Below are 144,179 nucleotides of genomic sequence, written 5' to 3'. Positions count from 1 at the left end.
CTATGTGACTTTTCCAGGGTCACATAGCTAGTAATTGTCTGAGGAAGGATTTGCACTCAGGGCTTCATGACACCAAGTTCAGCACAGCTCAAAGTACATCCACTGGAGCTCAGTAGCCACAATCGTAACAAAGAAGAAGTACATGCCCCAGATTTCCTACCACGATGGCTGCCTAAATAGGAGGCATTTTGCCTTGCTCTCATATACCTACTCTACAATATTTTAAAGTTTGCACTAGACCAAAAAATGATCAAGAAATCCAATGAGAAAATACAGTAAATGACTTCTTCCACCACACAACTAAAGAAAAGGTCAATTAAAAGCCTGATGACAACAGGAAAGCAGATTCCACCAGCAAATCCAGCACCAGACCAGCATAACCAGAGACAGCCAGGGACATGCATAGCCTGTCAGGCTCTGTGTCCTTAGGAAACAAAAGTAGAGAAAGCCTCTGAGTGGTGACCTGGGAAGTGTTAGAGAGCCATGGTGGGCAATGGGACTCCACCCACCAAGGCATTGCAATGCTCAGGCCAAGATAACCCAGGCTCTGGGGCTGAAGTTCCCTAATATTTTGTCCTCAGATGCCAGAGAGGATCTGAAAGATCCAGAATGCTGAAACTCAAAGATCCAAGAGAGCTTAATCCCAGGAGGAGGAGGTCAAGGACCCCTAGAGCCAACCATCCTACCAAAAAATTCAGCATAGAACAAAGACTGTTTCTAGCATGAAGTCAGTGCTGAATATTCCTTCAGCTATTTTAAGGTCTTTATTTCTTTAACTATAATTGAAATGATACAAGTATTTTGTATGATTTGATAGATTGATCCTCAAATATTTTTATGCATTTTATGCATTATTTTGAATGGGATTTCCTTTTCTATTATTGCTTCTTTAGTTTTTCTTATTATTATATAGTAATGCTGCTAAATTTTGTAGGTGTATTTTGTAGCCTGCAACTTTGCTGAAGCTATTAGTTGTCTTCATTGATATCTCTGCAGATTCCCTAGGATTTCTGAAGTAAATAATAATGTCATCATTAAATAGAAATAGTTTTATCTCCATTTTGCCATTATATGTCTAAAGCAGAGAGATTTCTCTACCTCCATTCCCCATTACTGAGAACTTTCCTTACTTTTTGGCCTAACTAAAATCAACTAATCAATCAGTCAACAAGCGTTTGTTAAGTAGATGAGGGGTAAAGAAAGGATTTCCATTATCACCATTACTCTTTAATATAGTGCTAGAAATGCTAGCTATAGCAATAAGATGAGAAAAATAAATTGGGGAAAACAAAGAAAAGACAAAAAAATAAAATTATTACTTTTTGCAGATTATATGATGGTTTTCAGAGAACCTTAAAGAGTCACATAAAAAACTGATTGAAACAATTAACAACTTCAGCAAACTTGCAGGATGTAAAATAAACCCATAAAAATCATTAGTAATTCTACATATTGACAACAAAAGCCAGTAGGAAGAAATAGAGGAATTCCAATTAAAAAAAAACTACAGAAAATTTGAAATACTTGTGAGTATACCTGCTAAAACATACACCAGAATTATATTAACATAATTATAAAACTCTTTGCACAAGTAAAGACATCTAAATAATTGGAGAAATATTCATTGTTCATAGGTAAGCCAAGCCAATGAATGAAATGAAAATGACAAGAGTACCTAAATTAATTTATTTATCCAGTGCATACCAATCAAACTATCAAAGGACTACTATAGAGAGTGAGAAAAACTAATAAAAAATTCATCTGACAGAACAAAAGGTAAATAATATCAAGGTAATTAATGGGGGAAAAGTGGGAAGGAATGGGACTTAGTAGTACCAAACTTCAAACTATGCTTAGAAGTCAGTGATCATTAAAAATTTTGGTACTGATAAAAAAAGAGATGTTGTTCAGTGAAACAGAATAAATACACAATATGCAAAAGTAAATGAGCACTGTAGATTAGTATTTGCTCAATTAAAATATACCAGCTACAGGGTAAGATGTCACTATTTTACAAAAATTGGAAAGCAATGTGAAGGAAGCTAGATATACATCATCTTATATCAAGATAAACTTCAAATGGGTACATGCAATTTTGATTAAATACAATTTAAAAGTTTGGAGGTTCTCTCTCACACCCATCACATTGCCAAAGTAGACAAAAAAGGAAAATGGCAAATTTGGAGGGGATGTGGGAAAACAGACACATTATATTAATGTAATATGTTGGTGGAACTGCGAATTATCCTAACCATTATTGAAAGCTATTTGGAACTATGCCCAAAAAGCCATTAAACTGTACATACCCTTTGATCCAGCAATACCACCACTAGGTCTGTACCACAAAGAGATCAACAAATGAGAAAAGGATCCATATGTACAAAAATATTTATGGCAGTTTAGTTTGTAAGGCAAAGAACTAGAAAACCAATGGGGTGTCCATCAAATGGGAAATGGCTGAATAAGTTATGATATATGAATTTAATGAAATACTATTGTGCTATCAGAAATTATGAAGGGAATAGTCTCTGAGAAACTTGAAAAGGCTTCTATGATTTGACACAGAAAAGGTAAATAGAACCAGAAGAACAATTTATGTGACAACAACAATATTATAAAGACAAACAATTTTTAAAGACTTGGGAATTCTGATAAACACAATGATCAGTCACATTTCCAGAGGCCTCAGGATGAAACATGCCCATTTCCTCATAAAGAAAGTGATGTCTCAGAGTGTAGATTAGAACATAACTTTTCTGGACATAGTCAATGCAGGAATTTGTTTTTCTTGACTGTTCATATTTGCAACAGGAATGCTTTTTCTTGCTTTTTGTAGGGGAAGGGGGGGGAGAAAAGGCAGATCATTTAAAAACAAAAATTTAATTAAAAAATACAAATAATTAAGGGAATGGTTTCAGAGAAAATTGGGAAGTCTTACATGCATTAATGCTGAGTGAATTGGGCAGAAGAAAGAGAACAATGTATACAATAATAACAATGTCATAAAGACAATTAACTTTGAAATCTTAGGAACTCTGATCAACACAATGAACTACCACGATTCCAGATGTCTCATGATGAAACAGGCTACCCACCTCTAGACAAAAAGGTGATGAATTCAGAGTATATATACATATATATATATGTATATATGTATGTATGTATGTATGTATGTATGTATGTATGTATGTATGTATATGGACATGGCCTGTGTTTATAACAGGGAATTTTATTTTTCTCAGTGGGGACAAGGGTAGGTGAAGTGGAGAGAATGCAGGTCTTCATTTGAAAAAAAATTAATTTTTAAAGGAGAAAATAAAATTAGTCAAGTGATGAAATGTCAGTTTCAGGGAATATTAATTAGCTAGGCCAGACTTCATGGGTCTCCCAGGCTCCAAGTGCCATACTACTTTCCACATTCTATTCAAACACACTTAGTCAATCCCAAAAGGAGCAAACTTTTTTTTAGCCAGGTTTCCATTTCCTCACAACCAAATGTCAGGTCAGAGGATGGCAGGAATCAGTATTTGTTTATAACCCTCATCACTTCCAGTAAAATGGAAGCATAAATTAACTCACCGCTGGTTTAGAGTGCTGTAAATACTCCAAGAGTACATGTTTTAAAATTTTTTTAAATCACTAATATTGAGGAAAAGATAAATTAAGGAATTCTGAGGTTCTACCTCATACCTATCATATTAACAAGGTGACAAAAGAAGAAAATAAGAAATATCGGAGAGATTATGAGAAAACAGGCATAGTACTGTTTTCTACTGATGTTTTCTACACTACTCCACTACTGATGGTGGAGCTGTGAATGGGCCCAGCCATTCTAGAAAGTAGTTTGAAACTATACCCCAAAAGTTACTAAATTTTGAATATTCTTTGACCCATTTGTACTACTACTACTAAGCCTATAACCTAAAGAAATCAAAGAAAGAGGACATGTACATATAATAATAGCTACAACTTATGTAGCACATTTATATAGCAATTTAGATAGGTTTGCAAAGTGCTTTAAAAATATTATTTTATCCTCACAACAACTCTGGGAAATAGATGTTATTGTTAGTCCTATTTTATAGATTAAGAAACTGAGGCAGCTAGAGGTTGAATGACTTGCTGAGGGTCACACATATAGTAAGTTTATGAGGTTAGATTTTAATTCAAGTCTTCCCAACTCAAAGTCTAGCACTCTAGAGGCCTACAGCAACCAATAAAAGAAAAGAAAAGAGAAGTATGCTACTCTTTCTGTAATAGCAAAAACTGGAAACTAAGGGTTAGGAGGTATCCTTCAACTGAGCACAAATTATGGCACATGAATGTGATACTATATTATTGTTCCATAAGAAATGACAAATTGGACAGTTTCAGAAAAATCTAGGAAGAACTGATATAGGGTGAAGTGAGCAGAATGAGGATAAAAATTTATACTATAACCTTAACATTGTAAAAAAAAAAAGAATTTTGAAAGACTTAAGAACCCTGTTCTATGCAATGATAAATCATGCATGCAGAAGACTGAAGGTACCACCCACCTCCTGCCAGAGAGGTGATGGATTTATAGTGAAAAAAAAAAAATCCAATGTGAGGATTAGTTTTGTGGGACTCTGAATATATGTTATGAGGATTTTATCTTTTGAGTTTTTTTGTTTTGTTTTGTTTTGTTTTGTTTTTTCAGAGGAGATTTTTTTTGTTATTGTTTAATTAGAGGTGACAGTGTGAGGGAGAGATAAATGCTGATAAAAAATAATTTTGGGGGGGGGGCAGCTAGGTGGTGCAGTAGATAGAGCACCGACCCTGGATTCAGGAGGACCTGAGTTCAAATCCGGCCTCAGACACATAACACTTACTAGCTGTGTGACCCTGGGCAAGTCACTTAACCCCATTGCCTAGTCAAAAAAAAAAATAATTTTTTCAAAAACTTGGGGTGCCTCTTCTGGTTTCAGCTACAATGACAAACAGGATACCACAGAATACCCTGGCAACTGTGGTATAAGTCTCAAATTCTATATCCCCATAACTGTTTTCTTCCATGCTTGAGATAGAGTGGGGGTGGTAGAAGGGAGCAATCTGCTGGAGAAGATGGGATGGCATGGGGTCACTTGAGCATGTAGAAGGACTTACTCTGGCAAGAAGGGCCACCTCCTCATGTGAAACAGGGGTAAAGAAGGAGATAGTGGGGAGACGGAGTCAAGATAGCAAAGTAAAGACAGGGACTCACCTGAGCTCTCCCCCAAATCACTCCAAATCCCTTTAAATAATGACTATAAACAAATTCTAGAGTGGCAGAACCCACAAAAAGACAGAGTGAAACAATTTTCTAGCCCAAGACAACTTAGAAGGTCAGAAGGAAAGGTCAATTGCACCAGGGTGAGAGAAAAGTCTAGACCAAGCCTCAGCAAATCAGAAGCAGGCCTTGTGGTGCCTTAATCAGTGGCAACAGTGGTGGTTTCCAGACCTCTCAGCCCACATATGGTAAGGGGATCAGACAATGGGTCAAAAGGAGATTTACAGGAGTTGCTTTGCTGGCATCAGGTGCAAGACTCTGTTGCATTGCCTACACTTGGATCTGGGACGCAGTCCTGAGTCTTAGTCTCAATGTGAGAAGGAGCACCAGCACAGCAGAGCTTGTGGTTGCAAGGGGAACAAAGACCCTGGTCACAGTTCCAGGGTTGAAAAGAGTGCTTTTGGTCACTCATAAACCAGTGTACACTACAGGAGACTAGTAAACACACCTGTCCCTAGAACATACCACCTTGGAAGAGCCAAAAACTTACAAGCCCCCAGAATTATCTCTGAAAATAGCTTCACAAAACCCCTGAAGCTTGGGACAATGCCCTCTCCACTTGAGAAGCAAAACTCCACTTTGGCATAGAGTTAAAAGTCAGGAAATGGGCTGGAAAATTACAAACAACAGAAAAAAATTCTGACCATAGAAAGTTATTATGGTGACAAGGAAGATCAAAACACACACTCAAAAGAAAACAAAATCAAAGCTTCTACATCCAAAGCCTCCAAGAAAAATATGAATTGGTCTCAGGCCACAGAAGAGCTCAAAAAGGATTTTAAAAATCAAGTAAGAGAGGTAAAGGAAAAATTGGGAAAAGAAATGAGAGTGACTCAAGAAAATCATGAAAAAGGAGGTATAGGTAAAGGAGGCATAAAAAAAAATACCAAAGAAAATAACACTTTTAAAAACAAAATAGGCCAAATGATAAAAGAGGCACAAAAATCCAATGAAGAGAAGAACTCCTTTAAAAGTAGAATTGGCCAAATGGAAAAGAAGGTACAAAAGCTCACTAAGGAAAATAATTACTTAAAAGTTAGAATTGGGCAGGTAGAAGCTAATGACTTTATGAGACATCAAGAAACAATCAAACAAAATTAAAAGAATAAAAAAATAGAAGAAAATGTGAAATATCTCATTGGAAAAAACAACTGACCTGGAAAATACATCCAGGAGAGATAATTTAAGAATTATTGGATACCTGAAAGACATGATCAAAAAAAGAGTCCAGACATCACCTTTCAAGAAATTATCAAGGAAAACTGCCCTGATATTCTAGAACCAGAGATAAAATAGCAATTGAAAGAATCCACTGATCACCTCCTTAGAGATCCCAAACTGAAAGCTCCCAGGAACATTGTAGCCAAATTCCAGAGTTCCCAGGTCAAGAAGAAAATACTGCAAGCAGCCAAAAAGAAACAATTCAAATATCGTGGAACCACAGTTAGGAAAACATAAAATTTAGTAGCTTCTACATTAAAGGTTCTGAGGTCAGAGAATATGATATTCCAGAGCGCAAAAGAGCTAGGATTACAATCATGAATCATCTACCCAGCAAAAGTGAGTATAATCCTTTAGGGGAAAAAAAATGGACATTCAACGAAATTGAGGACTTTCAAGCACTCCTGATGAAAAGGCCAGAGCTGAATAGAAAATTTTACTTTCAAATACGAGACTCAAGAAAAGCATAAAAAGGTAAATAGGAAAGAGAAATCATAAAGGACTTAATAAGGTTAAACTGTTTACATTCATCCTGGGAAGATGATACTTGTAGCTCATAAGAATTTTCTCATTATTAAGGCAGTTACAAGGAGTATATATAGACAGAGGGCATGGGCATTAGTTGAATATGATGGGAAGATATCTACAAAATAAAATTAAGGAGTGAGAAAGAGGGATGTACTGGGACAAAGGAAAAGGGAGAGGTAGAATGGAATAAGCTATCTAACATAAAAGAGGCACGAAAGCTTTTACAATGGAGAGATGAGGACAGTGGTAGGGAATGCTTGAACCCTACTCTCATTAGAATTGACCCAAAGAGAGAATAACAGTACATGCTCATGTGGGTATAGAAATCTATCTTACCCTACAGGAAAGGAGGAGAAGAAGGAGATAAGAGAAGGTAGGGGAAAGTTGCTCATAGAAAGGAGGGCAGAATGGGGGAGGCAGCAGTCAAAACCAAAACACTTTTTGAGGAGGGACAGGGTAAAAGGAGAGAGAGAGAGAATAAATTGAACAGGGGAGAAATAGGACAGAGGGAAATATAATTAGCAATCATAATTGTGAAAAAAAATCATCTGGGTATAGAAATCTATCTTCCCATACAGGAAAGTAGAAAGGGAAAGAAATAAGAAAAGGAGTTTGGGAGCTGATAGAAGGGAAGGCAGTTTGGGGAAGGTAAGTCAGAAGCAAAACACTTTTTTTGTAGTTATGCAAAACATATCCATAATAGTCATGTTGTGAAAAAAAACATAGACAAAAAAACCCTCAGGAAAAATAAAGTAAAAAAACAAAAAGTATTCAGACACCATCAGTTCTGTCTCTGGGACTGAGTAGAATTTTTCATCGTAAGTCTTTCAGAGTTGTCTTGGATTGTTGTATTGCTGAGAATAGCTATGTAATTCACAGCTGATCATCTCACAATATTGCTGTTACTTTGTTCACAGTACATTTCACTTTGCATCAGCTCATTCAAGTCTTTCCAGGTTTTCCTGAGAGCATCCTGCTCATCATTTCTTACAGTACAATATCATTCCATCATAATCACATATCACAACCTGTTCAGCCATTCCCCAACTGACAGGAATCCTCTCAATTTCCAATTCTTTACTCCCAGAAAAGGGCTACTATAAATATTTCTGTACATAAAGGTCCTTTTCTTTTGTGTTTTTTATCTCTTTTGAGATACAGACCTAGTAGTGATATTCCTAGTTCAAATGCTATGCATGGTTTAATAGCCCTTTGGGCATAGCTCCAAATTGCTCTACAGAATGGTTGAATCAGTTCACAACTCTGTAAACAATACTTTAATGTCTCATTTTTCCCACATCCCACACAACATTTGTCATTTGCCTTTTCTCTCCCATTAGCCAATCTAATAGGTATGAGGTAGTACCTCAGAATTATTTTAATTTGCATTTCTCCGATCAATAATGAATTCGAATTTTTTCATATGGCTATAGATAGCTTTGATTACTTCATGTGAAAACTCATCACATCTTTTGATCAAATTGGGGAATGGCTCTCATATTTATAAATTTGACTAGGTTCTCTATGTTTGAGAAATTAGGTCTTTATCAGAGAAACTTGCTTCAAAATATTTTTTCACAGTTACTATTACTAATTGTATTTCCCTCCATCCTACTCCCACCACCTCTATTTATTCTCTCTCTCCTTTCACCTTCTCCCTCCTCAAAAGTGTTGTGCTTCTGACCACCCACTCCCCCAATCTGCCCTACCTTCTATCACCTCTCCCCTTCTCTCATTCCGTTCCCCTCCTATTTTCCTGCAGGGTAAGATAGATTTCTACACCCATTTGCATGTTTATGTTATTCTCTCTTTGAGCCAATTCTGATGAGAGTAAGGTTCACTTACTCCCCTCACAACCCCACTCTTCCCCTCTACTGTAAAAGCTCTTTCTTGCCTCTTTTATGTGATATAATTTACCCTACTCTACCTCTCCCTTTCTTCTTCTCCCAGTGCATTCCTCTCTCTCACCTATTAATTTTATTTTTTAGATACCATCTCTTCATATTCAACTCACGCCTGTGCCTTCTATCTATCTATACTCCTAACTACCCTAATAATGAGAAAGGTCTTATGAGTTATAAACATCATCTTCCCATGTAGGAATGTAAACAGTTTAACCTTATTAAATCTCTTATGATTTCCCTTTCCTAATTGCTTTTTTATGCTTCTCTTGAGTCTTGTATTTGAAAGTTAAATTTTCTATCCAGCTCTGGGCTTTTCATCAAGAATGCTTGAAAGTCCTCTATCTCATTGAATGACCATTTTTTCCCCTGAAGGATTATACTCAGTTTTGCAAGGTAGGTGATTCTTGATTGTAATCCCAGCTCCTTTGCTCTCTGGAATATCACATTCCAAGCCCTCCAATCCTTTAATGTAAAAGCTGCTAAATCTTGTGTTTTCCTGACTGTGGCTCCATGATACACGAATTGTTTCTTTCTAGCTGCTTGCAATATTTCCTCCTTGACCTGGGAACTCTGGAATTTGGGTATAATGTTCCTAGCAGCTTTCATTTTGGGATCTCTTTCAGAAGGTGATCAGTGGATTCTTTCAATTTCTACTTTACCCTCTGGGTCAGGGCAGCTTTCCTTGATAATTTCTTGAAAGATGATGTCTAGGCTCTCTTTTTGATCATGACTTTCAGGTAGTCCAATAATTTTTTAAGTTCTCTCTCCTCGATCTATTTTCCAGGTCAGTTGTTTTTCCAGTGAAATATTTCACATTGTCTTCCATTTTTTTTCATTATTTTGGTTTTGTTTGTTTCTTGATTTCTCATAAAGCCATTAGTTCCCATTTGCTTCATTCTAATTTTTAAGAAATTATTTTCTTCAGTGAGCTTTTGGACCCCCTTTTCTATTTGGCCAATTATGCTTTTTAATGCATTCTTCTCCTCATTGGCTTTTTAGACCTCTTTTGCTATTTGGTCTAATCTGTTTTTTAAGGTGTTATTTTCTTCAGTATTTTTTTGTGTCTCCTTTACTAAGTTGTGACTCTTTTCTCATGATTCTCTTGCATCACTCTCATTTCTCTTCCCACTTTTCCCTCTTCCTCTCTTACTTGATTTTCAGAATCCTTTTTGAGCTCTTCCGTGACCTGAGACCAATTCATATTTTTCTTGGAGGCTTTGGATGTAGAAGCTTTAGTTTTCTTCTAAGTGTGTGTTTTTGATCTTCCTTGTCAGCATAATAACTTTCTATAGTCAGAGGGATTTTTTTTCCATTGTCTGCTCATTTTCCCAGACTATTACTTGACTTTTAACTTTCTTAAAGTAGGGCTTTGTTTTCAGAGTGGAGGGCGCACTGTCCCAAGTTTCAGGGGTTTTGTGCAGCTGTTTTCAGAGACACTTCTAGGGACCTATAAGTTTTCAGTTTTTCCAAGGTGGGCAACCATAAGCACTCTTTTCTGCCCTGAAATTGTGATGAGGGTCCCACTTCCACTGTGGCCATAGCTCTGCTGTGCCAGTGCTCCTTCTCAACCTGGGACTGCCACCCAGGACTTCAACCTGGATCCAAGTATGGGAAAAGCAATAGAGTCCTTCCTCAATGCTAGCAAAGAGACCCCTGTAATCTCCTTCTGATCAGTTGTTCGATCCTCTTCCCATCTGTGGGCTGAGAGTTCCAGAAGCAGCTGTTGCTGCTACTGCTGCTAATTCAGTCACTCTCAAGGCCTGCTCCTGGTTTGCTGGGGTCCAGCCTGTGCTGGCATGACTTGTATTGAACTGTGCTCCACTCTCACCCAGATGCAGGTTCCTGCCAACTTTCTTAATTGTCTTTGGCTAGAAATTTGTTTTACTCCATCTTGTGATGGGTTCTGTTGCTCTAGAATTTGTTTAGAGCCATTTTAAAGATATTTGGAGAGGTCTGGAGGAGAGCTCAGGAGAGTCCCTGCTTTTACTCTGCCATTCTGGCTCCAGCAAAACATTTTTGAGAAAGGACGGGGTAAACGGAGAAACAGAGTAGGACAAACAGGGGGGAAACAGGATGGAGAGAAATACATAGCTGGTAATCATTACTGTGAAAAAAAAATTTTACTGTGAGTTTCTCTGATAAAGACTTCATTTCTCAAACATATGGAAAACTGAGTCAAATTTATAGAAATAAAAGCCATTCCTCAATTGATAAATGGTCAAAGGATATGAACAGGCAGTTTTCAGACAAAGCAATCAGTTATCTATAGTCATATAAAAAATGTTCTAAATCACTATTAAGACAAATGCAAATTAAAATAACTCTGAGCTACTACCTCACAACTATCAGATTGACTAACATTACAGAAAAGGAAAATGACAAATGTTAGAGTGATGTGGAAAAATGAAAACACAAAAGTACTACAAAAAAAGGGAGATAGTAGCAGAAGTTCTAGAGTTCAAAATACAGAGGCTCCAGATCTCCATGCTACTGACTGCTTCCCTACTACCTTCAAACTCACCCATGTCTCTCCCATCTTAAAAAAAAACAAAAACAAAAACAAACAAGCAGACGAAAGTCCCACACTTGATCTGTCCATCCTCTCTAGCTTTTGTCCTATCTCTCCTCCCTTTTGCAGCTAAACTCCTTGAGAAAGCTATCAATACGAGGTACCTCTGATTCCTTTCCTCTCAATCACTTCTTAACTCTAGAATTGGCTTCCAACCTCATTTTTGAACTAAAACTATTCTTTCTGAAGTTGCTGATGATCGCTAAATGGCCAAATCTCAATGGCCTTTTCTCAATCTTCAGGTTTCTTGATCTCTCTGGACACAATGATCACTCTCTTCTTTATACTTTAATCTGTCTAGGTTTAATCCTATCTGTCTGACTGCTCCTTCTCAGTACCCTTTGCTGGATCCAGGTCACACCTGTAACCAGGGGTGTCCTCCAATGCTCTGTCTTGTGCCCTCTTCTCCTTCTATATTCCACTTAGTCATCTCATCAGCTCCTATAGTTTCAATGATCATCTCTATGAAGACTACTCTTAGATCTATTTATCCCACCCTAACTTGTCTCCTGACCTCCAATCTCATATCCCCAGCAGCTGACTATTAGACATCTTGAAATGGATATCCCATAGATATCTTTAACTAAGCATGTCCAAGACTGAATTCATTGTCTTTCTTCCAAAGCCCTTCCCTCTCCCTAACTTTCCTATGACTTTTGAGAATACTACTATCCTTCTAGTAACCAAGCCTGCAACCTACTCAAACCCTTGACTCTCAACTCTCACCCTCCATATCCATTCAGTTGTCAAGTCTTGTCATCTCTACTTTTGCAACATCTCTTGTATATGTCCTCTTCCCTCTTTTGATACTGCCAACACTCTGGTGTAAGTTCTTGTCACCTCACACCTAAATTATTGCAATAGCCTACTGATGAGTATTCTTGCCCCAAGTCTCTCCTCACTCCAATCCATCTTCCACTCAGCTGTCAAATTGATCTTCCTAAAATGAAGCTCTGATCATATTACCCTCCTCCATTTAATCATCCCTATTTCCTGCAGAATCAAATTATAAGATCCTGTTTGCTTTTAAAGCCCTTCATAGCCTGACTCCTTCTTATCTTTCCAGGCTTCTTACACTTTACTCCTCTCCATGTACCCTGCAATCTAGGGTTCCTAGACTGTTCCTCACACATGACACTCCATCTCCTGATTCCATGCACTTTCATTGATAATACACATGTCCAGAAACCCCTCCTTCATCATCCTTCTCTTGGCTTCCTTCAAGTCTCAGCTAAAGCTCTTGCAAGAAGCCTTTCTCAGTACTCCTTAATCTTAGTGCTTTCCCTTTGAGACTACCTTCTGTTTTATATAAACATCTTCTTTGTATGTGGTTATTTACATACTGTCCCCCCTATTAGTCTGTGAGTTCCTTGAGAGCAGGGACTGTTTTCTGCCTTCTTTATATTCCCAGCACTTAGTGCACCTATACACATAGTAAGTGCTTAATAAATGCTAGCTGACTGACTTCTGGGATCCTCCTCAGAGAGGTTACTTCTTGCTTCTTGCTTCTCTTCATTCATGTTGTCCTTCACTTCACTATTTTTATTCCCCATCTGTTGTTCTCTTTTTCATTTATTTGGAGAGACTTGTTACTGTAGATTCAGATTTTTCTATTCTGCCAATTATTTCTGCTGTGTAGGCCACAAATTATGTGATCATGATTCTTATTTCTCTTCGAACCATTCAGGATTATCTTGCTTTCTTTGGAATCTAAAGGGTTTTATGCCTCATCAGGTGTTGATTAATTTTCCTTTGTCTTGCAATATTTATTCAGAAATGTTTGGTTTTGTTTAGATGTTCCAAAGTCATCTTCCCTTCTGCTATTTAATTATCTGCTTGTGCTCAAGGGTTTTATCTATTTTCTTCCTCCTGGTATCTTTATTAATTCCTGTCTTTTTTTCCCCTATATGCTCCTATCACTCACTTTCTAACTCCTCCTTTGATGGCAGATGGCCCAAAGTTCGTACCTCAAACAAAACTATCTCAGGCTCCTCCTACATTGGGGAATTCAAGTTTTTAACCAAACTTAGTCCTTGCTCCAAATGACTTCTGCAGGGACAGAACTGATCTGCTTGGATGGCAGTCCCCTTTCTCTGAGGTCTGGTAGAGCCCCACACACATGCTGAGCCTCAGTTTCTTCTGTTCTTTTGTTCTCCAGCTGAGTATACTGCTTTCCTACACCTCTACCATGATTGTGCTGTCAGAGATTGCAGCAGCAGTAAAGTGGGTCCCTGAGCACCAAGCCCACGGTCCTGAGGTGTAGCTCTGCTAGAGTTTAGGAGCTGGTAAGGGAGGCTGATGCTAAATGAGCATATTAGGAATTAGAGATTAGCCTTCTCTGATGTCAGCTCATAAACCCTTGTTAGATTTCTTGGTGTCTTAGCCTGTCGAGTCAACTATAATTACTTTACCTCTTGCATATAATCATTATTTTAGAGAGTTTTGAGAGGTTGTACTCATTAGTGAAAATGCTTAGTCCTCCTTCTTCCTGGTCATGTAATATCCTGCCTCTTTGTTAAATGCTAATTACTTCACTATTCTCTGCCCATCCCAATTATCTCTCTTCTTCAATGCCCAGTTCATTCCCGTTTCCTCCAAGATATCTTCTCAGGCCATTGAATCATACAGGGATCACTCCCCTGAAACATGTAGCTACAATTGTCTGGACTACTATTCTGACACTATATATATGACATCTATATATTGTCTCACATTATTATTTGTAACCTTTACATAAACTGGGGCCCTTATCCCAACTCCCACTTGTACTGACAAACTGGGTTCCTGGAATAAGGCTATTGTCTTCCGCACTTCTGAGGGCTTGGAGTACCTTTCTCATGCTGTCACCTTAATCTCCCATGCCAGTGCATTCTCCCAATATCAATCACCAGTTATAGTTTTATATCCTATTTTTTATTATTATACCCTGCAGTAATTTGCAACCTTTAACCAAGTAACATTCATTAGCTTTTACAAAAAGATATTTATTGAAAAGATATATAAAAAAACCAACGTACAAGTCATTCCCCCAGGCCAAGGCACACTGTCCCTGCAGTCTAGAGCTGGGGAGGGAGGAGGTCAGTTCTCAAATCTAACAGAAGTTACAAAGCATTTCTCCCAAACCAAAGGCCCACCTCGAACTCTGAGAAGAGTGGTCTTTACCTTAAAGCAATTGCTACAAAGCATACCCCACAAAGCTCACTTCTGAATGATGATGGATGAGTCACAGTCACTGTCACTGTCACTCATGGGCTGCCTTAGTCATTTCTAGGCTGGGTCAAGCAGGTGGATCAGGACTTTGATCCTCACTGGGCTCAGTTGTCTGTAAAATCTGGCATGGACTCCAACTTGCAGACATCTGGCAGCTTGCTTTCCTGACTTTTTGAAGCTCACAAAGTCACAGCCTTTTCCTTCACAACATGTCTTCCTCACTTGAACCAGTCAGGCAACAAAGAGGGCTGAATTTCCCCCATCAGTCTTTGGAATCCAAAACTGGTTCTGGCTTTGCAGTCAATTATAAAAGGATGTGGCAAGCTGACTAGAAAGGTCATAGAACTACTACAGCTACTGTGAGGATAAATATTTCTAATGTGCTTTATAAACCTTAATGCATAATATAAATGCTTAGCAGTATTATTATGCCATCTCTGGTATACTAGAATGAAACTTCTTTGAGGTCAGGGGTTGTGTCTTATATTTCTTATCTTGCTTCAGATTCACAAGGTTCCAAATACAGGAGTTCAATGAATGAATGGAGATTGCTAGTGCCTTTTCCTTAATGGTATCTCATATCTCAATTCTTTATTTGAGAGTAGACTAAGTTATTCTTTTCCCCAAGCCTCTTCCCCACATCTACAATGGCACTTGGGGACTTCCTTTGCTAATTTTCAAGACTAGCTGGACAGAGCAAAAACACATGTTTTTCCATTCACCAAGCCAAGCTATGGGAACTGCAGAAATGACACACAAATACACACACACACACACACACACACACACACACACACGCAATGTCTAATTGTAAATAAGAAAAAGCTTTTGTTAGAAGAGCCCTTTGTCAGAGCTCTATTTTTCCAAAAGGGTTTTTGTGTTGTTGCTAGCCAACCATGTTGTTGAATAAAAAGAAAAGAGAAAAAGTGGTTAATAGTGGTCACTTTGCTGTCCCACCTATATAAATGTATAGATCCTGGGCTCCTACTCCTAATCTGACTCCTTGTGCTTATATGCCCATTCACTGCCTATGAACTGTTTGTTTGGAACAGGATGGATCCTACTATTTAAGGAATCATATGACTCTACCATAGGAGGTGATTTCTCTTTGTTTTAGGGTTTTGATTCAATTTAGCAAACACTTATTACTCATCTATTTTGTGTAAGGTATATTTCAGCAAAGTAGATAGAATGTAAGACTTAGAGTTAGGAAGACTTGAGTTTAAACCTTACTTCTGGTCTTTACTAGTTATGTGAGCCTAGGCAAGCCAATAAATGTCTATGAGTCTCAGGCAACTCTGTCAGATTAGAAGTTATATCAAAGCTGCTATGTGTTCTGGTTGGGGGAGGAGGGTGGGGAGAGGATTGTCACTCCAAGGAAAACCAGAGACAGGTGATGCACTGAAGTATCTGAACAGCAAAGCGTGAGTTGGTGGGGCGGGGAGGCAAAGCAGCCCATACATTTAAGGTGCTAATGTTGGGAACAGCCCATGTAATGAGATATACAAGGTATTCAAGGTAACGAGAGAGAAGAAAGCTAGATGCTCACCTATGAAGAAGTATCCTTACATACAGCTAACAAAAGGCTAAAGTAGATGGCCTCTAAGGATCTTTCCAATCTTGACCTTCTAATTGATCTGGCCATTAAGTTAGGCTAGCAGAGGCAGAAAAGCACAAAATTCAGAGATATCAGCAAGGTACATATTCAAGGCACATATGCTGCAAGAGGACTTGGAGGTGAGATAGAGACATCCAGAGAAGAGGGAAGAAACTGCAAAAAACAATTAAATGCTAGATAATCCGATTCAAAGGCAAACTTATTTGATTCTGAAATGTTTAAGATGGTTGCTTGAAAGCTCATAGAAGAGCCCGATTTGCCCAAACACATGCCAGCAAAGATATAAAAATGGGCACAAAATTGATGCACGCAAGATTGAAGAATGTAAAACTAGGGTGTTCAAGAAGATTTTACATACATGGAAGAAGTGGAAGGGGAACAGGAATCCTATGAACTTACTCTTATCTGAACCAAATTAAGGAGGGTAGGCTTGAATACATACACAAGCACAAAGAGACAGGGATAAGTGAAGAAGAGAGTGGAGGGGAGTTTAAGAAGGAGGATAGAGTAAGGTAGGGAATAGTCACAAGTAAAACAAACTTCTATTTTGGGTTTCCTTCAAGTACCACCTTCTTTAAATAGCCTTTCTCAGCTCTCCAACTGCCTTCTCTCTGTTGATGAGCTCTAATTTATATGTATATATCTTGTTTGTACAAAGATGTTTGCATGTTGTCTCCCTTATTAGACAATGAACTTCCTGCAAGCAGGGACTGTCTTTTGCCTTTCTTTGTATTCCCAGTGATTACTTAGTATGGTCCCTGATGTGCAGCAGAAGGTTAGTAAACGTTTGCTGAAGTAATGTATAAGAAAATGTGATCAGGGTTTGGGTAAGGGGAAGAAAGGAGAGCCACAGGTGAGGAAGAAGGTTGTCTGCATTACAAATCAGTAGTGTTGGTTGTGCTCTTCTTTAGCCACATTTTTCTTTGTTAAGAGATGAGTAAATAGTAAACAGAGAAAAAAAAGTAAGAGGATATGACAGAGGAAAATACATAATAATCATAACTGTGAACATCAATGGGATGAACTCACTGAATAAAACAGAAGAACAGAGCAAAATGGATTAGAAAACAGAATCTAACAATGTATTGTCTACTAGAAACAAACAAAATAGAAAGATTCATTCTCAGTTAAAGTGAGGGGATGAGCAGGATTTATTTTGCTTCAGGGGAAATACAAAAGAACACGGTAGAAACCATGATCTTAGACAAGGCAACAGTAAAAAATAGATATGGTTAAGATAAATAAGGAAATTATACTATAATTAAAGGCAAAGAAATAACATCAATGCTTAATGTATGTGTACTAAATGGTATAACATCTAAGTACTTAGAGGAAAAGGGGATCAAAGTATAGGGAAAAGCAGAAAGCAAAAACTATTATAGTTGAAAACCTCAATATATACCTTTCAGACCTAGATTAAGTCTAATTTAAAAGAAAAAAAACAAACAAGAAAGAAGCTGAGAATCTGAACAGAATTTTAGAAAAAAATAGAGATGATACATTTCTAGTGAGTACTGAAAATTTATAGAAGAGAACACACATAATTCAAGCTGTACATGGCTCTTTGCAAAAACCAGCCATTACTATAGCATAAAAACTTCATGAACAAATGTAGAAAAGCAGAAAATTTAAACATATCCTTTTCTGACGATAATGCAATAAAAATTATAATCAATAAAAGACCCTTGAAGAAAAGATTAAAGACTAAGCAATTTAATGCTAAAGAACTGGCTAGTCAAAGGACAAATCACAGAAATAACATATAATTTCATCAAGAAAAATTATAATATTGAGATACCTACTAAAAGTTTTGGAATACAGCCAAAGCATTCCTTAGTAGAAAATTTATATCTCTAAATTGGGAATTCAACTAAAAAAACTAGAAAAACACCAAATAAAAAATAAATACCAAAAAAGATATGAATCAAATCTGAACATTGATTTTAATTTATTGAAAAAAATTTTAAATAGAAAAATTGAAATCTACTTGCTAAGTCTCTCACAGAGGTTGAGAGGATACTGTACAAGGTTAAAATTATGTTACTTAATGAGGTAGTATCCATAGATAGATAGATGTTTCCCCTGAAGCAAAACAAAATGAGGTAGTATCCATTAGAGCTTAGAAGAAAAACCTATCTGTAGTTCTAGTTGATAACAGATTTTCTCACTGCATACCAGAGTCAAACAATAGACATAGGTTAGAACTTTTCTCAGGAAAGGACACAAGTTCTCCTGGGGAAGAAAAATGAGATACATGGGTTAGAAACATACCCAAAATAGGAAAAAAAAAAGAGGTGGATTTCTAGCTCATTTTAAAGAAATAGCTTTTGGAATCAACTAGCATCTGAAGAATGATAAATCTTAAGTTATCTTGCATGGATGAAAGACTAATAAGGTAATAGACCAGACTTCAGTGGACCACAAAACTTTTGCAAGGGACCACATCTAATAGGCCATAACTAGGCAACATATATTCACAAAACAGTACTATGAATTAAGGTTTCTGAGCTACAACCTCATCACGTGCATCAGCTGTATGCAAATTAGACACTAGGAAACAGGGCACTTTACCCATCTTTACTCTGAATAAAAAAAAAAATTCTCCTAGGGGCAGCTTTTTTCATAGCATAAGACAAGGGCACCTGATAGCCTCTATCCTCTTGTCTTGATCACTAAGTCACCACCTTCACTGACTGTAGGACGCTGTCTGTCCCTGGCACATCTTGTTGAGAACCCACATTCCTTCCCAGTGCCCTCCTACTTTGTCTGATCTCTTGTATGCTGACCTCAACCCATTGACTATGAATTCTCTCTTGTTCCTTTCCTTCCAATTTATCTGTTCTTTTGGATGTTAATTCCTCGCTTGTCTATTTGGAACCTGTTCCCTCCTGGCTGCAGGATACTCATATACACCTTTACGATAATAAATTATCCCAGGCATAACTTGTATCCTTCGTATATCTACCCACAATACCCACCAGCCTATTCTTGTCCTTTCTTAATCAGACTTGATTTGTCATCCTGGTGTGGGCAAGAAGATAAAAGTCTGTGATTATAGTTTTTAGGATGCTATATTTACCCTGTTCTTGAGGCACCAGTTTCTTCTTGCAGGTGAAAGCTCTAGGGCTCTCATTATATTTACCTCATTTCTTCTTACTTCAGTCCTGTATATTCTTTAACACAGAAGCACTTTTCTCCTGTGCCTCTCTCCCCTCCCTTCTATTTCCATTTCCTTCCTCTTGTCAGTTTCATTTGCTTTTCTCTGAGCCCTAAACAAATGTCAGCTTTAATAATAATGTGATTTTATTAGTAATTACACCTTAACTCATTAGGAAAAGGTTATGTGTGACCAATTTTGTTCTCAAACTGCATTAGCCTCAAAAGCATAGAAAATATTTTTCTGGGCTCCAGACAATTACCATCATGGGGGTGAGGGTAGGAATGGTCACTGGCATTACTTTACCATTGTTCTTTCTCCAATCAGAATGGACCCTCCTCTAGCTCAGATTGGGATCCTGAAACCTTTTGTTTTGTTTGCTGGGCCTTTTCCCTAAGACACTGGAGTATATAGAGAGCAGAGAGTGTCTGTGCTTCTCAAATGGTCAAGCCTTCTCCCACAGTGCCTGGTCTTATCTGGGGAAAGCTGCTGCTACAGAGAGACAGGCAGGAATTTAATGTAAAGTGCACTAGACTTTGAATCAGATAACCTGGGTTCAAATTCTTCCCTCTCCGAACTTTTGTTTCCTTATCTGTAAAATGAGAGAGTTAAAAGAGATGATTTCTAAGGTCTTGCAGCCTTAAATCCCCTCACATTTGAACCTTACCCTTTAAAACACTGGGAGGACAGAAGCTGGACAGCATGGCTTAATATTAATGAAGTAACTCATCTAACTCTCCACAACAATTCAATTATAGTCAAATAATGGAGAGAGCGACAGCTCTTCCAAAAGCCACAGGAAGCAATTCCTAGGGAGTGGTACCTTTCTTTCCTCAGATGAGACAAATCATTTTATCCAAAATCATCACACTTAATCCCTCCGGAATTACTGCAAGAGTGTATTTATCAGACCCCTATCTTCTGTTCTGTTATCCGTCCAAAGAGTCATATACACTATTAACCCTATCAGCCTAACTTCCTTAAAATGTTATCTTCATTACATTATTCTTTTTCTGCATGGCATTAAAGTTCTCCATTATGTGGCCATACCCTATATGTTAACCTTATCTCCCCACCATGAGCTCTCCTCTCATATAGCACAGCCTTCTCACTGTTCCCCAACATGCCAGGCTCACTACTGTTCCGACTCCCCCAATCCTCTCCTCCACTTTCCCCACTCAAACTTCTATTCCTCTCAAGATCTAAATCACTTGAGGCAGCCAGGTGGTAGAATGGATGGAGCACTGGCCCTGGAATCAGGAGGACCTGGGTTCAAATCTAACCTCAGACAGTTACTAGCTGCATGACCCTGGGCAGGTCACTTAACCCTGATTGCTTCAAAAAAAAATAATCCATTATCAGTTCCTACCTCTTTCATGGAGCCTTTCCTAGTTACTCTAAAGCACACTCATCTCTAAATGCATTTGCATGTTCCATGCAATTTACTGTATTATGATTTGTACTATTTTGTGATTATTTTATAAAGGCAGCTAGATGGCTCAATGGATAGAGTATTGGGCCTGGAGTTAGGAAGTCCTGAATTCAAATTTGACCTTGGACACTTACTAACTGTGTGTCTCTGGGCACATCACTTAACCACTGCACCTGAATTCACTGGAGAAGAAAATGGCAAACCACTCCAGTATCTTTGCCGAGAAAACTCCATGCCCAGTATTGGCATGCTATGGTTCATGGGGTCAAGAAGAGTTGGACACAACTGCACAACAACAAATAATTGTTTCACATAAATATATATGTCATGTCTCCCCAGGTAATCTGGAAACTTTTTAAGAACAGAAGCTACGTTTTATACTCACAAATGATTCATAACAGAGACTGGAAGACATAGCTGACAGTTCATTTTGATAAATATTTTTCCTCTGTTTAAAAAAATACATAAGGAATAGTTCTATGGGTAGGAGAAGAGAAAGAGATATACTTACAAATGAATGTGACATAAAAATAAAACATCAAGAACAGGCTGACTTGAGAAAAACCTGGAAAGACTTGTATGATCTGATGCTGAGTGAAGTGAGCAGAACCAAGAGAATGTTGTACACAATAACAGCCACGTTGCATGATGACTAATATTGATAAACTTAAACCTTCCTGGCAATACAAGGATCTAAGACATCTCCAGAGGCCGTGTGATGGAAAATGCTATCCACACCCAAAGAAAGAACTATGGAAGCCAAATTGCTAATTTTTTTCTCTTCTGTTGAGTTTTGTTTCCTCTTTCTGATGGTTCCTTCTATTGGTTTTAATTTCTACTTACAACATCAATAATGTGAAAATATGCTTAATATGAATGTAAATGTATAGCCTATATCAGATTATGTGCCGTCTTGGGGAGGGTGGTGGGGAGGAAGGGGGAGAAAAATTTTAAACTCAAAAGCATATGGAAGTGATCATTGATAAATCAAAATAAATTAAAAAAAATAAAACATCAATAAAAATAAGGTTATCAAATAAAAAACAGGGGCAGTTAGGTGGCGCAGTGGATAGAGCACTGGCCCTGGAGTCAGGAGGACCTGAGTTCAAATCTAGCATCAGACACTTGATACTTACTAGCTGTATGACCCTGGGCAAGTCACTTAACCCACTGCCTAGCCAAAAATAGATAAATAAAACATAAATAAATAATATATATAACAAGCTTGTCTGAATACATGATAGGTATTCATTTCACTCCATGGATGACTGCAAAGGTCTCCAGGACATCCCTACCTGAAAAAGAGTGGGGTCTTGTGCTTCTAAGCATGAATAGTCAGGAGAAGAGCTGAGCAGGATTCTACACTGCTAAGAGGGAATCTCTTATGCTTATGTAAAGCTTTTTGAAAGAAGTATATTTATGATAATGATATAGCAACAACGCAGTACAAACATTTCCACCTACATAGCTTGTAGGTACACTTTCTCCTATATCATCTCAGTCTCTGGGAGGGTAGGTTCATTGTTAGTACAATATCTATATGATATTGATGTCATCAAGGTTATATCCAGATGCAGCATGACTGCTTGATGAGCCCTGTCTCAGTTACCCTGGCATGGGTCCTGAAGGCCACTACCAAGGCTCTACAGATGCTGCTCTGGCTGCAAAACCCAGAGTAGCCTCCAACTTCTGGATTCTGTGGCTCCCTGTTCTAATCTCTACATTAATATTCTTCACCTTAAACATTAAAGAACAAATGCTGAGGCCAAAGTCAAAGGCACTTCCACGGGACCACGTGGCCTAAGAGAGAAAAAGTTTCCCGGGCCTCTCTCTACAGCACTGTCTCTCACCAGACCTGTGAGTGGAGACACACCATGAATAGAACATCCAAGAAGACTGATATATGAGAGTGCGTATATAGAGATTTCTCGTTTACCAAGTGTTTTCAGATCTTAGTTTACAATAACCCTATGGGACAGGTAGTGCAGATATTTTACAGGGGAAAATATTAAAAGAGCCAAAACAAAAAGTAGACAAAGGATATGGACGGGTAGATCTCAAAACAAATTATCAATGATCAACTAAAATTGTTTTAATTCTGTAATAATTGAAACACAAATTAAAACAAGCCTGAGATACCTTATTTTCCCCCAGACCTATAATTTCACCAGAATAGAGAGCTCTCCTTGAGGACACTTCCTTTACCAATGCAGATCTGAACTTTCTCTACAATTTAGAGTCTTGGAGACTTGCCTAGAGCACTGAGAGGCTGTAGCTTAGGCAGGTCACAATGCAATATGCGTCAGAGGCAGAATCTGAATCCAGGTTTTATGGACTCAAAGGCCCATTCTCTATCCATTATGCCATGCTGCCTCTCATTATAACCATTACATTGGCAAAGATAGTTATAAAAAATGAAATTCACTATAAGTCTGGCTATAGAGAACTAGGCACATTACACTACTGGTGGGACTGTAAATTGGCATGGCTTTTCTAGAAGGCAATAAAGTAATATAAATAAGAGTTACAGAAGTGTTTATAACCTTTGCCTTGGTGATCTCACTAGGATTATGGTCCACTTGGAAACACCAATTTTTTTCTGGTAGCATTATTTGCAATAGCAAAAAGCCAGAAACCACCTGTGTGTCCAGCAATTAAGAAATAAACAAATTGTGGTATATGAACATAATAGAATACTATTATGGCATAAGAAATTACAAATATGAAGAATACCAACAAATAGAGAATGATACACAAAGTAATGATAAGAAGACAGAATCAAAATGACACAACAACAGACTACATGACCATGTAAAGAACAAAACAGAAACAAAATTTGAATTAAAAAAGCAGAAAAAATATTTAGAAGAGTTGTTGCTCTTAAGTTGTTACCTTGTGTCTGACTCCTTGGGATGCCATGAATTTGTCCATGGAGTTTTCTTGGCAAGTTTTACGGTTAGGGTTAGGGTTAGGGTTTGCCATTTCCTTCTCTAGTGTGTTCCCATTTTATATTTGAGGAACTAAGGCAAATAGGGGTTAAGTGACCTGTCCAGGGTCACAGAACTAGTAAGTATACATAGAATAAAATAGGATATTTTGTTATTATCTTACTACATTTATATAAGGAAAACAGGGACCTCGGATGGGAATACAGGACAAAGGCCAACAATTCCTAATTGTCACCTTCAGTATTGCTAAGAGCGTTCTTGTGGCTTATACATTACAGTAGAGATATTTCTCAAAAGCAATTTGCATGCCCCTAGTGCTTGCTTTCAGTGGTATGATGGGAGCTGAAAGAAATTGATTCTCTATAATCTATCAGAGAATATTGAGGGTATTTCCTTCTCTGTCCACTGGTGAATTCATTTCTGGAATGTCCATTTGAGAAAGTATCCATGCCAGGATTGTTCACTTTAAGCTCAACTCAGTCAATGACTCCCTGAACTACTTCTCCACCTTGCCCCTATGTGGGTTGCTTCCTACCCCTTCCCACTTCAGTTTTTTTAGCTCCCTTTTATGTATTGTTTTCCCCCATTAGAATGTGAGCTCCTTAAGGGAATATTTCCAGCACCAAAATGCCTAGCACAAAGTGCTCTCTCACTGTGTGTGTGTGTGTGTGTGTGTGTGTGTGTGTGTCTGTCTGTCTGTCTGTCTGTCTCTCATTGAGGGGTGAGAATGGCTAAAAGGAAAACTAAATTTTTAACAGTTGCCTTGTGTTTATTTTGTGTGCCCAGTTGGCATGACTATGGGCCTAATGAAAGACTGGAGGATGTGTTGATTGGTTATAGTCGCTGAGGAAGAGGAAATGTTAGGTGTTCTCAGTGGATGCTGACACCTTAAAAGTAGAAAGCTATCTCCAGGTCCATGTAAATTTAAAAAGGCACTTAACAACACTGGAATGAAGTGGTATTCCTTGTCCTATATGCCTGTCTGATGGCCCAGGTCCAAGCCCTCCTTGTGGTTAACATGCATATTTTACAAATAAACTGTATGTAATGGAGTTTATCGTCTCATGATCATTCATGATCAAAAATATTTTTTGCTTGAGTAGCTTGAATAGCATAAGGTATGGCATGGCCCCCATTTTCTTTCTTTTTTTTTAAATTACATATCAGGATTTATTCTTGCATCATATATAACCTACTTTCTTCGCCCTGATTCAGACAGCTACATAGAATCTTGGAATACAGGGACCATCTCTGTGTGTCCCAAATGGAAGATGTGAGTTCACACTGGACCCAAGTGGACTGGCCCAGCATGGCCCCCATTTTCACTCACTGGGTTGGCTCACTCATCCAATCTGCTATCATACTGACAGGTCTGGGCTTCTCAGACAAGCCACATCAGAAAAGCTTCTTATCACCACACAACAACTCAACTTTCTCAGGATTCTAGAGGTAAACTGTTGCTAGGACATAGAGCAAGGTGTCACTATGCTCCAGAATCAAACAAAATCATCATGACACAATGGTACTTAAACTCTAAACATAAACCATTTACTTAATGAGAAGGCAAAACCAATAAACACACCATGGTCAATCTAAACAAAGCAAATAGAGGAATAATTAACATCACAGTCCAGCCATAAATACAGTTCAAATACTCCCACAAATGCACATAGATTCTGTAGGGGGAGAGTGGGCACATGCTTACAGAAACCTAGGAGGGAGGCTCATGAGTGGTGTGAGTTGCTAAGAACAACTCACAAATCTGGCTAGTAAACCTCAATATCCATGGTCTTTCAGGAACAATCTGCAATCATGAAGCCAAGTCTCTGCTAACTGTTGCCCTTTTGGTCCCACTGAAAAAATGTTACATTAGCATAATGACAATCCCCTAACACCTCAGGGAGAATTGCAAAACTCCTCAGTGGATCTCTTAGTAATGCAGACCAGTCCACCCAGCTCCTCACCAAACAAGATTCTCTTTTGTCCAATAATTTTTTAGCATGTTATAACAAATTAGAGTTCACAGCAAAACTCCTCAGGCTGGATGTCTGGATGATGCAGAGAAGCCTAGCCAACTCTTCATTCAATAGGATTTTGCTTTAATCATCTTACAACAAAGCAGCCGCAAAGCCTGTTTCCCCCCCATTTCTCCCTTTCCTTGGCACCTTCATAGTCAACTTTTGTTTCTCTCTCTCTCTTTTTTCTTTTCTTTCTTTTTCCTTCCTTTTTTTTCCTCTGCCCTCAATGCCTCAAATCAGAGCCTCTTGATGATCAATCACTCAGCTTTCCCTTATGAGATAAAACTCATGAAATCTACCCTTTTTTAAGTCCTTATTTAATTTTCCAATGGTCTGCAAATGGTTATTTGATTTAATACTTTGTCAGCTCCACAAATAGTCACATGCAAAAGATCTAAGATACCACAATACCCTGCATCCTTAGATTTCCCTCCTCTCAAACAGGTCCTTTCAAGTCTACTAATCTGAGGGGCAACTCACTATCCAATCTTCCTAAACAGTCTCTCTCCTCATACTTTATCAGAGGAATTGTGTTTCCTGGTATATAGATTTTATCAGTTTTGCATACAGAAAAGGTTTTTTTCTGCCTCCTTTGGCAACTAAACTGTTCACAAAGGACTATACTTTATAATTTTATATCTGCATGATTGTTTTTATTAATAGTTACTCAACACAGAAAGAAAGGCATCCTGACATAGTGAAGAAAGAATCAGCCTCTGCTTCAGTTGGAAAACCTACATTCAGGTCCCACTTCTGACACATACTAGCTACACATTGACACTTTACCTCTCAGGGTGTACAGGCAACTGTCTAACTAAAAGTTGCCAAATAGTTGCTAATCTGCATTGGTAGAGAGGAATTCTTACACAGGTTCAGACCAAAAAACAAACCAAGTTTATAATAAATGCAAAATATAAAAACTGAGATGGGGTAACAATGAGGTGAAGCGACTTATTTAAGTTACAAAGTTCAAAAGTGGCATTAGATCATGTGGTTCCAAATCAAGTGTTCTTTCCACTATACCACACTTTCTTTCATAAGGGCATCTGCCTCAATTGGCATTAATGTAGGAAATGAAAGATGAATCAGAGACTCAGCTGCTGTCTTTCCTTAACAGGACATTAAGGCTCTTTCCAAGCAATTAGAGTATTTGCTAATGCTTTCCTTCTGGAGTGCTCTGGAGCCCAGGGAGGAAGGAGTCATCTTACTTCCCATAATTAGCTCCCCACACACTAAGCCACATAAGTGAGCAAGAGAAAATATTCTTCAGTTAGAATAAAGAAGAGTCTGTGTCAAGAGTAGGTGATGACTGATGTTGGGGAACCTCTCGAGGGTATGTCTTCTCTAGCTTTCTTAGAACAAAAGTGATATGGTACAGTCTCTGTAGCCAGGGTGTACGGCCAAAAAAATTGCACTAAGTAAGCAAAGATATTAGAGAAAGAAGTGGATACCCCTAAAGATAAAGACAACAAATATCAGAATTCAACAGCTTCATGAGGAAGGGGGTGATTTTATAGGGTAAGATAGTTTGAGTTAAGAGGGGATGAGATCTTGGGGGCCTGTAAGGAATTTTGGGATCACTATGAGATGGGCAAACTAAAGAGAGGAGTAATTGCCCCAGAAAGACCAGATGTGCACTACTGGCAGACATCAACCATATAGGTGCAGAACCCTGAATGAAGCATGAGCTGTAGTATAGGATTTTTCCCCACTGGCTACGTAGAAGAGGCTAGGGTGGGACTTTTTTATCTAGTCCTCTCCCCTCCCTTCCTTTCTCTTTAGACTGGTGAGAAGTGAATTAGATTCTCTTTAGATTGGTGAGAAGTGAATTAACTAGTCTCCCTTTGGAGGTCCTCCTGACAGACAGCCATATCGACCACAACTGATGAAAATGAAAAACAGGTCTCAAGGGGCAAATGGGGGAAAAAAACCTTTAAGTTCCTTTCAACTTCTGCCCTTGGGACGACAGCTATGAAACACATAGGATTAAATGGTTCATAAAACATGCCTACAGATGGTTTCCTCAACCACTAAATCAAGGGTAAAATCCTAGCTTTCCCCTATTCTGTGAAGTATGAAACCTCTTCAAGCAGCTTTCACAGCCATACTCTGCAAATGGGGAGAAAAGCTCATTACCGCTAATTGTGCTGTTTCTTGGTGACCTCAAAATTGCGTGTGGCCCCAGTTTTCAACTCCTCTCCACTCAAATCTCCACATAGCCACAACAAAAACAACTCCCTCTCTCAAGGATCCATCAAATTCCTTCCTTGAAGCATGTTGGTAGGGCCCTAGGGCCAGAGATCTGTCTAACCAAATCAAATCAATTTTGTTTCTCTCTTGAGAGTGAGTATTTGCCAGTTGATCCCAGGTTTAAATCCTTTCAGGGACAGTTCCATCTAGTCTGGGAAGCCCTGCAGGGACCAACAATTCTATGTTTCCAATCTGCTTACTACATTGCCTTTTTGAATGGCTGCTGAGCCAGAATTGGGTTTGTATACAAAAAAGCTTTCACAAGGGCAACTCAATTTCTTTCCTACCTGGCTACATTTGAGAGAGAAGTCACTGATTTCTGTAAGCCTCTGGATAGAAAGGAGAACTAGTAGCCTACTCTCCCTCCTCACCTGGGTTGATATGAAGCCATTGCACACCTGGCCTGTCTTACTGCACAGCCCCTATGATATCTATTCTTTCCTGCTTAAGTAAAGGAGTATGTGACATGGGATGGATTAGGCTTGCATTAGGTTATGATCCTTTATGCTCCAAAAGGTCAGGGCAATGCCAAGGGTCCAAGAACAGAGTACATGCCAGACTTCGAAAACCATCAAATCTTGTGAGGAGTGAAGCCTACTTGACCCAGCCCAGGAGATAACTTCTTTATCAGCTATGCCACATTCGGAATTCAGTGTGTGATGAACGCTTCATAGCTATCACTTTAAATTTGAGCCCACCCTTCCCAGGGACCAAGTAGCACTGGGAAGAATAAGGGTATAGGGGTCCTTGCTTCAGGAGCCTAATATATTTATACTTCTGTTTCTGCTATACCTTCTTAGTAAATATCCCTACTGTAAAAGCTAATTGATGTTAATTGGTTAAATGAAAATGGAGCGCTAATCAGTACTTAGAGGATATTGAAGAGATAACTAGCAATTGATTTAGGGGGAGGGGCATAAGAATGGGTGCTCAAGCAAATAGTTTTAAAAAGTCAGCCCTCAGGGATTTCGTTAGAACCCTGAGGAGAAAATTGCTAGCCAACAGCCCTGTAGGATACCACTCATTGGTGCCAGTGGTAATTAAGATAAGAATCCCTGGAGTCTATATGAGGTAAACTAACCTTAATCAATAACCCTTAACCATTAACTATACAGATTTGATTTAGCTAGGTTTCCCTTCACCTTCTAGGCTTAGATACTGAACAGTTTTTTCAAACTTACCTAGAGAAGCAGCATGGCGTAGTAGACTAGGAAGCAAAAGAGTTGGGCTCTTGGACAGAGCTTTTAGACCTCCGCCCCCTCACCCCCCACCCCAGTCTGTGAAATGCAAGGATCCCTAAAGGATCCCTAAAGTCCCTGTCAGCTCTGAAAATGATTTCATCATTTACCTTTGAGTTAGAGTTAATGTACTTCAAAGAGCTAGAATTTTTTCCCAGATCAAAAGTCCCTTAAGCTATCTGTCCTCAATTTTTTGTCTGTTCATAGGCTCTCCTCAGGTAACAATAGACTATTTTAAAAATTTTGTTTTTGTATTTATAGTGTCCAAAATGAATAAGGCATTGAATATACAAGTAGCTACAGGATATATATGTTTCTGTAATCTGGATGGCCCCACTGGCAAGCTGTACCAGCTGGGAGACCTATATTTTGTATTTCTCAAGTAGTTCTAAGAAGCCTCTCTGATGATCTCTATAGAAGAAATAGACTAAAAAATCAAGATCAAACTACTTTCATAGTTCCCATCAGAGGGCACAGAGTGTGCACTCAATACATGTTAGTTGAATGAATAAATGAATAATTAATTTACAGACAGACAAGGAGAGGGTGGCAGGGCTTCTTTCCATCTTTTCCCACCCCTGACTCATTCCATTTCTTTGAAATGAATCAGATACAGCTCAAGTTCAGATTATAAGCACCACACTGTGGCAGCCAAAATAGAATTTGAGAGCTGGAAGGGACTTTAGAGATTGTTTAGTCCAAATTTTCATCTTACAGATGAGGAAATGGAGGTCTAAAGAGATTAAGTGACTGGTCCAAGGTTTCACAGAGAGCTAGTGGAAGAGCTGGGACAACAATCTAGGTGATCTGGCTCTCAATTAGTGTTCTCTGTCCTCTGCTCTCCTCATTATTGTAGGACCCATGGGCAAAGGTATCCAATTTCTCTTTGAGACTCAGAGGAGGAGATCCTGAGCATCTTGGGTTTGGGGTAAGGAAATATCATTCATTTGAGGTTGTGAGTTTTCTCCTGAGGATGCTGAGGTACACCTTGTGCTGGAAGCCCTTGGTCCCACAGGCAATATCTGTCCAAGGCAGGAATTGAACCCAGGTCTTCCTGGCTTTAAGTTCTCCATTACACAATACTGCTTCTCTCTGAGAAAAGCATAAGCAACATGTTAGCAGCAGTAGTTAAATGTCATAGAAACAGTTTCATAAATGTCTGATGGACTGAATATTATAGGGCTTTTAGGCTTTGAGAAGTGATATTGGGTAGGGTAATGCTATGCAGAGTATGTCTATAAATTTATAGTAAGATGGTATGGTAGAAAGAGAAACCTGAGTTCTAGTCTAGTTATTAACTAGTTGTGTGACCAGGTGAGACTTGCCCAGGTTACAAGAGTGACATCTAAAGAATATGCAATTATACCTCTGGTTAAGTTAATTCTTAAGGTCCTTTCCATCTCTAATATTCTATTTAAGGAAGTATAATATAGTGGATAGAGTGCTGGGTCTGAAGACAGGAAGACTCAGGTTTGAGTACTGTCTTAGACACTAACTATATCTCTGGGCAAGCCCTACGATCACAGACTCATTTAAATTCTTTCTCTAAGCCTCAGTTTTCACATCTGTAAAATAACCTTTCTCTCACAGGGTAGTGGTAAAAATCAAATGAGATAACATGTAAAGTGCATTGCAAACTTTAAAGTATTATACAAATGTCAGCTATTATTATGATTCTAACATTTTGTCTAACATTTTGTTACACTTAGAATATACATAGCATTGGAAAAGGAGGTTATTTATCACTATACCCTTTCAAAAGAACATAGCCAAAGACATAACTGAGGATGTAGGCACTCTGGTTGTTTAGTCCCTTCAGGGGATGGAGGAGGTCAGATGTAAGATGAGGGAACATTTGAACTTGCCACTGCCCAACTACTGAACTCATTCTGCTTAAATTTTTCTCAATTTTTCTCAATTTTTCCCTTGAGTCCCAGTAACCAATTTCACATTATAGCCTCCCCACTGGACAGCAAAATCTGGGGATATAAAAATTTATGAGCATTCCTCTTGTTCATCATTCTGATAACCTGGTGTATAAAGTCCAGAAGTTCCTTCTATTTGCACCATCTGCTTCCAGATAACACAGAAGGACAAATATTGGCATCATCTTATTTATACCACTATGTCTGGTGAGGTCATCCTCCCTCCCTCTCACAATGAAATTTTTAGACTCCCATGGCTATTTTTCTAGAGTTTCTGTGTGCATCAGCATCTCTAGTCACCCTGCACCACATGGTTGAGAGTGGAAAAAAGATCAGAATGGTCTGAGTATTTTACTACATATCTCCCCATCCACCTCCCTTAGCTTTTTTCCTTCCTCATTGACTAAAGTTTATGGAACAAATGCTCAGCAGAAAGTCATTTCTGGAGAGTTTCTGCCACCTTGTGGCCAAATGTAACATTTCTCTAAAAACAGGAAGGATTAGAGAATTACAAACAGTGTAGGTCTTGGTCATAGAACCACTGGATAAAAGGAGGGATCTTAGAAATTTGTGTTGTCCATTTTCAGCCTCCATACAGTTTATTGGTTAAGGGTGTGGTTTCTGTTGTTGTTGTTGTTGTTTGTTTGTTTTTGACTAGGCAATGGGGTTAAGTGACTTGCCCAGGGTTACACAGCTAGTGTCAAGTGTCTGACGTCATACTTGAACTCAGGTCCTCCTGCCTCCAGCGTCAGTGCTCTATCCACTGCACCACCTAGCTGCCCCAGATGTTGTGATGTTTTTGTGTTGATTTTCAGTTGCATCTGATTCTCTATAACCCCATTTGGGGTTTTCTTGGCAAAGATAATTGAGTGGTTTGCCATTTCCTTTTCTAACTCATTTTACAGATGAGGAAACTGAGGCAAACAGGGTGAAATGACTTGCCCAGGGTCACATAGCTAGTAAGTGTCTGAAGCTGGATTTGAACTCAGGTCCTCTTGATTCCAGGGCCTGTGCTCTATCCACTGTACTACCTAGCTGCCCTTAAGGGTGTAGTTTTTATCCTATCTTAAAAGACTCTAAGAACTATACCCCAAGGAGAATGCCTATGGACACACCTGATCCTTAAGCATCTTGTGCATTTTAGAAGCCAAGTAGGCATTCTCATATAGGAATTCTCTAATCTTTATGGAAAAGCTTCTGCTATTTCTATTCATTGATTGCTGTTCTGTCCTCTGGGGCCAAACTGGAAAAGTCTTCCATATGACATCTTTTCAAATACTTTTGAAAAGACTATCTTGTTCTTCCATCCCTTCCTCAAGCCTTTTCTTCTCCAGGCCAGCCATCCCTAGTTTCATGACCTTTAGATGACATGATCTCTATTTTCTTCCTGATCCCCCTGCACTGGAAGTACTCCAGCTTGTCAGTTTTCTTCCTAAACTGTGGTACCCAGAATTTAGTACAAATCAACAATCATTTATTAAATGCTTATTGTGTGCTGGGCTCTGTGCTAAGCCCTGGGGATACAAAAAAAAAAAAAAAAGGAAAAAAACAGCTCCTCAGGGAGTTCACAACATGCAAACAACTATGTACAAGCAAGAGACACAATAAATCTGAGATAATCTCAGGGAGGAGATATTTAAAGCACTAACAGGGAGCCAGAAAGGTTACTTCCAGAAGGTGGGATTTTAGCTATGCCTTGAAGGAAGCCAGAAAAGCCAGGGGGTAGAGATGAGAAGGAATATTCCAGACATGGAGAATAGACACTGAAAATGTATGCGGTCTGATCCAAGCAGTATAGACCATCCCTTCTCATTCTGGACATGGATTCAGTATATGTCTGCTTTACAATATAAGCTTCTCACTGTTATCAGGTTGGCCTCCTCTAGCATACCTCACATATACCAGGGTTAATTTCCTCAATAAATTCAACCCAATTCAAAAAATATTTATTGAGTGCCTGCTGCTACATGCTAACACATATTCCTTATACCTATATCTGGGCTTTGTAAAAGTTCTTCCATCTGACTGACATGTTCTTGCATATAATGACCCTTCTCTTTCACCCTTTCCCTTGCTCCAGATTATATACTTAAAAGAGTGAAGCTGGTGAATTCTCACAGCCCTGCCTCACTTAAATCCAATTCACTTGCAAGTCATCATTTTCCTGATGTCGTTGGTTCTCTTCTAGAAAGGACAAACAACAATCCATAAGTAGTATGCAGTAGCTGCCCCACTGAGACCCAGCTGGCCAGTTCCAGTTGGGCAATGCTTATCCTTCCTTCCTTCTTCCTTCCCTCCCTCTCTCTCTTTCCTTTTTCCTTCCTTCCTTCCCTCCTTTCTTCCTTCCTTTCTTCCTTCCTTTGTCCGCATGGGGAATCATGCACTTACATAATGATGCTCGGCCCAAAGGAAAGTGGATTTCATGAAATAGAGCACTTGAAAACTAGGCATTGATAAAGCCATTGGGATTCAAATGGAGCTATTTGACTATGCCTTAAACCCAAATCACTCTGGCTCTCACCAATGACAGGTGCCAACCAAAGCCTCAGTTAGTCATTGGTTGTATTTTGTTGGTTTGAGTGAGTGTAAATAGCAATTGTTTTTGATCTGGCCAGAAACCCTGTGGATCTTCCCTTCCCAGATTGATTTTTTTTGTTTTCTGAATAGGTAAAAGAAGCCTTCTTTTGCCTCATTTCTTACCTAGCCTTGATCACTGACTGGGTGTCACCTCAGACAAACTGAGACCTAGAAAAGGCCTTAGCTTGAAAAAGATATGGTCTCCCACTGCATGTGGGACCATCTTCAATCATCCTGATCTATGTCTTGCCACTGAAACCAGATGGCTCTGGAGGAAACAGTGAGGCTGGTGAATTTGCACAGCCCTGCATCACTTAAATCCAATTCACTTCCAAGTCAAAACACCACCTTCCTGATGTCATTGGTTCTCTTCAAGAACAAAAGACAAACAACAACAATCTAAAGTCTATCCATCCTTCAAAACTTCCTCCAAGACTTCTTTGATTACAACTGTAGTCCAGACCGATCTCTCTCTTTTCTAAATTCCTACTGCTTAATTTGTTATACATTGTTTTTTTCTTTATTTCTTTCTTGTGCTTATCATATCTCCCCCAAATGACTCCATGTCTTATTTTCTTTTGTATACAATGTGATGCACATAGTAGGTGTTCCATACTTTTGTGGACTGACTAAATCTTATTGTAATAGTTTGGGCCTTAAGTGAATAACACATTTACTATTAGAACACAAATATCTTAGGGAAATAATGAATGTCTAGAAGTACTGCTTTCTAATTTGATGTCAAAACAGGACAGACCTACAGTTCTGCAAAATGTCCAATCAGTCTAGGAAATTATTCTAGTGCTCCAGATTTGCCAATCAGCTTCCCTGGGCAAATTCATACCACTCCAATTTTACATAAGTAGCAAAGGAAGAGTAAGAATTGGGCCTAAAATTATAGGTAGTAGCAAAAATACTGTTTTTGTTACTATAATGCTTATACAGAAGAAACTATTTCTAGTTCTACTACTGCTGTACTCAAGTGTTAATAAGTTATTTGTATTACACCTATAAAACAGATCTAGTAATCTGGCTATACATAATAAGAATTACAAAACTGATTACGCCCTTTGAACTATACTTTTCTTACAGGGAGAAATGCCATATATGATTGCTAAATCAATGACAATGCAAGTTGAAATATCATGAAGAAGGGAAAAGGTACTTTGGAATCAGAGAAGAACAAATGCCATTTCAATTTTCAAAAAAGAAGAGAATGGAACCTTCAAATTATTGACCAGGAAACTTGATTTTGATTCCTGGAAAAACTATAGAGTATATATATATATTTATTGGCTAGGCAAGGAGGTAAGTGACTTACCCAGGGTCACACAGCTAGTAAGTGTCAAGAGTCTGAGGCTGGATTTGAACTCAGGTCCTCCTGACTCCAAGGCCAGTGTTCTATCCATTTTGCCACCAACTTCCCCTTAGAGTATATTATTAGTGAACATGTGGAAATGAAAGTGATCACAAAGAACTAGCATAATTTCATCAAGAACTGGTCATATGAGACTCATTTTTTTGAAAGGGTTACTAAACATGTAGATGAGAACATTGTGGATATAGTTTACCTAAATTTTAGGCATGTTTAATTATTTTATGCTATTCTTGTGGGAAAGATGAATAAATATGCACTAGATGATACTATAATTAGATGGATTCAGAACTGGTTAATGGTCAGTTCCAGTGAACTGCCATTGAAGGTTCAATTTCAACTTAGAAAGTCCCCAGGGAAGTTCTACTTGGACCTGTCCTTGGCTCTATGTTGTAAACTTTTACCAATCACTTCACTGAAGAATAGACAGCATCTTCTCAAATCTGTAGAAACAAATCTGGGAGGCACAGCTAACACAATGGATGACCAAGTCTGGATCCAAAAAGGACTTCACTGGGTAGAAAATGGGGTTGGACTTACTGATATAGATTTTGACAAAGATAAATGTAAACTATGATACTTGGATTGATGAAATTGATGTCAGGGGCAGCTAGATGGCACAGTGGATAGAACAATGGCCCTGAAGTCAAGAGAACTTGAGTTCAAATACAGCCTCAGACCAAACACTTGACACTTAATAGCTGTGTGACCCTGGGCAAGTCACTTAACCCCAATTGCCTCCAAAAAAAAAATTGATGTCAAAAGTACAAGATGACAGAAACATGGTTAGAAAAAAATTTCTGAGAAATATCTTAAGGTTTTAGGTTGGGCACACTCAATATGAATCAGTATCATATGGAAGCCCAAAAAGCTAATGAGATCTTGGTCTGAATTAGGAGAGATATAGTTTCCTTTAATAAGGTAGTGATGTTCTGCCTTGGTCAGGCTTCACTTGGAATAATATGTTTAGTTCTGTGAACCATATTTTAGGAAAAACAAATAAGCTTAGGAATGTCCAGAGAAGAGCAACAAGAATGGTGAAAAATGGGGCAGCTAAATGGCATGGTGGATGGAGCACTGGCAGTGGATTCAGGAGGACCTGAGTTCAAATTCGGCCTCAGACACATAACACTAGCTGTGAGACCCTGGCCAAGTCACTTAACCCCACTGCCTAGCTCCCCACCCAAAAAAAATAGTGAAAAACCTTAAAACTATACCATATGAAAATTGGTTGAAAGAACTAGCGATATTTAGCCTAGAGAAGAGAACTCTCAGGATAGTCATCTTCATATCTTCACCCCCTCCCAGGTGCAAAATAATATAACTTCCTGACTATTCCACAAGAATGTTGTAAAGTTCAATGAGAAAGATGTGGGGAGAAGACAAAATACCACCTGGCTTCTGATTGTGCCACAATAAAAGACTTTTGAAGCTAGTTCATAAAGATTACGGGAGATGAAAAAATGGGCAAATTATAATAGCTGCTGCTGTTACAACTATTATTACATCTTCTCCTCTTAATGATAACTGTCATCAATATTAGGATTTTAAAGTTTGGAAGGTGCTTTATATGTATTATATCATTTGAGCCTTGCAACAACTCTGCAAGGGTTGTGACTACCTGTATTCTTATTTTACAGATGAAGAAACTGAGGCTCAGAGACTTTAAGTGACTTGCCTACAGTTGTACTCTATTGACTTATAGCCTCTTGCCTCTCCACAAAGAATTTATTGAATCTTATTATAAGGAAAGGGAGAAGAATAAAAAAAGAAGATTCCATTTTGACGGGATAGAAGAAATGCTTGTTTATGAATGTGAAAAAACAGGGACTTATACCAAAATGTTGTAGCAATGTAGCATTAGTAACAGTTATAGGGGAACATAAAAAGGTAAGTGAGAGGAGAGAGTTTCTAGATAGAGAATAAGTATCCCCAAATGCAGTACAAATATGTATAAGAAAAGAAAAAAATTGGAAGTTTTTGTAAAAGACTTTTTAAAGGATGAGAATTCCAGCAAAATGGCAGAGGAAGCCCATATCCTACTACCCACATGAATCAATATAACACCTCCAAATAAAGTAAATAATTAGAAAAATGAAAGAAAAAGAAAGAAAGAAAAGAAGAGGAACAACCAAAGAACATCAAGACGAAATAACTGCTTAGATAATGGAAAAGAAGGGCAAAGAAATAAGAAAACAGCAGGGGGAAAAACACCTCCACAAGGAAGAACAATAAAAATCAAATTAATGTCAACAGCAGCTCAGGAAATGAAGATAGATTTAATATGAGGTGCATCAAACTAAATAATAAACACTTTAAAGAAAATTAAGTAGGATCTAATATTATTAAAGAAAGATATGTTGTCAATAAAGGTCTGACATCTGTAATGGGAGATCTATCATAAGTAAAAATAGAACAAGATAAATGGGTTAAAATGTCAACAAGTGGAGAAAGCAATAGAATACTTGAATAAGTGGAATCAATGAGAAAAGAAATTCTCAGGCTACAAGGTTGATTAGTAGAAGTGGGAGAAAATGCAACAAAGGGCAAAGGTCAGCTCAACCAAAAAAAAATGCTTGATAACAATACAAGCAAAGATGACAAACTAAAAGATAAAGCTCTAAGAGATAAAGTAAGAATCAATGCATTACCTGAAAACGTGACGAAACAAATCATGCACCTATCATTTTAAAAAGATTGTTCAAAAGCAATTAGAGACAAAATACAGATTTATAGATTTCATTTTTCATCCCCCACCTTACAGAGTGACATCAGATTCCACTCTCAAGTTTCACTGATAGAGACTCTTAAATGTCTAAGAAAAAGAAGCATTTATCAGAGTACCCCAATTCAAAGCGCATAGTATTTTCACTTATTCTTTACTTCAAAAATGCACTATATTTTCACCTATACCACAGTAGCTAGCTGTCCTTTAATATTTCCCCTACTAGTTACTCCCAGAATACCTTGACAGATAAAAGGTTAATCATCTATGTCAATCCATAACTAAGTCTCCATTTCCACTGACTCTCAGAACAAACCAAAATAAAATGCAAAACTTCATAGCAAAGTAAAGGTCATTTACTTTAACAAAGTGCAAAGTCAATATTAAGGAATTAAATCAAGCACCAGAGGCTGTAAGTTCATTCCCCACTCCCACTCTCACAACAGAAGAGGGACAGAAGTAAATTCTTTTTTGCTGTTGATCTGCATTTATATATATTCATATAAAATGTGAAACAGAAGAGGTCTGGCCGTGAAATTGTAAATTTCTATTACATAGAATTAACTTGTTTTCAGTATATAATAAATTTAACATACAATGTTAAAAACTTGTCTTCTTTGTCTGTGATTCCTTCTGACCTTCCTCCTCTTTTCTTCTCATCTTGGGATGAAGGGGACTGCTAACTTTAGTGCACCCCCCCCATTTTGCCTCCTCCCAAAAAATTGTAGAAAAAAAGGAAAAACAAAACCTGTGTAACAAATATTCACAGTTAAGCAAAACATATTCCTACACTGGCCATAACCAAAACTGCATGCATCATTCTACATCTTTATTACCTCAGGTCTCTGTCAAGCAGTGCTTAACAAGCATGCTTCATCATTGATCCTATGGTGTCACTACATTGATTGGAGATCCTAAGTCTTTCAAAGTTGTTTGTATTTAAAAGGTTATTGTATAAATTGTTCCTTGGGTTCTGTTCACTTTACTCTGTATCAGTTCATACAGCTCTTCCCAGGTTTCCTTAAACATATCCTTTTTTAAATAATTCCTTACATCACAATAATATTCCATTTCACTCATATTCTTTGTTTAGCCATTCCCCAGTTGACTGGCAACCCTCTTAATTTCCAGCTCTTTACCACTACAAAATGGACTGCTATAAATATTTTTAAATACATGGTTCCTTTTTCTCTTTCTCTGAGCTCTTTGGGGCATAGGCCTAGTAGAGATATTGCTAAGTCAAAATGTATCTACAATTTAATGACTTTTTGGCCATGGTTAAATTGCTTTGCAGAATGATTAATGTACCTGTTTTCTCAAAGCCCCATCAACATTTGCTATTTTCCTTTATTTTTGTCAATTTTTGCCTATCTGATGAGTGAGAGGTAGGACCTTAGAGTTGTTTAGATATGCATTTCTCTAATTACGATAATATAAAACAAACTTCGAAAGACTTGAAAACTCTGAGCAATGAAAGATCAACCATGATTGCAGAAGACTTAAGGTAAAACAAGCTACCCACTTCCTGACAGAGAATTAATGCACTGTGTGTTTACATGTACAACATTTTTCATTAAAAAGGTTTTTGCACAAACAAAACTAATGAAGCTAAAATTAGAAAGAAAGCAGGTAACTGAGAAAAATATCTGAGCAAGTTTTTCTGATAAGCATCTCATTTCTAAGGCCAAATATATATATAGATATATACAAATTTAAATAAGTAAACATAATACATATATAATTTATACATATATTTTATGTAAATATGTATTATACATGTGTGTATATATGTGTACATATATACCTATATCCTAGAAATGAGATCCTTATCAGAGAAACTTACTGCTAAGATTTTTTTCCCAGATATTTTCCTTCTAATTTTTATTGGCTTTGTTTGTAGAAACACATTTTAATTTTATGTAATCCAAATTGTCCACTTTGCCTTCTGTAATTCTCTCTATCCCTTGTTGAACTCTTCCCCTATCCATAGGCAATTTTTTTCTTTGTTATTCTAATTTGCTTGTGATGTCACCCTGTATTAGGTCTGTCATGTGCCCATTTTGAGCTTATCTTGATATATGGAATGAGATGTTGGTTTATAGATAATTTCTGCCACAATGCTTTCCAGTTTTCCCAGAAATTTTCATCAGATTGTGAGATCTTTACCCAGTATCTCAGATCTTTAGGTTTATCAAGTACTAGGCTACTGTGCTCATGTACTTCTGTAGATTATATAATTGCATATTGTATAACTGTATATTGTATAATATATCCAATCTATTCCAATGAGCGACCTATTTCTTAACCAGTACTAAATCATTTTGAGGATTACTGCTACTGCTTTTAATATAGATTGAAATCAGATACTGCTAGATTCCCTTCTTTACCATTTTCCCCCCATTATTTCCTGTGAAATCCTTGACCTTTGTTTCCCCTGGCTCCTTAACGTAATCCTTTGGCCTTCTAACTGAAATGACACAGAATAAGTAGATTAATTTTGGTAATATTACCATTTTTACTAATAGGGAAAGCCTACCCATGAGCAATTCATATTTCTCCAATTATTTAGATCCATATTTGTATAAAGAGTGTTTTATAGTTCTATTATTAAAGTTACTGTGTGTGTCTTGGCAGGTAGACTAAGTATTCAATATATTCTATACTTACTCTCAGTGGAAATTATTTTCCTGCTAGATTTTGTTGATAATATACAAACATGCTGATGATTTCTGTGGGTTTATTTTACATTCAAGAACTTTGCTGAATTGTTTCAATTAATTTTTAGTTATAAGTTCAATTTTGTATACATTGAGTTTAGGATGCCTATGGGACATCTATTTTCCTAAGTTCAATAGACAGTAAATACATATCTGTGTGTATATATACACATATACATACAGGCCCATAAATATGTGTATTATATATCTTATTTTAAAAAAAACTATTCTGTGCTCTGAGAAAGACCAGTGTCTTGAGTATGTCACAGAAAACCACCCTCTTTTCATCATTTTTCTGTGAGGTTTCTAGAGTTTCCAAACATACTCAAGAGAGTGCAAACATTTTTAAATATTAAATATCATTCAAATAAGGACTGTACTCAATACTTTTGGCCTGCGACTGTACAACAGTTTGTTCTAGGAAGCTGGGTGGTCTAGCGGAAAAAATTCCTGGGATTATGGAAAACATGGGTTAGAATCTTGTCTCAGACACAATCTCAGGCGTGTGCCCCTGGGCAAGTCTCTTAGCCCTGTTTCTCCATGTGAAAAAAATATCTTTACAGGGTTGTTGAGGGATCATAGAAAATTTTAATCTCTAAAGTGTTTTTTAATTGTGATTATCTAAAAACTTCACTAGGGCATGGGCCGTGCCTGATGTTGGGCTATGAGATTGCTACAGCCTGTTCCTCCTGCTGGCTTATGGAGAGCTGATTGTTAAATTTCAGTATGAGCATCTACAATAGTTTGGAAATCAAGGTTTGATTGTTTTGTTGGCTGTCTAGACTTAAGAAAGTAATGGAAAAAACTGTTAATAATGTAAACTAAACGTAAATTTGTTATATACCTTTTGTTGTTGTGGAGAGGCGGTTAAAAATCACTGTATTATAGTCCTGGCTGTGTCACTCATCACAAGGTCACTTAGGTCTCTCTGTCCCTCTATATTCTCGTACGTAAAATAAAGTGGTTGACCTGGCACCAAACCCCAAAGGCCTAATGAACTCCACGGGCCGCTGCTCAGGTGTGGGACTAGGCTCCTCGCTCCCACTTTTCCAGGGCAGAGAGGCCAGAGAGGGAAGGGGCGGGGCCAGGGAGGGCGTGGCGTGGGCATGATCAGGACCCAACTCCTCCCCCGGCTGAGCTCCTGGGGCCCACGAACTACGGACTACGGAGGTCCGCGCTCCTAGGAGCGCGAGATGGCATTCGTGAGGTCCCCGGCAGAGACCTTATGGAGGAGCTGCAACTTGCTCATGGCCGCGTTCTTCGCGCTGGCGGCCTACGTGCAGGTCAGCTCAGGTCCAGCCCCGCCAGGCTAAACGCGAGTCGCAGGCGTAGGTTCTGACGTCAGCTTGCAGCACATCTGTGATTGGTGGGAGAGAGCGGAAGTGGAAGGGGATAGGGACTCTCTGAAGGGGGGTCGCGAGGGGGAGGGACTAGACGAAAGATGGGGGGGGGTTGGGGATTCTAAAACGAGTTTTAGGCAAGGCTGGTGTTTCTTAATGCCCCGTAGTACCCTATGGTTCAGGAGCAAACGGAGCTAGGGCGGCTACGGTGGATAAAAGGGAGATCTTAGACCTAGAGACAGTGGCTTAGCAAGTCATTCAAACTCTGTACGCCTCAGTTTCCTCATCTGTAAAATGGAGATAATAGCACCTGCCTCTCGTGGTTGTTGGGAGGATTAAATGAGATGCTTGTAAAGCGTTTTGCAAACCTCAAAGCACCGTATACATGATGTTTATTATTATTAGGAAGAAATCTAATCTCTAAATTGCTAAAGAAGAGAATTTCTATTTTGGCTCCATTGTTTAACAGGTGGGAAAACTGAAGGCCAGAATAAGTGGCAGGATTGGGGCTCAGACCGAGGTTTGTATTCCAAATTCAGGGTTTTTCCCCTGAACCTCACTCCTCATGAGTACACCTGCCACTGTCACCTTGGGCAGGTGACTTAACCTCTCTGAGTCTTCTCATTTGTAAAATGAGGAAGTTGGCTAAATGACTTCGAAGGTTTTTTTGGTTTTTGATTTTTTTTCATCTCAGAATCTTTGATCCCTTGATCTGCAGGCGTTTTGGGATCAGTAATTGGTAATTTTGTTGAGTGGGAGGAATCCAGATACATTCAGCTGTCAGGATAATGAGCTGTCAATTGTTACAACTGTGCCACACTTCCTGTGAGCCCCAAACAGCCCTTGCTGTGAACACAGTAGACCCTAAATGCCTGCTGAATGTCTGTAAGAGCTCTGGTTTGGGAATTAGAAGACCTGGGTTAAAATTCTGGCCCTGCTATTTACTACCTGTGTGACCTCCAATTCAATCAACAAGCATGTATTTAATGGTTACCTTGTGCTAGGGGTGAGGAAGACAAATACAAGTGAGACAGCCCCTATTTAGTTTCCTCACCTGTAAAGTGAGAGGTTGTACTAGGGAGATGATCCCTAAAGTCTTTTTTAGCTTTAAATACCATCATTTCCCCTTACTACCTTTTTTTTTTTTGCTTTATAGCATCTTATTTTCTAAACACTTCTCTATGGTCACCTCCAAACACGTTTTCTTATCCTGTATTCTAGGCCTGTCCTATGCACTTTAGAGACCCAAGATAGTGCTTGTAAACAGTAAAGCCATCCTTTAGTTTTAACTGGAATGAGAACTTCCTTTAATAAAACAGTTTAACTATCATAGTAGACTAAATTTGGTATGGAGTGTGATTTGACAGTCTTCTCCTTATGTGCTTAGCTAAGTCCCTATTTTGCTGTTACAGATAAATGACCCAGATGCAGAACTGTGGATGGTGAGTATGAATTACATGTAATATAGCACGCTATAGCTTTGTCTGTCTGTTTCTTTAAACTCTCTGAATTTACTTGCATATCAGACTTTTTAAAAGCCTTTCTCAATGAAGGGGGAAAAAATAACTGATTGCAAGCCAGGCACACTTTCTTGTATATAAATTAAGCATTTTCTGGAGACTTCCACACACTGGGCAAGTGGTTGCTACTTAATTTATTGAGAAGGCAGCAATATACAACATTAGCTGAATACCCCATTGATGAAATCACACATCTAAATTATAACAATATGGAGACTTAGAGATCTCTATTACTTTCATTAATTGCCTTTCTTGAATTGGCAGAAGTAGCAGACCTCTTTTTTTGGGGGGGGGGGAATAGGGAGGATTAGGAATGCTAAAAGAGATTTCTAAGTCTCCAACCAGCAACTGTTCATATTGTATTTATTTTAGCCTCTAAACCTGCAGGAACCATCTAGCGAATTCTGTAAGACTTGTCCTATGAATTTTGACCTGGAAATCAGATGAACCAGGGTTGTGCTTCTACTAAGTCTATAAGGGATAATTACAAAATAAAATCAAAGTAGACTATAATTAAAATACTCATTTCATCTAAATACTGTGATTTAGAGTGCATTAGAAAGAAGGATTGTGAAGTCTTTATTTTGACTGCATGATATAGTGAATAAATGAACTTCAAGATCTAAGTTTGATTCTTATCTCTTACCATATATATGTGACCATTGGCAGTTCAGTCACCTCTTTTCTTTGAGCCTCAATTTTCTCACCATTTTTGGGGAAGAGTAGTGGTAATGATTTGTGTTTTCACTGATGTCCAATAAAAAAATTCCTCTACCAACGTAGAATAGCAATGATTCTGCAACTTTACAGAGTAGTCTGAGCACCAAGAAAGTTAAATGTCTTGGCCAAGAGTCACATAACCAGTGCTGAATCTGTAAAATGAGCATACTACTACATCATAAGGCTGTTAAGATGTTTAAATCTTAAAGCACTATACAGTATCAAGTAATTAGTATTTTACTATTATGGAATATCTGGAATTTATATATGTAGATCTTACTCAGTTCTGTTTGGTCTGACCAGGCATGGTTGTATTGCATTTCCAACGAAAGGATTCCCAGACTTTTGTTTTGTTTTGAATTGTGTAGCAATAGTAGCCAATGATCTAATTTTATTCTAATTAGTTCCCATGTACTTTAGATTATCAAATTTAATTCGATTTACTGATTAAGCAGAATCTTATTATAATACTACTTATTACATGACATAATAAATTATATTGTTGTCCCCTCCTTCCTGTGGTAGGCCAGTGGTCGCTGTCAGTGTCATCCTCTGAGAACCAGTGAGTTGGTTATACCAAAGGTGCCACTGCTTTCTCCAATCCCTGGTTCCTCTCTGCCCTCCCCCGCTTCCAGCCCTCCTTCGTGCCCCCTGGCCTATCCCCTTTCTACCAAAGTTGAGGCAATGGAGAGGTGACTGTAAACCTGTTTGATCTTAAGGTGGGGGGTGTTTGAGGAATATCCAAAAGTTGGCCTTCTTAGAGGAAATGTAACTCCATTGTCCCTGAAGCCCCTTCTTCTGATTGGTCAATTCCTCCCTAACCAGGCTTCCCTCAGGTACCTTCCCTGCCCCCCCCCACTTCAATGTTTAGCTTTCTTTTGTGTATCACCTTCAAGTTCCTTGAAGGTAAGCACTCTTTATTTTGGTTTGTATTAATATCCCCAGTGTTTAGCACAGAGCATGGCACATCAGTGCTTGTTGATTATTCAGATTCAATATAAAGGCAAATCAAATGTCTGAAACTTTGGTAAAACTGATGAAATAACTCCCAAAACTGACCTAGTATCAACATTACAAATAGATTTTGCTGTATTTGCTGAGTGTTCACAGTGGGCATCATTGTTTTCCAGGTACCATGGGACACGTTTACCGGACAATTAACTGAAAATTTAAAAATCTCTGCCCTGAAGTTTAGTATTCATTCAATGTGAATAAATACATAGTTTTTAAGATTTAAGTGCGGACCAACATGACAGTTGCTGTGAGGAAATCATTGCAAAAGTTTTTAAATTGTGCTGTCTTGGTAGGAATCAAAGTATTGGAGGAAGGGAAGGGACCTTAAAAACCCATCTAGCTCAGTCCCCTCATTTTACACATGAGGAAACTATAAACCAGAAATGTACCTTGCCCAAGATCAAAGGTAGTTGCAGAACTGAAACTAGAACCAAGGCTTCTTGGCTCCCAGCCCAGTGATGTTTCCACTTCAAAATGTCTTTTGTGCAGTTAATTTAGACTTGTTAGGAACTGGTTCTTTCTTAAAGAAGCCAAACACTTTTTCCTTCCTAAATGTTTTTAGAGGGTTTTGAAAATCAGTGGAAAGCTGTTTTAATAAAGAATACTTTTTCAGTGGTAATCAGGCACTGATCAAGGAGAAATCAGACCCGAAAGGAGTATAGTGACTTAGGAGTGCTGTTGCCAAAATAGCTTTTCTAATCAAAAGATCATTATGAAGGAAACTATACTACTTACATTTTCTAGCCTCATTCTTTTGCTATAGCCGACAGGGAAACAAGATATAAGACTGAGTCAGAAGATGTGACTTCGGTACTGAATCAGAAAGCATGTTCCAGGTTTCCCTGGAGATTAGATTGACAGTTCAAGGACTAACAAGACTTCATGTTTTGATTTTAATAAACATCCACATTGGTCATGAGCTGTGTAGGTAACACCTATGGATGGGCTTGAAGGTACCCTTACCTCTAAAATACTATGACTAGGGGCAGTTAGGTGGCATGGTGTTTAGAGCACTGGCCCTGAAGTCAGGAGGACCTGAGTTCAAATCCGGCCTCAGACACTAGCTGTGTGACCTTGGCCAAGTCACTTAACCGCAATTGCCTCAAAAAAATAAAATTAAATTAAATACTATGACTAAGAGAAAGGATTATCTTAAAAGGAGAGAGATAAGATTTCATAAATCAACAGTTGTTAACAGTTAAATTTTCTAGCAGTAACCTGTCTAGCCTAGATTTTCTATCGCTATGTCTTGCTGTTAGAAATTTCTTAAAATTAGCAACAGCAGAATGACTTTGTAAGCCTAAATCTATTGAGGGCAAATGTCATAACTACATTTGTGGTGATCCTTTTAATAGTACACTAATAGTTTCAAACTGGAAAGCTGGATCTTAATGGTTATTTCTTAGAGGCAGGATGATACAAGTGGAAAGAACAAGGGATTTGGAGTCATCAAAGAACCAGGTTTTGCCATACTACCTTGTGATCGTGGGCAAAAAGACTGAACCTATCCAGATCTTCAGATTTCTTGTATTATAAAATAAAGGGTTTGGACTAAATGACCTCTAAGATTTCTTTACACTCTATCCATGATCCCATGATCATATTCAGAAGAGTTACTCAAACTTTCATGTGATACTGGGGATATTCTGTTTTGCTAACAGGTTATATACATGATACCTGCTATCCTTACTCTGCTTGTTGGACTTAACCCTCTGATCACAGGTATGAAATTAGCTTTTGAATTGAGCTAAAGGAATTTTATTACCTTCACTGCAGAAATGAGAATCACCCCTGCTTACCTCCTGAGACCTTTCTTGTTCTTCTAGAATTCTCCTCTAGCTCTAGCCCTTCTTTTCATTCAGCTTCTCAAGTGCTGTCAAATTTCACCTACCCAAATTCATTTTCTGGTCTTCACGATTCCAGAACCTTCAAAATTTCTGATTCTCCATTACTGTTTTTTCTTTCAGTTTCTCCTATAAGTCTTCCTTTCAGAACTGGTATTTATGGGGGCAGCTACGTAGCACGGTAGAAAGAGCTCTGGCCTTGGAGTCAGGAGGACCTGATTTCAAATCTGGCCTGAGACACTTGATCACTTACTAGCTGTGTGACCCTGGGCAAGTCACTTAACCCCAAATGCCTCACCAAAAAGTAAAAAAATATATATATTTATACCTTTAGAAATGCTAAAAAATTACTGTCTATGCTAAATTCATAGAAGTCATTTTTGATGGGTTCGTATATTGTTATTAAGCTAGAAATTTCTTCCAGTAATCCATATCCTTGACAGTGATCATCAAATGCTTCTCTCAAGCAAATTATACATTTATTTAGTGGGGCTTAGCCTGCCAGGCATTTTATTGTTCATTGTTGAAAAGATCACAAACTAAGTGAGATTTGGGGGTATTCTAGTCTCTTTAACAAATGTGTCATGAGTAGTTGGTTGTTTGTCTATTGATCCTTGTAAGCTTACTATCACCGATAATTTAGATCATCCACTTCCTTAGCCTAGAAAGAGGATATTGAGAGAATATGATCCAAGTCAATGAAATCATAAAGGGCATGAATAGTAAATTGTTTATAAATACCAGATTGAATTAGAGGATACTCTGTGAAGCTTAATGAAATAAGTTGTTTCAGGACAATTAAGGAAGTATTTTATATTCTGGATAGCAAACCTGTTTATTGTAATTTTGAGAGATGGGTAATTTTAAATTGATTCCAAAAGGGTTTAGGTTAAATACACATAAAATTCTATCTTTTACTTTTTGAGATAGTTACTGTTACCTTCCCACATATCCACTGATGCCACTTTCAGAGTCAGAGTATATGGTTTCAGCCTAGCCCTGAATAACATTTTAAATTTTCTTGTGTCTTTAAAGTAAGACCAACAGGGCCATCCAGCCAAATGCTAGCTGTTTCTTAATTTTTTTTCCCAAAATTCTGAACTTGACAAACACCATAAATACATAGTTTCCATATGCAAAATAGAACAGAAAAAGAATATATTTATCTCAAACCACTAATCCCTATTAGGTACACTGATAAGCAGAACATCTTTTAAACCTAATAAATGTTCATGTAAATTTCAAAGTTGTCCTGTAAATCTAGTGCTTAGCATGCTGCCTGGCACATAGTTTAAGTATGTATAATTGTGGCTTATCTGTGTTTCCTTCTGGCTTTCATTATATTCTTTTCTGTGAATTTTTAAAAATTTTTCAGTGACCCTCTTGTTTTCCTTTTCTTCTTGGAAACCATATTAATAGCCCTCTTCTCAACTCTTCCCCCCCTTAAAAAAAAACACAAAAAACCTCTTATAACAAATATAGTCAAATAAAACAAATTTCCACATTGACCACATCCAAAAGTCCATTCTGTACCTTGAGTTCATCACTTCTCTGTCATGAGGGTGGGTAGGATGTTTCATCACTGATCCCCTGTAACCATTGTTGGTCATTGCAGTCAACACAGTTTTAAGTCTTTCAAAGTTATTTTTCTTTACAATGCTGATGATATTGTAGAAATTTTTCCCAGGGTTTGGCTAAGTTCAATCTGCATAAGTTTATACAAATCTTTTCAGGTTTCTCTGAAATCATCTCATTTCTTATAGTGCCATAATATTCTATTAATATACCACAGATTGTTTTGCACTTCCCCCCTAGCTCTCTATCCGTTGTACCACCTAGCTGCATAGAAATGATAGTTGAGACCATGGAAATGAGTTGAAACCATGAAACAGTATAGAGGAAGAGGAGAAGATAACATAGGATGCAACCTTGGGGGTTACCCATAGTGAACGGGTATGACCTGGATGAAGATCCAGCAAAGGGAGTTATTAAGGAGCAGTCAGACAGGAAGGAGAAGAATCAGGAGAGAGCAGTGTTATAAAAACCTAGAGAGAAGAGACTATTGAGAAGAGAGGGATCATATTAACAGAAAAACAGAGAAAGTCCTGCAAATCCTCATTTGGGTAGAATTTTATTTTGCCCAATTCAGTTCGTTGCTAATGAGTCTAACATTTGGAGTAGCTTAAATATTTCTCTAAACCTAGACAAGTTTCAGAGAAATGGGCCAGAATGTATACAAAGATGATATAACTTTATGTATTAGTGGTAGGACAGTAAGGTGTTACCACATATTCTGAAGATTGCACAGTGTAGTTCTTTTCCCATCAACCAATCTCTAAAATGGTAGCTGAATTAGTTAGAATGTGCTAATAAAGCCAAAGTCATAGGTTTCTCTCAGGCCAAGTAAGCTATCAATTGAATATACTAAGTACTTACTGTTTGCTTCTGACTCAAGAGCAGAAGAATATCAATCAGTAAACTATGTGCCAGGCATTATGTGCCAGGCATTCTGCTATGCCCTAGGAATACAACAGTACAAAGAATGAAAGGATTCTTTATAGAAAATGAGTTTACGTTCTAATGGGGAGGACAAGTATATATACAGCATAAAGTTAATAAACATATATAAGACATATGTATACACACACCAAGTAGTTAAATATAAGGTACTCTATGGAAAGGACAGTAGCAGTTGAGAGGATCAGGAAGGGCTTCATAAAGAAAATGGTACTTGAGCTCCATCTTAAAGGGAGAGAGATTCTGAAGTACAATTAAGAATATTAAGGGCATTCCAGGTATGGAGGATGGCCTTGAGTGAGGAACTGTGAGAAGACAAATCTGGCTGGATCAAAGAGTATGGGAGAGGGAATAATGTGGATGTGAGATAGAAGAGGTAGGTTGGAGCTAGACTATGAATGGTTTTAAAAGCTAAACAGATGCAATAGGAAGCCGTTGGAGTTGGTTGAGTAAAGAAGTCACATGGTCATATTAGCACTAAAGGAAATTACTTTGGCAGCAGTGTGTAGAATGGACAGGAGTGGCAAGAGATCTGAGGCAGGAAGGACACCTTTGGATTTAGATGTACAACTTTTTCTTGTTCTCTTCATCCTTCAAAAACTGGCTTCAGACCCCACCCTTCATAAATTCTTTCCGGGTTTATTTTAACTCCAATAATTATATCCTTATTGTGATACTCTCTGATGCTTAAAAGTTTTATCACACATTTGATTGTTTCTTTCAAATTATTTTCTAGCTGTTTTATATGTATGTATGTTTTATCTCAAGTAGATCGTAAGTAGCGATTATCTTCTATTTTATTTTTCATAATAAATGCTTATAGAAGTGATATATTCCATCCTGGTGGAGAAGTTTTGTCATCTAACATGTGCAGTGACTTCTTGCCATTTCTTCTCCATGCTGGCAGTCTCTTTTTGACTAATATGCTTCTTCCACAAAACATGGATTGTCTGAATGCAGCACCTAACCAAAAATTTGCCTTGAATACCTGGCATTAAACTATTATTGTTAATAAGTTCTTAAATATAAGGCAACTGACACAAAATCCATAACTTTAATTTTCTCCATATGGAAAGCCCTCCTCTAAAATATGTGGTCATGATTAATGCCTTAGCATTGTTTGTCCTAGGTAATTTTATCTGGAAGAACCTTACCAAGTTGCACTTATTCCTTTGTGCTCTGGGGACTGTTAAGTTGGGCTTCTACCTCTTCCTTCATACAGAAAGGAACATCTTACATGAGGAAGAAGGCAGGTGAGCAATGACTTTTGGGATGTTTGCTTTAAATAGGTAGAGAATTAAGAAATCTTTAATAGCTTAATGAAATGCCTTATTCTTGTTTTTAAATCAACTTTTTTCAATGAACAAAAATGCATTTTCTCTTCTCCCTCCACATACACTAAACACACAAACCCTTGTAACAAAATTACAGTCAGGCAAACAAATTCCCACATTTGTCATGACTCATTCTACACCCTGAGTATATCAACACTGTCAGGAGGTGGATAACATGCTTTATAATTGGTCCTCAGAAATCATGGCTGGTCATTGCATTGATAATAGTTCTGAAGAACTTTCAAGGCTGTCTTTACAACTTGTTGTTACTATATACATTGTTTTAGTTCTGCTCACTTCACACTGCATCAGTTCATACAAGTCTTTGGAAGTTTCTCTGAATCTGTTCTTTCATTATATCTTACAGCACAATAGTTTTCCATTCTATTCATATACCATAATTTGTTTAGCCATTCATTCCTCAGTTGTTGGACAACCCTTTGACAACAGTTCTTTGTCTACAAAAAAAAAAAGCTGCTATAAATATTTCTGTACATTTTGTACACTCTTTCTTTTATCTCTTTGGGATCTAGGCCTAGAAATTATATTGCTGGGTCAATGGATACACACAGTTTAATAACTTTTTGAGGACAGTTCAAAATTGCTTTCCAGAAGGATAACCAAGTCACAGCTCCACCAACAATACAATGATGTAATGTTTTACCTTTGTATAGATCTTTAATTTTCAAAACATTTTTACATTATCACATGTGATTCCCATAATATCCCTATGGACTAAGAATGACAGGTTGTATCCCTATAATAAAACTGAACAGATGGTGAAGCTGGTACTCAAATCCAGGTGTTCTGACTCCAGCTTGAGGTTTTTCAACTGTAGCACAGTGCCTTTCCAGAGTAAGTACTGCATATCATTTAACTGAATCAAATATCTACTATGACAAGCAGAAACTCACCACTCTACTAATATGCAATCCCATGAGCTCAGCAAATCCTTAAACAGATTCTGATGAAAAGAATCATAAATGATTCATAATATTTTGGATTGTCTATATACTATTTCAATGGTTACTTTTTCAGCATTCTATTTCAGCAATAGTTCAAGCTAAATTTTAATAATGTCTAAGTTTAATCAGTCAACTGAGTAGTAACACTTGAGGCCTAACAGTAGTGAAATTTCCTTGGTTTATGCCTGTTCTCTATGCCCTTAGTAATCTCTTCCCATGAACCATTCCAAATACCTATTTGTATTATGTCCCCACAACTCACTGAACTTACCTTTCATCAACCTCTATAGCTAATATTCTACTCTTATTCCATATCTATAGCCATCTGTTGAAATTCAGAGACTTTACATAGGTAAATTTTACCCACTAGTTTCTATTTCTGCCTCCAGATCCAGTCTAATACAGCCTAGGTTTACTCCCAAGCTGACACAAGCTAACAAGTTACTGCTTCATTAATGAATCTGAAAATAAATTCTCTCTATATATAGTATATAAAATCTCCGAGTGGTGCCAATGAGCAGAGTATATTGAATCTGGGGTCATGAAAGGAAACCTGACAGGATGGGATAACCTCTAGCTTTGGCAAGCCCGGTACCCATAGCTACTAACTTTGGCTATTTCCTACCTTTTGTAAAAGTTAAGAGACACATTTGATCATAACTTACACTATATAAGTCTATCTAAAAGAGCATATGCTTTTTAGAGATCACAAATTCCTCTTCTCCAGTGGTCACTCCTCCTTACTGACAGACAGCTAACTCAATCGCCATCTGACCTTATTACAGTACCTTTTTTTTTCTCTTGACCTATAAGTTCACTTTTGTAGGGAACTTCCTGTAAAAAATGTCCTTTATCAACAATAATCATAATGATAGCTAACAATAATAAACATTTGTATAGAATTGTAATGTCTGCAAAATACTTTACATACATTATCTCAATTCATCCTCACAGTAGACCCATGAAGTAGGTCTATTATCATCCCCACTTTCCAAGTGAGGAAACTGAGGGTGAGAAATTAGTTTAATGACTTGTCCTGGCTCATACAGGTACTAAATATTTGAGGTGTGGACTTGAACTTCCTGACTCCAGTTCTATATCAAGCTGACTCAAAGCAATGCAGTCGTAGAGAATTGTCGGGGGGTCAAGAAGTTAAGTGATTTGTCCAAGGTCATGTTGCCACTATGTAACGGGCAATTTTTAAAATGTATAATAATCTTGTATATTAGGAATACTATTTTTAAAATGTCTGTAGGAAACAAGAATCACATTTTCTTGGTTCTTGCTCAGTAGTATAGTGCCTGGCATATATGAGGTTCATAATAAATTCTTGTTGAATGACTGATTTAACCTTTTTGCTTATGTTTCTTATTTTTTTGCTTCTCACAAATAAAGGTGAGTCACTTGTCTCTTATCTTATATTGGGTTTTATAACTTCTAAATGAAATTATTGATGAATCATCATCATTAAGGTGGGAAACATCTTTAGGAGTTTATATAGATTGAGGGGAGGTATTCAATCAGAAATTAGTATTAAGAGGAATCTTAGCTACAGTAACTCATTTGATATGCTTTTCATTTTTTACCACTTTAAAGATATAAAAATACCATACTTTTTTCTCTTAGGGAGCTGTTTGGACTTGGGATTATTATAGTATGGCTGAGTCTTTGCCACATCTCAACAAAGTAAGTTTTCATCCCATTAGTTTAAAATTAAGGAGCTTCAGGACTAGCTAACCAAGTACTATTGATGAAAAGAGTACCTACTTTTCTAGAGAAAGCTAATGCTAGCTGGTTCTGTGATTTAAGACTACTAATAGAAATTGTCTTTCTGTACCAGTTAAGTTATAAGAAGTAGCACAGTTATTAGCACTTTTGATAGGATAATTTTTAATTAAAATAATAACACTGATTTTTTGTTTTTTTCTAGAAATCCAGTTGGTAGAAGGGTTCTACTGGTTGTTGCCATGGCTATTTCTCTTTGCCCATTTATCACATGGTTCTACATATATATTAACAAAGACATGCGAAACACTTGGCCAACACATTGCAAGACAGTCATTTAAATAAATTTTATCATCCTTTTCATAAAATGAGTATTTTCATGTCTATCACATTAAATTTGATTACAATCTAGTCAACTTAAGTACTTATTTCATATGATTTAAGATATACTAATAATACTAGTAAAGGGTTTTGACCCGAGCTCTTTAAGATTAGCTGACTATAATACATGTAAGACCAGATAAAAATCAGAAGCCATTGGAAGTCTTTTCTAAAAGGGAAAGTGCTGTGAGGTAGTGGAAAGAATACTGAACATGGGATTTGACTGCTACTCTGAACTATTATTATTTACTATGAGACAAGTCATTTATCTTCTCTGGGTCTATTTTTTCATTTCTAAAATGGCAAAAACATGCCTCAGACCAAACACTTCACACTTACTAGCTGTGTGACCCTAGGCAAGTCACTCAACCCCAGTTGCCTTAAAAAAAAAATAGAATAAAATGGCAAAAACATTACATGTGCTATTCACAAAGTCACAAAGTTCTGAAGAAAGCTCTTTGTAAACAGTAAAGCACCTTAAAACATGGGTTACTGTTTTACTTGGGCAGCTGGTCAACTTCTTGTTTATTTCATCTAAAAATGGAAGTTATCTCCCCTACCTATCTCAAAATTATTTTGATGATAAAATAAGCTAATATTTTATACTCAAAAGTATAAAAGCACTCTACAAACTCGGGATAGCATTATTATTACTCTGAGGTCTTGAAATTTAAAAAGAGTATGTTTCATGTATACATGTGAGGATACAAGGAAGGGAAAATGACTCAGATGTATTTCCAAGACAAGGAACAGAGTCAAATCCATGAATGGTACACCATACTGAACTAGTATAAGAGAGAGGGATCTCAGGTATTCATTATAATCTTAAGGTTGAAAAGAACATGAAGGAATGTCTATTCTAGAAAGGTAAGAGTAAAGAAAGTCTGCTATAATGGGGAAACTTGGGGGCAGATCAGGAAATGGGGAAAGGATTGTCCAGCACACTCTGAAAAAGAAACAGACCAAAGTCTGCCCATAAGTTTTTGTTTAGAAAAAAAAATTAAATGAAATAAAAGATGTAGCTTTTAAAGACTTGATAAATAGCACTACTAATCAATTAAATGAAATAATTAGAATGTAGAATAACCACTATTATGCATCTTCCCAAAAGCCTGAAGCATTTTATATCACTGCTGTAAAGGAAATCAGTGGATAAGATTTAATTGACCTATATGATAGAAAAACTTTAAGGCTCCTTGATAATATAGCACCTGCCACCTGTGTTGCATTTTTGGCAAATATCAAACTTCAGTTATGAATATAGGTTAGTTATGAATATAGGTTCAGTTATGAATATAGGTTAATAAGAAAACAACTGACTCCATTCAAGCAGCAGGATAGTTGATAACTATTAATGTCCTGGAGAATGGATTAGTGAGCATATTTCCATGACTGTTTACTTTTTTTTACTATCAACAAGAGAAAATATAGGGCTTTATACATAGATTCCTAGGAATCATTTGCTGAATGAACGTGAAAGGATGTCTTCTGTAATTTTAATAGATTTGCATGTAGAGAAAAGGAAAATGATTAAATTGACAGCTAGACAAATTTCATTAGCAGGTTGCCTTATGATGCAACAAACTATATTTTATAAGAGGCTCTGAATAATCACATATTCATTGATCCTTTAATAAAATTATGTGACATCGATGGCTGTGATATTCACGTGAACAGCATTTACTTCATACACATCTGATTTTGTTTGTCACAACTGACATGAAAAACAGCATTATGCAAATTGGCAAATAGAATTTGACCAAACAATGAAATCACCTTTTAAAGCCTACTTTATGTATAAAAAAGAGTAAGGCTTTTTCAGTTTCAGAATTTTCTGCTTCAACTTAATAAAATGTTCTTTTGTTTTCTTCTTCCTGGGCTGGGCAATGGGGTTAAGTGACTTGCCCAGGGTCACACAGCTAGTAAGTGTCAAGTGTCTGAGGTCGCATTTGAACTCGGGTCCTCCTGACTCCAGGGCTGGTGCTCTATTCACTGAGCCACCTAACTACCCCAAGTCTTCTTTTTAAAAAGCCTCAAATGAGTGGTTCTTTGCCCTGGGACAGGTCTCATTTGCCAAATTGCAAATAGGTTAATTTCAGCCTTCTTAATATATGCCAATTTGCCTCAAACACTCAACATTTTTCTAAGGAGAGTGTAATAGTGAATAAAAAAAATCATTTCTATAATAGGGACAGTATGTGCAAGGTATAGTGCTATTTCCTAGGATACTGAGGAGAAAAAAATATATATATATATATAGTCGTTGCCCTCAAGGTATTTATAACATGATAAAACAACATGCTGTAGAGGAAAAAGCACTGAAGTTGGAATCAGAAGTCCTGGGTTCAAGTCACTTAAGAAAACAGGGTAAGACAGGTTATCTGCAGGATAGAAATAATAGGATAACAGATTTAGAGCTGGAAAACATGTTGAGATCATCTAGTCTGATTTCATTTAGGAGACAGGTCCAGAGAAGTTGTGACTTGCTCAAACCCACAGAGGAAGTAGCAGAGCTAAATTCCAACCCAGATCCTCAACTGCCACTATCCTAAGCCTCGGGTTTTATGGAAAGTGCTTTGCAAAATTTAAAGCTGAGTTTTGGAGCAATTGTCAAAACTATCGTATATTTTGGATAGTGCTACCATGGCTGCAGTAGAGGTGCTAACAGCTGAACCACTTGGCCAAGGACTCTGACAGATCTTCAGTCACAGCTGAACCCACTGGTCAGGTGTTTCTGCCTCATTAATGTTCTGTGTGCATTGGTCTGGGATAAGACTGGCCAGGTTCTTTGTCTTTTGGAGCTACAGTGGGACCACTTCACCCTGGCAGAAGGGATACTGCATTCTTTTGGCCTACTGACTGCAACAAATTTTATGGATGGTGGAACACTAGGGGAAAGGGACCATAACTGTGGATAGACAGATCCTCTAGAGGACAAGATGAACCTTCAAATCTTATGCTTTGGCTAATAAAGTATTTTCTGCATATTACTATTATTTATAAAATGACATCTTATTTGTGTAAAGTCAATTTTCCTGCTATAGCTGTTATAAAGACAAAATGTCAAACTTGATTAATAGTTCCTTGCCCCCTCTCTTACTTATCCTTCCATCTTTCCCTGTCTACTGGCCACTTCCCGACTGCCTACAAACATGCCTATATCTCATCCTTACTTGTTTCATTCATCCCCACTAGCAATTTTCCCCTATCCCTCCTGCCTTTCATAGTTAAATTCCTTGAGAAAGTCATCTATAAGAGCTGCTGCTTTCCTTTCCTCTCATGCTCTTCTCAACTCTACAGTCTGGTTCCAACCTCATCATTCAACCAAAACTTATCTTAATTGCTAAATCTGAAGACCTTTATCAGTCCTCATCTTGGAATATAGTAGATGTTTAAAAAATGTTTGACTGACTAGCTGGCAGGCAAATTAATTACTTAGTAGTATCATCAATGACACGCCATGTTTTGAGAAACTTTGCACCAAAAAAACAAGCCTACTCTTCACAACAATGATACCTCAATAGAATGTGATCTTGACAGCAAGAGACTTTAATTTTGTCATTATTTTTCCATTGTCTAATACAATGCCTAACATAGGTGGTTACTACTTGCTGATTTATGATTATTTTAATAAATTATAAATGTGAACATTGTAAAGAACTGAAAGACTTATTAAAAGTCTGTTAACACTATTTAATTATAAGATGAATATTACCTATGTAACTTTGGGCATCGTAATCTCCTCAGGACTCAGTTTCCTTATTTGTAAAATGAAGGGGTTGGTTAGATTAATTGGTCACTAAGGTCTCTTATGAAAGTGTGTTATTTGTTTTTTTGGGTTTTGTTTTGTTTTTTTTTTGCTTTTTGGTGAGGTAATCGGGGTTAAGTGACTTGCCTAGGGTCACATAGCTAGTAAATGTCACGTGTCTGAGACTGGATTTGAACTCAGGTCCTTCTGACTCCAAGGCTGGACCTCTATCCACTGCGCCACCTAGCTGCCCTCCATGAAAGTGTATTATAAAAATTTTAAGAAATTCTTAATTTTATTTGAGTGATGTATGAGCTAAGAATTATTTTCAGAGCACTTTAATAAACAATGGGAAGCATGACAATGTTTTATAAAGGTAACCATTACTACATAAAGTTCAGAAACTACTGCCTTAAAGTAGGATATATAAATGATTAGCATTATTAATATAAAGGGGGAGCATAAATGCAAAAAAGGATGATAGAGGATTTTCTTGGACTGGACCTGTGAATTCGTCTATCTGGGCAACTTAAAGAGTATGGACAGTCCTCCCACCAATGGAGATCAGCAGCTCTTCTCCTTGCCTGAGGTACTGAAAAGACCAGTAACTTGCCCATGCCACACTGCATATATGGGTTAGAGGCAGGACTCAAACACAGTTCTTGACTTAAGGTTCAGCTCCTTCACACCAGGCTGGTTCTCACTGTCCAGGCCCCTGATTAAAAGTAGCATGTGACTTCTAACTGGTGACTTCAGTATATCAGGTTATTGCATCTGGTGCCTGAGTCACAGTTATGGTTTTGATAATAATTAACTTTGCGGAAAGGTCCCCACATGGTGATCCATAGCATCTACATATTCACCTATGAAATGATTCCCTACCTTATTCATTAGTAATCAGATTAAGTAGCTTTCAGAGCAAAGAATAATACAAGTACCTACCTCCTAGGGCTGTTGTAAGGATAAAATATGATACAACATTTATAAAGCGCTTCGTAAACCTTTAAATACTATGTAAATACTTTATTATTGTGGTTGCTATTGTTATTAGTTCCATGAGTGGTAATAGGAAGAAATGGTTATTGTTCTAACCACAAAACAAAAGAGAATTTCCAAAATATATAATGAACATGTTAATGTGAAAAATATATAGTTTATTATATGCATTAAACATGCTAAATGGGGACTGGGTTATTTATTAACAAAAACAGTAATTTCTATCATATTTCTTAAAATTAACGAAAAAAGAAAAGCCATTCAAGGAACAGAATTAACCTTTTCAGTCTTTCTTGTAATACATGATCCTATCTGGAACTCTGCCTCTCCCTTTCAATACCATTTTATCAGGATAAACATGCACTGTACCAAAAGCCTGGCTCTCTGGTGGTGTTTCAATAACCCCTTCCAGCGTAATATGGTGCACACCATGAGTATCTATGCAGTACCCACCATCATGAGAGTGACCAGCAAGGAAACACACCACACATTTATGAGACCAAATGATTGAGAGAGCATCTCTGTAATTCCAGGCAAGGCATGTATCATCAGAGGCATCTGGGTGAATAGGAACATGACCTGTAATTAAAAAGAAAACACAATATGAACTAGTTTAAGAATATTGTCACATCTTTCCATCAAAATTACTAGTTGCGGGGAACTATTACTTGGCAGTAATGTGAAACACCACCTTGATATTCAGACTGATTAATAAGGACCAAGCATGACTCAGATTAAATTCAAATAATCTAGCAAAATGTTTCAAGATTATTCCCCCTTTTTTAGCAAAATGGAGCAAGAAAGTTTATACAGTGTCAGAAACATTCTCCTTTATAATTTGATGCAATGAAATAAGCACATTGCCTTGGTCTGAGGGAGTAGAGAGGTGCCCCTTATGCAATCTAAGATGAGCAAATTAAAAAATAAAAGAGGTCTGTACATATGTGGTTAGGATAAAAAAGCTTGCATTTTCCCCTTAAATCTAAATAGTTTTTACACACGTCAAAAAGATGGAATCAAAAGGGTGTGGGGTTATACATGCAACGCCTATTACCTTAGAATCCTATTTTTATTTTTTAATTGTTTTTCCTCACACCTGTACCTGTGAGGTACTGTGTGTTTACTCTGCAGATAAGAAAACCATTGGAAAAGGAAAAATATTTCCTCTGTATCCCAGTATGAGTGTCTAACTAGAGCCAAGAAGACCATGAGCTCCTGAAATCCCTGACAGGACCACAACACTTCACTATTACCTAATTTACTGTTCAGCTAGAAGCTCTGCTGCATGCCCTTCCACTGTCATCACATTGCTACTTTCCTTTTACCTGATCTAATTATCATATTCCAGTTTTTGGAGCAAACTTTAGTTTTTCAATTTAAAAATCTTTTGGTAAACAATCAACTTGGTAACAACTTATAAAGCAGTACTAAAAAAGTCAGGTGTCTGTTGTATGTTAAAGGAATTTAAAGAGATAGAAAGATGAAATTAGAGAATAATTTATTTAGCAAAACTAGAAAAAGGCTTGAAGGTTTTACAGGACTAGCACATGAGTGTTTAGTGGTTCCTATAACCTGCAGAATACGCCCATCTCTGTGCAGTTATTTCACCTCTCTAGAACTCAATTTCCTCATCTGCCAAATGAAGGGGGAGGACAATTTCTTATAGTTCCTTTCAGCCATAAAATCCTATTAATTTATGGATTCCAGATATCCCTTTTGATTTCCCCAAGGTAGGTATCTTCCTGACAAGAAAGAAGGTAAAAGGAAGGGCCTGATAAAGAGATATATAATATATATATTATATATAAGATCTCTGAAACAACAACAAACACCAGCCAAGGACAGAGTTTTACATAAAGACTCTCAGCTGCCCAAAAACTACACTAGGTACATGGTAACTGTTATAGTAATAATCAGCAGTATGAACCTTCACTAAAGAAACACCTCATAATGCCCTGGGCGGGGGTGTGTGTGGGAGTGGGTGGAGGTGGGGGGTGGGGACGGGACTCCAGGCTTCTGAGGAGTATATACCAACAAAGCATAAGCTCTTAACAAGTCCTACTCTATAAAGCTACAGAGGTTTCCAGTTAGAGACACCTGATGTTTGATGTGCTTTCCTACTTCTTACTCCTTCCTCCTACTTTGTTTGTCATCTGAGCTGTGTGTGTTCTTATATTTTAATTTTATAATTCATTAACAAATTCTATTTTATATAAAATAGTTGCATTAGTGGTTTTACCTTGAGATTCTTTGCCAAAGTAGATTGAAACATATAGTGCAGGAAAGAAGGATACACATACAGTAAGAGTTCACCAATATAGCACTTGGCTAGAAGGTAACCTTGTATGTTGGGAACAAAGCTAAGAATCAGGGAAGTAATGAAAAATATGATTTTGATGGCAAAATAAATGTCACAAAATACATACACTTTGCTAGGAAAGAATCTGAAGCCTTCACCCATTTTATTTATACTTATTTTTCAGACAAAAAAAGTTGTAAGTTTGATTTTCTGGTTTCCAGGTAGTTCCAGTTCCCTGTACTCATGGCTATATCCCCAAATCCCCAAACACTAAAACAATGTCTTACCAAAACTGAGACTCTATTTGAAATTTGTATACAAGTAGGCAGAGTACTCAGTACTGATTGTGACTTGTCTACCTTCCACCTAGTCTGTATATTTTGTCATGTACCTTGTTATTTACATGTTGTATTACCTGTTAGAATATATTACTTGATGGCAGGGACTGGTTTTTGCTTTCCTTTGTATCCCCAGTGTTTAGCAAAATGACTGCCTGGCACAGTAAATCACTTCACTTTGCTCAATTTTCACTGGTGAGAAGTTTTCTAAGATTTGTTTGAGGTCTTGGAATTGTTCATTTCATTTTATATTTGACATATGTTAATCCTATTTGAGGGAGACTTAAAAATTTAAATGTGGACTTATTTGACACAATACATGGTTGCAGAAGTAATAGGAGGAGGAGGAGGAGGAGAAGGAGGAAGAGAAGAAGCAATATCTATTATTTATGTCTGCATGACCGTGGCAGTAGTCACAGGAGCACATTGTTTGTGGTAACTATAAGACTATAAATTTGTAGGACAACTACCAACCTGTATTAATTGAGTGAATTTCCTCACAAGTAGCTCCCTACCCTAATTAAATGACAAGTTCAAATGAAAATGTAAGGCTTTAAGGATTACAAAACATTGTTATTTTATAGATGATCATTTCTTGACTCACCTTGAAAAATTAGTAACATTCATGTATTTCCCAATAAAAAAATGAAACAAAACATCCATTTTATAAAATTGAGATATCAAAATGGAATAACTTTCTTTTCTTTTTTGAAAAGCAAAAATTCTCCCATTTCCTGAAGAATTCAAATAATAAGTAATCGAGAAAGGCACAAAGTTAAAACCTACCCACAACCACTACCTTTTCTTGGTTTGTGTCAGAGAAAGTAAGAACTGCATTGAACCAGTCCAATTGGTCCTGACTGAATCCTCCATTATACTGGACAAACCGAGGTTCGGAAAGTCCTGTAACAGATAAAGCAAATCAAACATATATGTCTTTGATCATCTGAATATTGCTTTATCTTAGGACTAGGAAAGGAATATTTATTTTGCTTAAATGGATGTAACATGGGAAACTCACTAGGTTTTTCGGAGTTAAGAAACATAAATCATAATCTATAGCAAATAAGCTACGTGACATTTATGTTTGTCAATGAGTCCCGACCCTGAGTAGTAATAGTTTTAACTTAATTGTTCATCTTCCTGCTGAATAAAAGCTATCTGAAGAATTTTAAGAAAATGTATTAGATTCTCAGTTCAAAGGAATAATTCACCTTGAGGGTTATTCAGTTCCTTATTTGGATTCTTCTCCTTCAGCATCTTCATACAATCTTGATATTTTGGAGAAGATTGATCCATTCCAAGAACACTTAGATCATAAGCATCAAGTAAAATGAACCGAAATTTAGGAAAAGGTACAAAGTGGTAAGTATAATAGTTTTCTGAAGGTGTGGTCTCAGGACAATGTGCAATCTGGTCTCCTAAAAATTTTGTGTTAAGCTTAGAGTTTCTTAAATAGTCCCTGCTGAAGTTGTAGAATTCATGGTTTCCCCATGTATGATGAACAGGGGCTTTGAGTTTTTCAAATTCCTTCAGAACATTTTGTAGTGACTCTTCTGACACTTTATACTGTGCATTAAACCCATCAATGATATCACCAAGTTGCAACACAAAAAAGAGGTGATTGCTTTCTTCATTCCATTCTTCAATAGCCCCTTGAAGATGATGAAGACTGTATCGGTAGTACCTCATTCTGGTTCCTACAAAATTATAGCCATCTTCTAAATCAGCATATTGAATATCTGATATAACTCCAAAACTGAAGCATGGTTCTGAGATCCCATCTATGGCTCCCGGACTGGAGTTTTGGTCCATTACTTTTAAACTGGTTTCCTGAAAACCAAATTATATGAAAAAGACAACTCAATTTTAAAACAATAATTCCCTAATTAAGGACTGACAATTTATTAAGACTAGAAAAAGTACTGAAATGAGTTTAACTTTGAAAAGAATTCTAAATGAAATTGAATGTAGTTTTGCATATATTAAAAATAACTAATAAATTTAAGACCAATAAATTAATTAATAATCTTCAAAAATACATGCAAAAATGATTAGTCTTGGCATCAGAAGCACCTAGAATAAGGTCCTGAATCTGGCACTTACAAGCTGTGTGATCATGATCAATTCACTTAATCTTTCAGTGTCTAACTCTCTGAGAATCTAAGTTACAGGTGAATTGTTGATCCTACTGTCAGAGGGAGTCTCCATAATGGCAGCTGCCAACAAATGAAATTATAGATTTAGACTGTGAGGTTTAATTTTATAAAATAAATGTTTTGCTTCAATTTCTCATTAAGAAATATAGGAATGTCATTATTATTAATATTTCAGCACATCAAGAAATGATTGTCTATAAAAATAACAAACATTTTTAAATGTTTTACAAACCCTAAAATTATATGTATACACATTTTTGTTTCTGAGCCCATGATTTCATCAATGTAGGATTTCCTTGTGAGAAAACTCCCTCTACAATGCAGGCTAGCAACTGTTCTACAACTTGAAAGTCTTATACGCCAAAGGCAATGTGCCCTAATGATTTCTCCAATTTCACAGACTTTGCTAGCTATAATTATTATTACAAGTTTATGTTGTGGCAAATAAACCTACATTTTAATTCCTGCTGTTCAGTTGTTTTTCAGTTGTGTCCAATTTTTATTTGGGGTTTTCTTGGCAAAGATACTGAAGTAGTTTGCCATTCCTTCTCTAGCTCATTTTAGAGATAAGCAAACTGAGGCAGAGTTAAGTGACTTGCCTAGAGTCAACCAACCTATTATCACTACATTATTTATAATTATAAACCTTCCCCAATTGTGTAATCTATCCCCCACTTTCCCTTTCTATAGGTAAATGCTATTTTATATTTACTCCAGTACTTGAAATGGTGCAAGATGATTGAGAGCTTATTGAGTAAGAAGAGTGACATGGTTTGGCAGCTCTGTGTAGAACGGACTAAAGCTGGGAAGGACCTGAGGTACAGAACAAATTAGGAGACTAATTCAATCATTCAGGCAAGAAGTGACATGGGAATAAATTAGGGTGGTGACCTTTTGGGTAGAGAGAGGAGAATTGATATAAGAGATATAGTGGAGGAAGAAACAAGTGGGTTTGTTTTTTTTTTTTTTTTGGTCTGTTTTTGTTTTTTGGCTAGGCAATGGGGTTAAGTGACCTGCCCAGGGCCAGACAGCTAGTCAAGTGTCTTAGGCCGGATTTGAACTCGGGTCCTCCTGACTCCAGGGCTGGTGCTCTATCCATTGTGCCACCTAGTTGCCCAAGAAATGTTTTGACGATGGATTAGCGGCTGCTATGGGAAGTGAGGGAGAATGATGTATAAAGGATGAAACTGTAGCTTAGTACATAGATTATTAGGACCATCAACAGAAATAGGGAAATATTGAAGGGAGGGGTTTATGGGGAAGGATAAATTCAATTTGGACATGTTGAGTTTGAGATGGAATATCCAGTTTGACATCTCCAACAGGTACTTGGAAATGTGCAATTAGATACCAGGAGGGAGATAATGATGTGGATACACCCTCTGCAATTTTTGTCTGTGTTTCCCACAGATCCTCTACAAAGATCTACCCAATGTGCTGTTATCCTCACTCTTCATACATAGATGGCTACCTAGTCCACCTTGTTTATCTAATCATGTTTGCTTTATGTTTTACTTCTTGGGAGTACTGCTGTAAACATGCTGCAAACTACTTATGCCCACCATGTTTATCTCCATTGCCGTTTGGATGAACCACATTTTTGATTGTTCAAACACTGTTATTCCAAGACTTACAATCACATGGCATCATAGAGATAACACTGCTATTTCAAAAATGAGCTTAAGTGTTCAGGAACACCTTGGGATTGTCAAAAATATGGTGCAGTCTATCTAATCAGAAATGGACTTACATTGGATAATAAAATAGTGTAAGGAAATTAGCAAGGTAGATGATAATGTATCTATATCAAGAACTAATGTCACAGAGGTAGGAACTGTAGGGAAGCATTTTAAAACTACTTTTTCAATTTCTGTAGAAATATTAAGAAATAATATTTCTTTAGTCAAAAAGCTCTTTATAGATTTGTATTCCCCTCTCCCTCTATCCTTCCTAAAAAGGTGGGTTAAGTCAAGAACAAAAGGCTTTTCTTAAGAAAGTGAACTAAGGGTAGGCATTAATCAATTTATCTGATTTAGATCACTGCCTTTCCTACTCCCTACAGTGACTGGCCTACTGACCCAACTAAAGATTGAAGTATGGTCAATGTTGAACACAAGGAGGCAGCCCTGGCAATTCTTGAGGGAAATGGTCAAGAAAGGAACTGAGAAATGACGACTGTTTTGGAATACTAACCCTAAATTGTATTTTAACACTTTATAATATTTTCCTTTTTCAAGATTCCTATAAATGTCACCTCAAAACATTTAGAGGTAAAGGGAAACGTCTTAGAGTATGAGTGGGTTATGCTCATTTGGACATTTCTCTAGGTGAGAAATGGCTTGAATATTAATGTTATAATTTAAAAAACTGCTTCTGGCAGTCTTGTACCGAAAATGAAGTATATTAATATTTTTTCCCTTTCATAGTCAGTACTTTAAGATCCAAGAGATTAAATGAACTGAGCCCCAATCTTCCTGATTCCAAGTCCAACTCACTCCTGGCACCATTAAACTGCTTCTCAATAATTATAACTGACCTATATGTAAAGACTGATCTTCACAACTACCCTATGATGTAAGTACTACAGGTATTACCCACTTTTATGGATGAAGAAACAGATTCACAGAATTTAAGTCACAGGTCACATAGCTAGAACATCAGCGATGGGCTTCAAATGTGAGTATCTCCTGTTGCCAAGCCCAGTGCCCCTTCCATTTCTCCATGCTGACTAGATCTATAGATAACCAGGGGGCAAGGAAGAATGGAAAGTGGATAAATTGAATGTAGGCAAAGTTTGGAAAAGAGAATTATTATAATAAGATGAACAGAAATGAGCCAGAAAGCCTGAATCCCAATTAATCAAAGCAGGAGATAGCTATAATGATTTAAGGAAGGAGATATTTCAATTCAACAAACATTTATAGAGCATTTACTATGTACAAAGTACTGGGTAAGATGATGCTGGCTAGATGCCTAAGGGAAGAGACTTCTGAGAAAAGAAACCAAGGAAGACAGAGGAGCAAGTAATTTGGCTGAAGCTAGGGGCTGTGCTTGGTATCAAAAGCACCTTAATCCTCAAAGGCTAGAACAGAATAAAATATAGTCTTCTAGGTTGCTTGCCATGTGAATCACAGATACTGAGAGAACCCAAATTTACTGATTAATCTAGACAAACTTCTATTTCACAACTATAGTTATATTTTTCTTGACTATATGAGGTTTTTACTCTGATTTGTCACACTGCAGTCATTTCCAGCATACTAAGCAAGTGGTTGAGTATATAATAATTTATGTAATTTCTTAGAGGAAGCCTGTTGAGGAAAACCAAGTGAAACAGCACTCCTAAGGGTATATAGCTTAAAGGGAACTTTTTGAATCATTCAGGTGACATCAGCAATGAATACAGAGCAGGTAGTCTTTTTATAAATCTACCTAAAATTTTATCTCATCGAGCAATATAGCAGGAATCTTGGATGGTGATCATTTTAGGACTACAGCTCCGGATCTGAAAGGGACAGATCATAAGACATTTACTCCAACTTCCTCATTTTACAGATAAGGAAATTGAGGCCCAAGGAGGTTAAGTGATATGTGCAAGTTTACATAGCACGTAAGTGTCAGAGATGGCATCTGAACCCAGCTCCTCTGATTTCAAAACCCTTTCTACCTATGAAGGCAAAAAAACCATAAGGAAGATGTAATTGTTCTTGAGACTAAAGTGAAGATAAAAAAACTTAACTGCTCTAATTTAGTATGTAAATTTTTCATAAAAATCTTAACTGAAAAGATTATGTTTTGATTTTTTGTCTTGCTTTATTTATATCCCTTTTGGTGAATATGATAAATGAGCAGTTCCAGCAAACATTGTCACAGAGGGATTTTTTTCAAAGCTCCTGGCAATAACTGGTTCCTGGTGCAAACTGTAGCATTCCTGAATCTTTTTTTTTACTTACCAGACTAATGATCAGTGAAGACTACTTTCCCTTGGAAAAGTAATAACATGAAATGGAGGGATGGGAGTAGACACAATATTTTCAGGACTCATCAATTATCTCATACATGTCTTCTTGTTCATTTGATTTGCAACCTTCTATAGGGAACAGAAACTAGGAAAAAAGTAAGGATTTAAGGGAAATGATGTGGTGAACGTTGAATTTGCATAATTTTTGTGTTTTGGGCGATCGTGATCTTATACCTGAAGTTGAAAATGCCTGGCATTTGTACTAAAGACATCATGGAAGCCTAATTAATCAGTTCCAGTGGTTACCTATTACTTCTAGGATCGATTATGAACTATTTGGCATTGAAAGCTATTCATAACCTGACCCTTTCCTTCCTTTTCAGCCTTCCCTCTATGTACTCTATGATCCAGCTACAATTACCCACTTGCTGTTTCTCCAATCCCACTCTCTCTCTCTCATCTCCATGACTTTGTGCTGGCTTTTTCCCTTGTCTGAAATGGTCTGTCCAATGACCTCCACCCTTCAGCTTCCCAGAACTCTTTCAAGACAGGTTAAATCTCAAATTCCCAGGATGCCATTACCTGTGGCTAGTACTTTCCCCTTGGAAATTATCTTCTAACTATTCTACCTATATCTTGAATGTACTTACTTGTCTGTTGTCTTTCCAAACTACAATGTAAGTTCCTTGAGGACAGAGCCTGTTTTTATTTCTATTTGTACTCCCAGTGCTTAACACAGTGCCTGGTATAAACTATGCATTAAATAATGTTTGCTGACTAACTGATAGATGAATCAGTTATTATGGCCATCCCCTCCCAGTGAGAGCAACAAATGGCTAAGAGTAAGGTAAAACTTCCTACTTATAACATCAGCTATCAACCTGAGTACAAACACACCGACACCCACACATAGCCTGATACCAAAAAGAAAAAGTTAGATCTTGGTACACCTAATTAAAAGGAGTTTGGACCTTTATCTAGTTCTTGCGTTCTTAGAAGGTACATATGTTATGGTAGTAATTGATGTGGTATCCACTCCAAAGAAGTCAGTAAAAAGAACCAGGAGGACCTGGGTTCAAATACTACCTCTGACACATTCTGGCTATGTGACTGTAGGCAAGTCACTTAACACCTCAAATGCTGTGTGCATTTCACTAAAACAATAACTTTCAGAGAAGCTGCCAATCTGCACTTGTAGGGGGAGTTCCTCATTGAGATGGTCTCCGCTATACCAATGAAATCACAGGTCCTGTCCCTATCCTTATCCCCATTAATCCCTATTTGCTACAATAGCAGAATAGTTTTATTCTTCCTTCTCTTCCAACAATCTGGTAAATTAGCTTACATTTCTGAGTCCTTACACAAATTGACCTCCACGTATGGAATGCTTTTCGTTACATCAGCCTCTAGTAATCCTTAGCTCCCTTCAAGGATCACCTCACGTACTACCTCAAATTTATAAGACCCTTCCTCAATGAATCACAGATTTAGAACTGGAAGGCCTTCCAGAAGCAACTTACTCCAATGCCTTTATTTTACATATGAGTAAACAGAAGCCCAGGGAGATAAATGATTTGCACAAGATTACAGAGGCAGAATTAAACATGTGTCCTCTGACTCTAGGCCAGATTATGAAGTCTTTCAATGCCAGTCTGTTTTTACTCTTTTCAGTATTATACTACTTGCTTCCCTTCCTGATCTGGCCCCCAAGAAAAACTGTCAGTGTTTTTGCCACTCCCAGAAAATTATTTTGTTTACTCACCCTTGTGTGTATATTGGTATCTTCTCTCTCCCTCCCACCCTAACCATAATAAGTTTAATAACATAACCATAATAAAAAGCAGGGATTGTTTTGTTTTTGTCTTTGTATCTTCACACTACATATCACACTATCTGGCACACAATAATAAACACTTAATAAATTTTTGCTAAATTGAACTGATAGGCACACTGATATATTGCCAGTAGAGTTGCAAAGTGTTCCAACCACACTGGAAACAATTTGGGTCTATACTAGAAAAGTTACTAAAGAATGTGCGTGCGCGCGCGCGTGTGTGTGTGTGTGCGCGCGCTATGTATGTATGTATACACACACACACACATATAATTAGATGCCGTGACCCAAAGATTCTATTACCAGAGATATACTACCAAACAAGTCAAATTGAAAGATTTGTCCATGTGTACAAAAATATTTACAGTAGGTTGCATAAGTTCAATCAAATTCATACTATTTGAAGTTGTAATTATGTAAAATGCATTAATTCTCTCCAGTCCAATGGAAATAGGTAATATGCTTTCAGATATTGTGATAATCTGATAGAATTAATTATTCCATTAATCAGTTTTAGCTGTGATTTTTTGTAGTAGCAAAAACTGGTAACAAAGTGTGTATCCACCCATAGGGGAATGGCTGAATAAACTTATGAAATATGAATATAATGGAATGGTATATCACTACAACAAAAACATATGAATGAATAGAAGAAATCAGAGAAACTTGTGAGAACCTATATGCATTGATATAGAACAAAGTCAGGGAAGCAATTTGCACAATGACCACAATAATGTAAAGGAAAACAACACCGAAAAACATCAGTATTCTGATAAATGCAATGACTAATGCTAACTTTAGAGGAATGACAGTGAAACATACCTCCCTCTCCTTTCAGCTGAGGCACAGTGGACTGTTGGTGAGGAATAAGTCAGGAATTGTCAGGAATGGCAAGTATGTTGATCTGTTTTGCTTAATTATATTTCTTTGTTACAAGGGAAAGTTCTTTGTGGGAAGAGATGGATTACTGTGATGTAACAGTGATGTAAATATCTTTTTTAAAGTTGTAACAAAACTATATTTTATTTGAAGTTTTTCCACAGTGGTTTTGCAGATTATGCTAACATTACGATAGGTGCCTGAATTCAATTCAGTGGTGAGGGAAGTTGGTCTGAGGTTAAGAATTTGGAGGGCTGCAATTACTATGTTCCTCATTTTATATTTGGTCATACATTTGACCCCCCCCCAAAAAAATGATCCAGTTACAAAGAGAGGAACAACCAATGGAGAGCCAGTGTATGACAATGGTATAGTGGGAACAACGTCCTGATTAGGATAATTTTTTCTTAAAAGGTACCAAAACTGTCCTCGAGATTTTATTCAAGATATTTAGGCTAGCATTGGTGGTTGATGAAGTTTCTTCACTGCCTGAGGACACAAAAGTCATGAAGATCTGCTCCAGCAGGGACCTGAGGCTTTAGACATAAGGATGACCAAAACCAGGAAACTGTACTCAACTGGATCATCTCTAATCTTGCTATCATTCTCCTGCCATTGTAATGTAAACCTTTTTCTATTAGATCAGAACAAAAGAAATCAACCTTAGCTGAGCCACCATCTTGACCTAGTCATATGTGGCCTACCATAACTAACATGGCCAGCATTTGGGAATGGAATGATCTCCTTGAACTGCAGGGACTGGCCCAGATGCAGAGGAAGGTGAGCTCACTGTGTCCTCCATGTTTCTGGTGACGCCTCTGGAGATGGCATTATTAGACAACATTTATTAGACAACACAGGGATAATTAGTTATTTTATTAATATAAGAAGCAGCTGTCTAAAGCCAAAAATAGGCAAAGAGAAAACAAAAAGGCCACTTTTTGCAAACTATACGATGATTTAGAGAAAACCAATTAATTGAAACTTTAACTTTGGCTAAGCTGTAGGACATAAAATAAACCCACATAAATCATCAGTATTTCTGTATGTTAGCAACATGATCCAGCAGGAAATGATATAAAGAGAAATTCTTTTTAACTACAAAAATTCTCAGGAGTCTGCTTACCCAAACATAGACAGTAACTATATAAATACAAAACACTCTTTATACAACTAAAGATAGATCTAAATATTGGAGAAATATTAATTTATTATAGGTAGAATGAGCTAATATGACAATACTACCCAAATTAATTCACTTACTCAGTGCCATACTAATCAAACTACCAAAAGATTACTAAAGGTGGGAAGGAATGGGCTCAAGAAGTACCACATTTCAAACTATACTACAAGGTAGTAATTATTATTTGGTACTAAGTAAGAAATAGGTTGATTAATGGAACAGGTTAGGTACACAATATAAAGATAGAAACACAGTTGCCTAGCATTTCATAACCTTATTTATTGAGATAAAAACTCACTATTCAAAAAACGAAAACAACTATTTTTGTTATTAACTGTTGGGAAAATTTAAAAGTATTCTGGCAGAAACAAGGTAAAGACCAATACCTAAAACTATCTACCAAGATTAGCTCCAAATTTATCATATCACTGATTACACTCAGCCAAGTCTCAGCCTTGGATCACTCTCATCATCTGTTGCCTTCACTTCTATACACATGCTGCTAAACAAAGATGAAGAAAATCATGCAACTGTTCTGACTGAATCCAATACAAATTTACATTACATAATCTCAATTGTTGTAGGCAACCTTACTGTTGCCAGACAATGATATTACACATCCCCTATCAACTCACTATCCCACTCTCCACAATGGGTCTTACAAGTCTTTTCATCCCTTTTCAAATCTCCCTTGGCACCCCCTTCCTTGACTCTTTCAGCTGAGAATCTTGCTTCATATTCTACAGAAAAAAAATTGAGGCCATTTGCCATGAACTTCCTCTGCCCCCCTCTTCCTCAATGCAGATCATTCATATGTCTTCTGCCACATCTCCTCCTTCACAAACTCTGTCTCACAGGAAGAGGTTGCCCTAGTCTTTACCCAGGCTAACTAGATTTTATTCCATCACATCTCCTTCAACAGACCCTCTGCCATTTTTGCTCTTTCACTTATTTTCTCTTTTTTTTTAAGAAGATAAAATTACATTTTAATAAATGGAGAAGGGGTAAAGACACGCAAACACCGATGAGAGATGTCTTCCAGGCTGGAGAGGGTGGATTGTATGGATTCCCCCACCCCACCATCACCCCTTCAAGAGGGGGCAGCAGAGATGGTAGGCACAATTTTCCTCCATTCACAGGCATATCCAAAAGGCTGTGGGGACAACAGTGTCTAAGGGGCCACTGTGGCTCTCTGGTGTTTCTCAGGGCCTGCCCACATTCATTCCACCACTGAATCCATGTTGGAGTTTAGGTGCAGAGGAGCTCAAGGAAGAAGGTGGGCATGATTTGAGGGAGCTGGGGGTGGGGGGGGGGTGGAGGGAGGCATGTGATCCAAGGGGTGGTCAAGGCTGGACCAGAGTCTTTCACTTATTTTCAATCTCTCCCTCTCTACTGGCTCATTTCCTACTGCTTACAAATATGTCCATGTTTTCCTTATCCTGAAAAACACCTTCTCACTTGATCCATCTTTGCTATCATCCTATATCCTTTCTGCTTTTAGTAGCTAAACTCATCAAAAAGGCCACCTATACACAATAGGTGCTTCCACTTCTCTCCTCAGTCTCTTCTTAACCCCTAAAAATGTAGCTTTTGACTTTATAATTCCACCAAAACTGCTCTCTCCAAAATTACTGATATAGATCATCTCTTTGCTGCCAAATCCAATGGTTTTTCAATCCTTATTGTCCTTGACCTCTTTGCAGCCTTTGACACTACTGATCACTCTCCCCTCCTTGCTACTACCTTCTCTCGAGGTTTTCACACTCTCTTAGTTTTCCTCCTACCTTTCTTTTTTTTTAAAGTAATCATTTTTAGTTTTGTTTTTTTTTTTTTAATTTTTTTTTAGGCAATTGGGGTTAAGTGACTTGCCCAGGGTCACACAGCTAGTAAGTGTCAAGTGTTTGGTCTGAGGGCAGATTTGAACTCAAGTCCTCCTGACTTCAGGGTCGGTGCTCCATCCACTGCACCACCTAGCTGCCCTCCTCCTACCTTTCCGACCACTCCTGTTTCCTTTGCTAGTTCTTCCTCCAGATCATACCCTCTAACTGTAAATGTCCTTAGATTCTGTCCTGGACCCTCTTCCCTTCTCCCCTCTATACTACTTCACTTGGTGATCTCATCAGCTCCCATGGATTTAATGATGATTCACAAATCTAGCTATCCTGTCCTAATCTCTCTGCTGATCTCCAGTCTTGCATCTGCTTTCAGACATCTCAAACTGGATGTCCAGCAGACATCTGAAACTCACTATGTCCAAAACAAAACTCATTACCTTTCCCCCTAACCTCTTACCTCCCAATCCCCATACCTTTCCTATTACTGTACTGTTACACAGTACCTAGTACTGTGGTACTGCAATACCATCCTCCCAACTCCACAGGCTCACAATTTAGGAGTCATCCCAAATTCCTCAGTATCTTTCACCTCCCCATATCCAAGATCTTGCCAAGGCTTGACAATTTCACTTTTTTTTTTTTAGGCAATTGGGTTAAGTGACTTGCCCAGGGTCACACAGCTAGTAAGTGTCAAGTGTTTGGTCTGAGGCCACATTTGAACTCAGGTCCTCCTGACTTCAGAATCAGTGCTGTCTCCACTGCGCCACCTCGCTGCCCCTTGACAATTTCACTTTTGCAGCATCTCCCCTTCTGTCCTCTGACACTGCTGCCACTCTAGTGCAGGCCCTTATCACCTCATGCCGGGATCATTACCATAGATACCTGGTGAGTCTACCTTCCTCAAGTATCTCCCTATTCCAATCCATTCTCCATTCAGCCACTAAAGGTCTGATCACGTCACCTTCCCATCCCCTCCTTACTCTAGTGGCTTCCTATTGCTTCCAAGAGCAAATACAAAATGCTCTGTATTCGGCATTCAAAGCCCTTCATAACCTAGCCCCCTCTTACCTTTCTAGTCTTCTTACATCCTTACACCATGCCTTGCTTCAATCCAGTGACACTGGCCTCCTGGCTGTTCCACGAACAAAACACTCCATCTTAGCTCTGAACATTTTCTCTGTGCCTTATGCTTGGAATGCTTTCTTTCCTTCACTCTACTTCTACTGACTTCCCTGGCTTCCTTTAAGTCCTAACTAAAATCCCACCTTCTCCAGGAAGACTTCTCCAAACCATCTTAATTCTAATGCCTTCCCTCTGTTAATTATTTCCTGTTTATCCGGTATATCACTTGCTTTGTATACATGTTTGCATATTGTGTCCCTCATTTGATGGTAAGCTCCTTGAGGCCCAAGAACTGTCTTTTACAGCTCTTTTTGTATCCCTAGTGTTTAGCATAGTGCCTGGCACACAGAAGAGGCTTAATAAATGTTTATTCATTGATTGCTTCTGAGTTTGTGTCTGGAGCATCCCTTTATCTCTCTATGGTGGGATTCTTTTGTTTGCTCATTCTACTAGTCTACTTCCTGACCTCAGACTTGATGTTAGGGTTGGTCTCCTCTGCACTTCTAGAGGGAAGGCTTAAGCTGGTCCTGTTGCTTCTTTTTGGGGGCTACTGAATGTTTTATTTCAGGATCTCAGAGATAGGCTGGGGACATACAAGCTTTTAGTTTACTGTTTCAAAAGTGATAGAACTGTAGCTATAAAGGCCACTCACATGGGGTCCAGGCCCTTCAGACTTGATGGATCTCCTAAGACCATGAAAGTCACCACATCCAATTCTGTTAACTAGACACACATTTCCATATGGAGATGTGTGTGTGTGTATGTTTCTATGTACTAGAGTATCTTTGTTGATTCTTTTTCTATGTTCTTATAAAAAAGTAAACCTTTTTTGTCAACTATTAAATTATCTAAAAGTGCCTCACTTAATCCTGACATCAAATCAGGATGCCAGCCTGAGTCAGGCCTTCCTCTTAACATCTGGCATACTCAGTAACTAGAATGATGATGGCTTTGTGGCCATGGATGAAGTGGGGAAAGGGGGATGCAAATAAAAATGGTAGGGTAATCAGATGGCTGTTTACAGCACCTGGGCACCCTGGCAAAGATGGTATAAGGAGAGTCCCCTCAAAGGAACAGGAAGAAGGAGATCCCTGAGCAGGCAAAACAATTAGCTTAGGGGAAAAGGGGAGGAAGGCAGGAGAGGAGATGTTAAAAGAAGGGTAAAGTAACACCAGGTCCAGCATTCTCTGGTTGTTACTGACCATCCTATGTAAGGCGGACTGTCAAAATAAGATGGAAATTAAAGTGGTCCAACATATTTAACAAGTAGAGAGAGAGCTATTGGCTTTTAAGGGCCATATAAAGGCAGAAGGGCAACAATGGATTAACAGAGCTGGTGATAGACCAAGTAAAGGAAGCTCTGTTGATGGGGGTGCAGATTCAAAGACTACAACCAGAACTCCTTTAGCCTGGGAAGCCACTACACATGAGAATGAGAGAAGTGAGGAGAGACTTGGGAACTCCCACTGGTGATAAGAAAGCCCCACTTGAATGATCATCTCTCATCGAGATGCAAGCTGGACTTTTCTACTATGCCCCAAAAACCTCTTTATCCTGGAAGTTCACTTCAGTCTTAGAATTCATTCCTTAAAAGTACCTCCAACTCTGTCATCTCTCTCTCTCTATCTGATTGAATGGCTCTTCCTAGAACCTCCACATATGGAAGGCACTTCAGTCAGCCATCTCTTCATTTCTCACCAGGCTTCAACCCAGATATCCATCATGCCCCTGCATACTGCATAATTTCCTGTCTACTCCCTCACCCCCCACCTTTTCAGCATCTTTTTATGTCTTGCCTTCCACCATTAGAATGCTCCTTGAAGGCAGAGACCATCATTCTCTTTGCTTGTATTTGTATTCCCAGCACTAAGCACATAGTTTGGCCCATGGTAAGCATTTAACAAGTGTATGTTAACTAACTAGTGTCAGTCTTTAGCAAGGGGTCTTTCTCCCTAGGTGTGTGAAGTTCAACAGATCAAGACAACAGTGGCTCTGAGGACAAACATTGCTGTTAAGTGCAAATACATGTTCTAAAAGGTCTTACCCAACCAAATGGGTAGAGGGCTATGACACCCTCTCCTTTGGGGAACCTTGGGTGTGACTCCTAAAACAAGAAGTTGATAAGAAAACAGTGGATGGCTAGCTCATATTTGGGGGTGGGAGTGGTATCCTAGTAAAACTATATATGGAAATTCAGTACCAGACCAGTAGAAGAGGTTCATTCAGAGGAGGTTACAAAGGACAGACCATACAGGGAAGGGATATCAAAAGCTTCTGGGAGTCAGGAGCCCTTTTCTCAACCCCTACATAGGGTACTGTGAACAGGGCAATATGTAAAACCTTGGAGTTGCCCAAACTATCCAGTGTAGTTAACACCATACAATACTGACTCTCCAAGTGTGTACAAGATATTTCTTCTCTACTAATGGAAATGAAGGAAGCTATAATACTTTGTTATACCATTTTTCCTTAAAACAAACCTGTATTGGCCCCTGGCAACTTACAACTAACTAGAAGTAGCTGAAGTAGCCATGCCCATCACTACAGCTGTTCTTGACCATGTCAATGTCACAGCCCAGGCCCAGGGGTGTGAGGTATAGTTGTTGACCTTACCAATGCTTTGGTCTATAGTCACGGCTGATATTAGACAGAAACAATTTGCTTTCATTTGGGAAGAAGCCCATTATACCTTCACTGTACCTATGAGAAGATTAAAATTGATCATGTATCATTTCCTTATTAACCCTATTTACAAGTAATTGATTTCTCCCTGTAATTGCTTAAGTCATGGTTCTTTGTCTCTGAACTTAGTTCAGGGTTCAGCTGGCTTGTAATAGGTTAAATTTAAAAATCTATCTATTCTTGCCTCAAGGAATTTTGCTAACATTGGAGAATGTGTGTGAACAGAAAGGGAGTCAGGCTTGATATCTTTACTGCACCAAACCATCCTTCAAGAATGTCTGGTTTGCTTTCCAAAAGTATAGACCACTATCTCACACCTGGACTCAAAGAAAGGGCACTTCTTAGTTTCATGACAGAAATCGAGGGGAAGGGGGGGGGTCGCCATTAATAGTCCCCATTATCAAACTTCCAACCAATCATGTTAGTCCCTGCATGTCAACTCTGTAATCAATCATGTTGCCCTTAAATCCATGACGTTATCTACTCTGCTCTTCTTTGTTTTGTACTCCTTAAAACTTTACATAAGGGCAAGTGTCCTCTTGCTCAGGTTCACTGGCATTAATGGAAGCAAGCCACAGACCCATTTGTTGACATGTAGCATGCCTATGCTAATATAATGGAGACCTGCCTCAGTTTACCCTTTTGTTAAAATATCAATTGCAATACCTCCCCAGGCTACCTCAACTGCCCCTCAATGACACATTATGGTGACATCTGAAAGAGGCTTTCCTTCCTAAGAGCATCGATACATATCACTAAAATGACAAAATAACGTTGGAGAGGTCAGATGAAGCCATAGTGGCAAAGGCCCTAGATTCCCATATGGTGGTGGCCCTTATGAGGGTGAGAAACTAACCCAGAAAGTCTAGGCTCTAGCCCATTCAGTAAAGTTTTGGAGAATACAGTGGATAGGGAAACCCCAGTGGACTCCAGACATATTCTGGACTAAGCTACTAACATTCATTTTTCTCGTGAGACTTACTAGACTCCTCAGATATTGGCAAATCCACATTAGTGAATGTGGATTTAATTGGAAAAAAGAGGATCAATCCCCAAGCTGACTTGGTGGAAATTCTGAGTCCTTGGATGAAAGAAAAGTGATGAAAACTCTCAGGGGGAAAAGATTCAGTATTATCCTCCTGATATGGCTTTGAGAAGTGGGTGAGCCAGGGAATACTGAGTTGGTAGAAGTGTTGGGATACCCTCCTTACCAATTTAGATCCTGTGATACCATGCAAAAGGCTTATGACCTTTCACGCCACCTTACTACAGATACCCTGATGACTATGCCACAGATGTTGTCAGCTAGGCTGTGGCTCTGATGTTCCTAGTGCTGCTTTTGCTCATCACTTTCTCTTATCAGCAGACCCACTATGAATTCCAAATATTTGGCATCACTCATCACATAGACCTGATAGTTAAGTTCTGAGACTTAATCCTTTTATTTTCTTTCAAAATATTATTTTTTATTTCTAATAATTCCTTCACAATGGGGAGTATAAGGAGATTGTTAAAAGTTTTCATTATATTGTTGTCAGGCTTTTGGTTTTGGGGGGATTTTTTTGCTTTTTAAAAAATTGGTTATATATTTTACAAATCAGGTAAACTTTACGGTTGTAAAAATTCTTTCCCAATTTTCTACTTTCCTTCTAATCTTGGTTGCATTGGCTTTGTTTGTGCAAAAATTTTTCAATTTAATGTAATCAAAATTATCCATTTTGCACTTCATAATGTTTTCTGTCTCGTTTGGTCATGAATTCTTCTGTTCTCCATAAATCTGATAGGTAAACTATTCCTTGCTCTCCCACTTTGCTTACAGTATCAGTCTTTATATCTACATTATGAACCCATTTTGACCTTAATTTGGTATATGGTGTGAGATTTTGGTCTATGCTTAGCTCCTGCCATACTCTTCCAGTTTTCCCAGCAGTTTTTGTCAAAGAGTGAGTTCTTATCCCAGAAGCTGGGGTCTTTGGGTTTATCAAATAAAAAATTACTATAGTTATTGACTACTGTGTCTTGCACACTTAACCTATTCCACTGATCCACCACTCTATTTCTTAGCCAGTACCAAGCAGTTTTAATAATTGCTACTTTATAATACAATTTAAGATCTGGTATGGCCAGGAGGCCACCTTCCCTTACATTTCTTTTCATTAGTTCCCTTGATATTCTGGACCTTTTGTTATTCCAAATGAATCTTGTCATTATTTTTTCTAACTCTATAAAATAATTTTTTGGTAGTTTGATTGGTATGGCACTGAATAAGTAAATTAGTTTAGGTAGAATTGTCACTTTTATTATATTAGATCCGCCCACCCATGAGCAACTGATGTTTTTCCAATTATTTGGATCTGACTTTATTTGTATGAAAAGTGTTTTGTAATTGTGTTCATATAGTTCCTGGGTTTCTTTCAGTAGGTAGACTCCTAAATATTTTATAATGTCTGCAATAGCTTTAAATGGAATTTCAGTGTCTCTGATAAGGGCCCCATTTCTAAAATATATAGAGAATTAAGTCAAATTTATAACACAAGTCATTCCCCAATTGATAAAAGGTCAAAGGATATGAACAGGCAGTTCTCAGAAGAAGAAATTAAACCATCTATAGTCACATGAAAAAAGCTCTAAATCACTACTGAGAGAAATGCAAATCAAAACAACTCTGAGGTACCACATCACACCTATCAGATTGGCCAACATGACAAAACAGGAAAATGATAAATGTTGGAGAAGATGTAAGAAAATTGAAACACTAATGCATTGTTGGTGGAGTTGTGAAATGATCCAACCATTATGTGGAGCAATTTGGAACTATGCCAAAGGGCTATAAAAATATACATACCCTTTAACCCAGCAATAGCACTTCTAGGGCTGTATCCCAGAGAGATCATACAAATGGGAAAAGGACCCACACATACAAAAGCAGGTAGAGCGACTCTTTTTGTAGTGGCAAAGAATTGGAAATTGAGAGGATGCCCATCAATTGGGGAATGGTTGAATAAGTTGTAGTATATGAATTTAATGGAATACTATTATGCTATAAGAAATGGTGAACAGGCTGACTTCACAAAAACCTGGAAAGACTTGTATGGTCTGATGCTGAGTGAAGTGAGCAGAACCAGGAGAACATTATACACAGTAACAACCATGTTGTTCAATGACTAATATTCATAGACTTAACCCTTCTCAGCAACACAAGGATCTAAGACATCTCCAAAGGCCTCATGACTGAAAATGCTATCCACATCCAAAGAAAGAACTATGGAGTATGGATACAAATTGAAACATACTATTTGCTATTTTTTTCTTCTGTTGTGTTTTGTTTCCTCTTTCTGGTGGTTCCTCCTATTGGTTCTAATTCTTACTTACAACATCACTAATGTGAAAATGTTTAATAAGAATGTATATGTATAGCCTATATCTGACTGCATGCCATCTTGGGGAAGGAGGTGAAGGAGGGGGAGAAAAATTTAAAACTCAAAGCTTATGGAAGTGATTGTATATAAATCAAAATAAATTAATTTTTAAAAAATTTGCTTTCCTCTCCCCCCACTCCACATCCCCATTTTCTTTCTCCCCCTCCACCTCTTCCCTTAGTACTACTGATGACTGTTGTCCCAGTAAAATTCTTAAAAGAATTTAAATGGTAGAAGGTCCTCTATCTTTGGGACCTGGCCACCATAGGATATCATGTGACAGGACAAAGATCTACCAGGGCTCTCTGCTCTCCCCAAAACATGGGTGAGGCCAGTTTTTCTCTAAAAAAACAACAAAGCTCTGCCCAAAACTTGATAAGCCCAGGGAGTATCAAGGTTCAAGCTGCTTCTCCTGATGCTGTAGCCTCTAGGTGTATTGGCATGGCTTCCTAGTCACTTAAGGGCCACCCATATTGGATCATGGTCCTTCAGAGTTCGAGGATGTCCCAAAACCATTTGATTTACCATACCCTATCTTGCTAACAGACACATTTACATAGGGAGATAGGGGTGTGGGAGTGGCTATCTGTCCAAGCCAAATGCTGGTATCCTTTCCATGATATAACATCTGTTTTAAATTGTTGAATGATATAAATGACCTACTTCCTTTCATCTCTGTATCAAACCTGAATAGGGTGTTGATCCGATTCATGTCTGCCCTTAACCCCCCTATAGTATGAGTCAACATATTCTTCTGACCCAATTCTTAGCAAATGCCAAGCAGAGTGGAGCAAACCCCAACTGAACTCACACTGACCTTTTCTGAATATATTTTCCATACTATGAAGTCAACTTCCTTTTGTGTTAAGTATACTAAGAGTGTCTCATTTAGTTCTAATCCTGAGGCTGAACCAGCTTAAATCATCTGTCCCAAAAACTCACAGTGACAAGGCATATGGCAAATCCTCCCTGCCCATAATGGTTTAACCCAAGTGTCCTGGTGGATGATATAAAATATGTTCTAGGGGTTTGGGAACAGATAGAAAAGAAAAAAAAAGGACTGAGACTGGAATTCTATTACCAAAGACTTCATTCTTTATCTTGGACCACCCTGTATTCAGTAAATGTCTATGGCTTTTTAGGAATCTACCACTAATAAAGCAAAAATAAACTCCTTGCCATGATGGTGGGTCAAAAGTACTATTTTTGTATGTGGTAGTCTAACAATCAATCAAGCATTTATTAAGCTCCTACTGTGCTAGGTACTGAGGATACAAAGAAAAAATGAATACTCCCTTTACTTGGGCTTACATTATATTGATGGAGACTAATGATGTACTCATGTAGAAATACACAAAAGATACAAGATAATTTTTGATATGGAGAGGCCTTAACAGTTGAGGGGGATCAACGAAGGCCTCACGTAGAAAGTGGAGCTTGAGCCAAATTTTGAAGCAAACTAGAGGTTCTGAGAGGAGAGGAGTAAGTATATTCCAGACAATGAGGGACAGACCAATTCAAGTGCCAAAATATAGACCAGGGTGCCAAAACATGGACCAGGGTGAATGGGATATTCTGTATGAGGAACAAGTGAGAAGGCTAGTTTGGCTGGACGATAAAGTTCATTGACAAAGATGAATAATATATAATAAGGCTAGAAAGTTGGAGTTGTGAAGAGTTTTGAACGCCAGAGTTCTTTTTAAATTCTTTAATTGTGTACGTGATTCTACGAGGGAAGTAAACATTTATTTAGTGCCTACAATGTGCCAGAGCACTGTGCTAAGTGCAGGGGATACAAAGAACAGTAAAAAACAGCTTGAAATCCAACAGAATGTGGGCTAAGACCTTCCCTCATCTAACTGATCTTCAAACAAAATAGGTTATTCTCTCCTTCTGATGCTCATGCCAGAAGAGAATGCTTCAGATTCTTATGCCTTCAAATCCATACCTCCACTCCTCTTCACCTCAGTGGAAATCTTGTTAATTTTCCAATATCTAAATTACAAACTATGAAGCCAATTTACTACCACCCCAATGATTTCTCTCAAACAGAAAGCTGTAGAAGGAATACAAAAGGTTACATTTATATAAACAGTTTATAAAGGGTGTTTTTTTGTTTTGTTTTGTTTTCTTGTAGTAACGGTAGGTCTAGAAGAAGTTTGGAAATAAAGCTTTGGGAAGGCAGGAGGCCTTCTTAATATTCCTTATCCTTCCCCTCGCCCATACAATGTTTTTAAAATAATAGGTGCTTAATAAATGATTGGGAATCACTTAAGGATCTAGTCCAACTACTTTGTTTTATCGTGGATGTAACTGAGACCCAAAGAGGTGAAATAACTGCATTCTCTAACACTTTGAAGCACTTTTGTTATATTTTTATGACATTCCTGTTATACTGTCTTATGGTATAAAAGCGCCCAACATTTTTATTACTGCAAAAACTTGTGTAACATCTTATCAGTCCAACACCTACACACTTCGCTAAGGAAAGCAATCTATCTTAAACTGTAACAGAAAAGCCCTTTCTCTCTCAAGGGCCTAGGACTGAACTCCGCACATTGCAGGAGTTTTAAAAGTAGTTGTTGAAAAAAGAAATCATCTTAGTCTAATTCCCTAATTTTACAGAGCCAAATGACGTTCAGAGAAGGGCAGAATAATCATAACTGGAGACAACCTTACAAATCATCCAACCCCTTCAGATTTTTTTACAGATAAGGAAAACAGAAGCCCAAGAGGACTTAGAAACCTGAAATCAACTTTTCTGATTCCAAATCCGGTGTTCTTTCTACCACTTATCTGCACTGACTGCTGAACGTCCCAGTGGATAAGCAGTCCCAGAGGATAGCACAATGCCTATACACGACTGGGGTCGCAAAGATCCGTGGGAGCGGCTCTCGAGAAGGGTCTGGCCTCCAAAACCATCTCAAACGCGGGCCAGAAGGGCTGATGGGGGCCTGTCTCCCCTGACCCATCTCCCGACCATTCTCACTCCATCCGGCGGTATGGCGGTTCCCAAGGAGCCGCCTCAGCCTCCTCCTTCTCCCTCTTTCCACCTATCAGAGATTGTCCGGATTCACAGGGAGACTTGGGAAGGGGAAGCAAAAGCCACAGACTCTAAGGAAACACCCACCTCCAGCCCAAGACCGCCTACACGCTCTAACTTACCGCTTCCTCTCTCCGAGACCCGCGCTCCCCCAAATGACCCGGAAGGCGAATCTCATTTCCGGTGGAATCATCGAGCGCGGCACCGAGCAGGCGAGAGTGGCCCTACAACGCCTTTTCCTTTCAGCCGGAAGTTAAAGCGACAGGGGGTGCTCGCCGCGGGTGTCCTCTCCCCTCAGCCAATGGCTAGCTCCTTGTTGGCGCTGTGGTCCGCCTGCAGGGGCCCCGTGGCCCCTCGGGGACTCCCTGGGCGGCCTTCGTTGCTAGACCTGTGGTGCCGAAGGCCGGCTCTGGGGAGCGAGAGAGGCATCCCGGGGCTCGTTGGTGCAGGAAGAAGGTCGCCCCCGGGCCCGGGCTGGGCCAGGGAGAAGCTGGCGCTGCGGCCTCTGTCTCTTTGGCAGTCAGCGGGTGTCGCAAATGGACTCTGCGGGAGCCGGCCCTTCTCCACCGCGGGGCCGCTGCCGCGAGGAACCAAGGGCCAGAGTGGCCCCCGCGCACCGGGGGTAAGTAAGCCTGGGTCCGGGGCCCAGTCTGAGGTGTCCCGAGGGATCTGCCAAGCTTTCCCGTTCCCTTCCCACTTTTCCCCATCCCTCTCATTTCTCTAAGCCACGCCTGTCCGGAACCCGCACTGTAGTTGGCCATTTCCTTCTCCTGCTCATTTTACAGATGAAACTGGGTTAAGTGACTTACCCAGGGTCACACAGCTAGTGACTGAGGTCAGATTTAAACGGAAGATGAGTCTTTTTGATTCCGGGCTTGAAGTTCTGTCCACTGGGCCACCTAGCTGCCCTGCATCCACTTTTATCCCTCCCCAGGTCATGAATCCCATAGAGAAGGCCGTTCCGCTTGTCATTTGTCATTATCATCATTACTAATAATCACCTCTAGGAGCAAAAAAATTAAAATTTTCAGTTTGGTGTTCAAAGCCCTCCCCTCGGTCCAGTGACACGGGGCTCCTGGCGGGACCTCGAACGAGACGCTCCATTTCCTGACTGAGGATTTTCACTGGCTGCCCCCCAGGCCTGGAATTCTTTTGCTCCTCATCCTCGCTCCTGCCTTTCCTTGCTTTCTTCAAGCCCAAGCTAAAACCCCACCCTCAGCGACCCTTTGCTGATCACCCCCCCACCCTCGCTTAATGCTAATGCCTTCTCTCTGTTGATTATTTCCAATTTATCTTGTATGTTTTGTTTGTGCATAGTTGGCTCCCCTCTTTGACTGTGAGCTCTTGAAAGAGCAGGGACTGTCCTTTGCCTTTATTTTCTTCCCCAGCTCTTAGGAATGTGTCTGGCTTAATAAATGTTTTTTGACTGACTTAATAACATGTTACTTGTTTATAGTACCTTAAGGTTTACAAAGTTTCTTCTTTATAATCCTATGGAGTAACACGCATAAGTACTTTAGACTTTTTTTTTCCTGTTGGTTAAGGCCTGTGATTTCAATGTTGTAGGACATTTCTTCCATCAGTGCAGATCAGCAGCTGTTCTGGGAAGTTAAGTGGCTTGCTTAGTGTCACACAGCCTATGTGTCAGAGTTAGGACTTGAACCCAGCTCTTTCTAACTCCAAGGTTGACTTTCCACTCACTATTCTATGCTACCTCTAATCTTAGACTAATAATAGGATTTTGTTTTTTAAACCACACACCTCAAATTAATATAATCCCTTGTATTTATGAAGTATATTATATGTATTTATTACATTACCTATGATAACTTTTTGAGGTTGGTAATGCTGTCACCATTTTATAGATGAGGGAAAAGACCCAGAAGTTAAGAAACTTCTGGATAGGATGTGAAAAGCTGGTTGACCTTGGGCAGACCACTTAAATGAGCTACTCTTTGTGCCTTTATTTGCTTTTTCTTAAAAATGAGAGGTTTAGACTTGATGATTGCTAAGGTCCTTTCTAATTCTAACATCTTCTGAACTGTAAGATAGCTGAAATCATACCAAACAAATTAGGTGGTATTTGCACAAATTTGATTCAAACCTGTGTCTTCTGACCTCATGTCTGTTTTTCTTTTCATATATAGCATTTTCATGAAGCCAGGATCTTTTATAGGAGAATTAAATACCTTTTAGGCCAAAACAGTGTTTCATGTTCCTAGGAGGAAATCATAGTCTTTATCTGGGAAGAACGACTCAAGACTCATAGTTTTTCCTACAATTTATACTACTTCTAATCTTAAGGATTTTATTTTAAAACCTCAGATAACCTTAGCAAATAACACACAGGCAAGACCTATTTCTTGAAAGAGAAATCAGTATGATCACAAATTGGCAATCACCCGAAGTGAGAAGAGGTAGTAGCACTCAGAAATGGAGCTGCCTTGTATCATTTTTACTACTCCTTCAGGTTCTATGATTAACATGTTCAGTTTATTTTCGCTTTAATCAGGGTACAGTATGTGATTCTGTATGAGTATTCCTTTGCATTTCATCAAAGTGTAAATGGAAACTTGTGTATGTTCAAATACATTGTATCAAATAGCTGGGTTGGTTATTGGGACTTAGATATATTTATATCAATATAGATTTTATTCCACTTGTACTCATTCTGGTTTTATTATAGTAAAATCAGTAGGATTACATAATTACATCCTACTATTATTTTTACTGTTGAAATTTCTGTCCCAGTAGCCCGTTTCCTGGAAGTCCCTGGCATTCACATTTGCTGTTGGTGGAGCTTTATTGGCTGGAATGAAGTACTTCAAGAAAGAAAAGGCAGAGAGTATGTACATATCCCCTGATGGCCTTTGAACAGAACATTTTATAATTATGTACTAGCAGGGATATTTAGAACTTGTTCCTCAGATATTTATGTTTCAGTCTTTAGATTTGTTTTAGTACCGTGTAACATTTTAAGATGTTGCCTAAATCTGTCTGGGGACTCATTCCAGGCTATTATAACTTTGTTAGTTTATTAATCTGGAGATGAGAATGTTAGTTCAAGCCTTTGGTTACTTACACTCCTTACAGTCGGTGCCAAACCTCTTTTCCCTTTGTGCCATCTATACCAGTCCCTGTCCTCTCCTCAGACAGGATACTTCACCACGATAATTCAGCATGAAAATCAAAGCCATGCATTGCGAGCTTCTTCTCCCTGTTCCATACATTGAAATGATCCTTCATTTCCTCCTCTTTTGTTTCACCCTTCCTGCCAGGGTCAACTCCTTTATTCATGCTTTTGTTACCATCCCCTCCTTTCACTCTGAGAGTTGATTCCTTGTATCATCCCCAGTATCTTTATAGTCTTCTAGTTTTCTTTACTAGCTCCTTCTTTGTTCATTGAAAAAACTTGCCCCATCCGTAACCAATCTTTACTTGGTCCTACCATTCCTTAAGACTATCATCCTATATTTTTCATCCTTTTCCTTACTAAACTTCTAGAAAATCCATCTATACTTATTGGTTTACTTTCTCATTATCCCTCTAGCTAGCTTTTTATTCCATCACTCAACTGAAACTGAAATTTCCAAATTACCAACGGTATCCTAATTGCTAAATTCAACATCCTTTTCTCAATCCTTGACTTCTGCAGTGTTTTCTACTGTTTACTGTCCTCTTCTGGATTCTTTCTCCTCCCTGGGTTTTTATGATATTTTTTTCTTCTGATTCTCCTACCTATCTGATTGTTCCATTTTAGACTGTGCTGAATATACTCTGGGGCTCTGTTGGGGATAGCCTTCTCTCCATCTTGGTGGTATCTTTGGTTTTCTTGGTGTCCAGTTTAATTTATTTGCTGATGACTAAAATTTATATGCCTGGCCCTCAGTTCTCTACCTGGATGTCCCATAGGCATCTCAAATTTAGCATGTCCATAATAGAACTAATTTTCCTTCTCCCTAAACTGATGCTTATTCCTGACTTCCCTGTTTCTATTAAGGATACCACCATCCTTCTGGTCTCAGGTTTGCTACCTTGGAATCATCTGCACTTCTTCACTCTCTCATATCCCATTGGTTGACAAGCTTTGTGAATTCTATCTCCACAGTGTCTCTTACATCCATTCCTTTCTCCAATTTCACAGCTACTACTCTAATTCAGGGCTTTATTGCCTCTCATCTGGAATATTGCAGTAGCCTTCTAATTGGTCTCATTGTCTTTAATCCTTTCCTATTTTAATCCATCTTCCATAAAGCTGCCAAACTGATATTCCTACAGTACAGGTCGTATTTGCCTGCTCAGGAATCTTCAGTTTGGTTCCTTCTTTCTTCTAAGGAAAGTATAAACTTCTGTTTGGCATTTAAAGTCTTTCACAATCTAGCTCCAACCTATCTTTCTAGAATGATTTCACATTCCTCCCTTCACATAATCAGTTCTCTAGCCAAACTGACCTACTTGTTTTTTTCCATGATAGCCTATAAACTACACCCGTGCCTTTGAAAGAAGACTGTGCTTGCCTGGAAATGTTCTCCTTCCCCACCTTTGCCTCTTGGAATTCCTGGCTGTCTTTAAGTCTGAGCTCAGTGTTATCTCCTCTATGTGAACTTTCCTTATTAGCACAACCCCTCAAGTTATTTTTTTTTTTTGGTACATATTTGGTACTTATATATTTATGTACATGTTGTTTCCCCTCAGTAGATTGTACACTTCTATCTATTTCATTTTGTCTTTGAGTTAGTAGTGCCATAAATGTTTGTTGAATTGAATGCAGTTTTCCAATTTTTAAATCAATTAAGTTATAAAGCCTAACTTATGTTAAGTGATTTAACTTTCATTGTTTTTATTCTGTCACCTTGTTTCATGATTATTACAGGCAGAAACCACATCATATATTATTTCTGTTTCCATTAATAACTATATTCCTCAGTTGATGAACTGATGAACTAATAATAAACTAATTGTTTAATATTTTGTTTTAGAGTTAGAGAAGGAACGGAAGCGAACCATAGGAAAGCCTTTACTTGGAGGACCTTTCTCACTCGTGGATCACAACGGAGAACCCAAAACTGATAAAGACTACTTGGGACAATGGATACTAATTTACTTTGGTTTCACCCATTGTCCTGATATCTGTCCGGAGGAACTGGAAAAAATGATAGCTGTAGTGGATGAAATTGGTAAGAGATTGCTCTATATGAGTAAAATACCTACAGTTTTCTAGCCTATATTTTCCCATATTACATTTCTTACTGCTGCTTTGTAATATCTTATTAGGAATTTAAATTAGTCCTCTAGGAACATTGTCAGCATCACATTAATCTGTTGCTTTGGTGAATCTACTAAGAAAGTTCATTTTCAGCCTTGTAAAATTTGATTTGTTCTTGTTCCTTTGTTTTAGTCATGTCCAACTGTTCATGACTTCATTTGGGGTTTTCTTGGCAACAATACTGGAATAATTTGACAATTTCCTTCTATAGTTAATTTTATAGATAAGGAAACCAAGGCAGATAGGGTTAAATGACTTGCCCAGGGCCACACAGTTAAGCGTCTGAGGCTGGATTTGAACTCAACTTGCCTTTGAAAATACTAAGGGAATAAATTAGCATTTTCAGAAATTTAAAGTGCTTAATGATGCAGAAAAGATATATATTCAATCTACATTTATAGGGAATAGGACCCAAGGAAAACACTATAAAGAGGCGTCATGGATGAAGGGCATTTAGACTAGGTAATAGCAATTTTGCTGATCTGTATTGGTTTGAAGGCATTTCCTTACCATACTCTCTAGTGAAATCACAAGTATCAAGTATAAAAGGATGAATGAAACAATAGTCTTCAAAGAGAAGCAGTATCATAAGCTTTTGAAAAGGAAACATGATTGGGCACATCTAATAATGAATTGTTAGAGGAAGAAATTGTAATTAATATTAGCACAGAAAGTCTTAAAAAGAGGCATGGACAGAAAAAGTTCTGTTTTTTGGCTCTTTGATCAGTTCTTTTTTTCTGTTCCCTACTTTAATTCCTTCCTCATTCTATTCTCTGGTCTTTTTCTCTAGTTGGCTATAATGAGCCACAAAAGTTGGCTGCATTGCTGTGGCCCAACTCTCCAGTCCTTTTAAATGTACATGTATATGAACAGATATCACATGTAATCATCACTATTTTCAGACACCAGTGCAGAGCTTAGGGAAATGCTATCTTTTCACTGAAGTAGTATCTATTATTAATTGATACTTACCATAAATGAATATACCTCAGAGGTATTATCAAAGAATAAGAAACCATATCTTTGCAAATGTTCATTTGCAATAAATGACCCTCCATGTAGTATATATTTAATAAATGTTTTATAAAGGAATATGATGCAGTATAAAAAGTACTGGAGTAGAATTGAGAATCCCCAAGTTGATAGGCTACTTCTGAAGCTCTAAGTCATTCCTTCTGGGATATGACCAGAAATAGTATTAGCATTTTTTAATAAACTGGAATAGAATTACTTCTTACTATGCTGTTAGGTTCTTTCTTTTTGTAAAAAGTAGTTGACAAGGATTAAAAGCCAAGCTAGAATGATAATTGCTCCTAAGTCCTCAGTCTCTTATTTAGACTACTGAGTTAATCTGTCCATTAAAATTAGCCTGATGGTAAATGATTTTGATCTCTACCAATAAAAACTTTCTTTCAGATAGTATTCCAACACTGCCAAATTTAAAACCACTTTTCATCACTATTGACCCAGAGAGAGACAATAGAGAAGCTGTTGCAAGGTATGTGAAAGGTGAGATATGCCAATCTTATTTTTTTCTAAACTATCATCAGTAGTTAGAATGATATTTTACACATTTGTATTATTTTTTATAGTCTTTTCAAAGTGCTTTCATATGTATTATTTCATTTGAGGCAGCAACTCTAAGTAAGAAGTAAAGGTGTTTATTACCCCCCCTTTACAGAAGAGGAAAATGAGGCTGAGGTAGCTTAAGTAACTTACTTAAAGACATACTCAGCTATAAGTGGTAGAAGCAGGACTAGAAGCTGAGTTTTCTGATGACACCTTCTCTAATGTTTTTGTTTTTAATTTTGTTTTCATAGTAGTATAACAGCTTAAATTAAGCCATGAAGGGTCTGGACTAGGAGAACTGGGTTCCTGTCCTAATTCTGTGCCTTAGTTTTCATTGTTAAAATCATGAAAATAATATACTTTCTAACTGACGTGTGTGTGTGTGTGTGTGTGTGTGTGTGTGTGTGTGTGTAAAATACAAAATTTAAAAGCATTCTTGGTTTTTAGTGAAAGTCATTTATTGTGGGAAAGCATTTATTAAGAACTTATTATATGACAGGCTAGCTTTGGAGATACAGATACAAACAAGCAAGATAATCCCTGCCCTGAAAAAAACTTAAATTCTGATAAAGGAATACAGCATATATAGGGGAGTGGTCTTTATGGTGATAGCATTATGGTCATAAGATTTTGAAAACTGGCCATTCTTTTTAGTCTCTTTATTTTGCAGATGAGAAGACCAAGGCTTACACAGGTTGTGATTTCAACCAGACTTGATTCCAAGTCCACTGCTTTTCCTTCTATACTCCCATACAACCTTTTCCTCATCTCATAGCACTGGAGTTTTTAAAGCCACTGTTTCCAAGAATATTGTTACCCTCAGGCTCTGGGATAGATGGATCAGATAGCTAGAGATGCCTGAAAGGTATATAGGGCTTGACCAGATGAGTGGCCTGAGTAAAATATGTGGGTAGGGCTACAGAGTAATTATAATCAATCATTAAACATTTATCAAGTATGCACTGTGTAGCAGGTATTGTGCTACACACTAGGAGATAGAAAAAGAGGCAAAAGATAGTCCTTACTCTTAAGGAACACAGGGGAGACAACATGCAAACAAATATATACAAAATGAGCTTTATACAGGATAAATAGGAAGTAATTATAAGTGGGAAGACACTGGCATTAAGGCAGGTTGAAGAAAGCTTCCTGTAGCAGGTAGAATTTTAGTTGAGACTTAAAGGAAGCCAGGGAGGTCAGTATGGAGAAGGGAGAGCATTCCAAGCATGAGGGACAACCAGAGAAAATGCCCAGAGCTGAGAGATGGAATGTCTTGTTAGTGGAACAGCCAGGAGGCCAGTATCACTGGATCAAAGAGTATGTTAGGAAGTAATAACAGTGGAAAGGTGAGAGGGAGCTAGGTTATGAATGGCTTTGAATTGCCAGAGTATTTTGTATTTGTTCCTGGTGGCAAAAGGAAGACTACTGAAGTGTATTAAGCAGGGGCGACATGATCAGACCTGTGCTTTAGGAAAAATCACTTTAGTGGATGAATAGAGGGAGATTGGATTGCAGTGGGAAGTGGAGTGGAATGAGGAAGACATACTCACCAGAAGACTATTGTAGTTGTCCAGGTGTGAGGTGATGAGGGCCTGCACTCGAGTGATGGGGGAGAGAAGGAGGCATATTTAAGAGATGTTACAAGGGAGAAATTGTCAAGCCTGGGCAGCAGCTTGGATGGGAGTGAATGTTGGGAGGGAGGTAAGAGACTGTGAGGAATCCAGGATGACTCCTGTGAAATTGGGAGGATAGTGTTGCCCTCTACAGTAACAGAGAAGGTGGGAGGTGGGGAGGGTTTAGGGGAAAAGATAATGAGCTCCTTTTTGGACATAGTTTAAAATGTCTGCTGGACATCCAGTTTGAGATATCTGAAAGGCAGTTGGAGATGTGAGATTGGAGGTCAGCAGAGAGTTTGGAGTTCTATAGGTAGATTTGGGAATCATTAGCATAAAGATGGTAATTAAATCTATGGGAGCTGATCCCATGGGATCACCAAGTGAAGTAATATAGAGAGAGAAGAGAAGAGAATCCAGGAAAAAAACATTAGGGACACCTATGATTAGAAGGCGTGATCTAGAGGAAGATCCAGCAAAGGAGTGGTCAGATAGGTAGGAGAAGAACCAGGAGAGAGTGATGTCCTGAAAACCTAGAGAGAAGACAATAAGAAAGAGGAGAGATTGATCAACAGTGTCAAAGGTTGCAGAAAGCTCAAGAGAATGCAGATTGAGAAAAGGCCACTGAATTTGGCAACTAAAAGATCATTAGTAACTTTGGAAAGAAGTTTTGGTGGAATGATAAGGTCAGAAGCCAGATAGTGTGGGATTGAAAAAAGAGTGAGAAGAAAGAAAGTGGAGGCACCTATTGTAGATGGCCTTTTGGAGGAGTTTTGCTACAAAGGGCAGAAGTGATATGGGATAATAATTAGCAGGGATGGAAGGATCAAGTGAGGGATTTTTCAGGATAAGGGAGATATGGGCATGTTTGTCATCAGTAGGAAATGAACAAGTAGAGAGGGAGAAACTGAAAATAAATGAAAGAGTAGAGATGACAGAAGGGGCAGTAATCTGTTGGAAGAGACCGGTTGGAATGGGCTCCTTTGAACAAGAAGAGGGATTTGCCTTGGGAAGGAATAAGGTTTCTTCATCATATGAGAGGGGTGAAGGAGGAGAAAATAGCAGAAGGCAGCTGAGTGATAGGAGATTAGGATCAGGGGATAAGAGGAAGTCCATGGCAAACGGCTTCAATTTTTTCTGAAAATATGAAGCAAGATTCTCAGCTGAGAGAGTGGGGGGAGGGGAACCATGAGAAGTTTGAGAAGGAATGAAAAGGTTTGTAAGAGCCATCATGGACAGTAAGATTGTGAATTGATAAGGTTATAGTAGGATTATTTAGCAGCAATGAGGGCCTAGTTGATGTTATGTAACAATAATAGCTAGCATTATTATTTTATAATAATAGCATTGTCACTTTATAATTTGAAAAGCCCTTATGTTGCAGTTGCTATCTTATTTGATCTTGATTGAATAATGTAAAACTGGATTGTTTTGTACTGCACCTCCAGTATTGGGTTAAGGCTACTAATGTCTTGACCTCCACTTTTCTTTGCAGGAAGACCCTAATTACAAATGAGTTCCATTGCAATATTATGTCAGTTACCTAGAATCAGAACCATTTTTCCCTTGTTTAGGTTCCAAGGCTAACTTACAAAAAGCTATCTTAGCTAATAGAATAAATGAATTTAGAGTTGAAAAGAACCTTAGAAATAAAAAAATCAAGACAGTTCATCCCCAAACAATATTTTCCTTTTCCTTACCAAATTGTCCTTAAATTGAATGACCAAGGACTCATCTCAGCAACCTAATTGCCACATTGAAATTAGTAATTCATCTTAACTCTTTACATTTTCAAAAAATAGATGTTTCTTATCTTTCATCCCTGACTCCATTGAGACTTCACTTACTATTATTGACAGAGACTAGGGCTTCATTTCAAATAAAGCATTTTGATCCATGTGTCCATAAGCATGCTGTTCCATTGCACTGAATGTTTTTATTGTACTAGGCCAGTCTTGTCTTAACACAGATTAGCTGTAGGACCTTGGATAAATCAAATAAATCACTTAAATATCTTAACAATGATGATCAAGTTAGTTAACCATTTTGTGCCTCAGTTTCTTCATCTATAAAATGAGGGGGGGTTAGATAATCTCTAAGGTCACTTCCAGATTCTAAATATTGTCATAATAACTTTCCTACTTAAAGGTAGATTTAGGTTTTGTTTTTGTAACAGATACATTATACATTTTAAGTTAGCTATTTATTTATTTAGGAATAGATCCTTATTTTCCTACATTTGGCATCAGTCAAATACCCAGGACAACTAGCACAACACAATAGACTCTCTAAACCGACTGATAGTGCGGCTTAACCAGAACATTTGAGGCTGAATCCCCAAGCCTGCTCCTTGACTTGGCTTGCCCTAATCAGGACCCTGAGTTAGACTTGTCTCATTCCTTGAGCCTGCCTTATCTCTTGATCTTCAGTTATCCCTTGATCACTAGATGCCATCTGCCTCCATGAGCCAAACCAAGATTTCTTGTAAGCAGGAATACTTAATGGAAGTAATAGAACAGCTCCCACAGTCTCCCATGACCAAGTAAGACAAGTTCTTGAGAGATTCCTCAGGTTTCAAGACTCCCATAAGAAAGCCTGCTTGGCACACGTGAAGTGAGATCAGTCCTGACCATCTTGAAGAATGATAATTCCCCTGGTCCCTTGACAAGGTAAAATAGTCTTTAGTACTGAGTAAGAATATGAGAGAATGAAAAAAGGGGACTGTTCTGGGACTTAGACACCACCCAAAGAATGCAAGCTGGGTCTGGGACTATGATTGTAATAAAGAGAACCTGCATTAGTCCTTGGTGAACTAGAGCTTAGTTCTGTTAGCTAGTGAACCTTGCTTCATTTTCTGTCATCCCCTGCTTTACATGAGGAACTGAAATTAGGCCTCAGCCCAAAGATGAACTGTTCATCTGACCTCCCTACGAATCGAAGGTAAATTAACTCAGAAGGAAAGAACCATTGTAAACCATTCTCTTTGTCATCACCCTTTATCTTTTCTCTGCAACTTTGCCCACATTTTGAACAGTGTGTGTATATGATGTTTGTGTGTGTGATTTCTTCTATATTAAAAAAAATTTACCTGAAGAATGCATTCAGTCTTCTGGTATAGATTAGTAATGGTGGCTTGGGGAAGAGAAAAAGAATCTGAGAACAGCCCAGTTTAGAAATCCCCCGTGGAGAGGGCAAGTGTTAAGCTCTGAATGGTTTTCCCAAGTAGGTGAGCATGTTACTCTTCTCTTCCCAAACTCTTTCCACATCAGTAAACTCCAGTGTCTCCTTGTTACCTCCAGGATTAAATATAAAGTCCTTTGTTTGACATTTAAAGCTCGTTACAACCTGTCTCCCTCTTGCCTTTTCAGTTTTCTTAGATTCTTCCATCCTTTTACATACTCTGATCCTGCCATACTGTTGCTTTTGCTTTATCTCGTACGCAGTGTTTTTGCACTGGCTACTGTCCATGCCTGCAATACTCTTCATTTCAACCTCTGACTCTCAGAATTCTTGCACTGAACTCAGCTCAATCACCAGATCCTCCAGAAGGCCTTTTCTAGTCCTTCCTGTTGGTGATGCCATTCCCTCTATTTATATTGTATGTATCATAATTTTTTTTGGATGTTGTCTCTCTCTGTACTTATCTTATATGTTCTGATTTATATATGTTGTCTCCCCCATTAAGATGTAGGCTTCCTGAGGATGTGGTTTTTTGTATTCTAGCACTTAGCACAGTGTCAGGAACACTTAATAAATGCTGATTGACTGATTAATTTTTTTTTCTAATAACCTTTACAGTTACATTAGGAAACAAAATGATGATATGGCTGTTTTATTTTTTGAAAGCAAATTGAAGCAAATACTTTGTGAGGGCTTTGGGAGCTGAGTCATCTTCAATTCAATCCAAATCATGGCTTTGGGGTTTTATCATGTTATTTAGCATAGCTACGACCATCACCAAAAATAAGATATTTTAATTGTTTTACCCACCTTACATATTGTAACTATCTTTATTCCACAAATAAATATAGCTTTAACGTATTTTACATGTGTATTTTTGAATATTAAATTTCTCAGTTATTTGAAATTAAGGGTTTCTTTAGTAGGAAAAATTAATCTTATTTCAGCAATCAGTAAGAAACTGAAAAATATGGATATGTAGCTAATGAGCTTCATCATCCTTTTCCTAAGTAGAATGAAAAAGAAAAACAAGCTGCTCTACTTTTGATTCCTGAACAGCTTTTCAATTTAAAATGAATTAGTCCAGAAGAAGAAAATATATTTTCTACACTTGTGGAAAGCACTTTTGATAGCAAAAGTCTTAATGTGTGGTGAATCTATGTGAAATGTCTTCTACCATTTCACCGATTTGACTTCATCAAGATGAATTATTGAATGGTTTAGTCTTAGCCAAGAAATTTATTATAGTTGATGTTGTGGAAAGATGGCCCAGCCATAACCAACTCTTCTTTATCAGTAGTTAGGGATTGACACTGGTACTAAACATTAAATGTATTAACAAGAAAATTACCTGAAGAAAGTGTATAACTTGCTGTGAACTACTTAGGACATTTTCTTTAAAAGGTTGCACAATTATATTATTGTCACTATATACTTATAAAGTATCCCTATTCTTTGATCATTTTTTGAGCTGTATCTACTAAATGAAGCTTTTACTTGGGTATTTATTTAAAAATTTTTATTAACCCCCAAAAGTGATTTAAATGAAAAGAAATTATTAAAAGAGATCTAGATTTGCCTCTTGCTTCTACCCTTAACCTTTGAGCAAGTTACATAATCTGGCTGGACCTCAGTTTCCTCACTGGTAAAATGAAGGGGTTGGATTAGGTAGTTTTTGATGTCCCTTCCAGTTTAACATTCTATGACATTCTATAAGTCTTTAAAATAAATACATTCTGGCTTTGTAGTGGTGGTTACCATAAAAGAGTTCGATCTGTATTAGACTAATTCTCATCACCTTGCCAGATGAAATTCTTAGCACCTTAGCAGCTTAGAAATGGTTAGGGTCAAGCAAAATCATGGGGTGCATCCAAGCCAACATATTTCATTTAATACTGAAAATTAATGCTTTGCATGTACTATGTCAACACCATTCTCATTTGTTGTTTCCTTTTTAGAATTTTCTCCCAAGCTAATTGGCTTGACAGGTAGTCCAGAAGAGATTGATCAAGTTGCCAGAGCATACAGAGTTTATTACAGCCCAGGACCCAAGGATGAAGATGAGGACTATATAGTAAGTAAATGCCTAGTTCCAGACCTAATTTCTTATATTCCCATAATAACCTCTGGAGAATACCATTGGATTCAGGGATGAGGAAAAAAAAAGAAATAAAAGAAAGAGAATTGCACCAGCTACACACATTTCCTTAAGGAAGTGTCTTTGTTTTGAGATAAGAATGGATTAGGGATAAATGACCAAATTTCAAGGTTGTAATTGAGCTGCACTCTTTCATAAGGAAGTGGAAGTTATCATTTGTGGACAAATTAGGTTTTCATTGTTTAAATAAATTGGTTTCCCCACTTGTAGCATTATTTCTGTGGGAAAATATGCTCTGAATTGAGATTGCTGACATAATTTTGGAATAGAACTCGTTTGTAAGTTGGGGTCCACCCATAAAAAGAATTTGAATCCATATGAAAGGCTCTAGCCTTAACACTACCAGTGGGGCACAGAATAATCTACTCCCAGACTTGCCTGCCCATTTGCCATAGGCCCCCAAGTGGTCCAGCACCAGACTTCCTACAGGCTCCTCCAGCTACCTGCCCCACCTCTCCCAGAAGCCCCAAGGGTAATAATTGTCTTTGGAAGTTAGTGGTTAAGTTTCAATGGTAGGGGACAAGGAAAAGGCAAAATGGTATATGAAAAACAGTATATCTGAATCAGAACACTTTGGTTCAGCTTTTATACCTGTGCAAATTACCTATGTGATATCTCTCCTTCCTCATCTGTAAAATGAGGGAGTTGCACTACCTGGCCTCTAAGGGTCCTCTTCAGCAAATGTTTATTCTAATGTTATTGAGTAAATTCACCAGTAGAGGGAGCCATAATTCAGGTCCTCAGGTTTTTGATGCTAGAGTATGTACCTTGAGTAGGCATAGACTTTTCCAGTATAGCAAAGGTAGTAGATCTTGAGATCCATAGAGGGAAAGATTATAAGGCAGTAGCTTTAGAGTTAGGATGGCCCTCAGAGGCCCTCTGATCTTCCCCTCCCCCTCATTTTACAGATGAAGAAACGAAGGTCTAGTTAAGTGACTTAAGATCCATCCAGTAGTAAATTGGAGGTAGGCTTTGATTCCAGTGATTCCAAACCTACTGCACTTTCCTCTGTACCACAATGATTGCCTTATCCAGTAATCTTTAAGAAGTCCTTGCCCAGTGTGATAATCCCTCTTGTAATCCCGCTTAATGAGGAAGGTGAAGCTGTAGGATATCTGAAGCTTAGGTGTTTTGAGCTGCATTGGGCTAAGGCTAAGCTAATCAAATGTCCACACTAAGTCCAGCATCAGTATGGTGAAATCCCAGGATTGAAAGGGATGGGGGGCTCTAGGTTGCCAAAGGAGCGAGACAAATTGGCCCAGATTGGAAATAGAGCATATTGAAAGTCCTATGCTGATCAGTAGTGGTATTAAGACCCATGAGTAGCCACTGTACTTCAAGCCTGGGTGAAATAAGGAGATCAGTCTTTAAAAAATAAATAAATAAATAAATAAAGTTGTGGAAAGAGGCCTCTTTAATTTGTGAAGGAAGAAAGGTAAAGCAACCATATAGCTTTGAATGTTAAAGAACTGTCAGGCTTATAGTTTGGAAGATTAATCAAGTACCTCTAAGGCTTAAAACTCTCTATACCTAAAATCTTTATGAAAACCTTCATAATTCCACTGGAAAATAAACATTTTCTGCAAATACTCTTTGGTGTTTAATTAGAAAAGCAAATACTCTATTTCTGCTTCCAGAAAAAACAATATCAGTTTCAGAGAAGAGTTACAACATGTGATAGATATGTTCTAAATTCTGTTGTTCAGGAAAATAGAATATGTAACAAAAAGTGCTTACCACTAAAACGGCTTACTAAGCTTCTCTTCCTTTCGTAATTGTCTATCACTCTCTCCTTCTTTCCCTTTTTCCCTTCCTTTCAGGTTTTCTTTTTCCTGTTCTGTTCTAGTCCACTATGTTTTCCTTTCTTATTCTCTTATTTTCTCCCTGCCTTTCTTCTTTAACCATAGTATGGAGAATTCCCTTTTCCTAAGTTAAGATGTAGTTAACATTGTATCTTCTTGTCTTAAAAAACAAAATTGGTTCCAAAACAATAAATAGAGGAATCCCACAAGAAATATAGGACTGCTGTATTAATAATGGGAAGAAGAAAGTGGCAATAAGGGATCCATTTACAGATCTCTTCCTCTTCTTTCTGCTACACATTGACGTAATTGAAAAACATTTTTCTTTAACACTCTCATATCTTCAGTCCTCAGCCCTTCTATCTCTTTAGAGCCCAGTACCCTCCAAGCCTTGCATTTCATAAAGGGTCTTTCTTCACTTTTCATAATTATCTAGTTCTAAGCTGATTTGAGCCTCTTCTCCCAGGAATGTTAATATCTCTTAAGTATTGTTCTGATTACCCATCTTTAAATAATTTGCCCTAAGGTGTAATGTGCGGTAGGCTTAAATCTCTGCAAATGCTAGCATTTTAACTCTTAATATATCTCTAGTTGGTAGAATATTGAGGATTTGTTACTATCCTTCATCAGGAAGTAACATGGAATCATTACAGCCACATATTACCTACATCCTCCTCTCTGCTCCTTAACAGTCAATTCTTTATTCCATTGAGTATTTCATTTGTGGTTCACCTAAATAGGCATCTCTTGGGGAAGGTATGGTATATGTAAGCTCAGCAAATCTCTAGAATAACCAAGGGGAGAAGTTGAGGGACAAAAGCCAAGATTATTTTAAGGTAGTTTTCCAAATTGGGGTTAAACTCTAAAATGGGATATTTTAAAATATAATTCCCAGCTAAGTATATAAAGGTCAGATTAAAGTCAACGAAAATAAAATCAACACAGCAAATTTGTTCTGTTTGATAGGGAGTGGAAGAAGGGAAAAGTACAGTTGTTAGGCCACAATTGTGGGCAACTAGGGATGAGTCACTTACTTTTCCTCACCTCCATGCTCTTCCCATCATAGATTTGTGCATGGCCCTATTGCAGAGGGAGGAGCTGGGACCCGCCACTGGAGGAAGACACTTAATACAGTGATTCCTCCTTATGACAATCAGATACTCACAGCTGATCCTAGGTATCCAGCTTGCCTTATACATAGAATTGAAGATTCAAAGATCTTTTTTTTCCCCCTTTGCCTTTTGGGAAGTGGTATGGTATGGTGGAAGAAAAAGTTGAATTTTCATGCAGAGAATCTGAGTTCAAATTGAGATGAGTGGAAAGCTTGAGAGACAGAGTTTCTGGGATTAGTAATCAATTTATTAATTAGACTAGCTGATAATAAATTGGTGGATAGTAGTTTCTCTTAATAATTAAAGACAAAACCATGGCAGTCCCTAAATGCTTAAATACTTTTGGAAAAGGAGGTACCCTGACATGTAAAATCAACTCTGGTTGGTGAACAGTTAATGCAGGAGTAGACATGGTAGTGAGGAGGTGAGCTCAAAGCCTCCAGCTTCTCCTGCTGAAAAGTGACTTATCATGAGACTCAGCTGCCTCCAGCTAAATTTAGACAAAGAAATCCATCTCTACCCAGACCAGTCTGGTTGGTTTTCTCCTTCATCAGCTGGGTTCCCCTAGGCTCTGATGGAGGGCTATAACATGGCATAGGCATATTTACTAAGGGCAAGAATTCACCTAGATTAGATTCTGTTTGTAAAGATTTCTAGTTGGGTGGGGTCCTGCCCAAGATTGCAGAGCATGTACCTGAAGGATTTGAACAATTTCATCTATTGGCAGTGTTCCTAAGAGATTTGACTGGCCTACAGGGACTGGTTCCCAAATGAAGAAATAGAAAGGAAAAATCTCAATCCTAATTTAATAATTGGTTATTAATATAATAGGAAGATAATCACTTCTCTCAAAATGTAGGCTCTAAACTAATATGTGCTATATGATCTTGAGCAAGTTGCTTAAACTCTCTAATCCTCCATTTCCTCGATTTTAAAATGAAACGGGATGAACTAAATGGACCCTTTCATTTCACAATATATGACTGTGATCTTGTGTGGCAGTGAATAGAGCACAACCAAATTAGATTATTTTATACATTATTTTTATTGTATATTTAAGCTTTGTGTAGTTTAAAATTGTAATCCATTTTATTAGAATAAAATACAAGCTAAAGAATCATTTTATAAATTAATGTGGAGACATGATAATTTTTATTTGTAAAAAATGGTGTCATTTTGTAAAGTTTAGAAACCACTGTTTTGTTTTTTAAATAATGATGTTAGTATGAAAAGGAGAAAAATTCAAATTAACCACAAGAAAAGCAGTTTTATTTAATCCTTTAATAGCTTATCATTGATTAAGAGATAAAAATCAAGGTTATTTTAAGATAGAGTTTTCCAAACTAAGGAACATATCCAGGGCAAGAGCGGAGGGCTTGCTATAAAACAGGAGCCAATATTTTTGAGATTGGATAGAGGATCAGCCTCAGAGCCTTGATTACCAAGGTTCAAGTCCCACTTCTCACATATTCTAACTGTGTAAGTGACGAAGTCATTTAACCTTTTCGGTGTTTTTTGCAGAGAAGGTACCAGCCTGCACTGGTAGGAGGAGTTTCCTCACTTGAGAATTCCCTGTACCGAAGAAATCCCAGATCCCCCTCCAATTCTTAGCCTTCAAGCTATCAAACCTCAAGTTTTTTGTTTTTTGTTTTTTTAACTTTTTATGTGTTTCATCTTTAATTAGCTCTAAGGCATATTCGTTTTTCTTACCGTATTTTATTGATCATTTTAAAGCATCTTGCTTTACCATGTTTTATTCAGTACCTTAAAATATTATGTCTCAAATATAGAGTTTTCAGGATACTTGAAGCTTATCTTTCATCCAGAAAATTGTAATAGAAATATTATTTTTCCTTGAACTTCTTTGTAGTATATAATATAAAATATCTTAGTTCTACGAAAGCTGATAAAATTTGCCAGGCATTGGAATCTAATCCCATATTTCCCTTTAGATGAAATCTTTCCAACATAATAGAGTTAAGTTCATAGCTTCTTTGTGATGAATGTCATCATCCAGCATTGCAAGGGAATGTTAGGAGAATTTTGTGGTTGATTCAACAAACATTAAGCATCTATTATGTGTCAGACACTGCTCAGAGTTGAATCAAAGACAAAGATGGAAAGAAACAGTTTGTGCTGCTTACTTCCTATTGGGGGAAGAAAACCGTATGTATATAGATCAGTAAATACTTTTATATGTATTTTGTAATTTGGGGGTGCAAAAGCACTAACAAGTAGGGGGACCAAGAAAGGCCTCAAGTAGTAGGTGACATGTGAACTGTTCTGAATAGGGTTAGGGATTTTAAGAGGTGATGGTGAGAAGGGAGAGCATTCCAATAAAAAGGCACAGAGGCGTGAAGTGAAATGTCATGGATCAGGAGTAAATAGGCCAGTTTGGTTGGAGTGTAGTGTGATGCTTGAGGGGGAGTTAATGTTGACTGAATTGAATCAGTAGAAATCCCTGATTGGGTCTAAAGGCACCTGTCCACTTCAGGCAGGTTCTCCAAAACCAGGAATACTCCAGTCAAACTAGGATATTTGACAGAATAGATTAAATCTGAGTTAGAATAGATTAGGTCCGAATCCACAACTAACACCAAACCTGAACAGCATCAGTCTGCATTGTATTGTATTGCAGCCTTATAATTAATAATCCAGTCTTAGAGGGTAAAGCCATTTTTTACCAGGTATATATATTAATTCTTTATGGGCATTTAGTTATGTTCATATGTCCCAGGGAACCATGGTATGATCCATAAAACTCTTGGACTTAGTGTGTCAGTGAATGTCTTCTATTTTACACTTTTTATTTAAAACTTGTATTTGTATAGACCCTTTACTTTTAAAAAGAATATTCCTCAAAATAATTCAGGTAGGTAGTACAAGTGTTATTCTCATTTTAAAGATTTGGAAACTGAGCTTCAGAGAGAATGTCTGCAGTTCAGTGTTAGAGCCATCCATCAAACCCTAGTCTTCTGATTCCCAAGTCTAGGATTTTTTTCTAGTATGATGTGTATCATTTTGGCAGTAACCAGTTAATCCACAATATCTTTTAAATAGTAGATTTAATTGTAATGGAAGTGGGAGTTGCTGGGGGTTGGTGGTGAATGGATAGAAATTGTGGCCACTGATGGTAAATGGTATGTTTACAAGGGCTGCTTTATTTAGATCTCACGTATACTTCAGATTGTTATCTGTTTTTGATTTATAACCCAGTGTTGTTTTGATTTTGCATTTAGCCCATAACCAGGCTAAAGAAAGTCATTGAAAACTTTAGTTATAAGCTGCTATTAAAAGTCCTGAGTGGTTTATATTAAAATAGAATGCATATCAATTTTAATTTGAAGAGGAAAAGAAGAGAAAGGAATAAAAAACATTTACATAATACCTACTCTACATCAGGGATTATGCTAAGCACTTTACAAATATTACCTCATTTGATCTTCATAACAGCCCTGTGAGGTAGGGGCTGTTATCCCCATTTTACAGTTGAAGAAACTGAAGCAAAGATTAAGCGGTTTATCCAGGGTCACACAGCTATTCCTAACTCTAGGCCCAGCGCTCTATATCTTGTATCACCTAGCTTTCTAGACACTTATTTTGAAATTGATTTTGAGACATTTAGTTCGTATACATATATATTCTGATTAGAGCATACATGCCATGGGGTAGCTAGGGATTCCTTGTGAGAGTTGAGCTCCCCCACTGAGTTATTCTAAGACAAAAGAAACCATTAGCTATTTTAATTCTCTCAGCATAAATTTTTGCTGTAAATGAATAGACCTTTGGCACTTGACACTCTGGTTCTTTCTCTATACGTACATGTGCATGTAAAAGATAACCTCATACAATGTATGTTTGTATTTATAGATGTATGTCTCCAGTTTGGTATTGGGTGTGCATTCCAGTCTTTCTTGTCAAATAATAGCCAAACATACTTTTAATTCTGAGGACTCTGGTACTGAGTATTATATTCTTGATTGATAGCTGTAATATTTGAAGTGTCCTTTTAAAATAGGGCTTTCTGGGGACATTTAGTTAAGAAAATTATTGTTTAATCTAACCTTAAATTAGAGAAGAGGAATTTTTAAATAGGACTTTCTGGAGACATTTAGCTAAGATTAGCCAGCTAATCCAACCTTAAATTAGAGAAAAACAAACTAGGAACAGTTTTAGGAACTCTACCAGAAGAGGAGAAAAGGATAATGGATTTAAGATGACTTCAGAAGGGTGTCATTTATATGCCTTTTTAGGAATATGCAGGGAGCTTTACTTCAGATAGGATTATTTGGTGGGTAAAGTTTATAAAGGAGAAGATAAAATAATCTTCTCCCCTAAGTCTCCACATTTGAAATTCCTGGCAGCACTACTAAATTCACTGTCCAAGTTTGTAGACCAGATTGCTGATTTAGTTCTCTTAGCTTCCTGGCTCCTTCCAGGTTTATGCAATTAAGTATTAATAATATAGGTAGTAAACTGTCTTGATCAAATACTTACTCCCATTGAAAATAAAAGTTCTTGTTCTTATTTAAACTTAGCATGAGGAAGTAACATTCTTATTGACACCATTTTACATTTTTATTTCCTAGGCACTATAAAGAAGATATATTAAAGTTCAGAAATTGGATGAAATGTTTTGTTCATAAATTAGTATGCATATATGCTATTTTTTTTAAAAAAATTATTTTATTAACTTGAACAAAAAGAGTATTTCCATGCACACAACAGAAGACAAAAAGAAAATTCAATATGAAATTGAATTTCCATTTCACACTGCTTACTTTCTTTAAAAGTAGGTAATAAATTCTACACATTACTTTTAAAATTTTCTGGTTTTCTGTATTTCCTTCTGAACTTCCTTCTGTTCTCTTCTGTGCATTTTTAAAAAAATTATAATGTCCTTTTTTTTTGCATCACTATTGCCTCCTTTCTCCTTTCTTTCCCCATATCATGCACATGCTCTTAAATAGCATTTCCAAGTAGTTGCATTGAATTGGTAGAACCTCCTTCACACACAGCACACAGTAAGAAAATTTACTGACTAGGATAACTGGTTATTTGCTTCTTTTAGCATGCCTGATGATCTCTGAAGTAGACTTTGGAGAATCTTGGTATTTTCATTGTAAAATCATTCAGGTTGGGAAGGAAGAATTGAGGAAGCCTACCCAACCCATACTGGAGCATGTAGAGGTAGAAAGGATGGAACCCTTGCTTGAAGTCAGTAATTTCATTTAAAAAGATGCTTTTTTTTTTTTAAACTAAATGAAGTATCTGCTCTTTGAAAATTGGAGACTGGAGGTGGGGGTAATTAAGAGGAATCAGGGAATATAATCTCTGACTAATATATCAAGAAATATTTGATACAATAACATTGCATTACACAGAAGAATATTTGGTCAGTCCTTAGGAAATTACTGTAACATAATTTGGCCCAAATTTTACATGGCACTTTTGCCCTGCAAAGTCAGATTTGATAATGTACAATACTTTTTAATAATCATTGGTAAAAGTTATGATATCCTCTTTGTCTACAGCTGTTGCTTGTCTCACCAGTTTATATTTTCCTCTTTCTGTACAGGTGGATCATACAATAATAATGTACTTGATTGGCCCAGATGGTGAATTTCTAGATTATTTTGGCCAAAACAAGAAGAATTCAGAAATAGCTGGTTCAATTGCTGCACACATGAGGGATTACAAGAAGAAACACTAGAGTAATGTTACTTGTGTTGCAGTGATATTTTCTTACTAGTAAGAGAACTTTATCTCCCTTAGGAGATGGTGTATATGATTTTCAGCTCCTCAGAATCCCTATACCCTAACTACATTGGACCTTTGTCCTTCCAGAGCAGGAAAAGTACAAGACAAGTTTGCTGAATTCTTTGAATTGTAATGATTAAAGCAGAAAATCTCTCAAGAAGTGCTTTTCATCGTGTGACAGAAGTATGGGGAGAGATTGAAGCAATAGCTAGTGACAGCATAAAAATCAAAGACGTCCATAGACATTGGAGGCCCTCTCAGTGCCCTGTATTTCATCTTGCTGATCTCCTGGCTTCACAGACGCTCCGAAACTGTGGAAAGTTACTTCCAGAGAAAAGGAGGAATCTTCATAGTACTATTTCTCTTCTCTCTGATTTCTGGTGGTTGCTTAAAAAAAAAATAATCTTATTGGGACCATGATTGGGCAAAGGTAATTTTTGTATTTAAAAGCAGAAATGCCACCCTTATTGCTTACTTAATCTAACTCGATCTAGGGAGGGGGAGCTGATAGAAGGTTTTGATTATTTTTTTAAGTTGGGAATATCGTGTTTTTTGTCCTGTGAATAAAGTCTTTAGTGGAAATAATTGGAAATAAAAGTGAGTTATAATTATAAATAATGGTTTACAGTGTTACATAGTTGCACTGAGTGTAAAATAGAGATGTTCACCTCTTTTTGCATCGTTTAGCTCAGGGTTTGGTTTGTTGTTTTTTTTTTTTTTTATTCTAGTGGAACCTAGATCTTAATTCTTAATTTCAATGGTGGGAGCCCTCGTCAGATAACTGTCTGCCCTTCTTAAGTCTAGCAAACTCCCATTTCCTTTCCTAATCCTTTTGATTTAGTGTTTCAGGCACCTAAGCAAAACTGCTGACAGTCATGATTCTCCTATTCCCATTCACCTCATCCCTACCCCTCCCCAGCTCCTGACATACCCTCCCCTCCCACTGTGGCTCCTTCAGCCTAGACCTCTTCATTTTACTCTGTATCTGCTGATACTTCTGGAGATATATCTTCCACACAGAAGATTCTTCATCATCCTTTCCAATACAGGGTAGAGCTTTTCTCATATCGCCCCAGTGCACTGGGTCAATAAGAAAAGTAAGCTTCCTTGCTCCTCACTGCCAGTTTCAGACCCTTCTCTATTACTATAACCTTAACTGAACAACTCTTTTAAGGTCATTCTAATTTGGTTATTGTACTCAAATCATTGTTATAGTTATCTACCAGCTTTAAGTTATTTCCTAGCATTTGTTAAATGTGTTTAGTACATGACACAGTCTTCTATGGGGATATTAGCATCTCTCTTACAGTGTTGTAAGGACCAAATGAGATAATTTTTTTAGTGTTAAGCACAGTACCTGGCACATGTAGATGCTGCATAAATGATTATTCCCTTTTCCACCCCTCAATCTTAATGTCTAACCTCATATTTGGAGATGCCAACATATAAATGTTTTCTAAAGCACCCTATCCTCCTAGTTCATTAACCACAGTTCCTGTGTCCTACGTTTTCACTCTTCCTCAGCCATATCATTTGTGTTCACCTTGATGTCATTGCAGTCGTACCCTTGATTCCACCATCACTCATAACATATATCCTAATCTAGAGCCATAAAATCTCCAAGCAAAACCTCTTATTATTCCAGGAGTAACCCTCTGGTTTACTCCTAAACCAAATCTGTATCCTCACCTTAAACTCCAATCACTCAATTCTTTATTGCTTTCCCAATTGGTGGAGTTTAGTCCAACCTTCCTCATTTTAAAAGTCTCACTGTTTTCTCCAGGATGATAGGTTCTTAATACTTGTTGAATTATGTTTATACATTTAACATTTTCCAAAAATTACTTTTGCTTCTGTTTTTGAGTTCCAATGCGATGGTAGTCTTTTTTTTTTTTTAATGTTTCAACTGATATCTTCTGTTTGTTACATCATCGTGGTTATTCTAAATATTCATGTCTCCCCATCCCAGAGAGCCATCCCCTATAACAAATAGTATTTTGGGAGAGGGAGAAAAATCAACACACCTAATCAATATGTTGAAAAAATCTGAAAACATGCAATGTGTAATACCTGTGAAACTCCCACCTCCACAAAGATGTATGTTAAGAGTGTCTTCTCATGTCTCTTCATTTCTTTACACTTTTGTTACATTTACTTTTGGTTTTTTAGTGTGTATTTTCCATTTACATTGTTGTAGTTAATATATATATATATATTTTTGACTGCTTAACTTTACTGTGCATCAGCTTATGTAGATCTATCCATGCTTCACTGTATTCATCACATGTATCATTTGTTGCAGCACAGTAGTATTCTATTACATTCATGCTCCACCGTTTATTTATCCATTCCTTAATGAATGGGCATCTCCTTTGTTTCTAATTCTTAGTTATCACAAAAACTGCCGCTATAAACATTTTGGAGTATATGGGGACTTTCTTCTTATCAATGACTTCCTTGGGTATAAGCCCATTAATGGAGTTAGAAGTTATGGACATTTTAATCACTATATTTACATAATTTAAAATCATTTTTCCAAAAGTGTTGTACCATATCATAGGTCCACTAACAATGTATTAGTGTGCTTATTATTCCACAAACCCTCCAACATTGACTATTGCCTTTTTGTTTTTCATTTTTGCCAGTTTGCAAGGTGTGAGGTAAAACCTCAAGATTGATTTGATTTGCATTTCTTTTATTTATTATTAGTGATTTGGAGTATTCTTTCCTGTGATTGCGAATACTTTGCAATTTTTTTGAGAACTGTTTTGTTCATCTCCTTTGACCACATATCTATGGGAGAATGACTTAGACACACACATATATGTATATGATTGGGTGTATACATATATGTGTATCAATATCTATCTAATCAATCTTGGATACCAAACCTTTATCAGAGAAATTCATTATTAAGATTTTTCCCCCATTTGACTACTTCCCTTCTTATCCTAGGTACATTAATTTTGTCTGTGCAGAAGCTTTTCAGTTTCAAATAATCAAAATTACCTATTTTATCTTTTGTAATTCCTTCTACCTCTCTTTTTTTTTTTGGTTAAGAACACACATCCTACTTCTAGCAGTGAGAGGTATATGATCTGTTTCTTTTCTAATTTTTTATAGTATGATCTTTAATATTTAGGTCATATATCCATCAGAATGTATTGTGGAATATGGTGTAACATCTTGATCTAAGCCTAATTTCTGCCAGGCTGCTTTTCAATATTTCCAGCAATTTTTATCAAATAAGGAGATTTTTCTTAAGTAATTTGTTTTCTACTTTTATCAAATAGTAGATTATCGAGTTCTATTGTTTCTCATTCTCCCTTGTCTAGTCTGTTCCGTTGATCGGTCTCTCTATTTTTTAACCAATACCAGATGGTTTTGATGCTTTATATTATAATTTAATGTCTGGAAATGCTATTCCCCCTTCATCCCTACTTTTCTTCATTTCCATTAACATTCTAGATTTTTTTTCTTTTTCCAAATAAATTTCATCAAGTTCTATAAAGTAGTAGTTTAGTATAGCAATACTATTTTCTTATATGATTCTTTTCAAACCTGAAAAAAAAAAACCTAAGTTTCAATTCAGCAAACATTTAAGTACCTACTGTGTGCAAGGTACTAATTAGTGTACGTAACAGTATCAAATGAGACAATTTAGAAATCAGTAAACTTTATAGTCATTCTTTCTTCAGTTAGTTCACCTAATAAGCAGCTGTAGCACTTGACTTATAAGAGGCTATAAATTAGAAAGGGTGGTTCTCAGGGAACCTTCTCAAGAAGGTGAAGAATTTACTAAAAGAATATTTCCATGTAACCTGAGAGATCTTAGCTGAATCTGAAATACCAAGTAGATTAAAGAAGATAGTCTGTTTTAAGCCATCAAACATTTGCCTGGATCAGTTTGCACTAAGTGCATTGTATGGTCTGATAACTTTGAACCTTCATTCTCAGCTGTTGCAGGTTAGACCTTGGGTAATCATCTTGAAAAAGAGACAGAAGCTTTTGAAAAAAAAAGTCTTCCTTGACTTTTTATTCCAGTATCAAGTTTGAAGGTGGCATTTACAGAAAGTTAGAACCAAAAGGGACCTTAGAGATCATTCAATCCAACCCTTTCATATTACCCATGAGGAAATAACCGCAGAAAAGTAAAGTGATTTGCCCATGATCATGCAACAAATTAGCCCTAGAAGGAAGGACTACAGCATAAGCTTATCTTCTCAGTTCTGGCATAGAAGTATAGACTGTTGGAGTTGGAAGGGACCTTAAAGATCATCTTGTCTAACCTATTTTATAGTTCACTGGATCATAAATTTATATCTGTAAGAAACGTTGGAGGCCATCAAGTCTAAACTCTTCATGTTATAGATGATGACTTGAGGTCCAAAGAAGTTAAGACTTGACCAGGGTCATATCAGTAGAGCGACAGAGCCAGAATTCAAATCCATGTCAAGTAAGTGCCTACTACGTTCACTGAAGTTCTAAATCTAACCCTCTTTTTCACTATGTCATCACAAAAGATTCCCTGATTTCACAGGTGAGGAAACTGAAGAATAGAGAACTTCACATGAAGAACTGGCTCAAGGTCAAACGAGTAGTAAGCAGCAAAGTTGAGATTTGAACACACTTCTACCTGCAAATCCAGACTGTCCCCTATCGTTTCATGTTACCTTAGCCATCTTTTTTTTTTTACCACTGTTTCCAATTGACAATGTTACCTTTAGTCTTCTGGGGTTGGTGGGGAAGGGAGCTTAGGGGCAGACTAGAGTAGTACTAGATTGCTCTAGAGCACACTGGCAGTGTTGACTCATGACTTCCAACTCTCTTTACAAGCACATCCCAACTTAAAAATGAAAAGAGAAAATGTTAAGTGAAGTTCCAAGACTAGTCCACAAAATCCCATTTGACTGATAGAATCAGAAATTTAATGTAGAACTGACCATCATTTATTCTAAGAAATAATGCAACCAAAATAACTATGGGACAAGTGGTATAAAAGTTGCTGAAATAGTCCTGTTGGTATTATAATATTTATTTCAGGTATTTTATGTAGCACAGATTGATAGCACCAGTTCAACTATTATTTCTATGGAAAACTAATAAAGGTTTAAAAGTAATCATTCATGCCTCACCCAGAGCAGCTTTTCCCCACCCACAGTGCAGAACACACCAGCCATTTGTATGTTCAGTCATTCATGAGTTGGGTACTCATTTTATATGCAAAATGAACTAAAATCATTTTGTTTCTAACTTCTTTCCCTCACTTTGCAGACTATCTGCTCTCCCAGTTGTGGGAGCCATGATCTGAAGAAACTGTGTGCTTCCATACATATTTATTTGTACATGGTGAAATGAGGCAATTTTTTTTTTATAAATGGTATTTTATTTTTTCCAATTACATGAAAATATAATTGTCAACATTCATTTTTTATAAGATTTTGATTTTTTAATTTTTTCTCCTTCCCCTCTCATTACTCTTCCTCAAGATGGTAAGCAACCTGATAAAGGTTATACATGTGCAATCATGTAAACATTTCCACATTAGTCATGTTGTGAAAGAAGAAACAAAACAAAAGGGAAAAGCCATAAAAAAAAAAAGAGTGAAAAGAGTATGCTTCAATCTGCATTCAGACTCCATAGTTCTTTCTCTGGATATGGATAACATTTTCCATCATGAGTCTTTTGGAATTGTCTTGGATCATTGTATTGCTGAGAAGAGCTAAGTCAGTGATAGTTGATCATTGTACAATGTTGCTGTTAATGTGCACAGTGTTCTCCTGGTTCTGCTCATTTTACTTAACATCAGTTCATGTAAGGCTTTCCAGGTTTTTCTGAAAAAAAGGCGCTTATCATTTCTTATAGCACGATAGTATTCCATTACATTCATATGCCAGTTTATTCAGCCATGGGCATTCCCTCAATTTCCAATTCTTTGCCACCACAAAAATAACTACAATAAATATTTTTTTACATGTAGGTCCTTTTCCCTTTATGATCAGAAATGAGGCAATTTAAAAAAAGGAAAATGTAGTTTGTTCCCACATGGTAACTTCTTTTTACTTAAGAACTCATGTTAAGAGTGCCCAAAGGAGTGGAGCCAAGATGGTGGAGTAAAGGCAGGAACTCACCTGAGCTCTCCCCCAAATCCCTCCAAATACCTTTAAAAAATGACTAAACAAATTTTAGAGCAGCAGAACTCATAAAAAGGCAGAATGAAACACATTTTCAGCCCAAGACAACCTCAAAGGTCGACAGGAAAGGTCTGTTGCAATAGACTGAGAAAGGAGCACAGTCCAGCGTAGGCCATGCCAACACAGACCAGGCCCCAGCAAACCTGGAACAGACCTCAGGAGACTGAAGCACTGGCAGCAGTGGCAGTTTCCAGACTTTTCAGCCCACAGACACCAAAGACAACTTAGAAGGTCAGCAGGAAAAGTCTATCAGACCTGGGTGAGAGAGGAGTGCAGTCCAGCCCCAGCTGCGCCAACACAGCCCCGGAAATCCAGGAGCAGGCCTTGAGATTGACTGAATCAGCAGCAGTAGCAGCAACAGCTAGAACTCAGCCCACAGATGGGAAGGGGATCAAACAACTGGTCAGAAGGAAATTACAGGGGTCTCTTTGCTAGCACTGAGGCAGGACTCCTTGTCCATACTTAAATCTGGGTTGCAGTCCTGTGTAGCAGTCCTAGGATGAGGAGGAGCATTAGCATAGCAGAGCTTGTGGCAGCAGTGGAGAGGGGACCCTCCTCACAATTCCAGGGCAGAAAAGAGTGCTTGTGGTCACTCACAGGCCAGGAGAGGAGTAAACACCTTTCCTTAAATCATACCACCTTGGAAGAACTGAAAACTTACAGGCCCTAGAAGTATCTCTGAAAACAGCTGCACAAAACCCCTGAAACTTGGGACAGCTCACCCTCCACACTGGAAGCAGAGTCCTACTTTAACAAAGAGTTAAAAATTCAAGTAATAGGCCAGGAGAATGAACAAATAATGGGGAAAAAAAACCCTCTGACTATAGAAACATACACTCAGAAGAAGACAACAAAGTCAAAACCTCCAAGAAAAATATGAATTGGTCTCAGGCCATGGAAGGGCTCAAAAAAGAACTTTGAAAATCAAGTAACAGAAGTAGAGGAAAAATTTGGAAGAGAGAAAATCATGAAAAACAAGCCAAAAGCTTGGTAAAAGAAACCCAAAAAATACTGATGAAAATTAAAAAACAGACTAGACCAAATGGTAAAAGAGGTCCAAAAAGCCAATGAGGAAAAGAATGCCTTAAAAAACAGAATTGGCCAAATGGAAAAGGAGGTCCAAAAGCTCACTGAAGAAAATAATTCCTTAAAAATTAAAATGGAGAAAATGGCAGCTAATGATTCTATGAGAAATCAAGAAATTATAAAACATACCCAAAAGAATGAAAAAATAAAGACTGTGAAATATCTCATTGGAAAAACAATTGACCTGGAAAATAGATCCAGGAGAGATAATTTTAAAATTTTTGAACTACCTGAAAGCCTGATCAAAAAAAGAACCTAGACATTATCTTTCAAGTAATTATCGAGGAAAACTGCCCTGATATTCTAGAACCAGAGAGTAAAATAGAAATTAAAGAATCCACTAATTACCTCCTGAAAGAGATCCCAAAATGAAAACTCCCAGGAATATTATAGCCAAATTCCAGAGTTCTGAGGTCAAGGAGAAAATATTGCAAGCAGCCAAAAAGAAACAATTCAAGTATCATGGAACCACAATCAGGATATCACAAGATTTAGCAGCTTCTACGTGAAAGGATCAGAGGACTTGGAATATGATATTCTGGAAGCCAAAGGAGCTAGAATTAAAACCAAGAATCACCTACCCAGCAAAGCTGAGTATAATTCTTCAGGGGGAAAAATGGACTTTTGAGGAGGGACAGAGTGAAAGGAGAGAATAGAATAAGGGGAGGGGGTGGGATAGGATGGAGGGAAATATAGTTGATCTTTCACCACATTGCTATTATGGAAGTGTTTTGCATGACTACACAGGTATACCTATATCAAATTGCTTGCCTTTCTCAATGAGGGGGATAAATGGGGAAGGAGGAGGGGAGAGAATTTGGAACTTAAAAAGTTTTAAAAATGAATGTTAAAAATTGTTTTTACATGTAACTGGAGGAAAAAAAAATACCAGATTAAAAGAGAGAGAGAGCCCAAGAGCTCATCTGGGCAGCCCAACTACACCCTTGAAGTTAGGTAATTCATTCTTAGCCCATTTTGTTCTCACAGAATCTACACCTCCTTAAGGAACTGACATATCTCTTAGATTTTCTCTCATTGCTAAATCCTTTGAGACTCTTCATAAGAGATTAACATGGGAATTCAAGACAAACACTATACCTAGAGGCTGGGAATTTATTCATTATACTGTCTTCTTCATTCTTGGGTTCAGGGGTATAATATGCTCTGTATGCTCTGGTCATCTGATCAATTTTAAAGTATCCATCAATCCTACCAGTTTGGGAGAAAATTCTGAACAGAAATCCGATTCCCTTACCTTGTTATTATTCCTCTCGTAAAAATTATCTCTGGCGGGCATCTGACTTAGAATATTTAGAGAGGAGGCTTTGGTACAAAAATAAGATAAAATACTAACAAGCCTAAATATGCAGTTCTTTGATCTTAACAGGAAGAGAGTAAGAAGATTCCATAGTCAGTACCATAGTAGGACAGAGGATTATTTGATAGAGATTCCTTGATGAACTCAGGGACTCTTTGAACTTTGGGACTCCTCAGAATTCAACTTCTGCAAAAAGGGCTCTGACTAGACTCTGCTTCTAATTGGCATATGTTCTATAAAAGGATCCAGAGCTTTCTTTAATTGTACTAAGCATCACTGGTATTTTGATGAGGTCTGAGAGAAAAGTCTCTTGTTACAGTTGTATTTTTGGAACTGGAATCCTTAGCTTCTGTTCTTATGCTCAGAGATTATTTATTTCAGCATCTAGCCCTGTTATTCATTTTCTGCCTAAGTCTATACTTGTGGGGAGACAAAAGTAGTATCTAGCCAATCAATGAGTCAATCAACAGATATTTATTAAGTGCCCACTATGTGCCAGGTATTTAGTTAGGTCTTGTAGGAAAAGAATCAAGGAGAAAGTAGTAGTGTTACCAAAACTCAGAGGAGGACAGAGTATCCAGGAGAAGGTGTCAACAATGTAAAATGTAGCAGAGAAGACAAAATGAATTAGGACTGAGAAAAGACCATCTTGTGTGTTTCTGAGAGGGTCAAAATATTTTCAATAGGTTAGGTCTGAGAACATGGCTCTGAAGAATTATACTTTCTACCCCAAACCCTTCCACTACCCACCCTTCAGAGCATGGTCTAATCTCTGACAAAGAGGTGGCCTTTCTCCTTGCCCAGACCAACCCTTCTATAAGTGTACTTGATTCCATCCACTTTGGTTTTCTCTAGCAAATTAAAATGTTTCTTTTTCTCCCCTCTCTTTCTCTCTCAAATCATCAAGCTTTCCTTCCCTACTCTCCTGTTTCCTATTGCCTTCAAACATGCCCCTACCTTAACCCTAAATTCATTTCTAACCCTAAAATTCATCTCTAACCATAAAATCTAATCCACACCCTACACTTAAATAATAATAGTAATTTAAAAAACTTCCCTAGAAGGTTTAAATATTAATTTCCTTAAGCTGTTGACATATCTTTCCTCCCATTGTGATGATTAAAAAATTTCTGAGAGACATAGTTTCTGGGTAATTTATTTTTTTTTAATAATGCTGGCATCTTAATAAAAGGATGGTGATTTGTCCATCTCTCTTAGAACAAAGACCCCTAATGACTGTAGGCTCACACTTTATATGGTCTTCAAAGAATAGGTGTTTCCTGAGCGATGGCAATCAACTGATTGTTTAACACAATGGGAAGTGAGCTATATTAAAATCAGAAACTTGGGGTACATGAATTAGATCACCCAAATCTTAGTCAAAGAGATATCAATTTCCATGTCACTTGTTAAGATAAAAGAGAGAATCAACACGTCCCCAGACCTGTCTGAGCAAACACAATGAGCAGGAATACACCCATGAGCCCAAACTTAGAATTTCTTTTACTGTGTGTTAAGATCTTGGCCTGGTTAAATCTTTAAGAAAGATTCCCCACATTAGCTGATTTCTGAATGAGGAAGTAGAAAAGGGGTCTTAATTTAATAATTAGTTGATACACAAGAGAAATTATTAATTTCTTATGCTGTTCTAATATTCCTGGGGGCAGCTAGGTGTTGCAGTGGATAGAGCACTGGGCCTGGAGTCAGGAGGACCTGAGTTTAAATCCCACCTCAGACACATAACACTTACTAGCTCTGTGACTCTGGGCAAGTCACTTAACCTCAATTGCTTTGTCCTCCCCCCACCCCAAAAAAAGACTAATATTCCTGAGTTTAAATCTGGCCTCAGACACTTAGTAGTTGTGTGAACCTGGGCCAGTCATTTAACCCTCTTTGTCTCAGTTCCTTATCTGTAAAATGAACTGGAGCAGGAAATAGCAAACCACTTTAGTATCTTTGCCAATAAAACCCCAAATGGTGTCATGAAGAGTCAGACATGACTGAAATGATTACACAACAAAATGATTTAGAGCATTTTTTATATAATTATTGGTAACTTTGATTTCTTCCTCTGAAAACTTCTTGTTCATATCCTTTATCGTTTATCGACTAGGGAATGGTTCTTATTCTTACAAATTTGACTCAGTTCGCTAAATATTTTGGACATGAAACCTTTATTAGAGAAACTTACAACATATGCTAATATGAACAAAGGGAAAGATTAAACTTTTAGGATAAGAATTAATTATTTGTTTAAAATTGTTAGGAAAACTGGAAAGCAGTCTGGAAGAAATTGGGCATAGACCAATATCTTATACCATTTATCAAGATAAGGTCAGAATGAGTACATGACCTAGATATGAAGGGAGATATCATAAGAAAATCAGAAAAACATGAAACATTATCTATCAGACTAATGGATAGGAGAACAATTTATAAGTAAACAAGAAATAGAATGCACTGTGAAGTGTAAAATGGATAATTTAAACTACATTAAATTAAAAAGGTTTTATACAAATAAAATCAATGTTGGCAAGATTAGAATGAAAACAGAAAATTGGAAGAAAAATTTTTATAGACAGTTTCTCAGACAAAGGTCTCACATCTCAAATATATAAAGAACTTTGTCAAGTTTATAAGAATATGAGTCATTCCCCAATTGACATATGGTCAAAGCATGAAAACAGGTAGTTTTTCAATGAAGAAATCAAAACTATATATTGTCATATAAAAATTGCTCTGAATTACTATTGATCAGAGAAATGCAAATTAAAAACAACTTTGAGATATCATGTCACATCTATCAGGTTGGCTGAAATGATAGAAGGAGAAGCGACAAATGGAAGGGACGTGGAAAAATTGGGACGCTAATTCACTCTTGGTGGAACTGTGAAGTCATCCAATCATTTTGGAGAGCAATCTGGAATTATGCTCGAAGAGTTATAAAGCTGTGTATGCTCCTTGATCTAACAATACCACAATTAGGTCTGCTTTCCAAGGTGATTAAGGAAAAAAGAAAAAGAACTTAAATGTTATAGAATATTTATAGCAGCTCTCTTTGTGGTGATAAATTGTGATGGAAATTGAGAGAATGCCCTTTGATTGGGGAATGGCTAAATAAATTGTGGTATATTATTATGATGCAATACTACTATGCTATAAGAAATGATGAGCTGGTTGATTAAAAAAAAAGAAAAGGAAAAAGGAAAGACTTGTATGAAATAATGAAGAGTGAAAAGAGCAGAACCAAGAGGATATTGTACACAGTAACAATGATATTGTTACAAGAACAACTTTTGATGACTAAGTTATTTTGAGTATTATAAATACATATACAAATACAAATACAAATACAAGAACATATAAAGTAAGATGCTATTCACATCCAGAGAAAGAACTGATAAATAGATAAACAGAAGTATGTATTATGTAGTTTTACATATATAATATGTATGTATGCACACATACATATTTGTATCTAATCTTAGCCTTCTCTTGGGCAGAGTGAAGAAGTAGGAAAAATAAAAAATTAAAAGGCACAGCACAGAACAAAGGAAAACTTAGAAGAAAGCACAGAAAAGCAGGGTTGCTTTGAAAATGATGTATTTATTACATAGTAAACAGTGTGAAATGGAAATTAATGATTTTAGATTGAATCCTCTTTTTAAGTTGTGCTGTGTACATGGAAATGTCCTTTTTTTGGTCTTTTTGTGTGTAAGTTCAAAATGAATTAATTTTTAAAAAACCGTATATCTTTTTGCTATTTTCTGGAATTCTGTGTTCACATTGGGTATTTCTTTCCTCTTCTCCTTTCACTTTCACTTTCCTTCTTCCTTAACTATTTGTAAAGACTCATCAAATAGCCAATTTGCTTTCTTGCTCTTCTGTTTCTTTGGAATGTTTTTTGTTGTTGCCTTCTGTACAGTACTGTGAACCTCTGTCCATAGTTCTTCTGGCACTCTTTCTACCAGATCTAATCTCTTAAATCTAGTCCTTACCTCCAGTTCATATTCATGAAGGATATTATTTAGGTAATATCTATATGGTCTGATGTTCTTACCTACTTTCTTCAATTTAAGTCTGAATTTTACAATAAGAAGCTGAGCCACAGTCAGCTCCAGGTCTCATTTTAGCTGACTATATAGGGCTTCCCCACCTTTAGCTGCAAAGTATATAATCAATTCAATTTCTACATTCGCCTTCTGGTGATGTCCGTGTGTAGAGTAGCCCTTTGGGTTGTTGAAAAAGAGTATTTGCTATGACCAGTGAGTTATCTTGACACAATTTTATTAGTCTCTGTCCTACTTAATTTTGTATGCAATGGCCACACTTGCCTGTTTTTCCAATTATCTTTTGATTTCCTACCTTAGCATTCCAATCCTATATGATGAATGTGATATCTTTTTTGGGGTGTTGTTTCTAGAAGATGTAGGTCTCCATAGAACTGATCAACTTTAGCCTCTTAAGTATCAGTTGTTGGAGCACAGAATTGTATTACTGTGATGCTGAATGGTTTGTCTTTAATTTGAACAGATACCATTCTATCATTTTTGAGATTATAGCCTGCCCTTCTTACCCTTTTATTGACAGTAAGGGCTACTCTGTTTCTTCTAAGGCACTCTTGCTCACAGTAGTATCACTATTAGTAATCACCTGAATTAAATTCACTCTTTACATGGTAGGTTGGTGCTTATATTCATAGGTTTCCCCTTCTCTGAGACTGGAAGTGGTATAGGCTCTCATCAGCTAACACCTGGACTAATGTAATAGCTTGCTGGTTGGTCTCCCTGCCTCAAATATCTCTGTACTACAGTTCATCCTCTGTCAAATTGATCATTTTAAAATTCTAGTCTGACTCAAATTCTAGTTAATGCTTAAAGATATAAATTCAGGCTATTAACTATAAGTTCAAATACTGAAGTTGAAGCTTAAATACTTTGGCCACATAATCAGAAAGTGGGACTCATTGAAAAAGACTGATATTGGGAAAGATTAAAGACAAAAGGAAAAGGGAATGGTAGAGGATAAGATGGATAGATAGTGTCATGGAAACAATGAACATGAAACTGGACAGACTTTGAAAGATAGTGGAGGGTAGAAGGGCTTGGCATGCTATCCATGGGGCCGCAAAGAGTTGAACTCAACTCAACAGCTAAACAACCACAACATTCTTATACTATGTAGAGTTTTTAGCATAAACATTTTGTCAAAGGCTTTTTCTGCATCTATTGAGATGATCACATGTGGTTTAGGATATTTGGATTTTTAATATGATTAATTATGTTGATTATTTTCCTAATGTAAGACACCCTTGCCTGCCTGGTATAAATCTCACTTGGTCATGATGAATGATTTCTTGGATCATTGTAGTCTATTTGACAGAATTTTGTTGAAAAATTTTGAGTCAATGTTCATTAATGATATTGACATATAGTTTTCCTTCTGGGTTTTATCTTTCCTTGGTTTAGGTATTAGGATTATGTTTTTCTAATAAAGGACTCTGGGATGGTGCTGTTTATCTCAATTTTTGAGAATAATTTGTGAAGTATTTAAAAGTTTGATAAAATTGACCTGTGAATTCAATAGGACCAGGAGCTGGGTTTTTTCTTTTTTTTTTTTTTATTAGTTCCTTTATAACCAAATCTATTTTCTTTTCTGAGATTGGTTTAAGATTCCTATCTGGCCTTTTGGGTACTTTAGGTATTTTATGTTTTTGAAGGTAAACTCAGTGTTTTTTCACCGGTTGTCTATTATTATCTCCCTAGTCATCTCTGCCTCCTGGCTTCCCTGACTTCCTTCAGGTCCCAGCTAAATTTATGCCTTGTGTAATAAGCCTTTCCCCAAGTGTTTCTGTTCAGTTGTGTCCAAATCTTCATGATCCCATGTACCATACTATCCATGGGTTTTCTTGTCAAAGATGCTAGCGGTTTACCACTTCCTTTTCCACTGGATTAAGGCAAACAGAAGTTAAGTGACTTGCCTAGAGTCACACAGCTAGTTAGTGTCTGAGGCCAGATTTTAATTCACATCTGCCTGACTCCAGGCCCAGTGCTCTATCCACTCAACTACCTATCTGTCTCCTTAATATTAGTGCCTTCCCTCTAAGTTTATATCCAATTTATCCTGTATATTTCTTGTTTGAACATATCTGTTTCCATGTTGTCTTCTCATTAGACTATGATCTTCTTGAGAGCAGAGCACTTTTTGTCTTTCTTCCTATCCTCAGTACTTAGCACTGTACCTGGCACAGAGTAGGTTGTTAACTAGACTCTACAGAATAAGGAAGTTGAATTAAATGACTGTATAATCACCTCTATCATAATTGTTCTATCAATCTAAGATTCTAAGGTTCCAGGGCAACATCTGAGCAGGATTCTTAATTTTTTGTAAAATTTATTTATTTATAACATTCATTTAAAAAATTTTTGAATTTCAAATTCTCTCCCTGCCTCCCTTCTCTTTCACTCATTGAGAACACATGTAATATGATATCAATTATGCATTTGAAGTCATGTAAAACATGTTTCCATATTAGCCATGTTGCAAAAGAACCCAAACAAACAAGAAACATAAATTTAAAAAAGTATGCTTCAATCTGCATTCAGATTGTATCTATTTTCTCTCTGCAGGTGGTTAACATTTTTCATCATAGGTCTTTTGGACTTGTCTTTGATCATTTTTTTTTTATCAGAGTAGCTAAGTCTTTCATGGTTGATCTTCGTTACAATATTACTGTTGCTGTGTACATTGTTCTCTTGGTTTGGCTCACTTTACTTTGCATTAGTTCATGTAAGTTTCTCTAAGTTTTTCTGAAACATCCTCCTTGTCATTTCTTATGGCATAATAGTATTCCATCATAATCATATACAACAAATTGTGCAGTCATTCCCCAATTGATAGACAAATCCACTCCAATATCCAATTCTTTTTCACCACATAAAGACCTGCTACAAATATTTTGGAACATACAGTCCTTATCTATTTTCTTTAATCTCTTTGGGATACAGACCTAGTAGTGGTATTGCTGGGTATACACAATTTTATAGCCCTTTGGGCATAATTCCAAATTGTTGTCCAAAATGATTGGACCAGTTCACAACTCTGCCAACAGTGCATTAGTTACCTATTTTTCCATATCTCCTCCAACTTTTATCATTTTCCTTTTCTGTCATGTTAGCCAATCTGATACATGTGAGGTGGTACTTCAGAATTGTTTTAATTTATATTTCTCTAATTAAGTGTTATTTACAGCATTTTTTTCATGTGACTATTGAGAGCTTTGATTTCTTCTGAAAACTGCCTGTTCATATCCTTTGACTATTTATTGCTTGGAGAATGGTTCTTATTTTTACAAATTTGGCTCAGTTCCTTGTTTGAGAAATGAGGCTTTTAGCAGTAAAACTGGCTGCAAAAATTTCCCCCACCAGTTTCCTGCTTTCCTTTTAATTTTGGCTGCATTGATTTTGTTTGTGCAAAACCTTTTTAATTTCATTTAATCAAAATTATCCATTTTATATCCCACAATGCTCTCTATCTCTTGTTTCAATATAAATTCTTCTCTTATTCATATATCTGACAGGTAAACTACTCTATACTTTCCTCATTTGCTTATGATATCACCCTTTATGTCAAATTCATGTACCTATTTTGCCCCTTTCTCGGTATATGGTGTGAGTTGTTGGTCTGTGCCTAGTTTCTGTCAAAATGCTCTCCAGTTTTCCCAGCAATTTTTATTAAATGGTGTGTTCTTGGGCAGGACACTTTAAAAGATATGAGAATTGAAGCAAGCATAACTAAGATGGCATTTATCTTCTCTTGGACCAGACAAAAATAGGTTGCATACTAGACTCCTAGAGCAGCTGCTTAGATGTATGGAGACAGTAGACCAATTCTATGTGTAGTAGTCTGTCCTACTGAGATTTGGTAAAGCTGAAAGTCAGAGAGGCAAGAACAGAAATTGAAATATAAAGGGAGACATTCACAACTTTTAAAGGGTCTGAGGCTTAAATAGCTTAATTTCATTTAAAGAGAAGGTATGGCAATTATGTTAAGTGGTTAAATGAAACTATTGGGAGTTATTTAAAAAGGAAAACATAGCCAGTGGGGCTCAGCGCCATCACAAATTGCCCTGTACCTCACATTTCTCACCCTTTGTGAGCGAAGAGGGGTGTGTGTATACAGGATATGTTGTTAATGGTAGAAATGACAAGATTTGACAATGACTTGTATATATGAAGTGAGTAAGAGTGAAGAGTATAGCATGATACTGAGGTTACAAACCTAGTTTAACTGAAGGATGATGTTAACTTCCATAGAAATAGCAAAGTTTAGAAGAAGGAGGGATAGGCTTTTGGGAAATATAAAGAATTTTGCTTTGGACATACTGAGTTTGAGATGACTATAGGACATTCAGTTCTAAATATCTAAGGGTTACTTGGAAATGTGTGATTACATCTCAGGAGAAAGACTAAGGCTGGTTATATAGATGTGGGAATCATCTGCATAGAGATGATAATTTAACCCATGGGAACTAATGAGAGCACTAAGTATAAAATATAAAGTGATGAAAGAAAAGGGAGCAATTCCAGGAACACCCACAGTTAGTCTATGTGACCTGGATGAAAATTAAGTAAAAGAGACTGAAAAGGAGTTACTGAACAGATAGGTGAGCCAGAAGAGAGCACTATCATGAAAACCTAAAAGGGAGAGACTCTGTAAGAGGAGAAGCGATCAATAGTGTCATAGCATCATATGCAGCAGAGGTCAAGAAGGATGAGGATTGAAAAAAGGTCATTTTGAGAATCATTTTTAACTGGAGAGGGCAATTTCAGCTGATGAGGTCAGTAACTACACTACATAGAATTATTAAGAGAGTGAGAGGAATGGAAATGGAAGCAGTGAGTGTAAGTGATCTTCTCAAGAAGTTTGCCACAACAGGAAGGAGAAATACAGAATAATAACTAGTGGAGATGGTAGGACCAAGTGAGGACTTTTTTTAAGGATAAGGGAGACATAGACACATAAAAGACAAATAAAAGAAAGAGATGGTTGATAGAGGGATTGAAAATAAGAGTGGTGTGAAGGATAATGGGGACAATTCATTGGAAAAATAAGGAAGGGATAAAAACAAGGGTCCATATAGAAGGGTTACCCTTGTCAAAAAAAAAGGCCACATCTTTATCAGAAACTGAAGTGAAAGACAAGATGGGTAGTGGGGGTAAGATGTCTGAATGATGTCAAATGATAAGGAAGACAGAAGGAGTAATTCTTCAGAACTGGTATCAGTATTTTTGGTGAAGTGTGAGTTGAGGTCCTTATCTGGGACCTTGTGTGGAGGGTGTTATATGGGAAATTTAAGGGAGAGGAGAATATTTGTAATAGTCACCATGAAGAGTAAAATAGTGAAATATTTAGGGAGGAATAGACTACCTACTTTGTTTCATTAAGGGCCCAGTTGAGATTAGATAACATAAATTTGTAATAGATTCAGTCAGCTTGGTTTAGTGATTTCCTCCAGTTCTGTTTAGTTGCATATGAATTGGACTAAAGGAGGCAGGTGGTGGGGAAAAAATCTAAGGTTGGGCTACAACAGATTTAAGAGTAGAGAATAGGGTAAAATTGAATTGTTTTAGCAAGGGGGTGAGTTTAGGAAGTGAAGAAAGTGTAGCCAGTGCTAGGATGATTGCCTGAGAAAGAGCAGAGGGAAGGAGGCAGTGAATGAAGACCAAAGTTTGGGGTCACAGAGCATGGATAGAGATGGAATGATAAAAGATTATAATCAGATAAAAGAATGCCAGAGTTTGAGAACAATGAAATTGAATGTTCACTTAAGAGTTTTGGTAAGGGGCAGCTAGGTGGCGCAGTGGATAGAGCACCAGTCCTAAAGTCAGGAGGACCTGAGTTCAAATCCAGCCTCAGACCAAACACTTGACACTTACTAGCTGTGTGACCCTGGGCAAGTCACTTAACCCCAACTGCCTTAAAAAAAAAAAACAAACCTAAAAAAAAAGAGTTTTGGCAAGATGAGGGCTATGACCATTTCTGTGCATATAAGATAGTCTGAGGGAGAGAACACTATCTATTGAGAGGATCAGGAAAAACTTCATGGAGAAAGTAGTACTTGAACTGCATCTTGAAGGAAGAAAAGGATTCTGTGAGGTAAAGGTGAGGAGGGAGTACATTCCATGGATGATGGACAGGCATTGTAAAAACACCGAGAGGGAAAATGGAATATGACGTGTGAAGGCCATTTGAGTAGGTGGAGTAATGTATAATGAGACTAAACAGATTAAGGCAAGGTTGCAAAAGATTTTTAAAAGCTTAACAGAGGAGGTTGTGTTTGATGATTGAATGTTCAGACAGTAAATAGTGCCATTGGGACTGAAAAATGGTGGGACTATAGTTGGAAAGGCTTTGAGACAATTCAATAGGATTGTTCCAAAGATTTTGGGCACCTCCTGGGGGCCAGTAACATGGGGAGAAACATATAAAGGAAGACCCTAAGGGACAAGGGAATTCTGCAGGGCAGGCACGTCTCTTAGTTGACTTGAGTTAGAGGCAGCTGGTCGTTGTCAATCAGACTCTGGGCACCTGTTCTATCCATTCTTTTGCCTTTTAGAGTCCTTATTTTTTGGGCTGTCTCACTGAGGCTCCACTTACACTTGAGGCATATGCTGCATTCCTGGGTGGGGGCCACAGCTGGCAGGTCCTTATCTCCTTTCTATAAAAGAACTGGATCAGGGGGCAGGTGGAAGATGGGCTTTTTGGACATGGGAGACTGGAATATTTTTGTAAGATTCCCTCCACTTGGCAGCAAGGATTCTGTGATTGGATAGGCATTTGGCTTTGGGTTATTCTACATAAACTATAGTATATAAATGTAATGGAATGCTATTGAATCATAAGAAATTATGAATATAAGAATTAAGAGACGCTTAGGAGGAATCAATTATTGCAGAGTAAGCAGAACCAGAAGATTGTACACAATGACTAAAATAATGTAAATGAAAATAATTTTGAAAGGCATCTGAACACAGCTTATCTTGGCCTAGTAGGACAAATGATTAAGAGAGGTATAATACTATGTATGTGGAACATAGAATACATAATTAGGTATGCTTTTGTTTCGGTTGATTTTGCTTAACTTTTTCTTTGTTAGAAGGGAGGATTCAGGTGTAGGGGTATATCAGGAAATGACTGGTGTAAAAACGAAAGGTACAACTTAAAACAAGAAGCCATTCATTATATAACAAGTGGGAGATGTCCAAATAATCTACAAGGTTTTTTCCCTATTCTTCTATGTTCACTATTGCAATTAATTCATTGAGTATTAATGTATATGTTGATATGATTTGAAGGATATTTTCAAAAATTCCTTTTAGAATTGCTTTACTGTTTCATCCTTTGCAACAGATGTTGACACATAAATTTCAACAATCTTTATTGTGGTTTCTGTGCTCATCCTGAGTACTACAAGGCAAGATTACAAAGTGTCCTATTAAATAATATTTCTTGTTCTCCTTGGATGCATGACATACTCATCAACTCTGCCAATTCCTTATTTATCTTTCCAAGGAGAATCTATGAGTTATCATTCTATTAAGCTTCCACTCTGTCTTCTGTTTTCATATATAGGAAGAATGTCCAAGTGGTTATAGTTTAGTTCCTCCAATAATATATAAACTTGTTATTCATTAAACAAAACCACACATTAGTGTATCAGTAGGAAATATAATGTTTGTTTATGGTTTCAGCACCTTTTTTCCCATTCCACCATTTTGCAGCAGTCAATGCAGAGTGGAAGGGGGACTTCATAGAATGGTGAGCTTTTGTATTATTTATCTGGTTGTAGGCTAGTGGCCAATCTGCTGCACACACAACATGCACAATCTCTTTCTGTGACTATTTGAAACTTTACAGCTTGGTAGAATATACCAGAGCTTCTGCCACAGAAGTTTAGAAAAAGGAACTGCTCTCTCTAGGTCTTGGTGGGAATCAGAGTGGAAGAATTGGTGGGAATTTGATTTTGGCATGAATAGGGGAGTGCAGAAAAGTTATACAGGTAAGATGAGGAAAGAACAAGTAAAAGTTGGAGATGGTTAGGGTTAAGGAATCATACCCACTTGAGAACTAGGATCCATCAAGATGAGATGTTGGCAGGTGAGGCCAGTAAGCATGGGGTGGGTGAGTAGTTGGATCACTTTAGTATACAATACAATATACATAAGTGTAACCAAACAGATGCAGGTGTCTCACAGCTTCTACGGAGAAGTGACAAGGGTACTGTGTTCACAAACACGGTGATATGTGGTGATAGTTACTTTACAGGTAAAACAGTGATAATACCTGACTCACCTACCTGCAGTCAGGCTTAAAGATGAACAGCATAGAGAGAAAAGTGCTTTGAAAAAGTTTGTATACCACATAGCAAGTCAAAGGAATATGATTCTTGGGCCCAAGATGGCGGGGAAAGGTTGAATGGGAGCTCATGATCCATCCCACTGACCTAAGGGAGGACAAGTAAAAGGTGATGTGAGGAAGACGTAGATCTATTGACTTGCTCTTTCACTGCCCTTAGCTTATTTAACCCCAGCTTTGTCTGTAATGTGCTTAGGCTGGGGCTCATGTTCCTGTTTCCACTTCTCCTTGAAACCATTATTGTTTATTTACCATCCCCAAACCTAAGGCTCATCAATGAAGTTGATGTATGCTTTCCTGTGGCTATATCTCAAAAATTAACGTAACAACAATTTCAGAGTGATTTTGATTTTTGTTTTTCTTATCATTATCATTTGAATCAGTCTTTTGTGTGGTTATTAATAGTTGTGCAAGTACATTCTTATGAAACAGGTTGTGATTGATATCTTTTGTTTTTACATTATCATTTTACCCTTGTATCTCTTCTTCCACATCCAGAGAACTACAGTTTATTATAAAGACATTTTAAAAATAAAAATGTAAAAGAGTAAGGAGAATTTTAAAAATTAGCACAATTTAGGTTATGGACATTTTAGTGACTATTTGAACAGTCCCAAATTGCTTTCTAAAATGATTGTAGTAATTGCCAGTTCCATCAATAATTAATGTTTGTCTTTCTATAGCTCCTCTATATAGAGGACAAATTAGGAGTAGTCTCAATGGGAAATGCCTAAGATTAAGGAAGACTCAAAAAGACTTCTTGCACCCTTCATGTATGCCCTTGTCATCTCACGCCTGGAAGATGAAGCCTGATGGTTTCTATTCTTGCCTCATCTTTCCTTCTTAAATCCATCCTCCTTTTAGTGGTCAAATTTACTTTCCTCAAATGCAGATCTCTCCATATTAATCCTCTATTCAATAAACTCCAATGTCTCTTTACTATCTTCAGGATCAAATATAAAACCCTCTGTTTGGCATAACCAAGTGTTATGGAATTATGAAGAATAAGATTGACCCCAAAGAAGAGATAATAGATAATATTGTCCCTTACTCCTTTGTCAAGTTTCCTTGGTAAGTCTCCTTATTCCTTGGTCAGTTTTCATGGGTGTGAAGTATTGCATATAACGTCATACTTTTAGTTTAGTTTTGTTTTTAAATAGCCCCTACTCTCAAGAAGCTCCTATTTTATTTTTAATAGTATTTTATTTTTCCCCCAATTACATGTCAAGACAATTCTCAGCATTCATTTTTACAAGATTTTGAGTTCCAATTTTTTCTCCCTTCTCTCCTCCCTTTCCCTCTTCCTAAAATGGTAGGCATTTTGATATAGGTTACGCATATGCTATCATGTAAAATATATTTCCATATTAGTTGTGAAAGAAGAAACAGATCAAAAGGAAAACTACAAAAAGGAATAAAGTTAGTGAAGAAAGTATGCTTTGATCTGCATTCAGTCCATCAGTTCTTTATCTGGATGTGGATAGCATTTTCCTTCGTGAGTCCTTTGTACTTGTCTTGGATCATTGTGCTGCTGAGAAGAGCTGAATCATTCATAGTTGATCATCACAGAATGTTGCTGATACTGTGCATAACATTTTCATGGCTCTGCTTATTTCACTTTGCATCAGTTTGTACAAGTCTTCCCAAGTTTTTCTGAAATCTTCCTGTTTATCCATTTCTTATTGCACAATAGTATTCCTTTACATTCATGTACCACAGCTTGTTCAGCCATTCTCCAATTGATGGACATCTCCTCAATTTCCAATTCTTTGCCACCACAAAAAAGGGTTGCTATAAATATTTTTGCATATCTTTTCCCCTTTTTTTATGATGTCTTTGGGATACAGATATAGTAGTGGTATTGCTGGATCAAAGGATATGCACAGTTTGGTTGCCCTTAGCTCTCTAGAATGGTTGGATCAGTTCACAATTCTACCAACAGTGCATTAGTGTCCCAATTTTTCCCAATCCTCTCCAACATTTATCACTTTTCTTTTTTTTTTTGCATATTAGCCAATATGATATGTGTGAAGTGGTACTTCAGAGTTGTTTTAATTTATATTTCTCTAATCAAAAGTGATTTAGAGCACTTCTTCATATGGCAATACATAGCTTTGATTTCTTCATCTGAAAACTACCTGTTCATATTCTTTGACTATTTATAAATTGGGAAATGGCTTGTATTCTTATAAATTTGGTTCAGTTCTCTATATATTTGAGAGATGAGGTCGTTATCAGAGACATTTCCTGTGAAGATTGTTTCCCAGTTTTCCTCTAATCTTAGTTGCATTTGGTTTTGTTTGTACAAAAGCTTTTGAATTTAATATAATCAAAATTATTTATCTTGCATTTTGCAGTGCTCTCTATCTCTTGTTTGGTCATGAGTCTGTAACTCCCTTAACTTTTCATTTAAGAGTTTGGATGCTATAAGGAGGACCTGAGTTCAAATCCAACCTCAGACAATTGACACTTATTAGCTGTGTGACCCTGTGCAGGTCATTTAACCCCAATTGCCTCACCAAAAAGCAAAAAAAAAAAAAAAAGGAATTTGGATGCTATAACCACTTGGTGCATATATGTTTGATATTGATATTACTTCATTGTCTGTGGTACCTTTTAGCAAGATGTAGTTTTATTCCTTATCTCTTTTAATTAGGTCTGTTTTTGCTTCTGCTTTGTCTGAGATCAGGATTACTATCCTTGGATTTTTGTTTTTTACTTCAGCTAAGGCTCCAGCCCCTTACTTTACTCAGTGTGTGTCTCTGCTTCAAGTGTGTTTCTTGTAAACAACACATTGTAGGATTCTGGTTTTTGATCTACTCTTCTATCCACTTCTGTTTTATGGGAGAGTTCATCCCATTCACATTCACAGTTATGATTACTGTCTTTCCCTCCATCCTATTTTTCCTCCTGTTTGTCTTCTCTCTCCTTTCACCCTTCCCCTCCTTGACAGTGTTTACTTTCTGTGTACCACCTCTCCTGGTTTGCCCTCTCTTCTGTCAGTTCCTTCCCACCCCCCCATCCTGTTTACTTAATCTCCTCCCTTACTTTACTTTGATAAGACAGATTTCTATATTCAACTGATTGTGTATATTGTTCCCTCTTTGAATCAATGCTGATGAGAGTAAGGTTCAAGAGATGCCAATCACCCATCCTTCCATGTTCCCTCCATTGTAATACATCTTTCATACCTCTTCATGTGAAATAATTTACCCCATTCTACCTCTCCTTTCCTTCTGCACCCAGTGTACTCCTCTTTCTCATCCTTTAATTATTTTTTATGTCATTCCCTCAAATTCACCTTATACCCATGCCCTCTGTCTATGTATATTCATTCTAGCTGCACTATTAGTGGTACAATTTTTAAAAAATTACAAGTATCATCTTCCCATGTAGGGATGTAAGCAGTTCAGCTCCATTGAATCCCTTATGTTTTCTTTTCTCTTTTTACCTTTTAAGACTTCTCTTGGGTCTTGATATTGGGAATCAAATTTTTTGTTGAATTCTGTTCTTCTCCTTATGAAATCTTGAAATCCTTCTATTTCATTGAATGACTATTTTTCCCTTGAAGTATTATGCTTAATTTTGCTGGGTAAGTGATTCTTGGTTGTAGTCCTAACCCCTTTGCTTTCCGTAATATCATATTCCATGACCTCAGATCCTTTAATGTTGCAGCTGCTAAGACCTGTGTAATTCTGATTGTGGCTCCCCAGTATTTGATTGTTTCTTTCTGACCACTTGCAATATTTTTTCCTTGACCTGATAGTTCTGTAATTTGGCTATAATGTTCCTTGGAATTTTTATTTTGTGATCTCTTTCCTGAAGTGATTGGCAGATTCTTTCAATGCCCGTTTTTCCCTCTGGTTCCAGGATATCAGGATAGTTTTCCTTGATAATTTATTGAAAGATGTTATCCAGGTGATCCTTTTGATTATGGCTTTCAGGTAGTCCAATCAATGTCCTTTCTAAATTGTAGTGCCCAAAATGAAGCATTGGCACCCTAGATGTAGTTTGACAAGATAAGGGACTAACACCTTCTTACTCCTGGAGGTCAAGCATCTCTTAATGAAGTCCAAGATCACATTAGCATTATTGGCTGTCATATTATAATGTTGGCTCATAATGACCTTGAAATCCACTAAAGTTACTAGATTTTTTTCATCCAAATTCCGGTCTAACTATGCCTCTCCCATAATGTATTTATGAAGTAAATTTATAGAACCCAAATGTAAAACTTTACATTTGTTTCTTTCAGTTAGGTGGCATAATGGATAGAGTACTGGGCCTGGAGTCAGGAAGACCAGTGTTAAATTCTGGCCTCACTCAGATGTTTACTAACTGTATGAACCAAGGCAAGTCACTTAACCTCTATCTGCCTCAGTTTTCTCAAATATAAAATGGGGATAATAGAACCTATCTCACAGGGTTGTTGTGAGGACGAAATGAGGTAATATTTGTAAACAGCTTAGCCCAGTGCCTGGCACATAATAGGGATTTAATAAATGCTTATTTCCTTCCTTATTAGATTCAACTCAGTATTCTAGTTTGTCGAGATCTCTTTGGATCCTGACTGGCATGCATTATATAATCTATCCTTCCCAGCTTTATGTTATCTATTAATTTTATAAAAAGGCCATCTATGCCCTTATCTGAGTGATTAATAAAAAAAATTAAACAGCACTGATCCAAACACAAGTCCCTGAGTCACTCTACTGAAGAATTATTCTTCTTAACTACAAAAGAGAGACCTGAGAGCAATGCATGAAAGTTTTAAAGAAGTAAATTTGGTCTTGATGCTGGAAAAATTTCCTAACAATTAGAGTTATCCAAAAGTTGAACAGACGTAAGAGAGGCAGAAGTTTAGATAATCTTGACAGCTATAGAATATTGCTGAGATCTGCTAAGTACATTAAAAAAGATATCCTATCTGTTTTACAGGTATAGTACACCATTTTAGAAATAATGCAAAAATCTTCTTTCAGTGAAGTTTCTACCTTGTCTCCCTTTGCCATTCCAATTGCAGAGATTCTTTGCCTAGACCTTTGCCTATTGTAATCATGAGTGTGTGGAGGGGACAAAGAGCCAAACTACTCAAGGGGAGAGAGAAAAGGAAATGGAACTTTAGTCATTGGAAATTAAGCTCTGAATTAGTGTTATTTGGGGCCTGTAGCAATAATTGAAAAAAGGGAATTGTCCATATTAGCTCTCACATTTAGAAGCAATGGTTCTCTGAGTGACTTTGTAGTAAGCTAACTGCCACATCAGAGAAAAAAGCAGTTCATTAAATGAATGTATATTTACTAAAGGAAAATTTTATTTCTAGAATAGGTCTCAACAGAGCCGGGCAGAGATAGTAGGGTAGAGGAGGTAGTGCTGTGGTTCTGTGGCATTTTGTTTTGAGTTGTATCTGCAATATCTTTTGGGGCAGTACAGATGCCTATGTTCTCTGATTGATGAGATAGATGGGGTTGGGAGAGAGTGAAAACTGATCAGATAGCTCATGAGGGTTGAACCACCCAAGAACCGCCAGACTGAAGGTCCCTGGATAGGGTGGTAGAACAAAAGAGTTTCAGCCCTCCCTTTTTATATAGAAAAGGTCCCATCTCAGTTGTGTGTTAGTGATGTTTCAGTTTTCCAATTTGCAACAGTTCTAGATCAATGATTAGCTAAATAGGATGACTGGTATTAGATTAGAAGACTTAGCTTAGAGAAGACTGAGCTCTGGTCAGAATTTGGAAATCTGTTACAGAGACCTTAGAATTAGGTGATATGTAAATTACTCCATTTGAGCCAATATAAATGTGAACATGGTGTACATGACATCCAAACCCCCACCCTTCTCTTTCTCTTCTCTCATTCATTCAAACTTCTTCCAAACTGGCAGGTTTTGGGGTTCATTCTTATGCCCCTAGTTAACAACCCTGGTGGTGGGGAATACTCTACCACTATTTAAACTCCAGCTCCTGAGTCCCCACTGGTGTGCTCCCTATTTAACAAATCAGACACAGTAAGGTGGTATTTTTTTCTTTTGAGGCTGGGTCTTCTTATCTCACACAGGCTAGACATGCAGTGGGCACTCATGGGCCTGATTTCACTGCTGATTGTTATGGAAGCTTTGATCTGTTCTATTTCCAATATGGGTCAGTTGATCCCTCCTTCGGAAGCCTGGTGGCATCCTCACCTTGCCCCCTCCCCTGCTCCCAAGGGCTCACTGTATTGGTGCAAGACTTAGTGAGGGCATGAAATTGACTTTAGCCCTACTGCAACTCAGAAATCCTGAGTTTAAGCAATCTACGAGCCTTAGTCTTCCCTAAAGCAGGTATTATAGGCGTGTGCCACCATGTCTGGTCACCAGTAACTCTTAATTAGAAATATTTACTAAATAGAAGGCAAAATAAGAATCATCATAATATAACATTACATCAATAAATCTGGGATATATTTTCCCATCAATGAACACAATGTCCGTGGTGGGAAACAGACACAAACATAAAACAGTAGCCTGGAGGCATATGATTAGGGGCACATGTTCCTGGTGCAACTCACTCCTCAAAACTATAGACCTTGATCACCATAGTCCTCCTCAGGGATAATCATACCACAAACCATTGGTGGGCAGAGCTGATCCTCTTTCAGGCCTTTCTGCTTTCCTCCTACCAGTACTGCTTCTCTGTTGATTGTACTACTCAGGTTACTTCTCTTCTGGGATGCTAAAGTAGTGTTAAGTTCTTTCAGCCAAAACAGATATCCTAGGGCTAAGAGCTACAGAGCTTTCTTAGGTCTGGTCCCTTGGCTGGGATCTATAAACATATATTTTTTTTAAACATGGAGAGATCTTTTTCACTAATGTAGTGATATGAAGTAAAATATTGGAAAGCAGTAACTTGGAAAGCAGGAAAATAGGAAGTCATTATTTTAATGAGGATCTCTTTATGTCTTAAAAAAAACGAACCTTGACAACTACTGAAGGAAATGATCTTTTACTTAAGGAGTTTATATCTTTTCCTTGATTTTTTTATATTTGATATATTTGATAACAAATATATCCTTACATATGTTAAGAAAAGGGTTATAACTACTGAATGAGACATGAAATGCATTGTGGCAAATACAATTTAGGTGACCTTAATATAGGGTATTATTATTTTATGTTGCTCTACTGCTTATTTCTATGATGAATAAAGGTTCTATGTTTCTCAGCTCACTGGTAACATGGGACTGAATGATATACATCAGTTAACTTCAGATATTTACTAAATTATCTGAGTGGTAGAAAAATAAGACAAAAAGATGATTAATTAATGAGAATCCACCAAGTTTTAAACTGAGGCCCAAATGAACCAGAACTGTTTTGGGCCATGAGTTATACCTATAATAATAATTAAGAACTGACATTTAGATAGCAAACTTTGCACTTTAAAACTTTCAAAGTAGCCTACATATATTATTTCATTTAATACTCATGACATCTCACTAAGATGCATACTATAGGTATTATTATTTCTGTTTTACAAATAAGGTAACTGATGCTAAGAAAAGTTAGGTGACTTGCCCACTGTCGCATAGATAGCAAGTGTTAGATATAGGATTTGGACCTATATTTTCTTGATTCCAAGTCCATTGCTCAATGCAGTATAACACACTGAATTGGTCATATGCTCCTACTGCCTAATAGAGAGTTCATTTGTTTCCCTAATTTATTCAGTATTCCCTAGAACTGCTGAGTTAGCAATGGGCCATGCAAACTGTGACATCTCTTCATTATAACTTCCTTCTTGAGATGCACAGCAGGAGGCTGGGACTTCAAAGCAAGTCAGGGAAAAATCCGTGCTCAGAATAACCAAGTTCTTAACTTTCCACTGACACTCAATCCTCTCACTGTGTCACTGAGAAAAGGCACTTGATCCAGGAGGCATCTGCTGAAGAGGCTGACTTCATGCTGAAAGCAGAGGGGGAGATCTGAAGAATGCTGCTTCCTGATCTGTGAGACACTGTTTCTATTTACATCAGAAATAAAGAGCAGAGGAAATATAACTCAGGGGAAAGTGTGAGTGGCATACAAAAAAATAGAACAAAATTTCCATCTTTATGTCTACAGATTTACATTGTGTTCTTAGGCAACAGGACATTTCTTTCTACCTTAATTAAGAGTAAATTTCTTTCTCAGTTCTGCGTGTGGCAATAGAATATTGCTGGGCAGGGGTTAGAAGAGTCATGGCTGTGCCTGTCCTTATGAAAAGGCTAATAAAATAGTTATTGTTAATATGCCTCATTTGTATAACATCAATAGAAAAGGTGACATTCTTCCATAAGGGAAATTTCCCCTTGAAGTGCCAAAATGGTTGAAAAAATTAATGGCTATTTTCCTCAAATATATTTCACGTATTTCTTCTTTATTAAAAATTATTTAAGGAACATAATTTAATCTAATCTGATGATTAAGACTCTCAGTATGGACATTAAATACTGAGCTATGAAACATAAGATTCTCAGGGGCTATGAGGTATGTGGAGCTGCATTAAAATACTCCAGACTGTTTTCATGTCTTTACATACATGAATACACACACACACGTAGTTTTTTGTCTCCTCTTGCAGTCAGGATGTCAGCTGCCATTTTTTGCTATTATTAGTATGCCTGCTTCTAGCTACACATTCATTTCTTCCTTCTAATTAACTGAAAAACTGTTTACTCATATAGAAATGTAGCTTTTGGGTTTTAGGGATAATGATGAGGTCAGGTCCACTCTTGCATAGAGTAAGAAGAGAGCTTTTTTAATTACTAAAAGCAGACTAGTTAGGAGGTCCCATGGTCTGGGACCAATGAGGCTGAGTAATCTCTCCCCTCTAGTCTCCAAAAGTAATTAGTAGGTAGAATTGTACCTAAGAACTACCTCCTCAGATATCTCTAGCATAGGGATAGAAATCTGAGTTCTTAAAAAAAAAAGCCACTTCCCTTATTGCACTTAAGGGGAGGGTAGCCCTTAGCTCACATTCACCAACTTAGCTCCTTCCCACCAAATACTAATTACCCAAAAGACCATCACTGATAGTAAATATTGAGTAAAGCCATTTATTTGAAGCAAAATAGCAAATTATAATCAGAGAAACACTACAGATTAGAATCTACCAAAGAATATATGAGCAAATGAGATCTTAAGGTGGAGGCAAAATAAGATCTCAGCTCAAATCATGAAAAAGAATAATCTCAGCTTGGGGAGATCCACTCCCAGCAGTCTCTAGAGTAACAAGCTCTAGAGGTTAAGGGGCATGATGGGATTTACTTCTCATACATGTGTGAGGCTCTGAGGTCTCCAGTCTGCCATTCAAAAATTCATGCCTCCACATGAATAGAATGCTGTAAGAAATGATGAAAATGATGAATACAGAGAAGCATAGGAAGATTTAAATCAACTGACACAAAATTAAATAAGCAGAACCAGGAAAATAACATGCACAATGACTATAACAATGTAAAGGGAAGGAACAAGCACAAAAAAAAATAACATGAATGTTTTAAAATTATGAAGTACAAGCTTGGCCCAAAGAAGACACCTCCCTTCATTCTTTTGCAAGATGTGGGGTCCATTATGTAGAACATTGTATTTAATGACAGATTTTTTTAAACAAAGTATTGATTGGTTTTATTGAATTATTTTTTATCTTCATCTCTTTTTTCAAAAAAATTCTTTGTTATAGGAGTTGGATCTCTGAGAAGTGGCAAGGAAGGAATACAAGTGAAACTCTTGGTGATAAAAAAGCAAATGATATCAATTAAAATCTATTTTTCAAAAGTTCATGCTTTGTCTCTTTTCACTGAAATTCCCTCAAACTCCTCTCTCAATGTGTCTGCAGATGAAATAAATCCTTTGCTGTAATCAAGAGTCCCATTTCCCTCTCCTCTTCCTTCCTTCCTTCCTTCCTTCCTTCCTTCCTTCCTTCCTTCCTTCCCTCACAGCAAGAAGCACAGCCTGTCCTTCCTCTCCTTTACCTGGAAAGGAGTGTCGCATGGACATACTGTATTTATGTGAGCCTTGAGTATTTTTTACCTGGTAGGGAAACTCCCTGGCTGCCTCCCAGAATTAAGAAGCTAATTAGAAATTAAGTGACCAGTAGTAGCATGCTGTTTTCCTAGACTTGTGATTGTTGTTGTGGTACTAGGGATTATTCCATGTGAAAAATCTGTTATTTCATACATACACACACACTCACACACACACACACACACATATACACACACCATTTTGTTTGAAAATCAAGAATAACATAATTGCTAGAAGGTCAAGTCTAAATTATCCAAATGATAACCTCAACCCTCAGCTTTTCTTGACCTATAAAAGACTAGTCAGATTCCATTACTGTACTGTCAGACTCAATTAATTAATAAAGATCTGTTATCTACTTACTATGTGCTAGCCATTATTCTAAAATCCAGGGGTGCAAAGAAAAAAAAGCAAAAATAGTTCCTGCCTTCAAGGAGCTTACAGTCTAATGGGGGAGGGCAGATAATGTATATAAATAAATATATGTAAGATAAATACAGAGCAGCTATGAGGTAATAGAAGGCACTGGTAGTTGGATTAGAACCTTGACTCCAAGCCCAATAGTCTATCCACTACACCATGTTGCTAGGTTGTGAAGAGCTTTAAATGCCAAGGTAAAGAGTTATATTTGATCCTGGTGGTAAAAAGAATTTGAGTCTGTGTTTGTAGGCTTGCGGGTGGGGGTAACATGGTCAGAACTATGCTTTCGGAAAATCAATTTGGCAACATTGTGTGGAGGATGGATTGGAGTGAGAAGTGATGAATTTTGAGAAAAAGATAATGAATTCTGTTTTGGATACATTGAGTTTTGAGATACTATGGCCTGATGGTAATGAGTGACTGGAGCTCAGGAGAGTTAGAGCTGGAAAAATGGATCTGGGAATCCACCTTCATTGATCATTAAACCCAAGGGAGCTGATGAAATCACTAAATGAGGGAATATAGAGAAAAGTGAAAAGGGCCCAGAATATAGATTTTGGAAACATGTACAGTTAAAAGGAACAATATTAATGAAGTTCTAGTGAAAGAGAGGTTATTGGATAGTTATTAGATAGGTTATTAGATATTAGATTAGTCACAAAAACCCAGAGAGAAGAGAGTATACAGGAAGAGATAGTGTTTGAAAGTGTCAATGATTACAAAAAGGCTAAAAAAAAGTACTCATTAGCTCCTACCATGCCCACCAGATATGACCGACATCTCTCCTCTGCTTCTCAGCTAGATATCTAGAAAAAACTTCCACTTTTCCACTCATTCACTTCTAAATGCTCTGTAGTCTGGATTCTGACCTTATCAGTCCTCCAAAGTTAGCAATGAATTCTTGATTGCTAACTTCAATGGCCATTTCTCAATTCTCTCTCTTTTTTAACCTCTCTGCAGCCTTTGACACTGTTACTCACCCTCTTCTCTTTGATACTCTCTTCTCTTTAGGCTTTCAGGACACCACTCTCACCTTGTTCTCCTCCTGGCTATGTTATTACTACTCCTCTATTTCCTTTGCTGGTCATCCAGCTTCATCTAGCAATTCATGCTCACTAACTGTAGGTGTCCCATAGGCCTTTGTCCTAGGCTTTCTTCTCTTCTGCCTCTACACTTTCACATGGTGATTTCTTCAGCTCTCATTGATTCAGTTATTATCTCTATACTGATGATTCTTAAATCAACTTATCCCTAACCTCTCTGCTGACCTCCTTTCTCCCATTTTCAACTGCTTTTTAGGTACGTCAAAGTGCATGTCCTGCAGATAATCTTAAACTCAATATGTCTAAAACCAAATACATTATCTTTTTTCTTGTTGTTCTTTTTCTTAAAAAATTTTTATTAATTTATTTCTAGTTTTCAACATTCACCTCCATAAGTTTTTGAGTTTTGAATTTTCTCCCCCTCCTTCCCCACCTCCCTTCCCAAGATGGCATGCAATCTGATATAGGCTACACATATACATTCCTATTAAACATATTTTCATATTAGTCATGTTGTAAGGAAGAATTAGAACCAATAGGAGAAACCACAACAAAGAAGAAACAAAGAAGAAAAAAAGAGCAAATAGTATACTTTGATCGGCATTCAAACTCCATAGTTCTTTCTCTGGTAATGGATAGCATTTTCCAGCATGAAACTTTTGGAGATGTCTTAGATCCTGGCATTGCTGAGAAGAGCTAAGTCTATCAAAGTTAGTCATTGCACAACATGGCTATTACTGTGTACAATGTTCTCCTGGTTCTGCTCACTTCACTCAGCATCAGTCCATACAAGTCTTTCCAGGTTTTTCCAAAGTACACTTGCTCATCATTTCTTATAGCACAATAGTATTCCATTATATTCATATACCACAATTTGTTCAGCCATTCCCCAATTGGTGGGCATCCTCTCAATTTCCAATTCTTTGCCACCACAGAAAGAGCTGCTATAAATATTTTTGTACATATGGGTCCTTTCCCCATTTTTATGATCTCTTTGGGATACAGCATTAGAAGTGCTATTACTGGGGCAAAGAGTATGCACATTTTTATAGTCCTTTGGGCATAGTTCCAAATTGCTGTCCAGAATGGACACCTTCACCAGCATTTCTTTTCATTAGTTCCATTGATATTCTGGACCTTTTGTTCTTCCAAATGAATCTTGTTATTTTTTCTAGCTCTATAAAATAATTTTTGGAGTTTGATTGGTATGGCACTGAACAAGTAAATTAATTTAGGGAGAATTATCATTTTTATTATATTAGCTTGATTTTTTTTTTTTTTTTGTCAGCCAGGAAATGAATGCATTGAGATAGGATAGAGAAAGTCCTGGAGGGTCAATAAATAACAGTTACAAGACTTTCAGTGGGAATTGAATAAACCTCAAAGAAAGAGAGACTGGTGAATGATGGAAGTAGAGGGAGAATTTAGAAGTGATAATGGAGAGCAGGGAGCAGCACAACTCCTTGACCATGACCAAGGAGTATGACCAGGGAGTATAGGATATGAATGAAAGTGCAACCAGTACTGGAAAGGGTGGCTGGGGATACAATATCTTTAAGAGGAACCCAGGTCTCAGTGTATATCAAAAATGGAAGGGGCAATATTGGAAGTGGTGTAAGATGAGAGAAAATTTGTCTAATGGATTGTTTCAATTTTCACTTTGCCTTCCACTTCTAATAGCTATAGGAAGTCTTCATAATTTTTCAAAATATGGCGTTTTTTCCCCCTGAATTCTTAGGTTATCTGTCTGTAATCTGTTTTCTAGATCAGTTGTTTTTTCTTTTTTTTTCTGATATTTTGGTTGTCTCGTGGCAATATATATGTCTGTATGGTTCATTCTAATTTTCAGGAAATCTATTGCTTGGATGAAGTTTTATGCCTTCTGTGCTATGCTATTTACTCTCCTTGTACATTAATTATTTTAAAGATCCTGTTTCACTTCATTAAGGAATTCTAATAGGCCTTGTGATCAGGCTTTGCTTATTTAAAGCTTTGCTTGTAGATATTGTAGATATACTTTGTTCTTTTGAGTTTGTATCTTTGAAGGCCTCTTATCAAAATATTACTTTTATTATTAGTGTCTTCTGTTTATCCACTTTACCCTCAATTGAGACTTTGTGTCACTACCAGGATGTTTATAGTGGGAGGACCTTATTTGGGTCCCATTGGGATCTTTATTTTTTTAAATAAATTTTTATTGATTCTTTGTTTTTACGAAAATTTATCCCAGTATTCCTTCCCCTGCTATATCCCAATATTAAACAAATAGTATTTTTTCTTTTTTAAATATTTTACTTTAAAAATAAAAATATTTTTACTTTCCCCTATTATATGTTAAAACAATTTTTGACATTTTTTTAAAGTTTTGAGTTCCAAATTCTATTCCTCCCTCCCCAGCCTCCACCCTCCCTGAGACAGTAAGCTATCAGATTTAGGTTATACAAGTACAATTATGTAAAACATTACCATAATAGTCATTTTGTTTAAAAAGACAAGAAAAATAATGAAAGAAAGTGAAAAATAGTATGTTTCAGTCTATATTCAAACAGTATCAGCTCTTCCTCTGGAGGCGGATAGTATAGTTCATCATTGTGATCATTGTATTGCTGAGAATGTCTGAGTCATCCACAATTCTTCATCAAACAGTGTTGCTGTTACTGTGCACAACATTCTCCTGGTTCTGTTCTCTTCATTGTGAATCTGTTTGTGTAAATCTTTTCAGGTTTTCTAAAATCATCCTATTTGTCCTTTCTTATAGCACAATAATATTCCATTACAATCATATACCACAGCGTGTTTAGCCATTCCCCAATTGATAGACAACCCTTTGGTTTCCAATTCTTAGCTGCCACAAAAAGAGCTGCTATAAATATATTTGTATAAATAGGTCCTTTTCCCTTTTTTTAGGTGTCTTTGGGATGCAGGCAGTGGTATTGCTACTTCAAATGGTGTGCACAGTTTTATAGCCCTTTGGGCATAGTTCCAAATACCCCTCCAGAATGGGTGGGTCAGTTCACAACTTCACCAGCAGTACATCAGTGCCCCAGTTTTCTCACATCCCCTCCAACATACAACATCTGGCATTTTCCTTTTTTGTTGTATTAACCAATCTGATAGGTGTGAGGTAATACCTCAGAATTGTTTTAATTTGTTATGTTCCAATGTTTCTGGTTGTCTCTTTGTCTCATTGTCCCTTGGTTAGTTTGACTGTGATTTAGAGTATTTTTTCATATGACTATAGATAGCTTTGATTTCTTTGTCTGAAAACTGCCTGTTCATATTCTTTGACCATTTGTCAATTGAGGAATGATTTGTATTTTTATAAAATTGACTCAGTTCTCTATATATTTGAGAAATGAGGCCTTTATCAAGAGATATTTGTTGCAAAATTTCTTGTTTTCTGCTTTCCTTATAATTTTGGTTGCATTGGTTTTGTTTGTGAAAAAACTTTTTAAATTTTATATAATCAAAATTATCTATTTTACATTTTGTAATGCTCTCTATACTTTTTTTGGTCCTGAATTCTTCTCTTATCCATACATTTGACATATAAACTATTCCATGTTCTCCTAATTTGCTTATGGTATCACCCTTTATATGTATATCATGTACTCATTTTGATCTTATCTTGGTATACAGTGTGAGATGTTGTTCTATACCTAGTTTCTGCCATACTGTTTTCCAGTTTTCCCAGCAGTTTTTGTCAAATAATGAGCTTTTGTTCCAAAACCTTGGATCTTTGAGGTTATCATATACTAGATTATTATGGTCATTTACTTCCACTGATCCACCACTCTGTTTCTTAGCTAGTACCAGATTGTTTTGATCATTATCGCTTTTACAATACAGTTTGATATCTGGTACAGCTAGACCACCTTCTTTTGTATTTTTTCCCCATTGATTCCCTTGATAGTTTTGAGCTTTTGTTCTTCAAATGGATTTTGTTATTATTTTTTCTAGCTCTATAAAATAATTTTTGATAGTTCAATTGGTATGTACTGAATAAATAAACAGATTAATTTAAGCAGAAATGTCATTTTATCAGCCTACCCATGAGCAATTGATATTTTATCAATTGTTTAGATCTAACTTTATTTTTGTGAAAAGTGTTCATATAGTTCCTGGGTTTGTCTTGACATGTAGACTCCCAAGTAAATATGTTTAAGAGAAATAGAAAGAGGAGGAAAAAAAATCAGAAAATCAATCAATACATCATAAAGTGAAAATATATGCAATGTTTCAAGCCTGTGAACCTTCCACCTTTGCAAGAGTGGAGTGGGAGTGTCTTTTCATATGTGCTCCTTGGAGACATGCTCAATTATTTTGTTGTTCTTTCTTTTTACATTGTTTTAGTCATTGTGTATGTTGTTTTCCTAGCTCTGCTTATTTCCCTTTGTATCAGTTTATGTAAGTTTTTCCATGCTTCTTTGTATTAATCATTTTCACAATTTCTTACAGTACAGACTACATTCATGTAGAAGTGTGAACCTTTGCATGCCAGACTAGAGCCCTTAGAACCTTAGACAAATATGGGAATTAGAATTCACATTATAGGGAACACTAACCCCAACAAGTCCCTTGGTCTCTAGGGCTCTAGATGCTGCTAGGGATGGACTTCCCCAGGGTAAGAATTTTCTCTCTTTCTTGGTTTCAGCCAAGATCATATTTTGCCTCCAGCTAAAGATCTTATGTACTCATATATTATTTGGTTCATTCCCTATGGTAGAGTAATATTCTATTACATTCATGTACCAAAATTTGTTTAATCATTCCCTATTTAATGGGCATCTACTTTATTTCATGTTCTTTGCTACAACAAAAACTGCTACTATAAATATTTTGGAGACTTTCTCTTTTTCAGTGACCTTGTTGGTAGTATATTTCAGGTAGTGGAACCTGGGTCAAAAAAGGTGAACATTTTGGTTACTCTCTTTATGTAATTCAAAAGTGCTTTACAAAGTGATTGTACTGTTTCATAGCTACACCAACAATACACTAATATGCCTATCTTCCTACCATACCTCTCATATCGACTATTCCAAATTTGTGTTATCTTTACTAATTTACTGGCTCTGAGGTGAAAATTTTGGGTTATTTTCATTTAATTTGTCTTATTAATAGTGATTTGAAACATTCTTTCGTATGGTTGTTTATCATTTACAATTCTTCTTTTGAGAATTATCCTTAGGGGCAGCTAGGTGGTGCAGTGGATAGAGCACTGGCCCTGAAGTCAGGAGGACCTAAGTTCAAATCTGGCCTCAGACCAAACACTTGACACTTACTATCTGTGTGACTCTGGGCAAGTCACTTAACCCCAATTGCCTTAAAAAAAAAAAAAAGAGAGAACTATCCTTAGAAAACATCTATTGGAAAATGTATATTTTGGTTGTATATGTGTGTGTGTAAAAAATGACTTTTGTTATATACATATATGTATGTGTGTATGCATATACATACATATATGTGCATATACATACATGTTATACATGTATACATATACACATACACAAATATGTTAGTTCTCTATATACCTTGGATATCAAACCCTTATCTGAGAGACTTAAAATATAGATTTTATTTTTTTCATTTGACCTCTTCTCTTCTTAACCTAGAGGCTTTAATTTTCTAACTGTAGTTTT

General features: G+C 37.3%; 3 protein-coding genes across 5 annotated transcripts; 2 read left to right on the top strand and 1 right to left on the bottom strand.

Moving 5' to 3' along the window:
* The first annotated feature begins 41,801 nt into the window (after nt 1-41,801).
* On the top strand, nt 41,802-54,049 carry TMEM220 (transmembrane protein 220). The gene is made up of 6 exons (XM_027850208.1): nt 41,802-41,985; nt 43,455-43,484; nt 46,958-47,018; nt 50,787-50,910; nt 53,583-53,642; nt 53,887-54,049. Exons 1-6 carry the CDS (start codon nt 41,896-41,898, stop codon nt 54,020-54,022), a joined length of 501 nt encoding a protein of 166 aa, XP_027706009.1. The 5' UTR covers nt 41,802-41,895; the 3' UTR covers nt 54,023-54,049.
* A 4,948-nt stretch (nt 54,050-58,997) lies between these two features.
* ADPRM (ADP-ribose/CDP-alcohol diphosphatase, manganese dependent) lies at nt 58,998-83,753 on the bottom strand. Of its 3 annotated transcripts, XM_027850227.1 has the most exons (6): nt 83,264-83,518; nt 70,220-70,250; nt 67,556-67,708; nt 62,658-63,276; nt 62,230-62,346; nt 58,998-59,385 (listed from the first exon to the last, which is right to left on the bottom strand). In XM_027850227.1, the coding sequence occupies exons 4-6, from the start codon at nt 63,256-63,258 to the stop codon at nt 59,090-59,092; spliced, it is 1,014 nt and encodes a 337-aa protein (XP_027706028.1). In that variant the 5' UTR covers nt 63,259-63,276; nt 67,556-67,708; nt 70,220-70,250; nt 83,264-83,518; the 3' UTR covers nt 58,998-59,089. The 3 variants fall into 3 exon arrangements, with proteins under 3 accessions (XP_027706028.1, XP_027706031.1, XP_027706029.1); XM_027850230.1 differs by lacking the exons at nt 67,556-67,708; nt 70,220-70,250; nt 83,264-83,518 and adding an exon at nt 83,684-83,753 and having other exon boundaries at nt 62,658-63,284; XM_027850228.1 differs by lacking the exons at nt 67,556-67,708; nt 70,220-70,250; nt 83,264-83,518 and adding an exon at nt 83,683-83,701.
* Nucleotides 83,367-106,635, top strand: LOC114034434 (protein SCO1 homolog, mitochondrial). The gene is made up of 6 exons (XM_027850113.1): nt 83,367-84,182; nt 86,315-86,405; nt 88,540-88,737; nt 90,243-90,335; nt 97,147-97,262; nt 105,839-106,635. The coding sequence occupies exons 1-6, from the start codon at nt 83,367-83,369 to the stop codon at nt 105,971-105,973; spliced, it is 1,449 nt and encodes a 482-aa protein (XP_027705914.1). The 3' UTR covers nt 105,974-106,635.
* Nucleotides 106,636-144,179: the final 37,544 nt, after the last annotated feature.

This window comes from Vombatus ursinus, unplaced genomic scaffold (genome assembly GCF_900497805.2).
Source record: "Vombatus ursinus unplaced genomic scaffold, bare-nosed wombat genome assembly UNPS02008996.1, whole genome shotgun sequence".
Lineage (NCBI taxonomy): Eukaryota > Metazoa > Chordata > Mammalia > Diprotodontia > Vombatidae > Vombatus > Vombatus ursinus.
The sequence above is the reverse complement of the archived record's forward strand: the minus strand, read 5'-3'. Positions and strand labels throughout refer to the sequence as shown.

Excerpts from the sequence above, each read along its gene's own strand:
- LOC114034434 (XM_027850113.1), top strand. The coding sequence starts at position 83,367 with ATGCCTATACACGACTGGGGTCGCAAAGATCCGTGGGAGCGGCTCTCG. Across the intron at positions 86,406-88,539 it reads CAAGAAAGAAAAGGCAGAGA|AGTTAGAGAAGGAACGGAAG; the intron begins GTATGTACATAT and ends ATTTTGTTTTAG. Across the intron at positions 88,738-90,242 it reads AGCTGTAGTGGATGAAATTG|ATAGTATTCCAACACTGCCA; the intron begins GTAAGAGATTGC and ends ACTTTCTTTCAG.
- TMEM220 (XM_027850208.1), top strand. The coding sequence starts at position 41,896 with ATGGCATTCGTGAGGTCCCCGGCAGAGACCTTATGGAGGAGCTGCAAC. Across the intron at positions 41,986-43,454 it reads CGCTGGCGGCCTACGTGCAG|ATAAATGACCCAGATGCAGA; the intron begins GTCAGCTCAGGT and ends TTGCTGTTACAG. Across the intron at positions 47,019-50,786 it reads ACTTAACCCTCTGATCACAG|GTAATTTTATCTGGAAGAAC; the intron begins GTATGAAATTAG and ends TGTTTGTCCTAG.
- ADPRM (XM_027850230.1), bottom strand. The coding sequence starts at position 83,753 with ATGATTCCACCGGAAATGAGATTCGCCTTCCGGGTCATTTGGGGGAGC. Across the intron at positions 63,285-83,683 it reads GGGTCTCGGAGAGAGGAAGC|GTTTTCAGGAAACCAGTTTA; the intron begins GGTAAGTTAGAG and ends TCATATAATTTG. Across the intron at positions 59,386-62,229 it reads AGAAAAGGTAGTGGTTGTGG|GTCATGTTCCTATTCACCCA; the intron begins GTAGGTTTTAAC and ends TTTTAATTACAG.